Source organism: Lepidochelys kempii, chromosome 23, assembly GCF_965140285.1.
Source record: "Lepidochelys kempii isolate rLepKem1 chromosome 23, rLepKem1.hap1, whole genome shotgun sequence".
NCBI lineage: Eukaryota > Metazoa > Chordata > Testudines > Cheloniidae > Lepidochelys > Lepidochelys kempii.
The window spans coordinates 11,550,282-11,694,146 of record NC_136402.1 but is presented as its reverse complement, the minus strand read 5'-3'; positions in this window follow the sequence as shown (position 1 = coordinate 11,694,146).

Sequence of the window (143,865 nt, the reverse complement as noted above, 5' to 3'; positions counted from 1 at the left end):
TCTCTTTGAGGAAGTATTATACCACATTTGATGGCTGAACACCCTCACATACTCTTGAGAGGCCTCAACAACAATATCATAGGATGGGGTGTACTGCAATATGGTGCAGTTTAAATTATTAGTTATTGGGACATTTTCAGTACAGGTAACTTTTTCAGCAGTGGAGCAAACTTTCTGGGTATTTGTTTGATTATTTACTAGTTGGGTGACCAAATAACGATAAGGGCCTTTTTTATTTATCATGCTACAAACTCCAGGAATAGCCATCATATCTGTCCCACTATGGGCCCCATCAATTTCAATCTCTGACTTTTGGGCTCAGTTGCAGTGACATCATATATTTCTATTTCCACCAACCCATCGGTTCTCCACTCAATCATTAGCTCTTATGAACGGTCCTGAACCTTAAAAAATAGTTTTTCCGAGCAAAATTTCCATAAATCACTTAAATATGAAGGCTTTAGCCATTGGGCTTCATTTGAATATACGGTATTGTCTACATTTGAGTAGGTTGTGGGGGCGGTGGTGAGGTTAATGGAGGAAGGGATGGTGGGGGTGATGGTTGTGGTAGCAAGGTGTTTTTGATATTCATTGTCTGGAAGCCAATGAGGGCAGTGCGTGAGGGCAGTGCGTGGTGAAGCCACTTGTCCAAAAACACAGGGTGCAGCCTGTGGAATAAACCCCAATACCCAATCAATGCCACATTCCCAAGAATGGGACCCACAAGTTCCTCCCTGCCAATGTACAATGTTCCATCTTCTGTACCAGGGTAAATTCTTAATGTCTTTAGTAGTCAGGAATTCTTGTGCCTTGGCTTTAGCAGAGCAGATGTTCCTCTTCTTCTTTTGGAACGTCCACAGTTTGGCATCATAAAAGGGAGAGGTTACTGGCACTTTATTCGGTCCTTCAGAGGGGTTATTTATTGACAAATTGCTGGTGGCTTTGTGCATCCAAAAGAACATAACAGTATCATGAAAATTCAGCAATAGTAGCAAGAACATAGTTACATATATGAACCAAATGGAAGGCATCAGTCATTTTCGCTCCATGGCTCACTCCTTTATTTTGACCACGGTGTCAGTCATGGCAGTTAGGTGCCAGTGAGCGCTAGGCTCTCCACTGGATTTCTAAAGGCTTTATTCTGGCCTTTAATCTCTGGTGTCCCCTTTACCAGCAGGCCTGAAGCCTTAGCTGGCTATAAAGGTGAATCACTGGAGGTATCACTGTCTCTTCCTCAGGTTGTACCTAGGTTCCCTTTCGGGGCCCGAAGCAGGGTTGTCATCACGACCACTTTGGTTGTTTTTGGGAACTAGATCTGCCGGTTGGAAATCTGCAGCATCTGGGTCTAGAGATGACATTGTTTTCTTGCAGTGGGAGGCATGGATCCAGCTGGCGAGTCCCTTGCACTTGACCGCTGTACGGGTGGTCAGTAGGACCTGGTAGGGGCCTTTCCAGTGAGGTTCCAAAGAAGTTTTCCTCTGATATACCTTAATATAAACCCAGTCCCCAGACTGAAGAGGATGGCATGGTGTGTCAGCTGGTTCCACCAGAGCACTTTGGACCTGTGAGTTGATAGACCTAAAGCAACGAATTAGCGTCTGACAGTATGTCATAACAGTATCATCGTTTAGTTGCAGGTCCAATTGGCAAGGGAGTGGGGGAGGGGATTCTGGCATATCCATGGGTCTGGCCATAAGGATTTCATATGGGGGCAAGCCATGTTTGTGTTCAGGTGTGCTCCTCATATACATGAGAGCAAGAGGTAGGGCATCAGGCCATTTAAGGCTGGTTTCAGCACAGATTTTAGATTTTGTTCTTTAGTTCCCCATTTTTGTGCTTACCCCCCCTGCACTTTGAGGGTGATGAGCACAATGTAAGTGTTGGGTGATGTTAAGAACCTTGCAAATTTGTTGAATGATGTGGCCTGTGAAATGGGTGCCTCGGTCACTGTTAATAGAGAATCATAGAGTCATAGAATCATAGAGTATCAGGGTTGGAAGGGACCTCAGGAGATCATCTAGTCCAACCCCCTGCTCAAAGCAGGACCAATCCCCAATTTTTGCCTCAGATCCCTAAATGGCCCCCTCAAGGATTGAACTCACAACCTTGGGTTTAGCAGGCCAATGCTCAAACCACTGAGCTATGCCTCCCCCCAAAAAAATACCCATTGGAGAATGCAGGCAACGATCCCGCTACCTCTTGCATGCTAAGCGAGCGCTCCACCATTTGAGCTAATTCCCCTTTTTAAGAGAGAGGTAGACCAAACCGGGGAATAAAATCCCTTAACAATTTTTTTGGTACAGTGAGGGAATCGGCCTTGGCACAAGGGTAGGCCTCTACCCATCCGGAATACATACAAACACAAATGAGAACATATTCATAAGAACAACACTTTGGCATATTGATAAAATCGATCTGGATATTTACAGAAGGTCCCCACGGGGTGGGGTGCACAGCTGGTTTTGTCCGAACTGGTCTGCCACTATTGTGGGCTAGGCAGGTCGGACAAGAATTGCAGTACTGCTGTGCCATAATAGAGAAATTTGGGGAATACCAATGATGCAGTACTGAAGCGATCATCCCGCCTTTGCTCACAGGCGCCAATCCATGGGACATACGAGCGAGATAGGGGAGCACTGCTTTGGGCGCCACCAAGCGGCCATCTGGGGAGCACCACAAGGCATCCAGCTGCAAAGTACATCCATCCCGCCTCCATCTGTCCTTCTCTGGTTCTGGGGACGAATTTTGCATAAGAGCTAAATCGTGGAAAGAGGCAGGCTTGGAGGGAAACTGTAAACTGAGGAAAATAAAATCAAATGGAGCCGGAGACCCGGAAAGGGCCACCTGTCTGGCAGTAGCATCTGCCAGTGCATTTCCTCTAGTAACATCATGATAAGGTTTTTGGTGAGCAGTACATTTTCATAGATTCATAGACACTAAGGTCAGAAGGGACCATTATGATCATCTAGTCTGACCTCCTGCACAACTCAGGCCAGAGAATCTCACCCACCCACTCCTGCGAAAGTCTCTTCCCAAAAGGTTAACAGGTGAGCAGGGGCTGAGGAGGAAAGCATGGTGTCCCGACAGAGGACCAATAGAAATGGTCAGAGGTGAGGAGACGGGATGGGGAATAGGAGTGTTGCTCACTCCCCCTGCATTTACTATTTCTGAGGTTACTGGGAGGGAAGGGAAATCGCCCGCGTGGAGAGTAGATCGTGAGGCACCAGTATCTAGCAAGCAAGAGGGAGGGGTGCTTTTAATTAACAGTTTACATATGGTCCCGTCTGGTTCAAAGGAACAAGCGAAGCGATGATGTCACCTGTCTCCTGGCTATCCTAATGGCTTTGAGGGCATAAGGGAACAGGGGAAGAATATTGTGGTGAAAGGGCAGGGTCAATTGACCACTCAGGGCAATTTGGACAATTGCTTTTCCAATGGCCCACCTGTCCACAGAAGTAACAGGTGTCATTACTTTGCCTCTGGGTAGGGAGATGGTGGGGACCTCTGTTGGGTCTCCCTCCTCTTCCCCTTAATGGGTGGTTGCTGTGGGGTTTTTCTATATTCTGGATCTGGAGGATCATTAATTTAGTTTCGATGTTGTCCTTTTTCTTTTCTAACTGACGGTAGTAAGGCTGGGTGGCTGCTAGAATTTCGTCTGGGTTTTTTCCTTCCCAATCCATGGTATCAATTTTTAATTGGTCTCCCAATCGTGGGTTGAGTCCTTGGACAAAGGCAGCCACCACGGCTTGTTTAGCATCTTGCTCTGCATTATCTATGCCAGAATATCTCTCGAAAACCTGCTTAAGGCACTGCATATAATCGTCCGGGTTTTCTCCTTTAGTTTGTCTACAAGCACTAATTTTAGTCCAATCTGCCTTTTTGGGGCAGATTTTGAGGACCGCATCCAACAGATTGTTCCTGTCTGAGTTTAAATCCCGATTATGGCATTGGTTGTCATTGGGCCAATTTGCCTCATGTAAGAGGCGATTTAATGTTTCCCTTCTCAGGACTGCTCTCAGGAGTTGATTTAAATCTGCCCAGTGAGGATTGTAACAGTTTATGACTGTTCTTAATTCTTCTTGGAATTTGACAGGGTCTTCCTTTATTTTAGAGAATCTTTCAACCAAATTATACAAATCTGTGGGAGACCAAGGGGCATGTACAGTCACCAGGGTCACCTGGCCTGATTCATTTAAACCTGGGTCTGGAAGTTGACGTGAGGGAAATGTTGTCTCATGATGGGGAGACAGAGACAGAGGGCTGAACGTGGGGGCCCCTGGGATAGTAACTTCTGTAGGCTAGTATTCTTTGCCGGCGGTCCAGATGAATTTTCCGGCAGTCCGTCTAATCGGTTAAATAGGTATTGGACCGAGTCTGTGGGATCCGGGGGCGACTTAGGGGAAGGGGGTGAAGTAGATGCTGATATCGGTGTTACTTCTTGGGGTAGGGGTCCCTGGATAGTGGAGTCAGCCTCCAGACTGTAGCCTGGTGGAGGCGTGCGGGGTCTACTGGCCCCTCTATTTGTTCCGCCCTGAGTGGATGGACCTGCGCTAACTATCATAGAATCATAGAATCATAGAATATCAGGGTTGGAAGGGACCCCAGAAGGTCATCTAGTCCAACCCCCTGCTCGAAGCAGGACCAATTCCCAGTTAAATCATATCTCCCTATCCAGTTCGCCCTGGGCAGACGATCCAGCACCTGACTGTCTAGGTGATGTAGGGGCAGCCAGTTGCCTACATTCTAAGTACAAATTGATAAGATCTCCGGATGGGGCCGAGGGTTTTTTTTGGAGAGGCCTTAAAGGATAAAGGGATATCTGCTGGCCAGCCAGGGTTTGGGAAAGAGTGATTACTTTAGATAAGCTATTACCAGCAGGAGAGTGGGATGGGAGGAGGTATTGTTTCATGGTCTCTGTGTATATAATGTCTTCTGCAGTTTCCACAGTATGCATCCGATGAAGTGAGCTGTAGCTCACAAAAGCTTATGCTCAAATAAATTGGTTAGTCTCTAAGGTGCCCCAAGTACTCCTTTTCTTTTTGCGAATACAGACTAACACGGCTGTTACTCTGAAACCTTTTAATAAAAGTTTTCTTTTTGTTATACACAAACTCCATGCTTGCGAGTGGAAAGTATTGCCTCTTAGAGGCACTCGGGGCAGTACTGGGTTTACAATGGTAGCGGCACCCATATCGTGACCCTCCCCCCAGCTCCACCCACACTCAACCTCTTTCCCCCCAGGCACTGCCCACCGCTTGCTCCTCTCTGCCCCCTCCTCCCCCAGGGGGCCTCGGGGCGAAAGAGACAGAGCAGGATGAGGCCTCAGTGCTGAGTGCAGGTGGGGCCTCAGAGGGAAGAGGCTGTAGCGGCAGTTGCTCTGTCTGTGCAGTTGTCTGAATCCATAGTCCTAGGGTCACCCTTGACTGTTGCAGTACCTCATGCTGTGGCTGCTCTTCTGTTAAAATCCGAGACTCAACATCTGTCTACTTCTCACCTCACCAAATACGAACTTGTTCTGCTATCCTTGTCTCATATTACCCTGACTCACTGTCCCATTTTAAATCCTGCTTCCTTATTGCCAGAGGATGGAGAGCCCCATGACTGTGTGTCTGTGATTTCTATCCTTACCCATCCAAAGGAAAGGAAGACCTCATGGATGTGCCTTTACAGACCCCTGAACTCATTTATTTTGTAGATGGCTCATATTTGCGAAAATCTAAGGGAAATATGGTTGCTAGCTATGCAGTATGCTCTTTGTATTCTGTCACTGAAAGTGCCCTCCTTCCCTCTGTATTTTCAGCCCAGGTTGCCAAACTCGTTGCCTTGACCCGAGCCTGTATTTTGGCACAGGATCAAGCTGTTACTATTTATACTGATTCCCACTACACTTTTGGAGTAGTACATGACTATGGTCAACTGTGGAAACACAGAGGCTTCCTTACATCCTCTGGTTCCCCTATTAAAAATGGCACATATGTGTCTGCTCTTTTGGATGTCCTTCTGTTGCCCAAAGCTGTTGGTGTTGTAAAATGTATTGCTAACCAACCCCTCATGATAAAGTTACACGTGGAAATGCTTTGGCTGATTCAGCAGCCAAAACTGTGGCCCTTTCTCCCTCTCAGGCTGCGTACACTCTTGCCATGATTGAGCAACCTCCGCTGGCCTCCCCTGAGGACCTTGCCAAGATCCAGGATGTGGCACCGAAAGCCGAAAAATGTTCTTGGAGTGTTGCTGGGTGCACTTTGCTTCCTGATCACGTGTGGCGCTACCTGGACGGCCGCCTGGTTGCACTGAAGGTGCTCTTGCCCTACTTTGCTCGCGTGCACCACACAATGGCACACGTGAGCAAAGGGTGGGATGATTGCTGCAGTTAAACAATACTGGTATGCACCAAATTTTTCCTCTGTAGCCCAACATTACTGTCAACAGTGTGCAATCTGCAAGCAACATAGTGTTGGAAAAGCAGTCAAAGTTAGAAAGGCAGTGCATCCCCCTCCTTGGGGACCTTTTGTAAATATTCAGATTGATCTTATTCAAATGTCTAAATGTTGTAATTATGAGTATGTGAATAAGTATTAGTTGATGTTTTTTCGAGCTGGGTTGAAGCCTTCCCTTGTAGGAGGGCAGACGCCAAGTCTGTTGTGAACATTTTTCTTAAGGATCTTGTACCACGATTTGGCGTACCTGTTGGTATCAACAGTGATCGGGGTACTCATTTTACTGGACAGATCGTAAAAGAGTTATGTGCAGCCTTGCAGATCCAACACAACCTCCACTGTCCCCACCACCCTCAGTCTGCCAGGACAGTAGAATGCCAGAAATGGATTCTGAAAAACAAACTGGCCAAGATCTGTGCAGAAACAAACTTAAAATGGCCAGATGCCCTTCCGTTAGCATTAATGAGCATGAGGGCCACCCCCAACCAAAAGACTGGACTTAGCCCTTATGAAATCCTGACAGGGAACCCAATGCGACTTCCAGCAGTGCCTCCTCTGGCCCTCGTCCAGACGGACATTCATTTGATGGATGATACAATGCTTAATTACTGCCAGGCATTAATGAAATGTGTTAGGTCTCTTTATTCACAGGTGAAAGAAGCACTACCCAAGGATCCTGAGCAACCCTGTCATTCATTGGAACCAGGAGACTGGGTCTACATAGAGGTCCATCAACGAAGGACTGCTCTAACCCTGCTGTGGAAAAGCACTTATCAAGTTCTGTTGACTACCAACACCACCGTGAAGTACCAAGGACTGACTGCCTGGACCCATGCTTCTCACTGCAAAAAGGCCCCACTGCCTCGAGATGATTCTACTCCAACTGCTGATCAGCCTATCTCTCCTTCTGGTACCTCTTTCCCACCTCCTGGACAGCAGGAAACAAAGACAAGGTGAAGTGCTAGTAACCGCTCCCTTGTCCACTAATGGAATCACCATATATCAGGATCAGGAACAGCCAGCATGGATTCACCAAGGGAAGGTCATGCCTGACTAATCTAATCACCTTTTATGATGAGATTACTGGTTCTGTGGATGAAGGGAAAGCAGTGGATGTATTGTTTCTTGACTTTAGCAAAGCTTTTGACACGGTCTCCCATAGTATTCTTGTCAGCAAGTTAAGGAAGTATGGGCTGGATGAATGCACTATAAGGTGGGTAGAAAGCTGGCTAGATTGTCGGGCTCAACGGGTAGTGATCAATGGCTCCATGTCTAGTTGGCAGCCAGTATCAAGTGGAGTGCCCCAAGGGTCGGTCCTGGGGCCGGTTTTATTCAATATCTTCATAAATGATCTGGAGGATGGTGTGGATTGCACTCTCAGCAAATTTGCGGATGATACTAAACTGGGAGGAGTGGTAGATATGCTGGAGGGGAGGGATAGGATACAGAAGGACCTAGACCAATTGGAAGATTGGGCCAAAAGGAATCTGATGAGGTTCAATAAGGATAAGTGCAGGGTCCTGCACTTAGGACGGAAGAACCCAATGCACAGCTACAGACTAGGGACCGAATGGCTAGGCAGCAGTTCTGCAGAAAAGGACCTAGGGGTGACAGTGGACGAGAAGCTGGATATGAGTCAGCAGTGTGCCCTTGTTGCCAAGAAGGCCAATGGCATTTTGGGATGTATAAGTAGGGGCATAGCGAGCAGATCGAGGGACGTGATCGTTCCCCTCTATTCGACATTGGTGAGGCCTCATCTGGAGTACTGTGTCCAGTTTTGGGCCCCACACTTCAAGAAGGATGTGGATAAATTGGAGAGAGTCCAGCGAAGGGCAACAAAAATGATTAGGGGACTGGAACACATGAGTTATGAGGAGAGGCTGAGGGAGCTGGGATTGTTTAGCCTGCAGAAGAGAAGAATGAGGGGGGATTTGATAGCTGCTTTCAACTACCTGAAAGGGGGTTCCAAAGAGGATGGTTCTAGACTGTTCTCAATGGTAGCAGATAACAGAACGAGGAGTAATGGTCTCAAGTTGCAGTGGGGGAGGTTTAGATTGGATATTAGGAAAAACTTTTTCACTAAGAGGGTGGTGAAACACTGGAATGCGTTACCTAGGGAGGTGGTAGAATCTCCTTCCTTAGAGGTTTTTAAGGTCAGGCTTGACAAAGCCCTGGCTGGGATGATTTAACTGGGAATTGGTCCTGCTTTGAGCAGGGGGTTGGACTAGATGACCTTCTGGGGTCCCTTCCAACCCTGATATTCTATGATTCTATGATTCTATCCAGCATCTGTTTAAGGAACCAAACCACTACAGGGGGGTGTGCTAGTATCCTCTCCCCTGCATGATCCTGTACCATGACTACTCCCGGAAAGACGAAGGAACACTCGCTCCGCCAAAACCACCAAAGTCCATGGATTCCTGACTACAAAAGACATTAAGAATTGGCTCTGGGGGTGGGAACGGAATATTGTACATTGTCAGGGGACCGTTCTTGGGAATGTTGCGGGGTTGAGTGGTGGTTTGGGTTTCTTCCGGGGGCTGGGCTCTGTACTTATGGACAAGTACCATCAGAATGCACTGCCCTCCCTAACTGGCTTCCAGAGGACAAATACCAAAGGCGCCTTGCTGCCACGAGCACTGCCCCCGCCAGCTCCTCCACCACCACTACCACTCCTGTAACTTACCCAAATATCAATAATACCATATATTCTGATGAAAACCAATGGCCAAGGCCTTCACATCTTAGTGATTTATTTAAATATTGCTTGGAAAATTTATTCTTTAAGGTTCAGAATATCTCATACGGGCAAAAAATTGAGTGGAAAACAGACGGGTCAGTAGAGATAGAAGTGTATGATATAACTACAAATGAGTTTCAAGAATCCATCATTTAGATTAGTGGGTTTCATAGCGGAGTTGATATGATGGCCATTCCCAGAGCCTGCAGTATGTTGGAAGGAAGGGGTCCTTATTGTTATTTGGTTACCCAATTAGTAAATAATCAAACTCATACTCAGAAAGTGCATTCCACTAATGGAAATTTTACCTGTACTGAATTAATCCCGATAACCAATAACTTAACCTGTACCATATTGAAATATTCTCCTTCCTATGCCATTAATGTTGATGTTTCCCAGAGCTATATGAGAATTGTAAAACCAACAGATGTGTTATGACACTGTATGAAAGAGAGATGTGCTAGGATATCGATGGACAATAGTTAATGCCACACTAGGGATTGTAAAATTCACACTGACATTATCCAGTTTTCAGGTTACCTCTTTATACCCAAATTGCTCCAAGGGGGCTGCCATTCGGTTAGCAGAGAAAAGGGCATGGGTCTTCTCTAGAAGGAAAAGGCACTTGAACGAATGCCTATGGGATGGTGCTGATAGCGCAGTGGCAATTTGGAATATTTACAAGGGCCAACAACATGAGGAAAAACTAGGGCAGCTGGAGAAAGCCACGGGACTTATTACTGGAGCACAGAATTGGTGAATTGCATGTTATCTCTGCCCTTAGCTCAATAACCCAGGAACTAATGACAAGGATGGTATTAAACATCACTGAGGCGGGAAGGGTATTGCAGTGGGATTTGGCCTGTTCAGAAATTCAGGATTTTCTGAATGACCAGCTCATGGCCATTCTGATTGATCTTGAGCATCAGACTTGGCCCTTACTAATGCTTCGGGGGTGCCATCTGAGTTGTGGCCTTGGAGACATACTTGGAGGGTTTCAGGGTGGAAATGAAGATACTCGCAGTGCTCCTTCCAAGCATATGGGCCAGTCGGATGGGTGTGGGCTCCCACATACCTAATTCTGTCAGGTCCGTGGGGAGAATGCATGTGGGATTGGGAAATTCACCTGGTGAGCCTAGCCGATTTATAGTCGGTGGTCCTGGACTAATACCCGATATTTGGATACTGATAGGAAGCCAATGGACACGTTGGCCTCTAGAAACCCCGCAGCTTCAGTGTACATGAAAGTTGAAACAAGGAGAGGTTGTCACGGTTCATGACAACGTTTTTTGGGAAGGCATGTGACTAGGAACAACCCTGGCAGGGCACCTGATCTTTCAGGCTAATGACAGTTATGTATATGCTAAGAGCTTCCTTTTGCAAGAGATACATTTTAATCTTACCACTACTGCAGGAAGCTATATTATCTTGTTTTCTTCCACAATTCCAAGGGGAGCAGTGAGGGCAAAAGACATATCTGGCTTCAAGACGAAGCTTGATGAGTTTATGGAGGGGATGGTATGATGGGATAGTCTAATTTTTGACAATTAATTGATCTTTGACTATTAGTGGTAAATATGCCCACTGGTGTGTGATGGAAGGTTAGATGGGGTGGGATCTGACTTACTACAGAGAAGTCTTTCCTGGATGTCTGGCTGGTGAGTCTTGCCCACATTCTCAGGGTTTAGCTGATCGCCATATTTGGGGTCAGGAAAGAATTTTCCCCCAGGGCAGATTGGCAGAAGCAATGGGTTTTTTCACCTTCCTCTGCAGCATGGGACACGGGTCACTTGCTGGAGGATTCTTTGTACCTTGAAGTCTTTAAACCATGATTTGAAAACTTCAGTAGCTGAGATATATGTTAGGGGTTTATTACAGGAGTCGGTGGGTGAGATGTTGTGGCCTGTGTTGTGCAGGAGGTCAAAGTAGGTGATCATAATGGTCCCTTCTGACCTTAAAGTCTATGAGTCTCTGCCCTGGTCTACACTAGGACTTTAGGTCGAATTTAGCAGCGTTAAATCGATGTAAACCTGCACCCGTCCACACAATGAAGCCCTTTATTTCGACTTAAAGGGCTCTTAAAATCGATTTCCTTACTCCACCCCTGACAAGTGGATTAGTGCGTAAATCGACGTTGCCAGCTCGAATTTGGGGTACTGTGGACACAATTTGATGTTATTGGCCTCCGGGAGCTATCCCAGAGTGCTCCATTATGACCGCTCTGGACAGCACTCTCAACTCAGATGCACTGGCCAGGTAGACAGGAAAAGAACTGCGAACTTTTGAATCTCATTTCCTGTTTGGCCAGCGTGGCAAGCTGCAGGTGACCATGCAGAGCTCATCAGCACAGGTGACCATGATGGAGTCCCAGAATCGCAAAAGAGCTCCAGCATGGACCGAACGGGAGGTACGGGATCTGATCGCTGTTTGGGGAGAGGAATCCGTGCTATCAGAACTCCGTTCCAGTTTTTGAAATGCCAAAACCTTTGTGAAAATCTCCCAGGGCATGAAGGACAGAGGCCATAACAGGGACCCGAAGCAGTGCCGCGTGAAACTGAAGGAGCTGAGGCAAGCCTACCAGAAAACCAGAGAGGCGAACAGCCACTCTGGGTCAGAGCCCCAAACATGCCGCTTCTATGATGAGCTGCATGCCATTTTAGGGGGTTCAGCCACCACTACCCCAGCCGTGTTGTTTGACTCCTTCAATGGAGATGGAGGCAATGCGGAAGCAGGTTTTGGGGACGAAGAAGATGATGATGATGAGGAGGTTGTAGATAGCTCACAGCAAGCAAGCGGAGAAACCAGTTTTCCCGACAGCCAGGAACTGTTTCTCACCCTAGACCTGGAGCCAGTACCCCCCGAACCCACCCAAGGCTGCCTCCTGGACCCAGCAGACGGAGAAGGGACCTCTGGTGAGTGTACCTTTTAAAATACTATACATGGTTTAAAAGCAAGCATGTGAAAGGATTACTTTGCCCTGGCATTTGCGGTTCTCCTAGATGTAGTCCTAAAGCCTTTGCAAAAGGTTTCTGGGGAGGGCAGCCTTATTGCATCCTTCATGGTAGGACACTTTACCACTCCAGGCCAGTAACACGTACTCGGGAATCATTGTAGAACAAAGCATTGCAGTGTATGTTTGCTGGCATTCAAACAACATCCGTTCTTTATCTCTCTGTGTTATCCTCAGGAGAGTGAGATATAATTCATGGTCACCTGGTTGAAATAGAGTGCTTTTCTTCAGGGGACACTCAGAGGAGCCCATTCCTGCTGGGCTGTTTGCCTGTGGCTAAACAGAAATGTTCCCTGCTGTTAGCCACAGGGAAAAGGGAAGGTTGAGGGGGTAGTCACGCGGTGAGAGGAGGCAAAATGCGACCTTGTAACGAAAGCACATGTGCTATGTATGTAATGTTAACAGCAAGGTTTACCCTGAAAGAGTGTAGCGACTGTTTTATAAAATGTGTCTTTTTAAATACCGCTGTCCCTTTTTTTTTCTCCACCAGCTGCATGGGTTTCAATGATCACAGGATCTTCTCCTTCCCAGAGGCTAGTGAAGCTTAGAAAGAAAAAAAACCGCACTCGCGATGAAATGTTCTCCGAGCTCATGCTGTCCTCCCACACTGACAGAGCACAGACGAATGCGTGGAGGCAAATAATGTCAGAGTGCAGGAAAGCACAAAATGACCGGGAGGAGAGGTGGCGGGCTGAAGAGAGTAAGTGGCGGGCTGAAGAGAGTAAGTGGCGGGGTGAAGACAGGGCTGAAGCTCAAATGTGGTGGCAGCGTGATGAGAGGAGGCAGGATTCAATGCTGAGGCTGCTGCAGGACCAAACCAGTATGCTCCAGTGTATGGTTGAGCTGCAGCAAAGGCAGCTGGAGCACAGACTGCCACTGCAGCCCCTCTGTAACCAACCGCCCTCCTCCCCAAGTTCCATAGCCTCCACACCCAGACGCCCAAGAACGCGGTGGGGGGGCCTCCGGCCAACCAGCCACTCCACCACAGAGGATTGCCCCAAAAAAAAGAAGGCTGTCATTCAATAAATTTTAAAGTTGTAAACTTTTAAAGTGCTGTGCTTAAAGTGCTGTGTGGCATTTTCCTTCCCTCCTCCACCACCCCTCCTGGGCTACCTTGGTAGTCATCCCCCTATTTGTGTGATGAATGAATAAAGAATGCAAGAATGTGAAGCAACAATGACTTTATTGCCTCTGCAAGCGGTGATTGAAAGGAGGAGGGGCAGGTGGTTAGCTTACAGGGAAGTAGAGTGAACCAAGGGGCGGGGGGTTTCATCAAGGAGAAACAAACAGAACTTTCACACCGTAGCCTGGCCAGTCATGAAACTGGTTTTCAAAGCTTCTCTGCTGCGTACCGCGCCCTCCTGTGCTCTTCTAACCGCCCTGGTGTCTGGCTGCGCGTAACCAGCAGCCAGGCGATTTGCCTCAACCTCCCACCCCGCCATAAACGTCTCCCCCTTACTCTCACAGATATTGTGGAGCACACAGCAAGCAGTAATAACAGTGGGAATATTGGTTTCGCTGAGGTCTAAGCGAGTCAGTAAACTGCGCCAGCGCGCCTTTAAACGTCCAAATGCACATTCTACCACCATTCTGCACTTGCTCAGCCTGTAGTTGAACAGCTCCTGACTACTGTCCAGGCTGCCTGTGTACGGCTTCATGAGCCATGGCATTAAGGGGTAGGCTGGGTCCCCAAGGATACATATAGGCATTTCAACATCCCCAACAGTTATTTTCTGGTCTGGGAATAAAGTCCCTTCCTGCAGCTTTTGAAACAGACCAGAGTTCCTGAAGATGCGAGCATCATGCACCTTTCCCGGCCATCCCACATTGATGTTGGTGAAACGTCCCTTGTGATCCACCAGCGCTTGCAGCACTATCGAAAAGTACCCCTTGCGGTTTATGTACTCGGCGGCTTGGTGCTCCGGTGCCAAGATAGGGATATGGGTTCCGTCTATAGCCCCACCACAGTTAGGGAATCCCATTGCAGCAAAGCCATCCACTATGACCTGCACATTTCCCAGGGTCACTACCCTTGATATCAGCAGATCTTTGATTGCGTGGGCTACTTGCATCACAGCAGCCCCCACAGTAGATTTGCCCACTCCAAATTGATTCCCAACTAACCGGTAGCTGTCTGGCGTTGCAAGCTTCCACAGGGCTATCGCCACTCGCTTCTCAACTGTGAGGGCTGCTCTCATCTTGGTATTCATGCGCCTCAGGGCAGGGGAAAGCAAGTCACAAAGTTCCATGAAAGTGCCCTTACGCATGCGAAAGTTTTGCAGCCACTGGGAATCGTCCCAGACCTGCAACACTATGTGGTCCCACCAGTCTGTGCTTGTTTCCCGAGCCCAGAATCGGCGTTCCACAGCATGAACCTGCCCCATTAGCACCATGATGCATGCATTGGCAGGGCCCATGCTTTCAGAGAAATCTGTGTCCATGTCCTGATCACTCACGTGACCGCGCTGACGTCGCCTCCTCGCCCGGTATCGCTTTGCCAGGTTCTGGTGCTGCATATACTGCTGGATAATGCGTGTGGTGTTTAATGTGCTCCTAATTGCCAAAGTGAGCTGAGCGGCCTCCATGCTTGCCTTGGTATGGCGTCCACACAGAAAAAAGGCGCGGAACGATTGTCTGCCGTTGCTCTGACAGAGGGAGGGGCGACTGATGACATGGCTTACAGGGTTGGCTTCAGGGAGCTAAAATCAACAAAGGGGGTGTCTTTACATCAAGGAGTATTTCAGGCAGGACTTCACGGAGGGTTCCAATAAGAAATGGTGCACCTAAGTTATCGTTGTTATTGGAACAAGGAGGTTAGCCTGGCCTCTGATTGATACATGGCTAGATTTACCTCGCTGCACCTTCTCTGTGAGTGACCTAGAGGAATGAGTCCCCTAGACAGGGGAGGGGGGGAAGCAAATGAGTACAAAACAAATCTGGTCTATTTCTTGTTTTGATCCACTCCATCTATCTTTTACATCTTTGGCTGGCAGCAGACGGTGCAGAAGGACTGCATGCCATCCACATCTCATGGCTGCTCGGCAGAAGATGGTACAGTATGACTGCTAGCAGTCCGTATCGCCTGCCCGCTCACCATAAGACGGTTCAATAGGACTGACTGCAGGACTAAAGAGAATGACCTGGTCAAGTCACTCCAAATTTAGTCCCTGCGCCCATGTCTGCCCAGGCTACTGTGTAGCAATGCCGTACCGCGTCTGCCAGCACCCAGGAGACATAGGGTGACGGTTACCTGAGCGGGCTCCATGCTTGCCGTGGTATGGCGTCTGCACAGGTAACTCAGGAAAAAAGGTGCAAAACGATTGTCTGCCCTTGCTTTCACGGAGGGAGGGAGGGAACAGGGGCCTGACGATATGTACCCAGAACCACCCGTGACAATGTTTTAGCCCCATCAGGCATTGGGATCTCAACCCAGAATTCCAATGGGCAGCGGAGACTGCGGGAACTGTGGGATAGCTACCACAAAAGCTACCACAAAAGAATGCGGGAACTGTGGGATAGCTACCACAAAAGCTACCACAAAAGAATGTGGAAAAGAAATGTCTCTTTTCCTGTTTATTTCCATTCAGTAGGTACAACTGAGACTAGACCATCCATTACTATTGTCTGAGGTGCAGATCAAGGGCAACGCCTTAACTTTTCTTGTAGGAAGTTGGGGCTGAGGGCTGGCATAGAGCAGAATGAAGTGAACACTTATTGTATACAGAGAGCAGTGACACAAGCCGCAGGAGAAAGCATCACCAACCTGACTACTGTTTGAACCTGAGGAGCAAAAGAAGGCTCTGAGCCAAGGGACAGCAGGGTCTCCAGTACTTGCAACCCAAGAGCACATTGCAGTTCAGATGAGAGTGACTGTGTCTGATCTTCTATGAAACCCACTGGGCAGAAGGACGCTTAGAGCAGAGACTCAGGGCTGGTCTCCCAACTCATACCCAAAGCAGCAGAAGGCTCTGCAGAAATTTCAAGGCTAAATTCTTCCTGATTCTCCCAATGATTCTGCTGCTGGTTCTCTGGCTATGCTGTGAGTATGTTACAGATATTCTGCATTTCACTTTAAGAAGAGACAGGCCAAAACAGTAAAGAGTTGTCCCCTTAATTAACCAGGAACATTTTAATGACAGGTCTAATTAGCCAGTAAAACTGAGATTTTCCAAGCCCCTATGGGAATTAGACATCCAGTTCCTATTAATTTTAATATGAATTAGGCTTTGAGATTTTTTAGGTGGCTCTGAAAATCTCAGCCTTATTTAAAAAACAATTTTTTTATTAAAGATCTAATTCTTCCTCTTAATGGCACCATTGTAAATCCAGGATAACTCCACCAACCTCAACAGATGTATTTATATATCAGATTGATTTATACCTGTGTAGCTGAGAGTAGAACCTGGCCCTAAATAAATGTCATTTGCTTAGGTAACATATCTTGGGTTAAGAATTAACTGCTATGGAAAAGGAACATACTTTGGACAGTTAGGGAACTTTAAATAAAAGAGATATTTTTAGTCATTAAATGTTTTATCAGTCCTAGAGCTTACATTCCATTAGGAATATACAAGTGATGCCTGGATCTTACAAACCCAATGGAGAACATGAAATCCACTCAAATCATTCTAGTTGTAAGGAACAGGAGTCACAGCTGGTAGAGGGGTGGCTGAGTTCAATTGTATTTGTGGTTTAAGAAAAAATGGCACAGTGAAACAGGTTAATTATTTGCAATGAATTGTCTGATCTGTTTTAGTTGTCAGATAAGAAAAATACAGGATAAGTACTTATTTAAATCATTTGAACTAATATTAGATTGTCATAGCTAAATTGTATTATTTAATATGTGCAGGTATTTTCCTTTTACACACTTTAAGTATTCTAGCTAGCGAGGATTGTGAGGTTAGCTGCTGAGTTTAAAGGGAGCAGAATCAGGACTTTTTTTGGTTGTGAAAGTTGCAGTACTTGAGATTCTGTTCTGATTTCATTAAAAAAAACATAACATTAAAAAGTCCTATTTTGATATGCTCTGAATTTCTCAAAAAAGTCTCCTTTTCAATGCAAATTTCTATGCTTATTCACAGCCCAGAAGTGCAATTTTTAGTTTTAATTGTTTGAGCCCCTTAAAACTATTTATGTGAGCACAGAAAAAATATATTTCTCTCCAGGCAATAAAACCACATATAATTAACTAATAGTCACATGGAGAGCTCATATGCAGTGGGACTTCAGAAGCTGCAATTTTTGAGGTGACCAGTCCTCCATTTGATATGTAGCCATTTCAGAACGGCTTAGCTTTTCAAAAAAGAGCATGGAAGGAGTTACACAAGAATTTAATTATGATAAGGGAACACACAGCCTAGCTGCATGCTAAGGCCTTGATTCTGCAATGAGCTCCCACTGAACAAATCTCTCTACTTATTCAGAACCTCAGTGAACTCAGGACTGGGACCTTTGTGTGAATCTAGGGTTGGAATCAGTGGGTGACACAAGCAGCTGAGATCAAAATCTGAGCCTCTACATTGACCTATTACTAAAATCAATCTATTATTCATTTATTTTAAAGGTATTCATTTCACAAACCAAGAAACCTGCTCCTCTCCAGGTGAGTAGTTTTTCCACATACCTAGAGCAGAAATGAGATGACAGAAAAAACATCTGCAATCTGTGGAAGATGAGGAATTACTTTTGGGAATACAAATGTATTTGGCCACAGAGAAGGAAAAATTATTATGATTCATTATGATTATGATAAAAACTCAATGATTATTAGATGAAATTCACTATAGTGGGTCAATTATTTATTTGCCCAATAGCACAGGACTGTTTATAGAGTGGTATGAACTTTATGCAAAATATCTTTGGTAAATAATGTATGTGATAGCAAGGGCATAATCTGTCAAATAGCATAGTCACTGAACTCTGTGCAACAGTAGTTTTCAACCTTTCTTCATTTGACGATTCCTAAAAAATTTCTAATGGATGTGCAGACTCTTTGGAAATCTTAGACACAGTCTGCGGACCCCCATGGGTCTGCAGACCACAGGCGGAAAACCACTGTTCTATGGTAACAACACCCTTTCAGGAGACCTTCGACATACTCTGCTGACCCCCAGAGGTCCGTGGACCATAGGGTGAAAATCACTGCTATACAACCCTCACTAGTGACCCATGTGAATTGCAAGTCAGCAAGTGCTCTTTAGTTTAAACAGATAGAAAAGGATTGCAGTAAAATCAAAAGGTAAACCATGAGGTAGATAGCAATAAAAATAATATATAGTCATAAAAAATGATTCAGTGGGAGTTTTGCCTAAGCTTAGGCATTTGGGCTTCTGTGTTATGCTGCTCTCCCCTATGCTGCTCTCCTTTCTTCCTTTTATCAGGTCCTGAACTCAACCATCTCATGGTCACTGCTGCCCAGATTGCCAACTACTTCTACTTCCCCTACCAATTCTTACCTGTTTGTGAGCAGCAAGTCAAAAGGAGCATGACCCCAGTTGGCTCCTCCAGCACTTGCCCCAGGAAGTTGTCCCCAACTCTCTCCAAAAACTTCCTGGATGGTCTGTCCAGTGTTGTATTGCTCTCCCAGCAGATCTCAGGGTGATTGAAGTCCCCCATGAGAACCAGGGCCTGTGATCTGGAAAATTCTGTTAGTTGTCTGAAGAAAGCCTCGTCTACCTCATTCTCCTGGTCTGGTGGTCTATAGCACATGTCCACCGACATCACCCTTGTTGCTCTCACCTGTAAACGTAACCCAAAGACTCTCAACAGGCTTTTTTCCAGTTTCATACTGGAGCTCTGAGCAATCATACTGCTCCCTTACATACAGTGCAACTCCTCCACCTTTCCTCCCCTGCCTGTCCTTCCTGAACAGTTTATATCCATCCATGACAATGCTCCAGTCATGTGTGTTACCCCATCATAGAATCATAGAATCTCAGGGTTGGAAGGGACCTCAGGAGGTCATCTAGTCCAACCCCCTGCTCAAAGCAGGACCAATCCCCAATTTTTGCCCCAGATCCCAAATGGCCCCCTCAAGGATTGAACTCACAACCCTGGGTTTAGCAGGCCAATGCTCAAACCACTGAGCTATCCCTCCCTCTTCAAGTCTCTGTTATTTCATTTGTTAAGAAGTGATTGCCATGGATTGATAAGTCATGCTGAATGTCTCAGGAGGACAGAGTTAAGTTTGTCTGGATACCTTAATAATCAATTTTCAGTACTTTCAAATGTTTGATGTCTCTCATGTTTACTCTCAGCTCTGAATTTCCTGGCTTTTCAATGTCTGTTCCTTTACTGACTATAATTGTCTACATGGATTTTTACCCGTAGGTCACTAATATCTGCTCTCAACCTTAACTCTAGTTTCACAATGCTTTTCTCTAGGAATTGCCTTAGTTTAACAGAAATCTTAGCATGGGAATGGGAATAGCTGCCATACTAAGCCAAAGCCCCTGCTGAAAACCTTGGAGCAGTGCCAGTTAACACCAGAAGGGAATGAAGTCAAGTGTGTTTAATTTCATATTTTGTCCTATGTAGGAGACCTCCCTGCTCCGCAGATGTTTCTTGGCAAAGCATCCAGTTCCCAAGGGGATACAGTGGTGATGAAGTGTAAAATACCTGCACTTTTCCCTTTTACCCGTGTTATTTTCTGTAAAGATGGGAAGGAAATTGCAATCCAGCCAATGAAGGAAAGCAAATTTGCCTATGACCTGCCTTATGAAATATCCACTAGCAGCTCAGGAAACTTTTACTGTTTATACGAGCACAAGGACAATCTTAATCATAAGACTCTTTCTCGTCTAAGTACTGCCCAGCATCTGAGTGTAACAGGTAAGACACTAAACGCACCTTCTCTATACAAAAATTCTCTATTGCTAGGGGCAGAATCCAGATGAATAAGTTACTGTTCAAATTGTCAGTTTTCAAAATAGCAGTTGTATTGTAAAGAGTGACTACGTAAACCAGACATCCTCTTGCTTGTCAGTTTTATTCCCTGTGTACATTGGACCTGCTGACTTTAGTGACCCGACCTACATTTTCTCCTCCCTTTTACTCTTGTAAGCCCTGCAGAGCCAGCCCAGCTAATGGAGAGTTCCTCTAGTGCATCATCAAAAATAGTGACAGGTTTCAGAGTGGTAGCCATGTTAGTCTGTATCAGCAGAAAGAACGAGGAACACTTGATAGAGATCTTGTAGGTCTTTGTCTCTGTCTGAGGGATTGGAGCAAATGCGGTTGTAGAATTGGAATTAATTTGCAAACTGGACACCATTAAATTAGGCTTGAATACAGACTGGGAGTGGATGGGTCATTACACAAAGTAAAAACTATTTCCCCATGCTAATTTTCCCCCTACTGTTACTCACACCTTCTTGTCAACTGTTGGAAATGGGCCATCCTGATTATCACTACAAAAGTTTTTTTTCTCCTGCTGATAAATAGCCCATCTTAATTGATTATTCTCATTATAGTTGGTATGGCAGCACCCATTTTTTCATGTTCTCTATGTATATATATATATATATCTTCCTACTGTATTTTCCACTGCATGTATCTGATGAAGTGGGTTTTAGCGCACGAAAGCTTATGCCCAAATAAATGTGTTAGTCTCTAAGATGCCACAAGTACTCCTCGTTCTTTTTATCAAAAATAGTGTTTATTAATCCATCCGCTGGGCAAACTCATATTGCAGGCAATGGGGGCTGCACAAGTGTCACCTATTTCTTAATTTGACTTGCAGAATCTTTATAATTGTTGATGATGCAGCATAAGGAAAAATCCCATCCCCATGGAGACAATTAAACTCCCATGGGACAGCAGCATCACTCAAGGGATAGAAGTGTCAGACCCAACGTTGGCTTTTAGTCATTCTTTGAGCCAAGCTTTGGTGGAGCAGCTAAATGGAGTGAATTCAGAGCAAACACTCAGTGGGCTACTTGGGGCTTTGCAGATTGCAGGCCCTGCATCCCATGCAGGCTCTGCAATTCAGGGCTTGTCCCTCTCACCCTCTCCAGCCGTGGGTCTGCAGAGGGAGCAAAGAACTCAGCAGCAGACTCCTCTCTCTCCAGCAGGGCCAGCTTTACTAGAGGTGCTGGTTTGAAATAATGGAGAGCAAGTGAGACCAAAGAGGCCCATCCAGCCTGCCTATGAATGGCTCAGGAATACTGTTGTTTATGAACTGTAGGAATTTGATGATTACCACTGCTTGTAAGCTTCTTTTTTGTGTTTAAGATCAGCAAGGACTTCACTGTTAAGCCAAGCTAGTCGCCTGCCATATTTACTATTCTTTTTACACATCGGGATGGTTTGTCCCTGCAACCTCAATAAGGATTCTTTAAAATACAGCCAGCACTCCTGGACTCCTTTCCCCCTCATGTTATTCTCCCAGGGGATCCTGCCCATCAGTTCCCTGAGGGAGTCAAAGTCTGCTTTTCTGAAGTCCAGGGTCCGTATTCTGCTGCTCTCCTTTCTTCCCTATATCAGGATCCTGAACTCGACCATCTCATGGTCACTGCCTCCCAGGTTCCCATCCACTTTAGCTTCCCCTACTAATCCTTCACGGTTTGTGAGCAGCAGGTCAAGAAGAGCTCTGCCCCTAGTTGGTTCCTCCAGCACTTGCACAAGGAAATTGTCCCCTACACTTTCCAAAAACTTCCTGGATTGTCTGTGTACCGCTGTATTGCTCTCCCAGCAGATATCAGGGTGATTCAAGTCTCCCATGAGAACCAGGGCCTGCGATCTAGAAACTTCCATGAGTTGCCGGAAGAAAGCCTTGTCCACCTCATCCCCCTGGTCTGGTGGTCTATAGCAGACTCCCACCACGACATCACCCTTATTGCTCACACTTCTAAACTTAATCCAGAGACTCTCAGGTTTTTCGGCAGTTTCCTACTTGAGCTCTGAGCAGTCATACTGCTCCCTTACATACAGTGCAACTCCCCCACCTTTTCTGCCCTGCCTGTCCTTCCTGAACAATTTATATCCATCCATGACAGTACTCCAGTCATGTGAGTTATCCCACCAAGTCTCTGTTATTCCAATCACATCATAATTCCTTGACTGTGCCAGGACTTCCAGTTCTCCCTGCTTGTTTTCCAGGCTTCTTGCATTTGTGTATAGGCACTTGAGATAACTTGCTGATCGTCCCTCTTTCTCAGTATGAGGCAGGAGCCCTGCCCTCTCGCGCGCTCCTGCTCATGCTTCCTCCTGGTATCCCACTTCCCCACTTACCTCAGGGCTTTGGTCTCCTTCCCCCGGTGAACCTAGTTTAAAGCCCTCCTCACTAGGTTAGCCAGCCTGCTTGCGAAGATGCTCTTTCCTCTCTTCGTTAGGTGGAGCTCATCTCTGCCTAGCACTCCTCTTTCTTGGAACACCATCCCATGGTCAAAGAATCCAAAGCCTTCTCTCCGACACCACCTGCATAGCCATTTGTTGACTTGCACAATTCGACGGTCTCTACCCAGGCCTTTTCCTTCCATGGGGAGGATGGACGAGAACACCACTTGCACCTCAAACTCCTTTATCCTTCTTCCCAGAGCCACGTAGTCTGCAGTGATCCGCTCAAGGTCATTCTTGGCAGTATCATTGGTGCCCACGTGGAGAAGCAGGAAGGGGTAGCGATCCGAGGGCTTGATGAGTCTCGCCTGTCTCGCCTGTCGTTGGCAGCCAGCCTCCAGTTTGAATTTCAGCTGTAAGGAGATGAGCAAAAGTAATATTGATTCCCCCTAAAATATGTACCAGTCACGTCCCAGAAAGTATATACCATTCCCCATACATAAACTATGTGAACTCTCACAGCAGCTAAACATGTGCATGATCAAGCTCAGGGAAGGTGTGTAAATTATACAGAGAGCTGATCATCAACTGGAATTTCTGTTCCATGGGAAATTCCAACATTCTGGCATTTGATTTCATCCAGAATTGGAAAAAAAAAATCAATTTTGGAATGCCGATATGTTCCATTTTGATGTTTGCAATAGAAATAAAATGTATTAACATTCCCGAACTGAAGTGTTCCATTGTGGTTGGTTGGCCTGACATTAAATGTTTCACTTTGACATTCATTTCTGCATCCACTTATTTTCATGGTGCATCATGGAAGTACTGTGACCAAGGGGAACCATGGGAAATGTAGTCTGGACAGGAATTCCAGCTCTTAGGGGAGAATAGAGGCACGAGACACCTGAACTACAGCTCCCATGAAGCAGTGCAGCAGCTCAGGCAGATGAAAAGATTAATGTTGACCTGACATGAAATTAAACTTCTCAATTTGAATTTTCCTGGCTGGGAAATTGAAAAAAAAAATCAGCAAAATTGACATTTTCATACAGAAGCTATTGACTTTGTAGAAATCACATTTCCCATCCAAAAGCCATTTGAATGGAAAATTCCCAGCCAGCTCTGGTTCTACATAAAAACGTGGCTGACCTTGTCACTGCATCCTTTTCCCAATTCCATGCCTTTCCCTCGGTTGCCCATAATGTTAGGAATGCCATCCCCTTGCTGCTTGCCAATGCACCTGCCACCTCATATTCAGATCCCTCCTCAATACTCATTACAGTTAAGAGACCCTCCCAAAAAGACAGCTGATAATATTAATAGATGTCAAGAGCTATTTCACTCTTTATCTCCCTGCTAATTTCTTATTTTTTCTCTGGTGCCTCCTTTGTGCTGACATTATACAATTTCTTTCCTAGGATTGTCCTCTAAGTCGGTACTGGGAATTACCATTCCTTCTACCCTGGTCCTAGTTGCACTGTGCTCCCTTCTGGTGACAAGAGGTAACAATTACATTCATCATTGTCCATAACTGCATAAACAGATGGTGAAAAATAGGTGTAAAAGTTGCATAAGGATTTAAAACCAATTTAGTGCTTAAATCCTGCTCAGCAATGAACAACCACTTGCATCATAATTCAGCATTTCAGCTAACAAATACCAAGCACAAATGTAGATATGGTGCTCTTCTGTTAATAATTAATGTGAATGTTATTTATTAATTAATGTAATGTAATATTGAAAATTGGAGGGGGAAGGGGTAACATGTATATACACCAACTAAGGTTGTATTTGTCTAGTGTGGTATTTTTAAAATAGTCTGGAATTTAGGCACGTAACTCCTATTTAATGTCAAGGAGAAGTGGGTTCCTAACTCACTTAGGCATCTTTGAAAATCCCAGCCCTAGATAATGGCAAAAGTCAGCCCCATCTATCTCACTGCAGAGTTGGTCAAAAAATTTCCAACAAAAAACATTTCCACAAGAAAATGCTGATTCAAGAAAATTGAAATATCACATGGAAGTGTATCAATTTAGTTTAAGCTTTAGATGAAAAATTATTGAAACTATCCATTCAAACTTATTGAAATATTTCATTTTGACTGTCATTTATATTATATTATATTATTACCAGTTAGAATACCAATTTAGAAAACTAATTATCAGTTACCAAACCAATTACTAAATCAATTATCAAACAATTTTCAATAAGAATAACAATTACAAATGACCAGTTACTATATCAATTGAGCAATCCAAAAACCAATTCCAAAACAAATTAGAATACCAGTTAAAATTAGGACAATTATTTCAAAAACAATGATCAATTTATATACAAAAATAAAAATAATATAACCTAAATTAATAAAATAATAAATATAAAATAAAATAAAGGAACATAAAATATCAAAATACAATAAAAGAACAATAATATCAAAATAAAATAAAATAAAAAATCAAGATTGCAATGCCATATTTCAAATATATCAATATAAAAATTTTGATTGATGAAAAGATTGTTTTCCTGCAATTTTTTTTGCAATTTCAGAATTTCAAATTTTGTGCTGGTCTAGAACAAATGGGGTTTTTTAACTGTTGGTATTTCCTGTGGAATGGAATTTCCAAGTTTCAACCTACCAGTGTTACCTCACAGGGCTCCTCTGAGGATGGGCTAGTGTATATCTATGCTGTGTCTTGGACATGTTGGCTGAGATTGTCAAAGCTGTCCATGGGATTTGGAGGCTCAATCTCAAGGGATTTTAATGGGAGTTGGTGTTCAAATCCCTTAAGTGGCTTGGTAAACTCAGCTGTAAAGTACACTCTGCAGCCTAGTCCACAGAAGAGCAGATCTGATGAATAGCTACCCCCAGGCAAACTCTCCTGGAGCTGTGTTGTACAAAAATTACACGTGTAACGTACTTAGCTGTTAAAAGTTAACACAACAGTTTGATCAAGAATAGGAATGTATTTACTGTCTAAAGTGGAGAATCTGCTAAACGCAGCTGTTCTAATAAATCACTTTGGCTTTGCCAACCTGGCAGTAGAACTAGATAACACTGAAACAGATTTCAGGGTAGCAGCCGTGTTAGTCTTTATTCGCAAAAAGAAAAGGAGGACTTGTGGCATCTCAGAGACTAACCAATTTATTTGAGCATAAGCTTTCGTGAGCTACAGCTCACTTCATCGGATGCATTCAGTGGAAAATACAGTGGGAAGATTTATATACATAGAGAACATGAAACAATGGGTGTTACCATACACACTGTAACAAGAGGGTGATCACTTCAGGTGAGCTATTACCAGCAGGAGAGCGGGGAGTAGGGGGGAGGAACCTTTTGTAGTGATAATCAAGGTGGGCCATTTCCAGCAGTTGACAAGAACCTCTGAGGAACAGTGGGGGGTGGAAGGGGGGAATAAACATAGGGAAATAGTTTTACTTTGTGTAATGACCCATCCACTCCCAGTCTCTATTCAAGCCGAAGTTAATTGTATCCAGTTTGCAAATTAATTCCAATTCAGCAGTCTCTCGCTGGAGGCTGTTTTTGAAGGTTTTTTTTTTTGAAGAATTGCAACTTTTAGGTCTGTAATCAAGTGACCAGAGAGATTGACGTGTTCTCTGACTGGTTTTTGAATGTTATAATTCTTGACATCTGATTTGTGTCCATTTATTCTTTTACGTAGAGACTGTCCAGTTTGACCAATGTACATGGCAGAGGGGCATTGCTGGCACCTGATGGCATATATCACATTGGTAGATGTGAAGGTGAATGAGCCTCTGATAGTGTGGCTGATGTGATTAGGCCCTATGATGGATGATGTCCCCTGAATAGATATGTGGACACAGTTGGCAACGGGCTTTGTTGCAAGGATAGGTTCCTGGGTTAGTGGTTCTGTTGTGTGGTGTGTGGTTGCTGGTGAGTATTTGCTTCAGGTTGGGGGGCTGTCTGTAAGCAAGGACTGGCCAGTCTCCCAAGATCTGTGAGAGTGATGGGTCATCCGTCAGGACAGGTTGTAGATCCTTGATGATGCGTTGGAGAGGTTTTAGTTGGGGGCTGAAGGTGATAGCTAGTGGCGTTCTGTTATTTTCTTTGTTGGGCCTATCCTGTAGTAGGTGACTTCTGGGTACTCGCCTGGCTCTGCCAATCTGTTTCTTCACTTCAGCAGGTGGGTACTGTAGTTGTAAGAATGCTTGATAAGGATCTTGTAGGTGTTTGTCTCTGTCTGAGGGGTTGGAGCAAATGCAGTTGTATCGTAGAGCTTGGCTGTAGACAATGGATTGTGCGGTGTGGTCTGGGTGAAAGCGGGAGGCATCTCTAACTCTAGCTGCATCTATTTAGGACACTGTAGCACATAAAACAGAGCATTAAATGAAGTCCGTCCCAGAAGATCATTCAGAGTAAGTCCCTGAGGGACTTGGCCCATCTAGTCTCATGTTGCAGAAGAAATTAAGGTTTTCCATGTTCCCTCTGAAAAGTTGGGTTTCAAGTTGTTCCTTTCAGTGGCTATGAATTTTAATTTATATTTATGTTAATTTTCTCTCTCCTGCTCCTTTCAGGTTTTGGTTACTGATGCGACCTTTCAGCAACTCCTGGACCAGGGCTCAGACTCTCACAAATTCTTTGAATTCATTTCCCTTTTTGTACATCACTGTTTTCTTTCTTTAGGTAACATGTTCCTGCAAAATACACAACTCAGGTTTCCAATGAAATCTGTTCCTTAGCAGTCAGTAACTCAGACCAATAAATTGATATTTTGATGGTTTGTTTTTGTAGCAAACAGTACATGAAAAATACACAGTTTATGGGAGATAGTAATTTCCATGTTTAATGTCTGACATTACGTTGACTTTACTAATGCAGTGTAAGCTAGTGAATAGTGCACTGGTTGGGGGATCTTGGTTCTATCCCAGCCACTGCCATGGTACTGTGCAATTTAGGACAAGCCACTTCCCTACTGTGTGCCTCAATTTCTCTTTCTATAAATTAGGGCTGGTAATATTTTACTCATATGTAAAGAGCTTTGAGATCTATGGAGGAAAAAAGGGCAGTATAAAAAAGGGTATTATTATCAATTATTATTAATATTATCAATTATTATTATTACACTCATTATTATCAATAGCCTAATTCGGCAAGACTTGCTAATAATGAGTGGTGCCCAGTCTCCACATGTGACCCCTTGAAATAAGAGATACCAGAAGCAAATCTTATAATAATCTTGTCTGATTTCCTTCATAGCACAAACCAGAGAAACTCACCACCTGTTCCCTTCATCAGGCCCATAGATTCTGTTTGAGCTAGTGCAGATGTTAGAAAACGAGACCCAGTCTTGACTTAAAGACATCAAGTGATGGAGAATTCCCTACAGATGCTGGATATGAGTCAACAGTGTGCCCTTGTTGCCAAGAAGGCCAAAGGCATATTGGGCTACATTAGTAGGACCATTGCCAGCAGATCGAGGGAAGTGATTATTCCCCACTATTTGGCACTTATGAGACCGTATCTGGATTACTGCATCCAGTTTTGGACCCTCCACTACAGAAAGGATGTGGACAAATTGGGGAGAGTTCAGTGGAAGGCAACAAAAATGATTTGGGGGCTGGGGCACATGACTTACAAGGAGAGGCTGAGGGAACTGGGGTTATTTAGTCTGCAGAAGAGAAGAGTGAGGGGGGATTTGATAGCAGCCTTCAACTATCTAAAGGGGGGTTCCAAAGAGGATGGAGCTTGGCTGTTCTCAGTGGTGGCAGATGACAGAAAAAGGAGCAATGGTCTCAAGTTGCAGTGGGGGAGGTCTAGGTTGGATATTAGGAAACACTATTTCATTAGGAGGGTGGTGAAGCACTGGAATGGGTTACCTAGGGAGGTGGTGGAATCTCCATTCTGAGAGGTTTGTAAGGCTTGGCTTGACAAAGCCCTGGCTGGGATGATTTAGTTGGTGATTGGTCCTGCTTTGAGCAGGGGGTTGGACTAGATGACCTCCTGAGGTCCCTTCCAACCTAATCTTCTATGATTCTATTATCTTCCCACTGTCTTCCCCAGGCCCAGTATCCTGTCTCATTGGCTCTAACACAGGAATCGCTTCATATTCTCCTTTCTATTTCTGACCACAGTTTGTGTCTTGTAGCTTTTTCCTCCTTCACATTTTGGCTTCAGAGAAGCCACTGAAATGTATGCTAAGCTTGCTTCCATGGTGTCACAGTTAGCATTCTGAATACAGCAACCTGGCTTCGCTCCTGGCTCTGGGAGGGGAGTAGGGTCTAATGGCCAGAGCGGGGCAGGGGTGGGAGCCAGGTCTCCTGGGTTCTATCCCTGGCTCAAGGGAGGGAGGGAGGGAGACCCTGTGGGTTAGAAGAGGGAGCCTGGGAGTCAGGGTTCCATGGGTTCCTGGGGCCCATGGGGCTGTTCATAAATTACATAATGCTTTGCAGGGGAAGTCCTTAACTTTGGATGTTTGTTTCAGTGGTACAGAGTGTTGGTGGGTCTTGAAAATCACCAAAAAATGTCTTATGTAATTTAAAGACAGCCCCTAACTCTGGCTCTGGCAGTTGCAGGGGAGTGGGGTCTGGTGGTTAGAGCAGGGGGCTGGGAGTCAGGACTTCTGGGTTCTATCCCAGGTCTGGGAGGCGAGTGGGGTCTGTGGGCCTGAGGTGAAAGCTCAGACCTAAGATCTCTGGCTGGCGGGTGAGAGGCGCCTGTCCAGTCAGAGCCCTGTGATACAAAGGGAGGGAAACCGGCCAAACCACACCAGAGATTAAGACAAGCCCTGACCAGGAACCCAGAGGGGGAGGGGATGACCAGAACAAACAGTGGGCAGGAGGGCAGTGGGGCTCTGGCGCCATCTAGAGGGGAGAGGGAAGCCCAGCTCGAAGCCCATATGGCTGTAACCCCAGCCCTGGGGTGGCTGGGCCAGGGCAGAAATGTCCTGGGAAGATCCCCAGCAAACCCACAGCCTGGCCCTAGCCAGGGGATCAGTGACTCCCCCGCTGAACATGCACCCTGCAGAGGCAGGCCAGGGACAGGGGGAGCTGCAGCCCTGGTGATGGGGGCAGGCAGTAAAGAGGGGCTGTCTGGGCCCAGGAAGGAGGGAACTGACCCCAGCTGCAGGGTGGAGGCCCACCCCCGTGCGCTGTACCCAGCTCCTTCCTGGCCAGCCTAGGCCTGTGGGGAGCGCGAGGTTCATGGCTTGGCAGAACTCCATTGTTCTTGAGGGGAGCGGAAGTCCTGAGCATCCAAGAAAGAATCAGCATTGCACAAATTCATACTGCAGGTTTATTGCAATTGGAATAAACTCACTGACATCTGCCCTGGTGTCTATAAAACTCCAGACAACAGAGGGGAGCAGGGATGGGGTGGCTAAGCGAAATGCACACAGACAGCACCGATATGCTGGGGAGCGGGTAAGAGCACAGAGGAATCTGAAGACAGAGACACGGAGCAGAAAGACTTTCCCTAAAACCTGACAAAGTTCTAAGGCTACTCAGCGACTAGCCCATACAGGAGCCACAGGGCTCTTCGGCGCCCACCATTTCAGAGTCAGTGCAGACGGGAGGTGCAGGCTGTGCTGTGTTTCAGAAGCCAGAGCGTTAGCTGGGCCTGTCACGGACTTTCCCTATGACGGCGTATGTTGCAGTCTCGTTTTCCTGCACCCGAGGAAGCTTTAAAACAAAAATAAAATCCTGTTAGTCCTCTGCTAACCTCCAAACCCCAACAGAGAGAGACTGACACCGCAGCAGAATAGCTCTTTGAAGGGAGCTACATTCAAAACTGCTGGTTAGACTATGGAGAAACAATTCTGAAAAAAAACGTGTGGATTTGGTTGCATCTCTCTGGTTCCAGATGGATCCGTTTTTTATTTTGCACAATTTCCCATTAATTTATCAGAATTATCAACAAATGTTATCAAAATCATTATAATTTATTTATTTACTGAAAGCCCAGTTCTCAGTAAACAAACAATTTTAGCAACCACTTTGATATAAATGTTCACCACATTTTTGCAAACAGAATAGAAAATTTCAAAGGAATCCTGCAATTTTGGGTGAAAATTTTCATTTTAGAAAATATCCTCATTTTTCTACAAAACAATCTTTTTGTTCAAAAATTTTCAATCCGCTCAAACACAGAGGCAGGGGCAGGTAGAGATAGAAAACTGGGCAGAAGGAGAGAGAAATCTTGTCTTTTCTCTGGGTAGTTAAAAGCAATAATTGCAGTGGCAGAAGTTCTGGGTGGGACGCAGGAATCGCTGGATGAGACTCTGCAGGAGCGCAGACCAGGCCATCACAGCGATCCCTGCTGCATTACAATGTCTGAGGCTGCTCTCTACACACAGCAGGGCAGAGAGAGGGATGCAATTCCCTGCTCACACCCCCAGCGCTGGGCTCAGCACTGCTGTGCTCCAGCATTGGACAGTGTCTCATGGTGCAAATTCCCACTGTGACGTCCCAGATCTTGAGCCTGAAATTCAGAGTCAGGATTCAGCCAACACCACGACTCATCCTGGCTGCACCAAACTGGCCAATGGCGGCATCTGGGGAGAGAGTTAGCAGAGAGTACGGGGGTAAGTGCTGCTCCCTGGGAGAACCACCCACAGCCACCCCTGCTAGGCACCCAGCACCTGTGGGGGACACCCACCCAGCCCCCCCTCCTCTCCCATCCCCACACAGCCAGCGCCACGGAGGGGCCAGGGCCGGAGGGGCAGGAGAGAGGCTATCCTGGCTGGGGATGACTTGTTCTGTATCTTTCCAGCACCTGCAGGCCTAGGGCAAGGGTATGGGCCATTCCCACTTCAGCAAAGGGGTCTGAGGAGCTGCTGTGATTCTCATGTGGGCCCAGCTGCCCCAGGAACCTGTGTTCAGCTCAGTACCATGCTGTGCTTTGGTACACGCCCCACATCCCAGCAGCCTCTGAGCACTAACACAAGGGGTAGAGGACATAATAGGACCAACCCCACCCCCAGGTGAGCCATCACCTCCTGCCCCCACTTCGCCAGCAGCGGAGTCCCCCTGGGGACATCAGTGGATCTAAGTTCTAGTTCTGCATCTACTTACACGGCCCCTAGCATTCCCTCCACTCATGGAGTTAATCTCCCAACCCCGCCCTGTGCAGTCAGACTAGCCCATGGTTACACATGGGGAGCGGCAGTACAGACAGAGCTAAAGCTGGAGTGCACCCCCCTTATTCAAGCTGAACAGCCCCTCACCACACTGAGTGCCGGGGAGAGCTCACGGAGTGAGGTATTCTTCACCATGAGCAAAGATGGAACGACCTGGTCCTAAGTGGCTTACCCAAGGTCACCCAGGGAGCCTGCGGCAGAGCCAGGAATTAAATCCAGATCTCCCAAGTCCCAGCGACCCAACCACGAGACCAGCCGGCCCCTCTGCCGGGCCTTGTAGCTGGGACTCGGATCCACAGATCCGTGGGATCTGCCAAGGATTGACGGGACCCCCTGGGGAATGTCCCCTAGGCTGAGCCTGCCCAGAGCTCCCGCCCCGACCCAGCACACGCAGATCCCCCCTGGGCAGGGGCATACTGCTGCTCCCCTGGAGTCCATGGGCTGGGCACATGATAACACCTAGCACAGTCTTCTTTCAGTATCCTGCTGTCATTCACCTAACACTTAATGCTGTCTCGGCACCAGCCCAGCAAGGAGAAGTGCCGACCTCGCAAGGGGAAAGATTTATCTATTGCATGATCTAGGTGTTCAAAAATAACACACCCTAGCACCGACCCAGAGGTCCGGTCACAGCTTTAGAGTATACACTGTGAGACTTTATTGAAACCCTGCTCCCCAAGCACGACCAGCACAGCGCTGGCTTGCGGTCACAGCACCTGCTCTCTTGCTGAGCATGAGAAATTCCCCTCCCAGACCCGACCGGTTCTTTAAATGGACACATTTCATCGGGGCGGTTTGCTCTATCTGGGGCTGGGTTGAAATGGAAACTGCAGTGAAATAAACACAGCAGCAGCAGCAGCCTGAGACAGCCCAAAATAAGCACAGTCTGGGGCTGGGGGACCACATCAGGGTTTCACTGAGGTGTCAGCTCTAATTGTGTCATTGCAGCTGCAAGGGTGTGAGTGTAACCCTTCTGCCCGTCAGAGTTGGCAGCAACAAGGGCCGGGTTCAGTATCTAGGGGTTCCATTCCAATAACACAATGCAAACCGGCTCGAGCCCCCACCCCGTGACCTGGGACAAATATATACCACCCCCGCTGGGCGCCTCCAAGAGGCAATACTTCCCCTCTCGCAAGCACATAGTCTGAGTGTAGCAAAAGTCTTTTAATAACAGAGAGAAACAATGTGGCATTATGTTGGGGAAACACCACCAACAGGATTCATAACACAACCCATGAGCAAAAAAAACCCACCCCAGGCAAATTGGGGCATGCCCTTTTCCCTTTGGTTCTTGAGTCCAGCAACCCCAAATCACCCAAAGTCCCAAAAGTCCAATGCCCCAAAAGTCTCTGTCCCTGGTCAGGGCAGCCCCAGAGTTCGAAAGTTTATCTGCGGAGCTTTACCTCCCAACCTGGGTGGAAATGGGACAGGGGTAAGAGGCACCTTACGTGATCTGAAGCTGACTGCCCCATAGCTCCATAGCGGCGCTCCACTCCGCCAGCTGCCCCACGAACTCCTTCACTCAGCTCCACGGCCCACAAGCAGCTCCTGCCAGCCACACACTGCGCCGAACTGCTTCACCAGCCGTCCCGCAAACTGCTCCACAATATATCTTCAGGCTCCCCCACTACTTAACACAACACTCAGTGATTTCAGCTCTTAGGTGAATTCAGCTTATAATAGGGGAGCCCCAGTGCTGGTGCACTGTCAGCCCAAAGTGAGCTCAGCAGCCTATAACTAGACTTCTAATGAAATCAAAATTAGCTCTGATATTCCACAGTGGAGAGAGGAGGAAGTGCAATCAGCATGTAAGGCCCTCACCAAGGGGCCCATGCCACCAAGTATTAATACTTGTCCCCAGCCTCTCTCCATTCATACAGTTTTGGAACCCATGACCCTTGCCTAGCGAGTGCTACTTAGTTGATGGTGAATCCCTCCATCATAACAAAAGGCCACGTGCAGTTCCAAGCACAGTTCCCATAATCAGGGTAATAACAATTTATTCTTCCTGCCCCAATAACAGAGACACTGGGGATCCCACAGCAGCCAAAGTGACCATTTGGGCAGCTATGGTCTCATTCTAGGCGTGGTGGGTGTGCCTATGCAAATGAGATCAGCCCCTGAAGTTCTTTTCCACAACTTGCCACACCTCACCACCAGATGTCAGGGTGGAGCTCATCCTGACACTGCTTACATCCTCCCCCCAGCCGAGACTTTGTCGTCCCGACAAATCACACTCCCTTTATACCAACTCATTGGTTTCCTCCAAAGGGCCTCAGGAAGCCCACTTTAGCTTCCACAATCTCTGTGCTAAATGTATTGGCTCCTCACTAGTCACCCCAGGTGCATCATAAGTTAACCGTTTCACTGGTCTTATCACCCTGTCTCGTCTATTGAGAATCTCTGTTGCCGAGGTAGGGGGAACATCCTCTTGAGTGACAGATGGAGAGGCTTCCCTGGAGGGTCCCTCGGCTACTGGCGTAGGCCCCTGCACTCCTAGTTCTAACGCTGGAGGGTCCAAGGTGCCCAGGACATCCTCTACCTGTCTGTCCCCATTGTCCAATAACCTGTGTGTGTCGTCACAGGGGGGTCTCATCAGCAGCACCGGGGTATCAGAAAGGGGCCTAAATAGTTCCGCCATTGGGTTTAGGGCGGAAGAGGGAAAACTCTCGTTTGGTTCAGCTGATCGAGACTGAAATCTTGTCTCCATCCCAGGATACACCAGGGTTGTGTCTTCCTCCTCAGACTCACTCTCAGATGTGCAGAATAGGGGTAAGTTAGCTGCAGGGGGCCCACTGTCTGTGTTGGATGGCGGCTTTGGTCTAGCACCTCTGTTCTGCCCGGCGGCCCTGCCGTGGCCCATCTCACAAGGGGTGCTTACCAATTCTCCCACAGGGAGCAAAAGGTTTCTATGTACCGTCTTTATTTGCCCTGGACCGTCTTCAGGTTTGATCTTGTAGACCGGCAGATCTCCCAGCTTTTCCATCACCAGGTAAGGTATTGCCTTCCATCTGTCAGCTATCTTGTGTTTGCCAGCAATACCCAAATTTCGCAGCAGGACTCTGTCCCCCGGCTGGAGCTCCTGCGAACGCACTCTAGCATCATATCGATGTTTGTTGCGGTCTGCGTTCTTCCGAGCCGCAGCGGTAGCTAAGCGATAAGCATCCCGCAGCTTTTCTCTTAGTCGGGATACATATTGCTGATGAGTTTCATAGCTATCTCCATCCTCTGATACACCAAAGCACAAGTCTATGGGTAATCTTGGTTCTCGCCCAAACATCAAGAGATATGGGGTGACTCCCGTAGCATCGTTCTTTGTGGCATTGTAGGCATGCACCAGAAATGCGACATGCTGGCTCCAGGTTGCCTTCTGCTCTGGTCGCAAAGTTCCCAACATATCTAATAGGGTTCGATTGAACCTCTCTGCCTGAGGATCACCTTGGGGGTGATAAGGCGTTGTCCTAGACTTTTTAATTCCTGCTATCTTCAGCACCTCCTTCAGAAGGTGACTCTCAAAATCCCGCCCCTGATCAGAGTGTATCCGAGCCGGGAATCCATAGACTGAGAAATATTTGTCCCACAATACTCGAGCAACGGTGGTGGCCCTCTGATCACGTGTGGGATATGCTTGTGCATACCGTGTAAAATGGTCAGTCACTACTAGAATGTTTCCAACATTCCTCTTGTCTACCTCTACAGACAAGAAATCAATGCATACCAACTCCAAAGGTTTGTTGCTGGTGATATTCTTGAGATATGCAGCCCTCGTGGGCAGAGTTTTCCTTTGAACACATCGAGCGCAAGTCTCACATTTCCTGCGAACATCTTCAGCCATTCGGGGCCAATAGAACCTACTACGAATAAGTTCCAGGGTCCTCTCCATCCCTAAATGCCCAAAGTCATCATGCAGGGCCCTCATGGCCAGGGCTCTGTACTTTTTTGGCAGTACTAGTTGTGCTCGTTGTTTTTGTAAAGGGTCAGTGGTCATTTGGTGTAGCACTCCCTGAATCAGTTTTAGTTTGGTGCATTCTCTCAATAGTAGTTTACCCTCCGGGTTAGGTGGGACAACCACAGCTGGGCTTCGCCCCTCCCTTTTGGCAAGTAGTGTATCACGAATGTCAATATCTTGCTGCTGGGCTTCTTGCCAGTCAGCCGCATTGAGCATGGGCAAAGGAGATTGGTCTAATGCAATATAGTTCACCGAAGCAGAAGGCATGCATTCAGGGGGCAGGCCCAAAGCTTCTGCAACACATCCCTGAAAGCCCTCACGGGCCTCTGGCTCTCAGCAACTCACACTGCAAATAGCTCTCACTCCATCTGTGGGTATCACAGCAACTTCTGGAGCCTGCGGACGCCTGGACAATGCATCTGCATCTACATTGCTTCTCCCTGATCGGTACTGAATGCTGAACTCATAGCTAGCCAAGGCGGCCACCCATCTCTGCCCTGTAGCATCCAGCTTAGCACTTGTTAACACATAAGTCAGTGGATTGTTGTCTGTCCACACCTGGAACTGAGCACCATACAAGTAGTCTCGAAATTTCTCAGTGATGGCCCATTTCAAGGCCAAAAATTCCAGCTTGTGGGTGGGATAGCGAGTTCCACTATCAGACAATCCTCGGCTGGCAAAGGCTACAGGTTTACATTTGCCTTCCACTTCCTGGTACAGGACTGCTCCCAGACCCTCCAAACTGGCATCAGTATGCAGGATAAATGGTTTGCTTGGGTCAGCAAAAACTAGGACTGGAGCATGAGTTAGGCAAGTAATGATTTCTCGAAAAGCCCTTTCACATCTCTCATCCCACCGTGGCCCAAATGGTGCAAAGGGGCCATTGTGTCTCTGCACAGGAGGCTTTGGGGACCTCCCCTTATTCTTGGACTTAGATTTGTTCTTGCTGGACTGATGTCCCCTGGTAAGATCATTCAGAGGCTTTACAATCGCAGCATAGTTTTTCACAAATCTGCGGTAGTAGCCACTAAATCCAAGGAAGGTCTTGAGTTCTCTGTAGTTACTTGGACGTGGCCATGTAGTGAGTGCTTCTATTTTATCAGGATCAGTACTCACACCTTCTTGGGACACAATGTGACCCACATACTTCACTGAGGTTCTGCAGAACTGGCATTTGTCAATTGAAAGCTTCAGACCATAATCCTCCAACCTATCAAGCACTTTAAGAAGTCTTTCTTCATGCTCCTCTAAGGTTCTTCCAAACACAATCAGGTCATCCAAATAAACTAAGACTTGCAGTAAATTCATGTCTCCCACAACTTTCTCCATGAGACGTTGAAAGGTGGCAGGTGCTCCAGAAATCCCTTGGGGCATGCGTTCGAACTGATAAAACCCTAATGGGCAAATGAAGGCTGTCTTCTCCTTATCTTCTTCTCCCAGAGGGATCTGGTAGTATCCACTTTGAAGATCCAACACAGAGAACCACTGGCTTCCCAGCAAACAGTCTAAGGTGTCTTGCACTCGAGGCATAGTGTACTGGTCGACCACAGTACGGCTGTTTAGGGTGCGGTAGTCAATACACATCCGGATTTTCCCATTCTTTTTGCGGACTACCACAATGGGTGAGGCGTATGGGCTGCGGGACTCTGTAATGATGCCATTCGCAGCCAGCTCCTGAAGATGATGTCGCACATCTTCCATCTCAGAGAGAGCAATCTTCCTAGATCTCTCCCTGAAAGGTCGAGAGTCATGTAGTCTGATATTGTGCTCTACTCCTTTTGCACATCCCACATCCCACTCATGCAGTGAGAACACCTTGGATCTTTCACAAAGTTTCTTCCTCAGGCAATCTTTCCAGTCCTCGGACACTGGTGAATCTCCAAAGTCAAACTTTGCTGGGTCTATTGTCAGAACTTGAGTTTCACACTGGGGTTTTACAATCGACTCAGGCTCAAAGAGGTCTGCTATCTTTTGTCCTTGCTTCACAAAAATATCACGACTCGTTTCATTAGCAATCAGTATAGTCACCCTTTCCTGGGCTTCAGCAGGTAGGGTTATGACTCCACTGGGAACCAGCACTCAGGGAGCTCTCCTCCCATCGGCAGCTCTATCATTGCTAACGTCCCTTTACTGCCTTTCAGACAGGTACTCATGACAAGCACTTCTTGCTCCGTCCTTGCAGGCACTACTAAGGGGGTTGTGCCCGCGTACTTCAGTGCCCCAAGCGGTAGCTCAGATGTGTCCCTTTTAGCGCTCTCAATTTTCCTATAGGCTTCAGCACAAAGCGTATGGATCATCAGGGTATTCAGGTATTGGTCCCCAGCCCGCCTTCTGCAGTAATCCGCGAGTACCTTGAAGAGACTGGAGTTGGTCCCTATCAGCACAGACACATCAGAAGTCCCTTTAGGGTCAGGGCATATTAAGGCAGCTGTGTCTACCTCTTCTCTTACCCCAGCAACCTCCTCTGGGAATTCCAGGTGCACTATGACATACCCTTGGTAGGGGTATTCATCCATGCTGAGGCCACACAGGCCAAGGCCAGTCAGTGGCTGTATAGGCAGGAGCCTAAGCATCTGTTGGTAGAATGACTGAAATATAATAGTCACTTGAGATCCAGTGTCAAGCACTGCTTTACACTCCACCCCTTCGATCCTCACCATGACCTCTGCTCGAGGCTCTATCAGTCCTGCAGGGATCCCAGCTGGACAGTCTTTTCTGGGGGAACCTTCAAATCCTGCAGACCAGGGGGGTCCCCGTCCCCAGACCCTCTGGCAGCTACCGGATCTCTCCCAACTGATCCTCAGCTTTCCATACACTAAGGAGGGGTTTTCTTCATTACGGCACTTGGCAGCACTGTGTCCATCCTGACCACATCGGTAGCAGAAGAATTGACCTTTCCCCCTTCGCCTGGGGGGGATGGTGGCTCTAAGTGCAGGCTTCTCAATCGCCACAGTTTGAGGCTTCTTATTCCTGGAAGTCTTAACTCGGTCAACGGTACTTTGCAGCTCAGCTATCCGTTCCGTCAGGACCTGCATTTGTTGGGGAAACACCACCAACAGGATTCATAACACAACCCATGAGCAAAAAAAACCCACCCCAGGCAAATTGGGGCATGCCCTTTTCCCTTTGGTTCTTGAGTCCAGCAACCCCAAATCACCCAAAGTCCCAAAAGTCCAATGCCCCAAAAGTCTCTGTCCCTGGTCAGGGCAGCCCCAGAGTTCGAAAGTTTATCTGCGGAGCTTTACCTCCCAACCTGGGTGGAAATGGGACAGGGGTAAGAGGCACCTTACGTGATCTGAAGCTGACCGCCCCATAGCTCCATAGCGGCGCTCCACTCCGCCAGCCGCCCCACAAACTCCTTCGCTCAGCTGCGCTCCGCTCCGCCAGCCGCCCCACGAACTCCTTCGCTCAGCTGCGCTCAGCTGCGCTCAGCTCCGCTCCGCCAGCCGCCCCACGAACTCCTTCACTCAGCTCCACGGCCCACAAGCAGCTCCTGCCATCCACATACTGCGCCGCGTCGAACTGCTTCACCAGCCGTCCCGCAAACTGCTCCACAATATATCTTCAGGCTCCCCCACTACTTAACACAACACTCAGTGTATGTCAGCTCTTAGGTGAATTCAGCTTATAATAGGGGAGCCCCAGTGCTGGTGCACTGTCAGCCCAAAGTGAGCTCAGCAGCCTATAACCAGACTTCTAATGAAATCAAAATTAGCTCTGATATTCCACAGTGGAGAGAGGAGGAAGTGCAATTAGCATGTACGACCCTCACCAAGGGGCCCATGCCACCAAGTATTAATACTTATCCCCAGCCCCTCTCCATTCACACAGTTTTGGAACCCATGACCCTTGCCTAGCGAGTGCTACTTAGTTGATGGTGAATCCCTCCATCATAACAAAAGGCCACGTGCAGTTCCAAGCACAGTTCCCATAATCAGGGTAATAACAATTTATTCTTCCTGCCCCAATAACAGAGACACTGGGGATCCCACAGCAGCCAAAGTGACCATTTGGGCAGCTATGGTCTCATTCTAGGCGTGGTGGGTGTGCCTATGCAAATGAGATCAGCCCCTGAAGTTCTTTTCCACAACTTGCCACACCTCACCACCAGATGTCAGGGTGGAGCTCATCCTGACACTGCTTACATCAGTGAGAGCTGAGATGTGGACGCCAGTTATTGTTATTATTATTTAACATGTCTATGGGGGTAGCTCCTAAAGACCACAGCAGGCTGGGTCCCACAGTGCCAGGCACTGTAGATTAGCGTAAGGCGCTGGCCTGTGCTATATAGGAGGTCAGACTAGATGATATCAAGGGTCCCTGACGGTCTGTGAGTTACAGCACAAGGATAGTTTTAACCCACCCTCAGTGCAGGGCGCTGGACTCAACAACCCCTTGAGGCCCCTTCCCGCCCTACAGCTCTCTGATCCTGTAACCTTGCCTTTCAGATGTGTAGCCCTCCCCCTTCCTCAGACCCTAGCCAGTGAATTGGGGCCAGTAGAAACAGCCAGATCAGACGCTAGCTGGACCAGGAAGCCAGGCGTGGGCACTGTGCTGGGGGATTGTGTACAGCACCTGGCACACCATTCCCCAGGCACGGAGGGCACTAGGTCTTACCCATACACAAGTAGTAAGGGGGAAGAACAAGAACTTACAGTGGATCTGCTCATCCGTGGGAGTGTTCTCGGTGCTGTGGTTTGGGAGCTGTTCCCTGTCGAAAGCGAGTGTGAAACCCGTCAGCGTGGGTGGTATTACTCTGTGTTTGTGGTGCACACGCTGCCACTGGGCACTGAGTGACGCACAAGCCTCCCTTCCCAGCAGGTGTATCTCAGACTACATTAGACGCTGACCCCAAGAGAGAGGCCGGGGAATCCCAGTGGATTCTCAGGTGACCTACCCACATTCAGTCCCTGTCCTGCTCACCTGGGAACATACCAGGGTGGCTGAGAACTCAGTTCCCCTCTCCTCCTCACCGCCTCCCCCACCTGCACCTTGCTGCATCACACCCTGGGGCCACGTCCAGACTCACAACAACCCCAAGCTAAGTCATCCTCCTTCCTACCTTGGACATCTCCGTTTAGATGCAACTGAAACAAAAAGGAAGAAAATTACAGTTTTCAGGGTCCCAGCCATCCGTCCCTCCCTGTCCAACCAAGAGATGAGCTCTGTGATGCTGTGGACAGGGGCTGGTCTCTGCACCATGGTTAGAGTGGGTTTTTCATAATGGCCCCAGGGATTCATAGGCCTAGCTGTGAAATTAGTGTATCCAAATCCCCTGGGAAGTGTTGGCAATCTTGGCCTTAACATAGCTCACTCAAATAGTCTCCTGGAGCCGAGCAGGCTTCTGTGAGCAGCTGCCTCCTGTATGATGTATCCATCCCGCCTTTGGGGACCAGGATGTGGTATTTGCCAAAGTGCCCATGGGAATAGGGAGCTCATGCCCCACTGTAAGCACTTCCGCTCCTATTTTCCTTAGCAGATTTTGAAACCATCTAGGCTTTTGGGGCAGCGTTTCTGAAAGCACCAGAGTGACCTAGATGCCTGAATCCCATTGAAAGCCATTGAATGTAGCTGCCTTCGTTACATAGGCTCATTGGAAAATGCTCCCCTTTGTCTCTCCCTAGTATGGCCACTGTTCACTCACAGCCTCGGGCTGAGGTCCCCATCACCTACCTTTCTTCACTAGCAGATAAATCAGTGGAACCAGACACAGGACAGAGAGCCCTGTGATTCCCCAGATGGCCTCCGGTCCCAGTCGTCCTCCTGGGAAAATCAAACAAATGTGAACATTCCTGCAGGAGCCAGCGCTGAAGTGTTCATGATGCAGGTTTCCCTGCGCCAGGGGTCGTGCTGGCTGTGTGTCACTTCTGGGTTATGGCTAGGACAGTTCCAGCCATGGCTGGGCCCACACGGGCCTGTCTGTTCTCCCTGCTCCTGCCCAGGCCAACTCCTGACAGCAAAGCCACCGCAAGAGACAATCAGGGAGTGACGGAAACCTGGGAGTAACCATGGCCAGAGAGAGTTAGGGTATGTGAGAGACACGGGGCATATTCAGAGCAGAGTGGACACGGGGAAACTAATACACTGGGATGGGGACCTTCAGAACTACACAGCAGCAGCTGTCGTTCCCAGAACCAGCACCCCCTTGGCCATTCTCCAGGAGGGGCAGAATGAGGGGAGACGGGAAGGAGCTAGGAGCTACTGCCTGGGGGCAGGAATGCTGAATGTGACTCCGGACAGTACAGACAGTTGTACAGACCCATGGCCAGTGCTGCATATTCTGGGCCTTGGACCATAGCTCCTCAGGCAGGGTTGGTAGATCCACCTTGCAACTCTAAGGACAGTTGAGCGCTGGAACAGGCTTCCAAGGCAGGCTGTGAAATACCCACATGGGAGGTTTTGAAGAACAGGTCAGACAAACCCCTGTCAGGGATGGTTTAGGCTGACTTGGCCCTGCCTCAGCTCAGGGGGCTGGACCAGGTGACCTCTTGAGATCCCTTCCAGCCCCACATTTCTATGACACTATGATTACATTCCTGACTAAGGCTTCCTGGCTGGTTAGGGGGAACGGCTGGGCTCGAGCAGCACTGGACGCAACTCCTAGGCCAGCTCTCATTGCTATTTCCACAGAGTGAGGGGTCTTCAGAGGGGCAGCGCTCTGTAGCTGTCCTGGCTGGTGGGAAGGTCAGCTGGGTAGGAGCAGGCCTGAACACTTAGGCCGCAGAGCTGGTTAGAAAATGATTTGGCTTTTTTCTATGGAAAATTTTTGATTAAAATGAAAAAAAAAAGTTTGGTTTTGTCAACAATTTTGGTGGGAAAAGTTAAACTTTTCACCAAACACCGAAAAAAAAAATTGTTTTGTTTTCAGGGAGTCAGAAAATCACCAAAAAACAACAAATTATCAGCCAAAGACTGAAAATGTTTTCACTTTTCAATTTACTGACCAAAAAGAAAAGAAAAGAAATTTCTCAGGAAAGTCAAATTTTGCCACCAAACTCTTGATTTGTTAAAAAAATCAATTTTGGAAAAAAGTGTTGATGGAATTCCTAATAGTTCTCCTGTGCAGCCCTCCCCTCACGCCAGCCCTGAGAGATGATGCCAAGCCTGGGAGCTGCAGGATCAGAGGCAGAAGGAGCTGTGGGGAGAAAAGCCAATAGTGTCCTGCACTCCTGGCCACCCCTGTTTTCCCTGAACTCCCCCAAACTTCTGCTGTGGGATAGATTAAAGGGAGACACTTAGCTGGGGCTCCTCAAGGACTCCCCCTTCTAGATCAGCATGCTGGAGAAACACCGAATTAGTGCCTCATGCAACGTGCAAAGCACTCAATGGAAATCGTCCCACTGCCTCCAGTGGGTTGGGAAACTGGCCTTTAGCGAATACAAATTATTTACCATCAGGAACTGATTTTTTCTCAGAGCTGCTGCTATTGCTGTGATCAGTGTCACTGGAGTGAACACTCCTGTCTGGGACATAAACACACAAAGAATCACAACATTTCGGCACCTTTCAGCCAAATCTGAAGGTACAGTGAATCAGATTTCAGAGTAACAGCCGTGTTAGTCTGTATTCGCAAAAAGAAAAGGAGTACTTGTGGCACCATAGAGACTAACCAATTTATTTGAGCATGAGCTTTCGTAAGCTACAGCTCACTTCATCGGATGCATACCGTGGAAACTGCAGAAGACATTATATATACACAGAGACCATGAAACAATACCTCCTCCCACCCCACTCTCCTGCTGGTAATGCAGTAACTCCCAGAGCTGATCATTCTGGGGGAATTTTGACATCAATGAGCTGGTGTAAATCAGCATCACTTCACTCGCGTCAATGGGCCAGCTCCCCATCTAGTGTAAATCAGTGTCACTCCGTTGGAATCAATGGGCCAGATCCCCAGCTGGGGTTATAATAATAACAAATAATAATAATGCACTAGCACCTGAAGGCCAGATCCAGGTCGGGTCTCATTGTGCTGGGAGTGTTACAGAGGTGAAAAAGGTCAGTCCATGCTCCAAACTCAAAACACAGTGGGTGGATGAGAAGACAAACAGGTCAAGGGGTGGGGTTGGAAAATGGGGTAACAAACCTACAAGCTCACTACCTGCCTCGCCATTACCAGGTTCCCGTGGCAGAAGCCCACACAATTATAAAATGCCTGACACCAGCCACAGTCCCCTTCCCCCTCCTCACATTGTGCTGGGGTCCAACAACTCACCTGGTACATTCAATGTCTGGGGGAGACTGAGATGAGAATTTTTCACCTGGTTCTGGTCGTTCCTGTACTGGTACATACATCGAAACTGGCCTGAGCTCTGCACAGAGATGTCATGTCGATACAGTGACCAGCCTGGCATGACCTTTTGGCTTGATATTTCTTTGCCATCCTGACAGAAAATAACTAAAGCAGCGAAACTGTTGAGACAAAGGTGACACTGAGCCAAAACGGAGTCCCCGACCTGAGCTGAAGAGGTGCTCAGAGACAATTTAGGAGAAGGGAAGTCACCTGCAACAAGAAAGAGAGACTAAGGGTACATCTCCATGGCAAAAACCCAACGTGACAGCAAGTCTCAGAGGACAGGGCAACTGACTCAGACTCATAGAGTCACGCGAGGGAGCTAAAATTGAAGTGTAGACACTTCCACTTTGGCTGGAGCTAGGCCAAGGCAGGAATGTTACACTGCTATCTTTAGCACAAGCTCAAGTGAATTAAGCTGGGCTCTGAGACTCACTGCTGTGGGGTTTTTATCTACAGTGTAGATGTGCTCTAAAACAGGCCTCTGAGAGGAGACTAAGGGCTTGTCTTCACTGCAGCATTAACCTGAATTATAACATGAGTCCTGTTCAGAAAGAAATCCCTTAACTCAAGTGTGGTGATGCTCTTCTCTGGAGTTGGCCAGCCCTATAGGGGTATATGCTAAAATGTGTGAGCACAAAGCTTCAGTTGTTACAACAACCACTGTAGTGTGGACACAGGCTAGCACCACTTGAGTACCACGAGTACCACTAGTCCTCCAGTGCCTTCCCACAGTTCCCGCCATGTGCCCAGAAACGTCAGACTGGCAAAGAATGCATAGAGCAGCTCAGTTCATTTAAACCATTTTTACCATAACTTCCCCTCCAGGCTGTTCCCCATGCCCCCCAGCACAGGCAGACCTATAAACCTGCCACCCCCCCAAAAAACCCTAGGCAGAGAGCTCACTGCACACTCACAGAGTAGCCACAGCAGGATCATGGGGTGATCGAGAGCCGGCGACTCAGCCTGAATATCCCACAGCAGCATCGAGTCTACATCTCTGATGAACAGCAACCGGGGCTCTCTGCCCCAGGTCCCTCCTTCTCCCCTCCTTCTTCCGGCCCGGACAGGCTCTGGGCTCTTGTAGCGTGTCTCAGGGAGGCCCTGATGTGTCTGTGGCCAGAGGGGCCCTCCCTCATGAGATGAGAATGGAAACATTATTCACCATCACCCCCCCACCACACCCCCATCTAGTCTCTGCATTGGGGAGAGCTGGACCCCCTGGTTTCCCATTGGAACCCCCCTGTGACAGGCTCAGTCCTGCTGAGCCAAAACTAGTGAATTTCTAAATCCATTCCCAGGAAAAGGGCAAATTCCTCTTGACAATTTCCACTATTTTACCACTAGCTCCAGCTGTCCCCTGAGACGGGAGACACAAGGGCGTGTTGTTGGTGTGAGCTGGTGTCTGTCTCGGCGTCTCCACCCTCCACAGCCTGCCGCATGCACCACTGCCAGGGCGGGCGTTGTGTGTGGGGGTGAATTTATCACCGAATGATGCACAGGGTCATTAACATCTGTTCTGAGCTCCCAGCCTGCTCTGGCAGTGTGAGCTCTCACTCCACTGGCCTCTTCACTGCGCACCCTCAGCCCTGCCCCCAGGGGCCGTGTGTCCCTGTCACACTGACCCAGGCCTGCCCGGCCCAGGCATAGGGCTCAGGCAGACACTGTGCCTGCAGAACAACCAGGCATGGAGAGGGAAGGAATGAAAACCCAGCATGCCCCAGGTGTTCAGGTGAAGGGGACCTGAGACACTGGCATCACATGGAAAATGGGGACCATGCCGGTAACACCAGGACGTGGCCTGTGTACAGCACTCCCTTTGGCTGGGGGTGATACAAAGGCCGGGAATTGGCTGGGCACAGGACCTTAGCACTGGAAAGCTAATGTGCCAATATATAAAAAGGGTAAACGGGATCACCCAGATAACTGGAGCACTGTCAGTCTGATGTGGCTTCGCGGCAAGATAATGGAGTGGCTAGAATTAAAGGAGGGTAAAATAAGAATGTAAGAACGGCCATACTGGGTCAGATCAATGGTCCATCTAGCCCAGTAACCTGTCATCTGACAGTGGCTGGTGCCAGATCCTTCAGAGGGAATGAACAAAACAGGGAAATTATCAAGTGATCCATCCTCAGTCTTCCAGTCCCAGCATCCAGCAGTCAGGGATTTAAAGACTCCTAGAACATGGGGTTGTGTCACAGGCTATCTTGGCTAATAGCCATTAATAGACCTGTCATCCAGGAATTTATCTAAGGAACTTTTCTGAACCCCATTATACTTTTGGCTTTCACAACATCCCCTGGCAACGAGTTCCACAGGTTGATGGTGCATTGTGTGAAGAAGTATTTCCTTTTGTTTGTTTTATACCTGACAGCAATACATTTCATTGGCTTCTTGTGTTATGTGAAGGGATAAATAACACTTCCCTATTCACTTTCTCCACACCATTAATGATTGTATACCCCTGTATCGAATCCCCCACAGTCATCTCTTTTCTAAACTAAACAGTTCAAGTCTTTAATCTCAGCTCCTCTGGAAGCTATCCCATACCCCTACTCATTTTTGCTGTCCTTCTGTATCTTTTTCCCAATTCTAATATATCTTTTTGACATAAAATAACCAGAACTCCATGCAGTATTTAAGATGTGGGCGTGCCATGTATCAATAAAATGATATTTTTGAGTTTCCATGTCCTTGAGTGTTCCATATTATTTATTATATTTATATAGTGGCTTTGTGATCATTTCTGTTTTATTATCTATCCCTTTCCTAATTGTTCCTACTATTTTGTTAGCTTATGATGAACCGGCTGGAGTTGATCTCCCCCCTCTCCCCGCCCCACCCGCATGTTGCACCCCTACGGCTAGCTGGGGATCCAAACAGACACTCCCCGGTTTGAGCCCCTGCCTAGCCAGGCCCTGTTCCCTCCCCCCAGGCAGTTGTTGGCCCTGAACTCCTGCAGGCAGCCATGACACACAGGTGCTTGGGGGCTTGAGAGAAGGGCTATCACCAGCTGAATGACCCCTGCCTATACGGTGGGGACTGAGGCCACTTTGCCAGCAGGTGCCCCCCAAGTCCTGTGCTATGCTGAGTCTGGGGAGATGGGCAGGTTCAGCCTCATTAGAAGGGATCGGCCAGACAGAAAGGCAGAATTGGGTCCCCGCACAGAGCCCCTCTACTACCTGCCTGTGTCCTAACCACCAGGACAGTGGCCAATCCCACCTTCAGGTCAGGTTCCAGCATCGGGCCCTGTCCATACCCACAGTGTGTGGCACCCAGCATGCGCCGATAGACTCCGGTACATGCAGTAAGTTCACAGACACTAGAAACTGCCTAACATCAGGCTGGGGGCTGGGGATGTGTAGGGTACAGAGCACAGCACCCCCTAAGGCCGGGCAGGGGGCCTGGAAGCTGGGGGAATATGTAGGATCCGGAGCACAGCATCCCCTAACACCAGGCTGGGGGCAGGGAGAGGGGGGATATGTGGGGCACAGAGCACAGCGCCCCCTCACACCAGGACACGAGGTCTCGTCCGTCTCAGGGCGGAAATGATCACACCCTTCAAATGGGGGATCTGCCACGGGCACTGGCAGGAGCGCGCTGCTTTACATTAAGGTTCTTTGGCTGATGGGCGAACCTCACCCCGCCCTGCGTTTCGAGAGTGAACAGCTGTCGATGGAAACCCAGATGGCAGAGATGGAGCAGGACTAACCGGGGTCACTGAGTCTCGCCCTCACCCCGTGTCTACACTGTACAAGGGTGGGAAATAGCAGGTGCCTTTTCTTGCCCTGATATGATTTTGGAGATGCCGACGCTTGCGACAGCTTTCTCCCTGTGTGGGTTGTGGGATCCAGGGGAGCCGTCTGTGTGCTCTGTACAGGACAAGGCGTGTAGATCGTTTATACCTCAATGTATCACTGTAAATACAGTTATTTAATATATCAAATAAATAAAAGTAGAACAATACATCAAAAAGCATCAAAATGAAACAGAGGATTGCTATGTACAGGGGGATTTCCACGTGACTAGTTAACGGCTCGAGAGGTTTCATCACCGTGTACTTTCTGACAGGTTTCTGCACCCTGTGTAGGGTTTACGTCCAGCCCTCCGTCCCCGTTTCCAGTTGTGTACGTTTTTGGCGCCGTTGGCCCTTTTGAACATTTATTTTGTATTGTTTTTCTGTGTTTGGCCGGGGGAAGATTGCGTTCTTGTGTTTTGACATATTTAGAGAAAAAGTATGAACAAGTAGAAAGAAAGGCTGTAAGGGGTTTGCGGCTCCCTCCCCGTCCATCAATGTGGGAGACCACGCCCCTCGCTACGATACTTCCGGGGTACCTTGGTTCAGGGGAAAATTAGCCCAGTGTTAATGGTTCAGGCCTGCAGTCAGGCCGAGCAATGGTAGAGAGTCTGTTTCCCTGGGGCCCTCATTCAGGGCAGGGCTGCAGTCAAGTAGGGGCTCTGGCCTACAGTCAGGCAGGCAGAGCAGCAGAAGGTCCATTTGCCTGGCCCTTGATCAGGGCGGGGCAGCAATCAAGTAGGGGGGCTCTGGCCTACAGTCCAGCAGAGCCGTCGTCGTCTAGGGGAGGTTAGCTCTCTGGTGGGAGAGTCAGCACAACCGTCTGGCGTCCTGATTCAAGCGGGTGCCAGACCAATGAGGCCTCCTGACAACCAGGTGGGGAGGCTGCTACTCCTGACGGTGGCGTGGCGGTGGTAGGGGAACCCAGGCCTTCCCGCTCCACTGCGTCCCCACCCAGGGTCCTAAACAGCAGCGGAGTGGCCCGCCACTGGGTCAGAGGGGAAAATCCGATCACAACACGCTGGCCGGCTTGTAGTCAATAACACAGCTGAACCCGATTTGGCTGCCCTGGGCTCCTTCCTACACACCCATTCCGTGTGTACATGGGTTCCAGGGTTGTTGTTCGCTTCGCTGGGGTAGACGGCTAGTGGCAGCCCCACCAGCTCCTTGGAGTCCCCGGCGTCTGGCAGCGCCGGCAGCCCCTCTGGCTCTCTGTCAGGATAGCGCTCTCCATTAGGGGAGCAGGGAAGAGACGTTCTGCTCCTCCAGCAGCTCTCTCCCAACTCAGCTGGAGGGGCGGCCTTTTATAGTTCCGCTTCCTGTCCCACCCCTCTGCTTCTGGCAGGGTGGCATGCGGTGGGAGACAAGCCTGCTTTCTGCAACCCTCCTGCCCCCAACAACCCACTTCAGCGAGTCCCAAAATCAAATCCACTTACCAGGGGCCTCCTCTCCTTTTTACGCTTCACCAACATCCTGGGTAGAAAAGAGCTCCTGGCCGCAGGCATCTCTGACCTCCGAGTCATCTTCTGCCTCTGGGTCCCCCTACACATCCTCGTCCAAGATTTCCTCCTCCTGGCTCGGTCCACTCTCAACTGACATGCGAGCCACCGAAGTATCCACAGTGGTGTTCGCAATGGAGGTGGGGTCGCCGCGGAGTATCATGTCCAGCTCTTTGGAGAACCGGCAGCTCATAGGCGCAGCACCGGAGTGGCGGTTTGCCTCCCGTGCCCTGTGCTCGGCGTTCCGCAGCTCCTTCACTTTCATCCTAAACTGCCGTGTGTCCCGGTCATCGCCCCTTTCTGTCATGCATCGTGAAATCTGTCCGTAGGTGTAATGATGCTGGTTCTGCCGGGACCCAACTGAGAGTGCCAGTTCAGGACAAACTGCTTCAAGCAGGGCAGTTACAGCCGAAGGCTGGGGGTTTTCCACCTCTAAGGCAAACCAAACCAGCCAAACAGAGCAGACTTTGGTCTCACCCCACTGGCTCACCACAAGTCACACAAGCAATTCCCTTAGACGCTCCAGTTTCCCAGTATCACCAATTGTTATGGGGAAAAATGGTTATGAAAACCAATACCCCAGGAAAAGAAAAAAGGCTCTCTTGATCCCAAAGGACCAAGCCCCAGACCCAGGTCAATATACAAATCAGATCTTGTCCCAAATCACGCTCTTGCCAATCCTTTAGAATCTAAAATCGAAAGGTTTGTTCATAAAAGGAAAAAGCTATAGATGAGAGCTAGAATTGGTGAAATGGAATCAATGACATACAGTCATGGCCAAGTTCTTGGTTCAGGCTTGCGGCAGCGACAGAATAAACTGCAGGTTCAAATCAAGTCTCTGGAGAACATCCACAGCTGGGATGCGTCTTTCAGTTCTTGGTTCAACGCTTCAGTGTAGCAAAGTCCCTCCAGAGGGATGAAGCAGGACTGAAGACAAGATGGAGGAGCTCCAGCAGCTTTTTATATTCTCTTGCCATGTGGTCTTTCTTTTTTCCCAAGACAAGCTGTCCATCACGTGGCTTGGAAAAACCTCCGAGTTCTGTCCATAGGCAGGTCCCTGCACACCGTGCTGAGTCCCAAGGTTTGTCTGCCTTCTCTCAATGGGTCAATTGTGTAGGTGATGGTCCTTAATCGGCCATCAAGCAGGCTAGGCATTGCATCCGATGAAGTGAGCTGTAGCTCACGAAAGCTTATGTTCAAATTAATTTGTTAGTCTCTAAGGGCCACAAGTCCTCCTTTTGAACTTGTCTGGGGTGTCACCCAGAAGCATAGTACAAGTTTGAACCACAGACGTACAGAGTCAATACTTATAACTTAAAATACAATAATGACACAAGCATATAGAAAGCATAATCATAACCAGCAAACCATAACCTTGCCTTAGACACCTTATTTGACCCCCCTTTATACAAGATTTGGTGCCACTACAGGACCTTGGTTACAACTATGATCTATATGGTCCCAGTTCAAGTCAATAACGTCACAGTAGGTATCATAACTGCTACGTCTGGAGTGCAGCTGGGACTGTACAGCCTCCTCTCCCCAAATGCTGATGGGGTCCAGCAGCTCAGCATAGCTCCAAGCAGGGGGATCACCTGGTGCGTGGAGCAGGCCTAGCCACCTGGAAAGATGCGCTGCACGCATCACCGAGCAAACAGGAAGGGGACTTTCAAAATGGCAAAGGAGTTTATGGAGTGGGGATGATGGATGGTCACCTGAGGGCCGGGCAGTAGAGTTCAAACCGATGACCAGAGAGGCGAGAGCAGGCATTGTGGGACACCTCCTGGAGGCCAATCGCAGCGCCGTAATCGACCTCGGTGTCTACACTGGCACCGCAGCCTGTAGCCCCAGCGCAGAAAGTTTTTTAAACTGTGCAGGGCTTTTTTTAAAGCGCTGCAACTGCCCTGTTTCCGCGCCCTGAGTGGCGTGGCCGTGCGTACACCTCACCAGTTGCAGCGCAGAAAGCTGCTTTACCGCGCTGCAACTTGCCAGCATAGACAGGACCTAAGGAAACAGTGCCATGACTTTAAACCTCCTGTTTACCGGAAAAAAAGAAGGCTGTGTTTTGGAATGGAATAAAAATGCACCTTTTAAAAATGCTGTAACAGTTTTAACACATGATGAAAGTTATATTAAGCTGATTAAACATTTTAGATTTTTGTTGCATTATCAGACTGCTTTTGTTCTTAAATGTTTGCAGCCCATGGGCTGAGACATAAATACATGCTTCTGTGTTTGTTTTGGGTCTAGAAGCTGTATTAAAAGGAATGCTTTATAAAAGCAAAAAGGCTTTTTCATTTGTACTTTGTGTTTCTAAGAAGACAAAAAGCATTTTAGTAATAAGTTTGACAGGGGCATTTTTGAATTAGCCAGTTTGTTTTCCAAAGATGTCTAGTTACCATTAAGCAAAAGCCAGGGCCGTAAAGTTAATTAAAGGAAACAGGCATGTAGATTTCAAAGCCTCCTGGTTACAGAAATGGGAATGGCCATATCACCATTTACAAAATCTTTTTATTAACTGTTTAAATAAACTTACTATATAAAAGAATACAAAAAGAGACCCAAACCAAAACAGCTTTACCTTTAAATTGTAAAGAAAGCTTTAAAAATCAGGGTACAGTTAAAACCCTCATGTTTTTAAGGTTTGGATTTAGACAAAAAAGAAGAAAAAGCAGCTTATGTGAAAAAGTTCTGACAGAGATAAGGGGCTTGTTCTGTTTCCAACATTCACACACACATACGTTCTTCTTCTTTTCTCATGTTTTTTTGAAATGTAAACCAGGACAAACAAGTTTGCTTTAGGCCTGTTATATAAAATCTGCATGAAGCAGGATTTAAAAATAGCTGCCTTCCCCTGTTTAGCTCGCATGTCCTGTGACCAAAGTTGTTTCACTGTAAAGATGACCAGAACATGTATGAATTTAAAACAAACAAGAACCCACAGCAGATTGCTTTTCAAAAGACACCCTTTGAACTTATTAAGAGTGTAAAATAAAGAAGCATCTTGGGGTTAAAACCACAGGCAGTTTACAAAAGTAATTTGTTAAAGTTAAATTAAGTTTTTATTGACTTAGGGATTTTAGTATGATTTTTTGTTGCATTATCAGACTGTCTTTGTTTCTAAATGTTTGCAGTCCGTGTGCTGAGACCAGGTACAAGCTCTTTTTTAACTATTTAAATGGACTTAATATATCAAAGAATGCAAAAAGAGAAAGTTGTGTGTTTTTTGGTTACCTTGAAATTGTAAAGAAAGCTTTAAAAATCAGGGTACAGTTAAAAACCTCACGTTTTGAAAGTATGGATTTCTACAAAACACAAGAAAAAGCAGCTTATGTGAACCAGTTAGATTTTTTTTTTAAACAAGAGATAAGGTATTTGTCGCCTCCCTTCCCCCCCGCAACACATTTTTCTTTTCTAATGATTTTTTAAGTGTAAACCAAAGGCCAAATTTGACCTATTTGAAGCAGGCCCTTCTGCTTTTAAATTTTTTTTTACAGCAAAGGCAGAGGATTAAAACTAAATGTAAACCGAAAGGGCTGCCAAGTTTTACTGAACACTAGTAAGATCAACACCTGTTTACAGGAACGTTAATGGTAAAGAGAAAGCAATATTACCATTCACAATCTATTTAACACATTTGTAACCCTTGAAATGAACTCCCTTGTTCTGTAGGGAAATAAAGAGGCCCCTTTGTAACACGAACTGGTTTAAACTCTTAAGAAGGTGTCTACACTGCGCACGTGAAATCGCTGCCGCGACAACGCTTTAAGGTGGCAGTGTCCTTGCGGCTCCAGCTGAGGAGGGTGTTTTTTCACACCCCTGAGCGGTACAAGTTTCAGCGCTGTAAGTGGCAGTGTAGACAAGCCCTAATTGAACTGTGACATTTTAAAACAGGGAACACTCTCTAAAAACCCCGAAAATTATTTTTGTTGTTTGTCAGCCCCAGTGGGAAAAGTCCCATAAAATTTAAAAGGCCTTAAAGCCAATGGGGTTATCTATCTATCTATCTATCTATCTATCTATCTATCTATCTATCTAGTGGGAAAGGTGCTTGGGGCCTGTTTTTTTAGATAAGAATAAGGCAGTTAAAGGGGGTGGGTGGTGAGGGGAGGGGCGGGGAGGGGAGGGAGAGGGCTCTTGTTTAAAAATCTTGGGTTGATAGGATTGGTTCAGGAAAATGCATTCTATGATGCAGCTGTAGAACAGTTTCTGATTGGTCTGCCCGAGAGGCAGAGATAACCATGCTGGGGGCTGTGAGCCTTGGGAGCTCCCTCTTTTCCCGGGGGCAGCCGCAAGGGAAGAATTAGTAGGGGAAGCAAAAGTGGATGGGAACCTGGGAGGCAGTGACCATGAGAGGGTCGAGTTCAGGATCCTGAAACAAGGAAGAAAGGAAAGCAGCAGAATACGGACCCTGGACTTGAGAAAAGCAGACTTTGACTCCCTCAGGGAACTGGTGGGCAAGATCCCCTGGAAGAATAACATGAGGGGGAAAGGAGTCCAGGAGAGCTGGCTGTATTTTAAAGAATCCTTATTGAGGTTACAGGGACAAACTGTCCCGATGTGTAGAAAGAATAGTAAATATGGCAGGCGACCAGCTTGGCTTAACAGTGAAATCCTTGCTAATCTTAAATACAAAAAAGAAGCTTACAAGAAGTGGAAGATTGGACAAATGACCAGGGAGGAGTACAAAAATATTGCTCGGGCATGCAGGAGTGAAATCAGGAAGGCCAAATCACACCTGGAGCTGCAGCTAGCAAGAGATGTTAAGAGGAACAAGAAGGGTTTCTTCAGGTATGTTAGCAACAAGAAGAAAGTCAAGGAAAGTGTGGGCCCCTTACTGAATGAGGGAGGCAACCTAGTGAGAGAGGATGTGGAAAAAGCTAATGTACTCAATGCTTTTTTTGCCTCTGTCTTCACGAACAAGGTCAGCTCCTAGACTACTGCACTAAGCAGCACAGCATGGGGAGGAGCTGACCAGCCCTCTGTGGAGAAAGAAGTGGTTCGGGACTATTTAGCAAAGCTGGACGAGCACAAGTCCATGGGACTGGATGCGTTGCATCCGAGAGTCCTAAAGGAGTTGGCGGATGTGATTGCAGAGCCATTGGCCATTATCTTTGAAAACTCATGGCGATCGGGGGAAGTCCCGGATGACTGGAAAAAGGCTAATGTAGTGCCAATCTTTAAAAAAGGGAAGAAGGAGGATCCTGGGAACTACAGGCCAGTCAGCCTCACCTCAGTCCCTAGAAAAATCGTGGAGCAGCTCCTCAAGGAATCAATTCTGAAGCACTTAGAGGAGAGGAAAGTGATCAGGAACAGTCAGCATGGATTCACCAAGGGCAAGTCATGCCTGACTAATCTAATTGCCTTCTATGACACGATAACTGTCTCTGTGGATGAGGGGAAAGCGGTGGACATGTTGTTCCTTGACTTTAGCAAAGCTTTTGACACTGTCTCCCACAGTATTCTTGCCAGCAAGTTAAAGAAGTATGGGCTGGATGAATGGACTATAAGGTGGATAGAAAGCTGGCTAGATTGTCGGGCTCAACGGGTAGTGATCAATGGCTCCATGTCTAGTTGGCAGCCGGTGTCAAGCGGAGTGCCCCAGGGGTCGGTCCTGGGGCCGGTTTTGTTCAATATCTTCATAAATGATCTGGAGGATGGTGTGGATTGCACCCTCAGCAAGTTTGCAGATGACACTAAACTGGGAGGAGAGGTAGATACGCTGGAAGGTAGGGATAGGATACAGAGGGCCCTAGACAAATTGGAGGATTGGGCCAAAAGAAATCTGATGAGGTTCAGCAAGGACAAGTGCAGAGTCCTGCACTTAGGATGGAAGAATCCAATGCACTGCTACAGACTAAGGACCGAATGGCTCGGCAGCAGTTCTGCAGAAAAGGACCTAGGGGTTACAGTGGACGAGAATCTGGATATGAGTCAACAGTGTGCCCTTGTTGCCAAGAAGGTCAATGGCATTTTGGGATGTATAAGTAGGGGCATTGCCAGCAGATCGAGGCATGTGATCGTTCCCCTCTATTCGACACTGGTGAGGCCTCATCTGGAGTACTGTTTCTAGTTTTGGGCCCCACACTACAGGAAGGATATGGAAAAATTGGAAAGAGTCCAGCGGAGGGCAACAAAAATGATGAGGGGACTGGAACACATGACTTATGAGGAAAGGCTGAGGGAACTGGGATTGTTTAGTCTGCAGAAGAGAAGAATATGTGGGGATTTGATAGCTGCTTACAACTACCTGAAAGGGGGTTCCAAAGAGGATGGCTCTAGACTGTTCTCAGTGGTAGCAGATGACAGAACAAGGAGTAATGGTCTCAAGTTGCAGTGGGGGAGATTTAGGTTGGATATTAGGAAAAAAATTTTCACTAGGGGGGTGGTGAAACACTGGAATGGGTTACCTAGGGAGGTCGTGGAATCTCCTTCCTTAGAAGTTTTTAAGGTCAGGCTTGACAAAGCCCTGGCTGGGATGATTTAATTGGGGATCGGTCCTGCTTTCAGCAGGGGGTTGGACTAGATGACCTCCTGAGGTCCCTTCCAACCCTGATATTCTATGATTCTATGAAGGGTAAGTTCTCTTCCCCTTCCCCCTCTGCCCCCCATGCAGCTTGCTATACTTTCCTTCTATAATGACAGGTTTCAGAGTAGCAGCCATGTTAGTCTGTATTCGCAAAAAGAAAAGGAGGACTTGTGGCACCTTAGAGACCAATGCATTGGATGCTCATAAAAGCTTCTGCTCAGATAAATCTGTTTGTCTCTAAGGTGCCACAAGGACTCCTTTTCTTTATACTTTCCTTGTCTCACTAACCAAAAAGGATCTCTTCCTGTTTTCTATATTCTCCTTCTCTCACTAACCAAAAAAAGGATCTTTCTCTCTTTTGCACAGCTCTGTGTTCTCCTTAGTAACAAAAAAGGATCTTTCTTCTCTTTCTGTTTTCTGTACTTTACACAGCCCAGTGTCACTGACACAGGATCTCTAGCTCATTTTTCGGCCGTGTGATTTCTTTCACCCGATCTTCTCAACCTTCCTTTAGAGTTTCCTCTTTTCTTTAATGAGCCTTTGCTTTTTAAAATTGATTTCAATTTTTTTACTCTTATTATTTTTTAGTCCCAACAACAATAACCTTTTACCACGTTCTTACTAATCTATAAAACACACTCCTCTCTCTTGTTGCTTTCTATAGTTTCCCCTCTTCCTTCTATTTAAAATCACCTTTCTTTCCTTTTTTCTTCAAAGGCTAAGCAATCTTTCTTTTTTTAAAACTCCTTTCCTTTAAAACTCCTTTAAGGCCTCTGTCATGAGGGGGCGTGGTCTCCTGCCCTGGCAGCCTGGGAGGGAGCTGCGAACACCCACTGGTGGGCAGAACCGGGACACCCATGGCAGCAGAGGGGCGGGGCAGGAAGTGGCACTATAAAAGCCTGGGCCTCCAGCTCAGATGGGAGAGAGCTGCCAGATGAGCAGCACATCTCTTCCCCGCTGTGGAAGCATGGACCAAACGGAGAGCGCTATCCTGACAGAGACCCAAAGGGGCTGCCAGATGTCAGGGACACTGAGAAGCTGGTGGGGCTGCCACTCACTGTCCTCCCCCAGAGCTCGCTGTTGCTGGCAGGGAAAGGGCTGGGGGGTGGGATAGCTCAGTGGTTTGAGCATTGGGCCTGCTAAACCCAGGGTTGTGAGTTCAATCCTTGAGGGGGCCATTTAGGGATCTGGGGCAAAAATTGGGGATTGGTCCTGCTTTCAGCAGGGGTTTGGACTAGATGACCTCCTGAGGTCCCTTCCAATCCTGATATTCTATGAATCTATGAGTCCTCCTCTCTGGCCCCTATCCCGGAGCAGCCTTCCTGCACCCCAAACTCATCCCCAGCCCTGCCCCACCCCAGAGCCCACACCCCCAGCCAGAGCTTTCACCTCTCCACCACACCCTCGCCCTGAGCCCCTCCAACACCCCAAACACCTTATCCCCAGTCCTAGCCAGAGCCCTCATCCCCCCATACCCCAACCCTCTGCCCCAGCCCTGAGCCCCCTCCAACACCACAAACCCCTCATCTCCAGCCCGAGACAGAGCCCTCATCCCCCTGAACTCCAGCCCTCTGCCCCAGCCCTTAGCCCCCTCCAACACCACAAACCCCTCATCTACAGCCCTAGGCAGAGCCCTCATCTCCCTACATTCCAACCCTCTGCCCCAGCCTTGAGCCTCTCTAACCCCCCAAACCTCCCAGCCCCAAACAGAACCCTCACCCCCTACACCCTGACTCTTGCCCTGAGCCCCTCCCAAACCCCTCAGCCCTGCACCCCCTCCCTCTGCACCCCCTCCCATCCCCAAACTCCCTCCCAGAGCCTGCAGCCTGCACCCCAATACTCTACCTAAGCCTAGGGCCTGCACCCCAGACGTCCTTCCCCACCCAAACTCCCTCCCGGAGCCTTGGGCAGGTGGGGGGCAAAGTAGGGGCGGGTTCTGGGCACCACCAAAATTTCTACAAACCTGCCACCCCTGAACCCATGTACACACGGAATGGGCGTGTAGCAAGGAGCCCAGGGCAGCCGAATTGGGTTCAGCTGTGTTATTGACTACAAGCCGGCCAGTGTGTTGCTGTCGGATTTTCCCCACTGACGCAGTAGCGGACCGCTCCACGGCTGTTAGGGCCCTGGGCTGGGATGCAGTGGAGCGAGAGGGCCTGGGTTCCCCGACCACCGCCACCCCACCGTCAGGAGTAGCAGCCTCCCCACTTTGTTGTCAGGAGACCTGATTGGTCTGGCACCCGCCTGAATCAGGACACCAGACGGTTGTGCTGACTCTCCCACCAGAGAGCTAACCTCCCCCAGACTGCGACGGCTCTGCCGGACTGTAGGCCAGAGCCCCCCTACTTGATTTCTGCCCCGCCCTGATCAAGGGCCAGGCAAATGGACCTTCTGCTGCTCTGCCTGCCTGAATGTAGGCCAGAGCCCCTACTCGACAGCAGCCCTGTCCTGAATGAAGTCCCCGGGCAAACAGACTCTCTACCGTTGGTCGGCCTGACTGCAGGCCAGAACCATGAACACTGAGCTATTTCCCCTGAACCAAGGTACCCCGGAAGTATCGTAGCGAGGGGCGTGGTCTCCCGCCCAGACGGATGGGGAGGGAGCCGCGAATCCCCTACAGCCTCTCTTTCTACTCGTTCATACTTTTTCTCTAAATATGTCAAAACACAGCATGCTGTTAGGGCCCTGGGCGGGGACGCAGTGGAGCGGGAGGACCTGGGTTCCCCTGTCCCTGCCACCCCCCCGTCAGGAGTGGCAGCCTACTTGGTTGCTGTCCCGCCCTGATCAAGGGCCAGGCAAATGGACCTTCTGCTGCTCTGCCTGCCTGACTGTAGCACAAGCACGCAACCTTCCCCCAGCCAAACACAGAAAAATAATACAAAATAAATGTTCAAAAGGGCTGATGGTGCCAAAAATGTACACGACCGGAAACGGGGACGGAGGGCGGGACGTAAACTCTACATGGGGCATGGAAACCTGTCAAAAAGTACATGGTGATAAAAGCTATTGAGCGGTTAACTACTCACGTGGCTGGGCAGGGCAGGCGGCCAATGGGGAGAAAGCCATGGTGCGGCATGATGTGTTCCACCCTGCTCCAGGCGGGCTCTGGTGCACCAAACCCCGAGAGTAGGGAGGCTGGCTTTTACTGGGGCAGCTGGGCAACTTCAATCACTGGGTTCTCCCTTGTATGCATCAGTCTCATGCTGTGCAAGAGTGTCCGTAGGCTGGCGCGGGCTGGACGGTGTTTCTTGCAGGCCTTGAGGATCAGCATGGTCTGCAAAGCCAGGCACCTGACAGAGGACTTGCTGTCCTGCTGGAAGCCTTTGAGGACTAAGATTGAAAGGAAGGAAATGGAGGTCAGAGCCATGGTGCTCTGGAAAGCCCTGGCAGACCAAGCCAGCACTGTACCTCTCAGCCCGTGACAAGAAGGCAGCAGGCTGGGAGGCGGGAGGCAGGAGACTAGCAGGAACAACCACCAACCCTCACTAAACATCCCCACTGCCCTTCATAGCTGCCCTTCATAGCCCAGACACAGGCAAGAAGTCACAATGAACCCCATTCACTCAAAGAGAAAAGGAGTACTTGTGGCACCTTAGAGACTAACCAATTTATTTGAGCATAAGCTTTCATGAGCTACAGCTCACTTCACTGGATGCATACTGTGGAAACTGCAGAGGACATTATATACACAGAGACCATGAAACAATACCTCCTCCCATCCCACTCTCCTGCTGGTAATAGCTTATCTAAAGTGATTACTCTCCTTACAATGTGTAAGCCCTCTACACCAACATTCCACACAAAGATGGACTACAAGCCGTCAAGAACACTATCCCCGATAATGTCACGGCTAACCTGGTGGCTGAACTTTGTGACTTTGTCCTTACCCATAACTATTTTACATTTGGGGACAATGTATACCTTCAGATCAGCGGCACTGCTATGGGTACCCGCATGGCCCCACAGTATGCCAACATTTTTATGGCTGATTTAGAACAACGCTTCCTCAGCTCTCGTCCCCTAACGCCCCTACTCTACTTGCGCTATATTGATGACATCTTCATCATCTGGACCATGGAAAAGAAGCCCTTCAGGAATTCCACCATGATTTCAACAATTTCCATCCCACCATCAAACTCAGCCTGGTCCAGTCCACACAAGAGATCCACTTCGTGGACACTACAGTGCTAATAAACAATGGTCACATAAACACCACCCTATACTGGAAACCTACTGACCGCTATTCCTACCTACATGCCTCCAGCTTTCACCCTGACCACACCACATGATCCATCGTCTACAGCCAAGCTCTGCGATACAACCGCATTTGCTCCAACCCCTCAAACAGAGACAAACACCTACAAGATCTCTATCAAGCATTCTTACAACTACAATACCCACCTGCAGAAGTGAAGAAACAGATTGATAGAACCAGAAGAGTTCCCAGAAGTCATCTACTACAGGACAGGCCTAACAAAGAAAATAACAGAACGCCACTAGCCGTCACCTTCAGCCCCCAACTAAAACCCCTCCAACGCATTATTAAGGATCTACAACCTATCCTGAAGAATGACCCAACACTCTCACAAATCTTGGGAAACAGGCCAGTCCTTGCCTACAGACAGCCCCGCAACCTGAAGCAAATACTCACCAACAACCACATACCACACAACAGAACCACTAAACCAGGAACCTATCCTTGCAACAAAGCCCGTTGCCAACTGTGCCCACATATCTATTCAGGAGACACCATCACAGGGCCTAATAACATCAGCCACACTATCAGAGGCTCATTCACCTGCGCATCCACCAATGTGATATATGCCATCATGTGCCAGCAATGCCCCTCTGCCATGTACATTGGTCAAACTGGACAGTCTCTACGTAAAAGAATAAATGGACACAAATCAGATGTCAAGAATTATAACGTTCATAAACCAGTCGGAGAACACTTCAATCTCTCTGGTCACGCAATTACAGACATGAAGGTCGCTATCTTACAACAAAAAAACTTCAAATCCAGACTCCAGCGAGAAACTGCTGAATTGGAATTAATTTGCAAATAGGATACTATTAATTTAGGCTTAAATAGAGACTGGGAGTAGCTAAGTCATTATGCAAGGTAGCCTATTTCCCCTTGTTTTTTCCTACCCCTCCCCCCCCCGCCCCCCAGACGTTCTGGTTAAACTTGGATTTATGCTGGAAATGGCCCACCTTGATAATCATACACATTGTAAGGAGAGTGGTCAGTTTGGATGAGCTATTACCAGCAGGAGAGTGAGTTTGTGTATGTATGGGGGTGGGGGGCTGAGAAAACCTGGATTTGTGCTGGAAATGGCCCACCTTGATTTTCATACACATTGTAAGGAAAGTGGTCACTTTGGATAAGCTATTACCAGCAGGAGAGTGAGTTTGTGTGTGTGTGGTTTTTTTTGGGGGGGGGGTGTGAGAAAACCTGGATTTGTGCTGGAAATGGCCCACCTTGATTATCATACACATTGTAAGGAGAGGGATCACTTTAGATAAGCTATTACCAGCAGGAGAGTGGGGTGGGGGAAGGTATTTTTTCATGGTCTCTGTGTATATAATGTCTTCTGCAGTTTCCACAGTATGCATCTGATGAAGTGAGCTGTAGCTCACGAAAGCTTATGCTCAAATAAATTGGTTAGTCTCTAAGGTGCCACAAGTACTCCTTTTCTTTTTGCGAATACAGACTAACATGGCTGTTACTCTGTCACTCATTATTTCTGGGACTGCTCCTTCCCTGCAGTATCTGATGGCCTCATCCCTGCCTGTATTTACGCTCCCTCTTCCCCCAAGTGCACAGATGGGCACTCAAGCCCAGAGAGGGGGAGATTCACAAAGGGGGCTTGGGCATTGTTAGGCTACGCCTAACTTCCGGTGCCCTGCTGCCCTCCAGCAAATGCCGAGGAGGGAGCTCAGCCATTCTCTAGCTCTGGTTGGGGCCCAGCTGTGAACCTGCTCTGGGAGTGAGGAGCCTGAGCTATGTCACTCCCCCCCTCCCCCTTTTCCCCAACAAATGTGGACGAGACGCTGCTCTGCCCTGCGCTGGCCCAGGATTCCAGGCACGCAGCAGGGAGGTAGATGACCGGACGTCACCTCAGTCTCCTTTGGAGCAGTGGTTTGACATCAGGCACCCCACCTGGAGGTGACTGCAACAAACCCTGGGCTAGTGAGTGCAAGGGGCGAAGGCAGGACCCCACCTTCGCTGTGTTGCGGGGGCGGGGAGGGGGCAATCGTCTGCGAAGGCCAGCCAGCTCAGGCCCAGTTTGGGGATTTGCCAGGCCACAGCTCTGAGGTCAGGGTAAGTGCCTGGGCACATGCCAACCAGCAGACACCACAGGGTGAGGGGGAAGCTGATCAGGGGTTTGGAGATCTACATTTTGCAACCCTTTGTGGCTCTCGCCCAAGATCACATTGCTGGCATCGGAGATTGAAGCCAGCCCGCGGCCCTGGGCCATTCGTCCCTCTAGCGCTCAGTGCTCAAAGCAGACACCGCTCACCGTTGCAGATGGCCTCCAACTTCTCCTGGCTCTGCTGGTCCAGCTGCCGGGCAGTGAGCCCTACACACACAAACAGCTTGTCACATCCCTGCGTCCCCAGCGAGGGTGTCAAAGCGTCTGTCACCCTCCAAGCAGTGGGGCTTTCCCCTGCCCCTCGCTGTCCAGGACGCACTCCTGAGTCCCCAGGGGAAAGGGCGAGGCCCCAGGGATGGCTGTGGGGCTGGCTGCCAAAGGAGAGCACAGCGCCTCGAGGTTCCGCTACCAAGAGCCCATGGCGGGGTGGGGGAGGGGGGAGGGGGACTGCATGGGGAGCAGTGGGGTTCGAGGGGCCCATCAGCCGATTAGGGCAGTTTGGGGTGAGCTTGCTCCTGCGGGTTTCTGACACCCCTGAGCCTTCATTCGGCAATCAGGAGCCCAGGGGTTACTTCTCGCTGCCGGCAGGGACTGAGGAGAGCCTGGGACTGGATCCAGCCCCCTGCTTAAGGGACCCCTCTGCTCTGTGGTTACCTAGAAACCTGATGGCCGCTTCTCTAATGGGAGCCTGCGGGTTTTCCACAAAGGCCATGGCCTGGCAGAGGAAGGTTTCTGCCCTCCCCTTGTAGCACGCCACCTAGGAGCCAGAACAAGGGAGCACAAGGTTATTAAAGGCCTTTCCATCCTGCAGGCCAGATTCCAGATCTGTGGAGTGTCCTGCTTTCAGCCCTCCTTCCTGTGCCGGGGGGATCACGAAGAGGGACTACAGCCAGGGCCAGGTGTGGTCCCGGGGCTGGGGCTCGGTGTGGGCACGGAGCCGGGCAATGGAGGGCTCCCTCACCAGGCAGTCACAGCCTCGCCAAAGCTCCTTTTTCTGGACGAGAGCACTGAGCTGGCTCCACCTTAGGAATTCCAGAGCACTCCTGAGGGTGTCCCAACACACCTGCAAAACAAGAGGGGCCGGGGGGAGCCGACAACAGTTACAGGAGCTGGAAGCCAGGGCCGTCCCTCGGCAGACGTGCCTGCGTAGGGCACCATGAAATTTGGGGCACCAAATTGCCCCAAATTTCATGGTGTCACTAGTCGGCTGCATGCTGCACATGCAGCAGCCCCAGCCCCAGTGACCCACCCGATACCTCAGCCAGCCCCGCCGCGGGCTGCGCCCACTACAAAGGGCAGAGCCGTCCCTGGCGGGGGGGGGGGGGGCAGACAACTCCCTCCGCCCTCCCTCTTCCCCTTCCCCCCTGCTCCGTCCCCGGCCTGCCCCCATTCCACCTCTTCTCCACAAGCCTCTTCCCGCAGCGACCCCACACTCACTGGCAGTGGCAGGAAGTGGAGTAACCTGGTCCCAGCCCGCTCTCCTCCAAAAGGATTGCCCCCCGCACTCACCGGCGGTGGGAAGCGGAGTGCTGCGGCTGGGAGCTGGCAGAGTAGAGCGGGCTGGGGCCAGGCTGCTCCGCTTCCCGCTGCTGTCAGTGAGTGTGTGTGTGGGAGGGATCCCTTTCCCCAAACCCCCTCCCTCGAGCCACACGGCTGGAGCCGGGGCGAGGGAAGCAGAGCGGGCGACTCCCAGCTCTCCGCTAATCCCTCAGGCCACTCTGAGCCTGTGGGCCCCCCAAAAGTGGCCCCACACAGCTCCTGCCTCCCAGACCCTGGTGGGGAGGAGCGGGAGGCCTGGGACCCCACACAGCCCCACTGCCGGGGGGCTGGATAGGACACCCAAATGGCTAGGGACAGCCCAGCTGGAAGCCACTAACATAGTTACTGGAGGCCGTGTGTGCTAAACTGTTCCCGGCCCGCGGCTGCTCGCGGAAGGGCGGAGGTTTGGCTAAGGCAATGGCTGGAGACCTGACTCAATTCCCAGCTCTTCCTGCAGGAACTCAGGCAAGTTGCTTCGGCCCAGGGCTACAAAGGGATTTAGGTGCCTAATGCCCACGGGCATTCAATACTTTGGAGGCACTAGGCCTCACGCTGTGCCTTAGTTCCCCACCTCATGGGGGGTAGGAGGGTGAATTCATTACTGCTGGGGGCATTTGGCTCCCAAGTGATGGGGGCCATGAGAGCGAGCGTGTGCACAGGCACCTGGAGCGGGGTGGAGGTGGGGCTTGGGCATGTCATGGCTAGTAAGAGCTGTCCGGGCTGCTTGGCCAAGGGCACATTGGGTCTTGGGCACCATCCAGAGGCTGGGTAGCTCTTCTCCTGGTAGGGACCATGGCCAGGGTTGTGCTCTTCTCACCAGCACAGCCAGGGGAATGTGCGGAGGCCAGTGGCTGTAGGAGTGGTGAGCTGACCCCTCCGCCCACCCATTCTCTCAGCCTGGCTGCAGGGCGGGAGTGTTGGGCTCAGAGGAGGCAGGGAAGACTCAGCAGTTGGGTGGGGCGCCATGGTCATGACGCTACTGGACTCAATGTTCAAGTGTTCTTGAGCACGTGATTGTCACAGCACTGAGCACCTGCCCTCTGCCGGCCAGACCTTTTAAAGGGGGGTGTCACATGTTGGCCCCCCCAACAAATTCCTGGTCACTCTGTAACAATCTCAGCTGCAGGCTCCAGCTCGTGGCCTCACCTGGGACACATTGGGACGCTCATCGTACAGGAGGAGGAGCAGCGGGACCAGGCTGCGGAGGACGTGCTCCTTCATCTTCCTCCTGCTGGGCCCCCTTACAAGCTCCAGCAGGTGTTTAAAGAGGGTGAGGGAGAGCACCCGGAGTTTGCTGGACTCCTGTAAGAGAGGATGTGGGGAGGAGACGCTGTGATGGTCGTGCCCACCCAGCAGGGTGAGCGCTCACTGTGACAGAGATGTCTGCCCTGCAGGGGGTATTGCTAACTCACCCCCAGTCATACAGGCACAGCTGGGGCCAGAGTCCCATAGGCATAGCGCCATTGAAGGCAATAGAGATGCAGGTTTCCACCAGCTGAGGGGCTGGCCTGGTAACTTCTTGGCCAGAGAGAGCAGTAAGGTGGGGTGAGACAGCCCCTGGGATCTCACAGCCAGCTCTGGGCACACTGACATCAGCACCCGCCTGTCAAGCCAAGGGGAAACGCTCAGGGCAGAGCAGCATCAGGACAGGGGCGGCAGAGAGGGAGCGATGAGGAAAGATTCAAAGAGGGAAGGGATGTGTGTACTTTGTCCTCCCGCTTTTCGTGCCCGACTCACACTGGTGCTGACCAACAGCGACCCTCTAGCGAGGCCAAGGGGGCCAGGCATGGGGGGCAAATTCCTACACTGGTGTTTGTTCGGGCCACGCACAGGGACCTGGGGGGGATTTAACCAGGAGCAAGGGGTGGTAAATGTGCAGGAGCTCCCAGATAGGGGGCCTTGGAAGCCATGACTGGAAACCACCCAGCCTCCAGGGGCTTGGGGTTTGGCAAGGGCTGCCCCACTCCTACACATGGGTTTCTTGTTAACTCAGGGTCGGCCCCACTTGGTCACATGATGCCCCCTCGCTGCATGGCAGCTGGCAGAGCTGGACCAGTCCAGTGACCTGGGAGGCCGGGCGAGCTGTGCCCACCAGGGAGAACCAGGAGCAATAGCTGGGGGCTGTAGGGAGGGACCACAGCTTTCTGGCCACTTTGGAGACAGGCTCTTGGAACAGTAGTTCTCAGTTGTCTTTCCATCAGGAGCGGGTGCTGGACTAGATGCAGGAGCTGCTCTTGGTGTTGATCTTTAGCTGGGCCTGTGCCACTGCTTAATAAAGAGCGGCCGGGTCCCAGCAGAGTTCGGGAGGGCTGAGGGTAGGATTTAGCGTTGTGAGAGCTGGGGAGGTGGGTGGTCCCTCCAGGAGCCCCACTGGGGCGTTACCCCTGGAAGGCAGTAATGGATGGGTCCCTTTCTCCCGCCCACTTTGCTGGCTCTCGCCGTGCAGTGGGGGACTGAACATCAGTCTGGTGAACATGCTGGCGGGGGCTCGTTTGTGGTTACAAAAGGCCTGGGGAGAACTAGCCCCTCCTTTGATGCTGCCCTGCCATGAGAACGAAGGAAAAAGGAAAGGGCGGTAGCTGCAGAACCTACAGACGGAGCCGTTTCCTTATGGAGCTGACAGGCCAGCTGTGGGATTCCTAGCCAGGGAGGGGAGGGGCAGGATTTTCACCAGGGTACCATCACTTGTTACCCTGGAAGGCAGCAGGAGCATTGCGGCACCCAGTGCTGCAGAGGCCCCCTCGCTGCATGCAGGCTCAGGAATGCATGTCCTTCCATCAAGGGGAGCCTCGTCCCCAGGCTGCCCTGATCCTTGTCAGCAGGCCTGCAGGACACCAGGGTTCCCACCCTTACTGCCATATGCTCTGATGGAGAATGGGGTAGCAGAAGAAGGCGGGAATGGGGTCATGTCATTTACAACAATCCTTTTTCTGGCTAGGGCCATAGCATAGGTCCCGCTAGCCCACCCGCCAGCCCTCATTCACACGTCTGTGGCTTGAAGGATCTCCCGCGGGCCGCCAGGCCTTACATCATGAAAGAACGGCAGGAGTTTCTCAGCCACTCGCACAGCCACGGGGCTGGCGCTCTGCCTGTCCATGCCGGCGAGGATGTCTCTCAGCACGGTGATGGCGTTGGAGATGACATCCGTGTCTGCCTCGTGTAGCTGCTCCACGACGACTGGCAGTTGATGCTGGAGTTTCCCCACCTGTGTGAAAGGAGGAGCTGCTTTACGAAACACCCTCCGGTGACCCAACAAGCCATTTCCAAAACAACGTCTGCCTCCCCTGCAGACAGAGCCACGGGAACTAGGAGTGCAGGGGGTGCTGCAGCACTCCAAGGTTTTACGCGGGGCTCTGCTCCTGGCCCCACACACAAGGTCCCAGCTGCCGGCCCTGCGCCAACTCCCAGCTGTGGCCCCAGCCTCGGCCCTCTTGCCCCATCCATCTCCCGTCCCCTGGAGCCATGGCCCTGCTCCTGACCCCAGCTCTAGGGGTGGTGGGGTGTGTGGACAGGTGTAAGGGGGTGCTCAGCACCTCCACTATAAAAAGTCTTCTAGCGCCCCGCCTCCAGATGACATGTTAGAGTCTCAAAGCCCATGCACAGCCCCAGCTAGGATCGCAGGCAGCGGGGCCGGCTACCTGCAACATAAGCAGCTGCTTCCTTGTACCCCCGATCGCAGCGGGTGGTATTTATTAGCAGGTGTCATCTGTGGAAACTTCTCTGCACAACACCTTGACCCCAAACAAATCAAGTGTATTATTGTTAGAAGGGTTAGAATAGCACCTCCAGCACCTATCTGCAATCAGGGCGTGTGCTGGGGGCTTTCCAAGCACAGAAAGAGACATTCCCTGGCCTGGAGCTTACAGGCTAGACACACAAAGGAAGGATTTCTATCCCCGTTGTACAGACATGGAACTCAGGCCCAGAGAGGCGACGTGACTCACCCATGGTCACCCAGGGAGTCTGGCAGAGCCCAAAACTGAACTTGGGTTCTCCTGAGTCCCGGGCCTTACAGCCCAGCATCGGCGAGGGAGCCAATTTTGTACATGAATTCTAGGTTTTTTCTTACTAAAAGCCAGATTCAATCATTTCTGTATTTGGCTTTTGAACTGTTCAAAGACAGCCCCACAAAACCTCAACCGGGATCAGGGAAAAAGTGTCCAATACAGGCTTACCGGTTCCAGAAGGAAAAATAAAACACAAGCAAGTGAAAACCAGGCTGAGGACATGGAACAATGGGAATGGTGGATAACAAAGAGAATTACAGTCGTGCCTTCTCCATGTTTGATCGATTCATCGTCCGGGTTTAATAACCCGGACTGACCTGCTATTCTCAGGGTAAGTAAATTATCATTAGGGAGAGTTGCCTTCAGATGGTCTCGTCTTTGACCAGGCTGCCAGATCTGTGTATTTAAGTCCCAAGGGTTTTCTCTGCCTTCACTATACCGTGTCTATCACACTTGGTATGAGGTCTGAGCAGCAAAAGGCCTTTCTCGAGCTCTTCAGAGGAGCGAGTGCTGCGGGACAGAGCTGTGATGTCAACAGTTAAAAGCTACGAGGCTCAAAAAGGGGATTCGTAGGAAAAAATGGTTCCAGTTGAAGCAAAATAGCTCTGTCCGGGCGTCCTGGATCACTGGTGTCACCAGCATTCCCTGGAGGTCTAGAGTCCATAGCTCTGCTGCTACTCTAGTGCTAGGGATCTTTGGATCACACACCCAGAGACGCACCCTGCAGGAGCCAGGCCCTGCCCTGCAGAACAACAGGCAAAAGCCAGGCAGGGACTTGCCCAAGGTCACCCAGCAGGTCAGTGGCAGAGCCAGGAAGAGAAACCAGGGCTCCTGACTCCAGGCCAGGGCCAGGTCCCCTGGGAAGCTTTCAATGACCCCAGCCTTGCATCAGCTCCCTGATGAAGGAGTTGCCAAGACTTTGAAGGAAAGAGCTCAAATTCAGAGGGATCATGGTAAATTGGAGGACTGGGCTATAGACAACAAAAGGAAACTCACCAAAGACAAAAGTGAGATGCTACATTTAGAGAAGAAAAAGCAAATGCACAGAAACAGAATGGGGGATAACCGGTTGTACTGCTGAGAAGGATCTGGGAGCTGCGGTGGATCACAGCCTCAGCATGAGGCAGCAAAGCGATGCTGTTGCAAAAAAAAAAAAAAAAAAAAGGTATAGCCTGCAAGTCATGGGAGGTGATAGTACCACTCTACTCACTGCTGGTTAGGCCTCAGCTGGAGTACGGTGTCCAGTTTAGGTCACCAATGTCTACAAAAGATGTGCAGAAACTGTAATGGATCCAGAGGCAAGTGACAAAGATGATCAGAGGGATGGAACACAAGCCATACGAGCAAAGGTTGAAGGAACTGGCTATGTTTAGTTTGCAAAAGAGGAGATTAAGGGGGGACGTGCTAATGGTCTTCAGATTGTTTGAAGGCTGCCAAAAAAAGATGGCGATAAGTTGTTCTCTCTTGCCACAGAGGGCAGGACAAGAGGGGATGGGTTCAAACGACAGCACTGCAGATTTAGATTAAATCTCAGGAAAACCTTCCTAACTGTAAGAGTAGGACAATGGGACAGACGACTAGGGAGCTTGTGGAAGCCCCTTTGCTGGAGGATTATAGAAGGAGGCTGGAGCCATCTGTCTCAGCTGGGATAGACACAACAAATCCTGCATCTTGGCAGGGGGCTGGACAAGCTGACCTTGCGATCCCTTCTCACCCTGCGGTTCTATGAGAGGTGTCCCAGAGCACCAGGAGAGGGTTTCGGCGTGTTCCGCCTCGACTATAGCGCTGGCTCGAGTCACGCTCTCTCTCTTCGGCCCAATGGCGATACCCAGTGGGAGACTGAGAGACACCCTCAGGCCATGGTGGGGACACACGGCGCTCCTTCCCTTGCTGCAGGGGCTGGAACTTACGGCCAAGGGGGCGACGCCAGCCCCTTGCTGAGAGATGTCGTGATGCTGGCGCAGCGGCCGCTCCTGCAGCCTGTCGAGCAACTCCCGTAGGACCTTTCCTGCAGTCTTGGGGTGGGATGTCAGCACCCTCCACATCTCCACAGCAACGCTGCAAAGGGAGAGAGCCGATTTCACCTGGCCAGAGCCCCGCCAGCCTCCTGGACCCACCGCCACCTGCACCCTGCTGGGTCTCCCGCCCCCGCCCGGCCCTTTGTTGCCCTCCTGCTGCAGCAAGGGCCCCCACTGCGTTGCACAGGCTGCATGGGGGCCGGGTCTGAGTGTCAGCCCCGGGGGAGGCCGAGGGCTGCCATATGGGGTTTTGCAGGCTGGCCTGTCTCCACGGCATGTCAGCCTGCAAAACCCTCCAGAACAAGCAGAAGCTCTGCAGGGAGCAGGAGGTCTCTGGAAGGTTCTGCAGGCCCCTGTCCCTGGCAGCGGGACCAGTCCGGGGGACCCGGAGCACAAGCGGCAGCAGCCCCAGCCCCGTACCTGTCACATGACAGCGAGCAGCCCAGCAGGGTTGTGACCACCTCCTCGCTGTACTGGTCGCCCAGCACGACAAGGGCCTTGAGCAGCTGCTGCTGGGCCAGCGGCTCGCTGATGGAGTCCAGGTTGTGGTACATGCTTGTCACAGCCTCCGACACCTGGAAGGGAAACAGGGAGATGGGAGCCTTGGCTTCCTCGCGCTGCTATTGATCTGGGGTGCCAGGGACCTGCCCTACCTGAGAGCCATCTGCCCTCCCACATCCTCTTCTCCAGCTCCAGGCCTAGAACACAGGGCCAATTCCCGGCCTATCGATTCATAGACTGCAAGACCACAAGCGGCCATGGAGATCACCTAGACTGACCCCCACATTGCACAGGACCTGCTCCCCAGTAATGCCGAGTGCCCAGAGACAGAGTCTCCCACGGATGGGCTCCCCCAGCAGGCTGTTCTCACTGCAGCTCTTACCCTCTCCAAGCTTGGGCTGGGGACCCACAGGATCACATGCAGCATGTGCCTGGCCGCCACCGAGTCATGGACGCTGGTGTCTCTCATGCCCTCGATAGCAGTGAGGAGGAAGTCCATGCGCTCGGATGGGTTGAAGTACTTCCCAAACATCTGAAACAAACCTGCCAGTGAAACCCCTTTTGCTGCCCAGTACGGTTCCAGTTGGACCGAGCAGCCAGGTCTGGCCCAGCCAGGAGTGCAGGCAAAGCCCGCTCTGCCGGGACAGGGCTGGGTTACTGCACCTGGAACGCACAGCACCCAGCCAGCAATCAGGAGCTGTCGTGCATGGCACAGGCCAGCGTGGCAGTGCACGGGGGCACAATACTGCACAGCACGGATACACTCTCTAGTGCTCAGCAGGGCCTGGCACTGGTGCATGGACGCAATGATGCCTTGGAGAGCATTAATCTCTGGGGAAGCTCCCACCACACCTGACAAGGAGCTGGGATCAGGTTTGGATGAGACCCAGTGCATCTTGGGATGTAGCATGTAGGGAGGAATATTGGCCCGCAATAGTAGAAGCCTTGCCAGCAGATTGAGGGAAGTGATTATTCCCCTCTATTCGGCACTGGTGAGGTCACATCTGGCCCCCCACAAGAGAAAGGATGTGGACAAATCGGAGAGAGTCCAGCAGAGGGTAACGAAAATGATTAGCGGGCTGAAGCACATGAATTATGAGGAGAGACTGAGGGAAGTGGACTTATTTAGTCTGCAGAAGAGAAGAGTGAGGGGGGATTTGATAGCAGCCTTCAACTACCTGCGGGGGTCGGGGGGGCGGGTTCCAAAGAGGCTGGAGCTTGTCTGTTCTCAGTGGTGGTAGGTGACAGAACAAGCATCAGTGGTCTCAAGTTGCAGTGGGGGAGGTCCAGGTTGGATATGAGGAAACACTATTTCACTAGGAGGGTGGTGAAGCACTGGAAAGGGTTACCTAGGGAGGTGGGGAATCTTCATCCTTCGAGATTTTTAAGGTCAGGCTTGACAAAGCCCTGGCTGGGATGATTTAGTTGGGGTTGGATTAGATACCTCCTGAGGTCTATGATTCTGTGAGGTGGAGTGGGCCATAGGCAGGGCTCCGGCCCAGCTGGATGGGGTCAGTCACATGCCTGGGTCTGTCCCTTCCCCCAGACTCCTAGGGTCTTAATTTCTCTCTCCTGATAACTCTGGGCACAACAATCCCAGGAAGCATTGAAAGTAGTTACCATGGCGATATTGCTGGTGTTGGTGAACCAGGTGACCCAGAAGGTGTTCTCCGCTCGCCACTCCCTGAAGACCTGCAGATACTCTGCACTCTGCTTTGCCAGCGTCGTGCCTGAACCAGGGAGGGGAAACAGACAGCAGGCAATATAAATCAGAGGTTAGCTTTCGAAACGGGAATTTTGCAAGGAAGTTTTGAGACAAGTACATCTAAGAAACATACTGTAAATTCAGGCCAATAAACTCCCCCTCCCTCCCCAACAAAACTAAACAAACTAACCCCCCTGGAAGAGTAAAAATAAACCAGGCGGAAGTGCAGCAGCAGTGTGATGCTCTCCAGTTGATTGTACTGAATGTAGCATGTAGGATTCCCAGCCCTGTGGGCAGGTAGCACATCTGGGCATTTGGCCCAAGGAGCTACTGGCCCTCAGAGACCAGGAGGCCAGAGGATCTGAACTGGTGGAGCCAAGGGAGACAGCGAGGTACAGAGAGGAGACTTTTAGGGATGCAGTAGAGTGGTCCCACCCCCAGTCTGACAGCCTCTGTGCTGCTGAGGAGGGTGAAAGTTTCTGGGAAGGAGAACATCGAGCTGGAGCAGAGGGAGACGATCCCATAGTTGGGACCCACCTGCCAGATGAAGTCAGGATATCCTCTCACACTGAGGCTGCCCCTCCTGAGGCGGGAAGCCCAGTTACAAAGAATAGCCAGGTAATAGTAATGGGGATTCAATCAATAGACATATAAGCAGTTGGGTTTGTGATGAGTGGGAGAACCGCATGGTAACTTGCCTGCCTGGTGCAAAGGTTGCAGCTCTCACGAGACATCCAAACATACTTACGTGCAGTGCTGTGGTATGTAAGCTAATGTTTAAATCGGCCTCTGTACGAGATAGCGAATGTGTCAGTGAATTTTATAAAAGTCTCCAGATGTGATCCCTGGCAAGCCTGACTTCAGTATCAGGCAAATTGTTGAAATGATAGGAAAGAACAGAATTATCAGACACATAGGTGAACACAATTTGTTGGGGCAGAGTCAACATGGCTTTTGGAAAGGGAAATCATGCCTCACCAATCTACTAGAATTCTCTGAAGGGGGTCAACAAGAATGTGGAGAAGGGTGATCCAGTGGATATAGTGTACTTGGACTTTCAGAAAGCCTTTGACAGGGTCCCTCACCAAAGGCTCTTAACCAAAGTAAGCTGTCATGGGATAAGAGGGAAGGTTCTCTCATGGGTCAGGGGTTAAAAGATAGGAAGCAAACAACAGGAATAAATGGTCAGTTTTCACAGTGGAGAGAGGTAAAGAGCGGGGCACCCCAAGGATCTGTGTTGACACCAGTCTAGTTCAACATAGTCATCAATGATCCAGAAAAAGGGGTAACCAGTGAGGTAGCAAAATTTGCAGATGATACAAAATGACTCAAGATAGTTAAATCCAAAGCAGACTGTGAAGAGCTACAAAGGGACCTCACAAAACTGGGGGGGGACTGGGCAACAAAATGGCAGACGACATTCAATATAGATAAATGCAAACTGGACACCACAATCTCAACTATACATACACAATTATGGGGTTTAAATTACCACTCAAGAAAGAGATTTCGGAGTCATCGTGAAGAGTTCTCCGAAAATATCCGCTCACCGTGCAGTGGCAGTTAAAAAAGCCAACAAAATGTTGGGAACCATTAGGAAAGGGATAGATAATAAAACAGAAAAATGTCATAATGCCTCGATACAAATCCAGTGTGCGCACCCACACCTTGAATACCGCGTGTAGTTCTGGTCGCCCCATCTCAAAACAGACATACCAGAATTGTAAAAGGTGCAGAGAAGGGCGACAAAAATGATTAGGGGTATGGAAGAGCTTCCATATGAGGAAAGATTAAAAAGACTGGGGGCAAGTCTACACTTAAACCACTCTATCACCGTAGCTGCACCGGCGCTGTAGCGTTGAAGAGAAGATGGTCCTCTGCCAACAAGCTCTTAATCCACCTCCCGGAGAGGCGCTAGCTATGTCAGTGGGAGGGGTGCTTCTGCCAACAGGGGTGTGGATTTTTCACAGCCCTGAGCAATGGAGTGATAACAATATAGGTCTGCAGTGTAGACCTGGGACCATTTAGTTTAGAAAAGAGCTGACTAAGGGGGGAGATGACAGAGGTCTATAAAATCATGACTGGTGAGGAGAAAGTGAAAAGGAAAGTGTTATTTACCCCTGCACGTAACACAGAAACTAGGGGTCACTATCTGAAGTTAATAGGCAGCAAGTTAAAAGCAAAGAAAAGAAGGTATCTCTGCACACAATGCACAGGCAACCTGTGGAAATTGTTGCCGTGGGATGTTGTGAAGCTTAAAAGTATAATTGGGTTCAAGATAATTAGGCCATGCAACCCCAGACTCTGCATGTCCCTAAACCTCTGACTATCAGAAGATGGGACCGGATGAGAGGGGATGGATCACTCAAAATTTTCCTTTTCAGTTCATTCTCTCTGAAGCATGAGGCACTGGCCGTTATCAGAAGACACAATACTGAGCTAGATGAACTGATCTGAGTCAGTATGTCCATTCTTATGTGAGTTATGAAGAGTAGAATATGGACAGGGGAAGCTAAAGACATCAGGGGAAACTCCATGTCTTGAAGGACTATGGATACTAAGGAGGTTTTTTTAAAAAAGTGTATTAGGAATAAAAGAAATCCTAGCAATGGTGTAGGCTCATTACTAGATGGAGACTGTTTAAAAGGATGCAGAAAAGGCAGAAGTGTTCAATAAATATGTTTCCCATGTTTGGAAACCCCATGTCAATGTATTTAGGAAGGACAAGGGTCTCCAGTGCTCTTACGTTTTTGCCACAGCATGAAGGCGTAGAGGTGGTGAAGTCCCTCCATAGCCGATCGGCAGATCTCCTGCTCCTGCTCAGCACAGTGTAGAGTGAGACAGCCCACCAGCTGGCCCAGGACTCTGAACTCCTCCACTCCCTGACGGAGAGAGGGAGCAAGGGGAGTCACTCGCCCCTGCAGGCCCAGTGCAGCATGTCCCCCGGCATTGCACTAGCAACGGGCTAGAACCGGGGGAGGCAGAGCCCAGCGCAGAGAGACTGGGGACAATGAGAGCAGGAGAAGCCATGGGACCCATCACCAGGGACTGAGGGAAGCTCAGCAGGGACGGGAAGTCTGGGTAGCAAAGTCAACAAACGTTGCCCTCGAGTGGGGACGTGGGTAAGGAATGAACTAACGTCCAGTCTCCATCTCAAGGGCAAGCTCCTAATCCCAGCCCCTTCTCCCATCCCCCTCCCTCCACTGACCTCAGGTCCAGGAGCGTGAGGTCACCTTGGACTCCTCTTCTCTGCATTCCGCCTCTCTCACTCCATCCTGGAGCTCCCCACAACCCCCACTTTCTGCGCCGCACCCAGCCTGCCGGCTCTCTCCTGCCGGCTCTCTCCTGCAGCCTGTCCTCTAGCCTCCCCCTCCTGCCAGACCTTCCCTTGCCCCTCCTGCAGCCCCTGCGCTCGCTCCCTGCTCTTCCCCACGTCGCACCAAGCCCCTTGCCCTCCTCTCCTGGGGTCTGCACGGCCTCCCCTGACCCAGTCCCCATTGCTCTGGCTCCTTTGGCCCCTCCCATCCCTTTCACTGTGTCCCCTCCCACCTCCCTCCTTCTCTTCTGCTGCCCCAGCCTCTGGGGGCATATCATCCAAGCACCCCGCTTCAGCTGCCGGAGGGGAGGCCCTGCCACAGGGGGGATGGAGCAGCTGCAGCAGCTCAATGGCCCTGAGCACCCAGAGCAGCGGGGGCACTTGGTCCTCCAGCCCAAGAACCTTTGTACAGAACGTACTCTGAGGAGCAGAAGGCACGGGAGTGTCCCATGCTTGGGATTAAATGGAGCCTTGGTCCCAGAGCCCCACCCCAGCTACAGGACTCGTCCCCTTCCTGCCCCCATGCCTCCACACCTCCACGATGTTTTGCAGCACCACAAGGTTCGGCTTCTCATCCTCACACACCAAGGCCTTCAGCAGCTCATCCATGGTGTTCAGAGTCTGCGTGCAGAGCAGAGGAGAAACCACAGAAAGTGGCGTTACCCAGCCAGGCGACGAACCAATGCCCTGGCGTGTGACACGTCCCAGGCCATGGCAGCCCCTGCTATTCCAGCTCACCCATTCACTTGTACCCGCAGGGGACCTACTGCAAACTCCTCCTGGCAACAGGACCCCACCCGCTTTTGCTGTCCCCAGGGAGGCCACTGCACACAGTCTAACGCATGAGAAGAGTCCGGAAGGACTCCGCATTTGAGGGGGAGGGGAGATTTCCAGCCAAGCTTCACTTCCCCTGGCCTGTGTGCATCTCAAGCAGCCGATCGATCTCAGGCCTGTGCCCCCAGCCATGCACTGGGGATGAATATGCTTGTGAAGGGAGTGTCTGTTCCCCACTAATTGCCGGTGCCTGTGAAGGATAAATGCCTACTACTGCTACCCTATGAGGGAGTTACTCCTTTATCTGTGGCGGTGGGCCTTGTGCTTTGGTACTGCAGGTCCTGAGCTGAAGCGCTGCCAAGGAGCTGTGATCATTACACTCTTATGCTAGCACCAGGTAACACAGGGGGCAGGGACACAAGGGACTTGCAGGATTCCCCCTCGGTTTGGGGAAGCTCCTTATGGCTAGTTTGGGGCTTACGTTGTTGTATGGAGCAGCCTCCACGCCCTGGTTGGTCTCTGCTGGAGGCAGGGAGAAGACGCTGGAAAAGCAGATGGTGAGCAGGCTGGATAGCTCCATTCCCCGCAGCAGTGGCTTCACTTTGCTAAGAGAAGAGACACGCGCGGATTGGAGGGCTGAGGCGAGACTGATGCACTGATGTTGGCCTCAGGCTCCCAGGACATCAAGGGCAGGCTTCTGGGAAGCTGAGAGCAGGGCGCCAGCGGCACTGAGAGAGAGCCCCCCCTGGCGCAGGCTGTGCCACGTGCCAGGGCTCAGCCTTCCCAGCCTCTGAGCCACAGGGAGTCGCTGAGCTGCCGGTGGGATTCAGCTGGCAGAGCTGGCGGCGACTCCGGTGGCTCCGCTCTGGCAGTGCCCAACTGCCCCTCTCCCCCCGGAGCCATCGCCTGTGGGTCCCAGAGGGGACCGGTCCAACCACCCCCTCGCTCCCTCCCCCACATCTTCACACGGCCACTTGGAGAGGTCGCCAGGCACCGAAGGATCCTCCACCACCAACCCACGGGTGCCACGTGCCCGGGGGAATCGGAAGATGGGGGAGGAGCAGAGGGGGCAATGCCGTGGAGAACTGGCCATGCCAAGACGCTGGCGTGTCTGACTGCACACAGCACTAGCTGGGGCTGGGCGGGCAGGCCGGGTACCTCAGCTCCATGATGGCGAGCATCGCTTGCTGACGCACCCCGCTGGTCAGGGAGTCGACGGACTCAAGATCAATCAGCTCCTGGGGAGACAATGTGGGGAAGTGCCAGCCGGGCTCCGAGCTCCCGTAAGGCTCCGACTGGGGAGCAAAGCGCAGGGCCTGCAACGCGTGGCCTCGGCAGACAGGTCGTCCTACTGTGGGCTTGACGGTGTGCAGGGCTCCAGCTGGGGAGCGCAGTGCAGGGCCTGTGGTCAGTGCCCCAGCGTCATGCACCAGTGCACTGCAAAGGCTCCATCAGCATTAGCACCCAGGGACTCCACCTGAGATCAGGCTCCTTGTGCCAGGTGCTGCACACACACGGTGAGAGCCAGTCCCTGCCCCAGAGAACTCACGAGCTAACTGGATGAGACAAGGCATGGGAGGGAAACTGAGGCACAGAGGGGGAAGTGCTTTGCCCAAAGGTCTCACTGAGGAACTGAGCCCCAGCCCACTGGACCACCCACCAGCACACGCTGTCCTACATTCAGGGAAGGGAGATAAGCTCCGGAAAGCTTTCTGCAGCACCGCAGAGCAAAGACTTTCCAAATCTATGGAGCAGATTTGTTGCTAGTTCCCTAGTGGGCACTGACTGCGGAGTATTGGGGCTCTGTGCAGGGAGACTGGTGTATACAGAGCGACCTGGTGACTTGGGAAGCTGGGTGCAAGGGAACAACCTACGTTTCAATACAGTGACATGTTCAGGAACAAAGAACGCAGGCCACACTCACAGCATGGGGGGCTCTAACCTGGGAAACGGTGACTCTGGAAAAGACTTGGCAGTCATGGTAATCAGCTGCACAGGAGCGCCCAGTGTGAGGCTGGGGCCCAAAGGGCTTATGCCATCCTGGGCTGTGTAAACAGGGCAATCTCCAGTTGTTAGAGAGGTTATTTTCCCTCGGTATTTGGCAGTGGTGCAACCTCTGCTGGGATCCTCCGTCCAGGTCTGGTGCCCACAATTCAAGGAGAATGTTGATAAATTGGAGAGGGGTCAGAGAAGAGCCACAAGAGTGACTGAAGGACTGGGAAACATGCCTTATAGTGAGAGACTCCAGAAATCAATCAGTTCAGCTTCACAAAGAGAAGGTTACAGGGTGCCTTGATGATAGTCTGTAAGTACCTACACAGGGAGCAAATGCTTGATAATGGGCTCTTCAGTCTCACAGACAAACGTCCAACACGATCCAGCGATTGGCAGTTGAAGGTAGACAAATCTGCAGAGCTCTCCAGGCCAATCACTAAACCCACCAAGTAACATAGCCCGAGTGTGTGTTTTACTCACCTTTATCTTCTCCACAAGGAGGGCTTTGCAGAGAAAAGCTGCCAGGTTTTGTTCTGGGTGCCTCGTGAGGGCGGCCCTGCTGATGGTGATGACACGATCCAAGAATTCAAGTTTCTTGGCCTCCTCCTATGCCCCGCAGAGATTAGACAAAAACAGGAAGGTTAGTGTGGAAAGGAGCTGCCGGTGGGAGAGATGTCAGAAAGCTTCCCCCCAGCGCTGCTCAGGCTTTGATATGCCGAAGGGCAGAAGGCCATTCATCTCCCAACAGGAGTGACTTTGTGGGGAGGGCAGGGCAGCTCTGTGTGAAACCAGACCAGAGAGGGAGCAGATCTCACAGGGTAGGTGTCCAAAGAGGAACTGCAACATGGGGGCTAAGCATCCAGACAGTCTTACTGGGGGGCTTGATAGAGTGGGAGGAACATCTGGGTGTGACACCCTGACACCCCAATATTCGCCACAGTCATATAATTAGGATATGTTTGGTACCAAGTATGTCTTGTAAGGTATCAGTCTAAAAGTCTTTATCTGCTAGACATTAATGTCTCATTGGATTGCATGTGCTATCGTTGTATGTGACGTTCTGAAGTTCAGCTGTGTATGTGTTCCTGAAAAACACTGTGAGGTTCAAAACAGCCTTTCAGGTAGAATAGCAAAAAAGCCAAACACCGGCTCCTGGAGGAAATGCACAAGCATGAGGGCTACCCCAGGAACTGTGTGCAATAGAAACCTCCCCGAGATAACGCGACACAACGGGACCTGTTGGATCCAGGTCACAGCAAAAGAGTTATCCAGCAGGTGGGAAGAGAAGATAAAAGGGGAACAATAAAATCGCAGGGGGGACGGGACGGGACCTCAGACTCCCTGCAATAAGATACCTGGAAACACCTGAGAGACAAAGATTGAACCATGAGAAGTGATGGTCCTAGGCTAGAGAGAGAGATTCCTAGCCTGTGCAAGAAAACCTGGGAAATCCAAGCTGCAAAACCAAGGCAGCTTCTGCCTTAAGAATCTGCCAACCTGTTTATCACTCGGGTAGAATTTGCTTATGGATATCCTATCTATCTGGTGTATAAAGCTTCGTTTGTGTGTTTTCTTTATTTACTAGGGTAATCTGCTTTGTTCTGTTTGCTATCTCTTCTAACCGCTTAAAATCTACCTCTTGCAGTTAATCATCTTGTTTCTTGTTTATACCACAACCCAATTTCTAGTATAAATTAGTAACTGGGAGGAGGGGCAAAGAGTTGTTCATACCTCTCTCGACATCGAGGGAGGGGGCGAATGTCATAAAACCTTTGGGTCCGTACTCCAAAGGAGGTGGGCACCAGAGAACTGGGACAAGGCCCTTCAGCTGAGTCTTCCCAGAGCTGATTTCAGTGTCTGTGTCTTTCTGCAGCTGGGTGTGGCCCTGCCTGTGTGTATGGCTGGAAGAGGCTTGTGAGCCGAGCCCAACAAGACAAGGTAACGGGGGCCCAGGCTGGCAGAACAGGCGGGCTCAGTGATAAGCCAGTACATCAGGTGGCACCTCAAAGGGGGGCAACGCATCACGCTGGGGACTGGCCAAATCCAGTGGGCAAGGGGCATGGTGGGTGCCTTTTGTAACTCAAGAGAGGATGTTTTTAAGATGCTCTAGTTTAAACAGGAATTATTTGGGGGCAGGTCTCTGGCCTGTGTTATACAGGAGGTCACAGTGGGGAGGTCCCGTCTGGCCTTAGAATCCATGCCTCATGCGGAGAAGGACGGATACTGCATGTGGACAGGGCAGTAGCTGAGAGATCAGAGGAGGGCTCTTGGTACCTGTTCATTGCCCTTGAGAAAGGTGTTGATGTAGTCTAGGGTCTCTTTCTCCTGTGAGTCTGGCCCCATAAAACAGGAGGCATTCCCAGGTGATGGTGAATCTGATCAAAGACAGAGCAGTGGTAATACCTGGGGCTGCCAAGCTGCAGGCTGGGTGACAGAGATCTTAGCAGAAACCCTTGCCCCCCGCTCCCACCCCAGCAGGGTAGCAGCCCCGATGCACAACAGGGTCTGCCACAGCCATCCCTGGTTTCCCCAACTCTTTGCTGCTCAGCCCAGCAAAGATCCAGTCAGAGCCCTGGTTCCCAGCGGCCACCCCACTTCCCTGCCCGCACCCAGCATGCAGCACCACACCTGGAAGGAGGCATGATGTCAGGCTCTGAGTGGTGTCCCCGCTCTCCGGGCCATTGCTGGAGGGGGCAGAGGGAATGGCAGTGAATCGCTCTGCTCCCCGCTGCAGGAAAGGGAGGAGCTACCCAGTCTGCGCAGGATACGGGGACCCAGGGCCTGCCCGTTCTGCTTCCTCTGACTGCTTCCCCTGCCATCGACAGCCACAGGGTGTAACCTGGGCAAGCCCTGGGCTCCCATCATCAACCCCCCCACCCAAATGCCCTGTGCTGTGCAATGCATAACCCCCCTGCAAAGGAGCCAGCAGATGGGACTCCAACATCAGGGGGCATCTCATGCTTTGGCCGGCGCCCTGCAATCTTAGGCTTAACAACCCACCGTGCACAGAGCATCCCCTTCGACTGGTGGAAAACATCTTCCGACCCTGTGTGTGACGGATCGGGGTGGGCAATTCAGTCAGTCTCCACCTGATGCTTCTGCTGCCGCCCCTAATGCCCCGATCAGATGTAGGGGCTGCAGCTGCTGCCAGCAGGAGGGGCCATTCCCCCCTGCCTGGGTTTTCCTGTCTCTCCATCTCATGGCAGCCCAGAGTTGTACAAAGGTGATGGAGTCTTCTCCCGCCACTGACACCCTGGTCTTGCAACCCCAACCCCCAGGGGGCAAGCCCCACCGCAATGCAGGGCCATGGCCCCGGCCATTTTTGCAGCCCCTCCGCCCACCCAGGAGGCACCCACTCACCAGCATGGAAGGGCTGAGGCACACGCAGCTCCTGCTGCTGCTGTGGGCTCTTCTGCGGACTCTTCCTTCGAGGAGGTCTCGTCTCCTCCCAGGCAAGGATGGGCTTCAAGGGGACCTTGCGGACTTCCTCAGCCATCCTGCAAGAAGCCAGGACAAGGCATTGCTTGTGAGAGGTGAGAGGCGACTGCCCCGTTCAGCATCAGGGCCAGTCCACGTATTGCCGTTCCACCAGTGCCTACAGCTGCCAGCAGGGAAACAAGCCAATGGATGTGCTCAAAGTCACCCAGGCAGTCAGCAGTACAGGCAGGATTAGAACCCAGGTCTCCGGACTCCCAGGCCCATCCCGCAGGCCAAACGGCCTCCCCCGGGTCACTCCCGCTTCTCCTTCTGCTGGTTCACAAACTGCCCAGCAGACAGGCTGCATCCAACCACTCAGGATTCTTCCTGCCCAGGGAAATTACCCTGATCCCTTCCCCCAGGAATATTGGGGCCGTGGCAGGTCCCAGGTGGGGGAGGGAAGCGGGGTGGGGTGCGGGGGGCGGTCTGGTGAGCAGCAGGAGTTGCTCTGAAACCACCGTGAAGGGGAAGGAGCAGAAGGCGGGAGAGCAGCAGGCAGGCAGGCTGTGCCGGGGCAGAGCTTTGTGGCGATTTCGCAGCTCGTCGCCCGGGGACTCCGTGACACGAGGGTCTCGGCCCGGGGAGAGGCAGTGACTCCTAGAAGCAGGGAAAGCAGCAGCACCGTAGATCAGGGAGGTCTGGCAATGCCAGTGGCTGCCTGGGTTCTGGCAGCCCAGGCACTCAGAGCAGATTGTCAAAGGCCAAACCCCTCTCACCACCGGCTCTGTAGCTCCCCCTTGCTTTCGGTCTGTCTTAGGCACCATCCTGGCCCTCATCCCCCTGGCATCCGAGCACTGCCCATTGCATTTATTCTAACTGCCCCCTTCAGGGCAGGGTCTGGCAGCTACCCGCACTGCACAGACAGGGAACTACAGCACAGAGGGAAGAAGGGACTTGCTCAAAGACAAACAGAGCATCTGTGGCAGAGCTGGGAAATGAACATGGGTCTCCTGGGTTCCAGGATGGCACCTTCTCTTTCAACCTCCTGCCCCCTTCGTCCCTGGTTCAGTGGGAGCTGTGGGAGCTCTCTGGGGCACAGGAGCTGGCTGGTGCCCAGATGGAGCTACGTTGCCTATTGCACAGATCTTGCTTTTCCCGAACATTGAAAATGCTGCTCTAACCATACCAGGGCCCGCCAGGATCCTTGCAGCTGGTCCGTGCTAAATTGTGAACTGTGCTCTGGCCTCCCAGAGCGGGGCAATGGGAGAGGGTGGGGCTGGCGCAAGGCCCTGCTGTTTACGGCTCACACGTACGGGGTCCCAGTGCTACAGAGCTCTGTGCCGGGGCAGCGCTTTCTGGGGGTTTCACAGCTCCTCTCTCCAAGGCCTGTGTGGGATCAGCCACTGCAGAGAATCCCAGGCCTGATTCCCCCCACGCTGGGTCTCCTGAATGGCCCCTGCCCTGGGGGGCTCCAGTGCTCACCCAGTGTTTCCTGCTGACTCTGCAGCAGCTGCACGGCAGGCGTCCTAAGGCACCTCTAGTCCTCTCCAGAGCTCAGGGGGACTGTCCTGGCATCGGACTATCCTGGTGAATGGAACAATGGCTCCAGGCAACCGGAGAATGCCTGTTCCCCCGGCAACCTCAGTGTCTGGGCACTTACCTGGCCCCATCATGCCAGTGGCTGAGCACACGGGTGTTGTGGTATTTAGGCTCTCAATCCCCCCTCCGCAGAGCAGGGACGTGCTCTCCCTTGTTAGCTGAGGCCCAGAGCGGCGGGGACTCACCTGATCTCACGCAGAAGACTTACAGAGGAGCGGGGAACTGAACACAGCTCTCCTGGGTCCCAGCCCAATGCCTCATCTAACCACCTGTGCCGCCTTCCCGTGCCGTGCCACCAGCCCTGCCAAACCCTCCTCCTTGTCTCCGTCCCCTCCGGGCTCGACTGGTGCGACCCCTTCTGTCGAGCTGCCCCGGGCTCCCTCCTGTGCGCATGCCGCTGCCCACTTCCTCACTGGCACCAGGCTAGACGGCCGGCACCGGGGCACTTGGCAGACGTGCGCCGCCCAGCCAGGAGCTCGGGGAAGGCTCGGTGTGGTTGGCGATGCAATGGAAAAGCAGAGGTGGGCAATAGAAGATTCTCCTACCTGGAGTCAGGAGTGGGCAGAAGCCTGCGCGTAAATGGGCCACCCACTTTCTGCTGCCGGTGGCGGAGCTGGAACTGCTGGCTCAGCGTTCCCCAGGGGCACCTGCCAGCTCTCGCTCTGCCAGAGCCAAGCCTGGCAGTGAGGGGATGAGGCTGTGCCAGCCAGCAGGGGCGTGTCACAATGGGCAGGCGAGTCACAGGCCAGCCAATGTGTGACTCCCCAGCCATGGGATGCCCCAGCCCAGACTTGCTCTGGCCTCGCCAAGGCTTTAGAGCCTGTCCTTCCCCACCGGGGTCATGGGAGGGACCTTCCGCTGTTATACCAATAAAATAAAAACCAACAGGATCTCATGAAAGCGAAAAAGGCAAAATACCACATTTATTGTGAATACAGAAAGAATCATAGTAAGCAGTTAGTTATAGCTATAACATTCCATTCAATCTCATATTTATTCACACATTCATTCATACAAACACACACACACAGGTTCTGCAAGGTTGTTAACATAGTTACCAGCCTTAGAGTTGCTCATGCCAAGCCACTGGCCAGGTGGCCTGGACATGAGGAAAGAGCAGGGCCTTGTCAGATGGTCATCTGATGCTTCTGGAAGTTGGTTTGCAGAATCAGACCCCAAAGTTCTCACTTTTTAGAGTCTATTTTTATAGGAATTTCTTCCTATGCCAGTCTATGGGAATTCCTTCATCATGCTGTTGCTGAATCAATCAGCAGATAGCACATTCCTGAGGGCTCCGAGCTGCTAGATGTTATCTTGTTCTTTGGTTCTCCCATTCTTCAGGCTGTTGGGTGGATTCCAGTCTGCCCTCCGGGGGTCCTCTGCTTATTTCCACTTGACGCCTTCTTCAGCCCATGGACACTGGATTGTTAGGCTGGCACCTCCCTGATCATTCAGTTATTATCCACACCAAGCATCCATCCACATACATCCTCTATCTCTATTTTAATCACAATTGTTAATACAACAAAAGGGCGGGGAGTCTCTGGGTGCTGTTTCTGTTGTTCGAGTATTGCTTTGAGTCTCTCTCTCTGTGAATTGCTTTGAGAACAGACTCAGTCTTAGAATGTACTAACACAATTAGCAGCTTGCAGGTTTCACACATAGAGGGAGAGAAACAGCACCAAAAACCAAGAGACCTCTTAATTAGTAATACCCTGGACTTTCAACTATGGGGAATCAAACTCATTTGTGATTTTAATACAGAACTTCTTTAATATGATCCAACACCGCTCCCCACAGTCACAGACGTTAGGCCGGAAGGGACCTGTGGGCTCTTCTAGTCCCAGCTCCTGCAGACCCCAGGCCAGAGCCCCTCCCTGCGTCCATGCTATTGGAGCCAGGGGGTCTCTGGATCCCCGAGTGGGAGGATCACTTCCATCCCGGTTCCTCCTTCTCGTGACAGTGCAGAACGGGGATTCATGAACTCTCCGCACCCCCGGTTCCCAGCCCACCCGAGCGGTTCTTTCCACTTCCCAAGCTGCCGGGTGCTTTGGCCATGGGATGGAAAATGGTCCCCTCTCTGCTTCCTCTCCCACCGCTGCAATGACGCAGAAGCTGCTTTAATCGCAGCCCGCCTCCCCCGCCCCCGTACTGTGTCCCAGGCCTTGCTAACGCTCAGAGCCACGGCAGCCCCAGGAGATGATTGCTGCGGGGTTCTCGGCCCGGGGAGAGGCAGTAACTCCTAGAAGCAGGGAGAGCAGCAGCACCATAGATCAGGGCTGTCTGGCAATGCCAGTGGCTGCCTGAGGTCTGGCAGCCCAGGCACTCAGAGCAGATTGTCAAAGGCCAAACCCCTCTCACCACCGGCTCTGTAGCTCCCCCTTGCTTTCGGTCTGTCTTAGGCACCATCCTGGCCCTCATCCCCCTGGCATCTGAGCACTGCCCAACCTCGATTGTATTTATTCTAACTGCCCCCTGCAGGGCAGGGCCTGGCTGCTACCCCCACTGTACAGAGAGGGAACCGCTGCAGAGAGAGAATAAGGGACTTGCTCGAAGACAAACAGAGCATCTGTGGCAGAGCTGAGAAATGAACATGGGTCTCCTGGGTGCCAGGATGGCACCTTCTCTTCCAACTTCCTGCCCTCTTCGTCCCTGGTTCAGTGGGAGCTCTCTGGGGCACAGGAACTGGCTGGTGCCCAGATGGAGCTGCGTTGCCTCTTGCACAGATCTCGCTTTTCCCCAACATTGAAAATGCTGCTCCAACCTTACCAGGGCCCGCCAGGATCCATGCAGCTGGTCCGTGCTAAATTGTGAACTGTGCTCTGGCCTCCCAGAGCGGGGCAATGGGAGAGGGTGGGGCTGGCGCAAGGCCCTGCTGGATTGCGGCTCACGCGTACGGGGTCCCAGTGCTATAGAGCTCTGTGCCGGGGCAGCGCTTTGTGGGGGTTTCGCAGCTCCCCTCTCCAAGGCTGTGTGGGAGCAGCCGCTGCAGAGAATCCCAGGCCTGATTCCCCCCACGCTGGGTCTCCTGAATGGCCTCTGCCCTGGGGGGCTCCAGTCCTCACCCAATGTCTCCTGCTGACTCTCCAGCAGCTGCACGGCAGGTGTCCTAAGGCACCTCTAGTCCTCTCCAGAGCTCAGGGGGACTGTCCTGGCATCAGGCTGTTGCTGGCACCCAGTGCCGAGAGGCTGAACAACAGCTTGAGTGGTTCGTTTCCCGGTGTGCTACACCCAGTAATCACAATGGGGTGGAGAAGCAGAAAAGTTTATTTGAAGCTTCAAATAGGTACAGGGAGATTTGAATCTCAAATCCTGTACAACAGAGCAGGAAGTTACACAGGCTTTTATACATCCTTTTTCCAACATACTTATCCAATAGCAAGCTGCCCCAAGTATCCATATAGCCAGCCAATCCAGTTCCCAGCTAGTTCCCTGTTTCTCTGTATCATTTGTTAAACTCTACATAAAGCTGCTTTATTCAGCATTGTTCTTCCATATCTGCCCTGTGTGGCCTTGCTTAGTTTCAGGCAGTCTGACTCTGCAGCATATTGTTGCAGATTCTCAGCATAACTGCTATGTGTGCCTCCAGGCGGGGGGGCCAAGGACACTTGGGCCTAATACGCAGAGCTGCTGCGAGTGCCTCCAGGTGGGAGGGGGGCCAAGGACACCTGGGCCGAGTGCGAAGGGGCTTCATCGCCACTCGTGGTCTTCCATCCCCTCGAGTTACCTAGCGGCCATGCCCCAGTGTCCCCAACAACTCCCCTCTTTGAGAACACTCAACAGCCTTGGCTCTGAGTTTTCTCACTTGGGCTACTTATTTCTTTACAATATGACTTTGCATAAGCACTTTGTGATAGCCCTGAAGAGAATGACTTATTAACTTTTGCAAAAGGGCCCTGACACATGATACCGCACAGCATAATACCAGTAATACAAGCAATACAGGAAAGAGAAGTTTCAATAGCAGGCTAAATAAACCACCAAGCCAAGACGACAAACCCCAGCCTGAAAACAAGGTTTGCAACCAATCGTTCTCTGGGGCAGTATAGGCAACCTGTGCTCCGGCTCGGGCATGGGCCTCAGCCTGTACCACCTTTTCATAGATCTCATAACTGCTATCATTTACATATACACACCATCGGGGCGCCACGAGGGCACAAACCCCTCCTTGGGATGCCAAGAGATAGTTCAAAGCCAGCCTGTTTTGGAGGGAAAACGACCTGAGCTGCTGTACTTCTTTATTTAATGTTTTTACTGCTGACCCTAAATCACTAACTGAGTCCTCTAACTCTAAGGCCACCTTCTCAAGTACCATCTGCAGCCTTATAGTATAGCGGCCTATGCATGCCATGGCTGGTCCGGTAAACAGTGGCGCTATTCCCAGTACAGAGCACCCTACAAGCTTCTCGGTTGTGAGGGGATTCTTCATATTGCCCTCCTATGCCGTAGTCAGTCGCCGCAGGGTCTTTTCTCGTGACTCAACAGAGGTGTCTCGGGCATTTCTAATCTTTCCTTTGGGCAGTGTGGCAGTTATGGAAAGATGAGGAACTCCATGAGCTATATAACAGCTACCTGTCCAGTTGTCTGGCAGCACCTTGTAAGCCTTTCGGCCACATACAAAATAGTGACCCTGTAGGGCCCAGTAAGGACTGTTTCTTAAGGGGATTCCTGGGATATTTAAGGCTGCTTTGGTGGCTTTTTTCAACAATTTATATGCCCCTAAGGGGGCATCTTATTTTTTTGATTGGGTACAAGTGGGGGCATTTCTAATTGTGCCGTTCAAATTACACTCGCCATAGGGACCACTACAAACCCACCATTGGCTTGCTACATTGGAGATATTAACTGGACGGCAAGTTATATTTCCAAACTTTTCTTTTGTGGTACGATTATTTGTAAGAGTTTCCCTAAAAGGGGAGGAACCATTACACCCACACTGCTGGCTTCCCCTTTTGGTCTTTATCCAATACCCATCAGCCCACTGTGTAATAACACAGGAGCTCTTTCCCACAGGATGCCCATAGGGATCAGATTGGTTTCGGGTAAAACATAACACTCCCTCAGTGAGTACTGCAACTGAATACTCCTGGTCCTGATAGGTGGCTTGCTGTAAAGAGGTCTTGTTCCAGAACGGTGAGTCCGTTCTTTCCTGCTCTTTGGTGGTGGCTAATTCTGCTAGGGTCAAGGGCAGCATGTCAAGGGGCATTCCCGTTTTGGGGGATAGTGGAGTTGGAGCACATACCCAGCAATCAGTCTGGTTTGTTAAATTAGCAACATGGTGCGCAAGCAAAACAAAGGAGTTATGCTCCCGATATGCACAGTTTGGAAATACCAATACAGAGAATAACAATGTTACCCAATTAATTATGACCAGAGTCTTCCCAACCCAGGATCTCCAATACCTGGGTGGGCCCATTTTAGCATTAAGGTGCCCGCTATTTGTGTCTTTTAAACAGTAGCTTTAGCCCGAGATCGTCACTAGATGAGGAGTCAGCAGGTTGGACGGTCCACTGTTCTGCTGACGAGGGGGCAGGTACTGCCTTCAGACGAGAGTGATGGATCCAGTTCTTGTGGCCCTCGATCTTTGCCGCTGTATGGGAGATCAGCAGGACGGTATAGGGTCCTTTCCACTTTTCCTGGAGAGGCTCGTCTTTCCAGGTGCGAAGAAGCACAGAGTTACCGGGCTGTAAGGAGTGGACGGGAGAGTCTAAGCGGAGAGGCTGGGAATCCTTGGTATACCTGTGAAGAGACAAGAGAACAGCAGACAGGGAACACATATACTGTGACAAAAAAACATTACCCAACTCCCATTCCCCTGACAGAACCGGGGTGCCATTCATAGGCCATGCCCTTCCAAACATAATTTCAAAGGGACTGAGCCCTAATCTACCCTTTGGGAGAACGCGGATACGGAGTAGGACGAGGGGCAAAGCATCAGGCCATCGCAGTGAGGCTTCTTGGCACACTTTTGAGAGATGCCGTTTAAGGGTCTGATTGGTACGCTCCACTACCCCACTGGCTCCATGTCTAGTTGGCAGCCGGTATCAAGTGGAGTGCCCCAAGGGTCGGTCCTGGGGCCGGTTTTGTTCAATATCTTCATAAATGATCTGGAGGATGGTGTGGATTGCACTCTCAGCAAATTTGCGGATGATACTAAACTGGGAGGAGTGGTAGATACGCTGGAGGGGAGGGATAGGATACAGAAGGACCTAGACAAATTGGAGGATTGGGCCAAAAGAAATCTGATGAGGTTCAATAAGGATAAGTGCAGGGTCCTGCACTTAGGACGGAAGAACCCAATGCACAGCTACAGACTAGGGACTGAATGGCTAGGCAGCAGTTCTGCGGAAAAGGACCTAGGGGTGACAGTGGACGAGAAGCTGGATATGAGTCAGCAGTGTGCCCTTGTTGCCAAGAAGGCCAATGGCATTTTGGGATGTATAAGTAGGGGCATAGCGAGCAGATCGAGGGACGTGATCGTTCCCCTCTATTCGACATTGGTGAGGCCTCATCTGGAGTACTGTGTCCAGTTTTGGGCCCCACACTTCAAGAAGGATATGGATAAATTGGAGAGAGTCCAGCGAAGAGCAACAAAAATGATTAGGGGACTGGAACACATGAGTTATGAGGAGAGGCTGAGGGAGCTGGGATTGTTTAGCCTGCAGAAGAGAAGAATGAGGGGGGATTTGATAGCTGCTTTCAACTACCTGAAAGGGGGTTCCAAAGAGGATGGCTCTAGACTGTTCTCAATGGTAGCAGATAACAGAACGAGGAGTAATGGTCTCAAGTTGCAGTGGGGGAGGTTTAGATTGGATATTAGGAAAAACTTTTTCACTAAGAGGGTGGTGAAACACTGGAATGCGTTACCTAGGGAGGTGGTAGAATCTCCTTCCTTAGAGGTTTTTAAGGTCAGGCTTGACAAAGCCCTGGCTCGGATGATTTAACTGGGAATTGGTCCTGCTTCGAGCAGGGGGTTGGACTAGATGACCCTCTGGGGTCCCTTCCAACCCTGATATTCTATGATTCTATGGCTTGCGGTCTCCAGGGCGTATGGAGTTTCCAGGGGATCTGTAAGGCATGTGAGATGCTTTGAATGATTTTTGACGTGAAGTGTGTCCCATTGTCAGATTCCATCCACAGGGGGAGTCCAAAGCGAGGAATGATCTCCTTAACAAACTTGAGGGTCACTGTCCTGGCAGTGCAGTTACGGCATGGGAAGGCTTCTGGCCATCCGCTGAACCGATCCACTATAACAAGGAGATATTTGAACCCTTGGGTCCGGGGAAACTCGGTAAAGTCTATTTGCCACACTTGTCCGGGGCCCGGAGTGGGTTCTAGGGCAGCTGGTGGCACAGGATGTCCCGGTCGGGGGTTATTCTTTTGGCAGACTAAGCAGTCCGCCTGTACCTGGGCAGCCAGGGGTCGGAGTCCGGAAGTGATAAAGTATTTTCCCATTAGCTGGATAAGTGCTTCCCTGCCAGCATGAGTGGTTTGATGTAGTTTCTGCAGCACTGGCCGGATTAGGCCCTTTAGTAAGAGGATTTTCCCTTCTGGGGAATGGAGCCATCCCTCCTTTTCCCGGAGACCGAGTTTGTCAGTTAGCTGTCTCTCCTCCCCGGAGTACTGAGGGGTTGGAAGCTCCCCTACTGATGGGATAAGGGCATGCATATGGGCGTTCTCAGCCTGAGGGGATGGCAGGGTGGCAGCATGCTTAGCCTCTCTATCTGCCCGGGCATTACCTCTGGCCACATCTTAATCCTCCCTTTGATGGGCTTTACAGTGTACCACCGCCACTTCCGAGGGGAGTTGTACGGATTCTAGGAGCCGGAGAATTTGGGGTCCGTACTTGACTGGGGAGCCTTGGGCTGTCAGCATTCCCCTTTGCTTCCATAGGCCAGCATGAGCATGCAGCACACCAAAAGCATACTTTGAATCAGTAAAAATGTTGACCTGCTTTCCTTTTGACAGTTCAAGTGCACGGGTCAGGGCTATTAGTTCAGCAAGCTGGGCAGAGGTCCCAGCAGGCAAACCTTCAGCTTCCACAGTGTCATGGAGGGTCACAACAGCATAACCCGCCCTCCTTTGCCCATCTATTACAGTACTGCTACCATCAGTGTACTGCTCATAATCTGCATTTGGGAGGGGTACATCCTTTAAATCCGGACGGCTGGAGTACTGGACATCTATGATCTCTAAACAGTCATGTTTCTGTTCCTCTGTTTCTGGCAAGAGGGTGGCTGGGTTAAGGGAGGGACAAGGCTGTAGGGTGACTTCAGAGTTCTCTAACAGCTTAGCCTGGTACCGAGCAATCCGAGCCTGGGTGAGCCAAAGCCCTCCCTTTGCATCCAATAAGGCTCGGACCATATGGGGAGTATAGATTTGCATAACCCCTCCCAATGTTAGCTTCTCAGCTTCCTCAAGCAATAAGGCAGTAGCTGCGACCGCCCGTAAACATGCCGGCCAACCCTTTGCAACCTGATCCAATTGCTTAGAAAAATAAGCCACAGGATGTCTCCATGCTCCTAACAGCTGTGTGAGGACTCCTAGGGCCACCCCCTTTCGTTCATGTACATACAACTGAAACGGCTTAGAGAGATCCGGCAGGTCCAGAGCTGGGGCTTCCATCAATTTTCTTTTCAGGATTTTAAATGCCCTGTCAGCCTCTGGAGTCCAATAGAAGGGGTCATGATCCGCTCCTTTTACACAGTCCTACAGGGGTTTAGCCCACAGTCCAAACTCTGGGATCCATATCCTGCAAAAGCCTGCCATACCCAGAAATGTCCTGAGCCGCTTACAATTACTTGGAGAGGAACTTGACAGATAGCTTCCTTTCTTTCTTTTTTTTTTTCGCTTGAACGCTGACGCTCCCCTTGCCTTAGCTGTAATCTGATCCCTCTCCACCTCAGACAACAAGGTTCTCAGGAGGATATTACAGTCGTCTCAATCGGCTTGTGACTACTGAGGCACCCCTCAAAGACTGAAATAAACCTGCTTGGATTCATTGAGAATTCCCCAGCCTGTGTTTTAAAAGCTGCTAAGTCTATTGGATTGAATGGCACATGGATGTAAACTTGCATAGTGGTAGCCTGACGTCCGTCTTGCCCCTGGGCAAGCCACAACAGTCTCGGTAAACAAAGAATAGAGTACCACCAAGGGGACAATCTCTGTAACCCGAGGCATCCTACCCTTATAAGGTGGGGATGTGGGGGCCGAAGGGGACACCGGCTCTGCCATTACAGTGGGGGTGGAGGTTTGGGGACTAACATTAGCTACTACCGAACCAGTCGGAGTCAAATTACAACTTTGCAGAATTACAGCTCTTTTCTATTCCTTAAAGCCATAAATGCTTGTGCATACAAATATTCATTCCATTTACCCATTCACTGACAAAACAAAACTAATTGGAGATCGTGTTGTAATTAATTGACCCTCCTGGTGGCCACCACTCCTGGTCCTCTAGTTGATATTGAGGCCAGTCAACTGTACAGAATCGTTTTAATTGGCTCTTAGTCATTGAATCCGCACCAAATACCTTCCAGTTTGCTAGAATGCACTCTAGGGGCGTACACCGTGCCCTAACCTCTGAGCTCTGTCCCTGTCCCATACCTACAGGGTAACTCTGGGCATCCCCAGGTTCCAACAGAGCATATAATCCGGATTTTAAAAGGTTCCTACCTTATCCAAGGGACCGGTTCTTCACCGTGGCCTGCAGCTGCTCCTCCCCCACGTCTAAGGGACCAGTTCTTCACCGCTGTCCACAACTGCTTCTCCACTATATGAGTGCGTTGCACCATTGTGCCCTACAGGGTCAATCAAACCGCGTCTCCTCGGAGGCCCCTGATGAACTCACCGGTGCGCGCTGGGCGTCGGTTCTCGCCGCAATCCTCGACCTCCAGAAGGGGTCCGGGCAAGGCTAAATTGCAGCCTCGTCGCCCACCCAGGGATGCCAAAAGCTGTTGCCGGCACCCAGTGCCAAGAGGCTAAACAACAGCTGAAGTTGGTTCGTTACCCGGTGTGCTACACCCAATAATCACAACGGGGTGGAGAAGCAGAAAAGTTTATTTGAAGCTTCAAAAAGGTACAGGGAGATTTGAATCTCAAATCCTGTATCCAGAGCAGGAAGTTACACAGGCTTTTATACATTCTTTTTCCCAGCATACTTATCCAATAGCAAGCTGCCCCAAGTATCCATATAGCCAGCCAATCCAGTTCCCAGCTAGTTCCCTGGTTCTCTGTATCATTTGTTAAACTCTACATAAAGCTGCTTTATTCAGCATTGTTCTTCCATATCTGCCCTGTGTGGCCTTGCTTAGTTTCAGGCAGTCTGACTACGCAGCATATTGTTGCAGATCCTCAGCATAACTGCTATGTGTGCCTCCAGGCGGGGGGGCCAAGGACACTTGGGCCTAGTACGCAGAGCTGCTGCGAGTGCCTCCAGGTGGGAGGGGGGGCCAAGGACACCTGGGCCTAGTGCGAAGGGGCTTCATCGCCACTCGTGGTCTTCCATCCCCTCGAGTTACCTAGTGGCCATGCCCCAGTGTCCCCAACGGGACTGTCCTGGTGAATGGAACAATGGCTCCAGGCAGCTGGAGAATGCCTGTTCCCCTGGCAACCTCAGTGCCATTCCCTCTGGAAGTGATGGTGTCAGTGAAGGTGGGGAGGTGGTCAGGCCTTGTGGTTGGAGCTGGACTCAGGAGGCCGGGGCGTGGGTGGAGCGAGGCTGCTGCTGTGAGACTGAAATACTTGCTCCGGGAGTCACGGGCCTGTTCCTGGCTTGTGGATTGGCGGGAGCCCAGCACAGGAGGGACTCAGGGCCTGACACATGGCTCCAGGGGGCGCTTGGCTCCCGGCCCCGCTGGGCACTGACAGGCCAGGTGCAGGGGGCCAGGCGCAGCACCAGGGAGGACATTGGGGAGGCAGGAGCGCTGAGGTAGGGCTGAGCGGGCAGGTGCTGAGGAGCTGCGGCCGGCTGGCCAGCAGGGAGGAGGAGCAGCACCCAGCTGTGGAGGGCCCAGCTGCAGCTCCACACGGGGCGCGGCCAGAGCCTGGCAGGCGGCTGGCTGAAGTGGCACTTTGTGATCTGGCGCAGGCGGGAACTGGCTCCCCACATCTGAACACTCTGCAGCGCCGGCGGATTCACATCTAAACCCGGATCTGGCTCCTAATTCACAGCTGGCCCCTCCCCCCAATCTGGAGTGGCTGAGACTCCAGCGCTCTGGGGAAGAGGCCAACAAATGCCAGCTCCTGGGGTGGGCTTCCCCCAGAGACAACCCCGTGCTGGGAAGGGAGGTTCCAAGAGCCGGCAGCTCCACCACTCACACTCCCAGCTTCCTGGGACTGAGCCAGGAGCAGAGTCCCAGTCCCCGTCCCCTGGCATTAATCCAGGGACTCCGCACTGGGGATGTGCACCTGGCAGCACGCAGCCTCCTGAGAACACACAGGCCAGGGTGCAGGGCGAGGGCTCCCAGAGAGAAACAGCAGGAGGGCAATGCTGGGAACCCCCAGGCTGTCTTCAGCTCAAGCATGAGGGCACCCCAGCATCCTGGAGAGCATGAATCTAGCTTCAGCTCAGCCTTTATGTCCCTCCATTCTCTGTGCTAGATGGGTTGGTCTCACGGAGGGACGAAAGTGCCCATCAGGAGTTCCTGGCTTATCCAACGTCAGTTTCCCGCTCTTGTGAAAAAAACGGTGGCTTCCCTTACACAGGAGCTGGTGTTCTTCAGGCTGGGCTGGGCCTGTACACGTTCCTCTGTAGGGGTGTGTGCACCCAGGACCTGTGAGTTGCAGACATTTGCCAACAAACATTTGCCAACAGACGTTGGCCCCCTGCTCTCCCCGTGTGCTCAGGGACAGCCATCAAAAAGGCACGTCTGCCACCTCCCTCTGAAGTCCTTCGCACCTGCATACTGCCAGGGGAACATCCCCATTTCTACTGAGGCCTCAGGGACATGGTTTATGATGAACCAGCTGGAGTTGATCTCTTCCCCCCGCCCCCCGGCGTGTTGCACCCCTACGGCTAGCTGGGGATCCAAACTGACACTCCCCGGTTTGAGCCCCTGCCTAGCCAGGCCTCCCCCCAGGCAGTTGTTGGCCCTGAACTCCTGCAGGCAGCCATGACACACAGGTGCTTGGGGGCTTGAGAGAAGGGCTATCACCAGCTGAATGACTCCTGCCTGTATGGTGGGGACTGAGGCCACTTTGCCAGCAGGTGCCCCCCAAGTCCTGTGCTATGCTGAGTCTGGGGAGATGGGCAGGTTCAAGCTCATTAGAAGGGATCGGCCAGACAGAAAGGCAGAATCGGGTCCCCGCACGGAGCCCCTCTACTACCTGCCTGTGTCCTAACCACCAGGACAATGGCCAATCCCACCTTCAGGTCAGGTTCCAGCGTCGGGCCCTGTCCATACCCACAGCGTGTGGCACCCAGCATGCGCTGATAGACTCCGGTACATGCAGTAAGTTCACAGACACTAGAAACTGCCTAACGCCAGGCTGGGGGCTGGGGATGTGTAGGGTACAGAGCACAGCACCCCCTAAGGCCGGGTAGGAGGGCTGGGAAATGCATATGATACAGAGCACAGCGCCCTCTAACACCTGGCAGGGGGGCTGAGAGATGGGGGGTGTAGGGTACAGAGCACAGCGCCCCCTAACGCCGGCCAGGGGCCCTGGAAGCTGGGGGAATATGTAGGATCCGGAGCACAGCATCCCCTAACACTAGGCTCGGGGGCAGGGAGAGGGGGGATATGTGGGGTACAGAGCACAGCGCCCCCTAACACCAAGACACGAGGTCTCGTCCATCTCAGGGCGGAAATGATCACACCCTTCGAATGGGGGATCTGCCACGGGCACTGGCAGGAGCGCGCTGCTTTACATTAAGGTTCTTTGGCTGATGGGCGAACCTCACCCCGCCCTGCGTTTCGAGTGTGAACAGCTGTCGATGGAAACCCAGATGGCAGAGATGGAGCAGGACTAACTGGGGTCACTGAGTCTCGCCCTCACCCCGTGTCTACACTGTACAAGGGTGGGAAATAGCAGATGCCTTTTCTTGCCCTGATACGATTTTGGAGATGCCGACGCGTGCGACAGCTTTCTCCCTGTGTGGGTTGTGGGATCCAGGGGAGCCGTCTGTGTGCTCTGTACAGGACAAGATGTGTAGATCGTTTATACCTCAATATATCACTGTAAATACAGTTATTTAATATATCAAATAAAAGCAGAACAATACGTCAAAAAACATCAAAATGAAACAGAGGATTGCTATGTACAGGGGGGATTGCTATGTACAGGGGGGATTGCACGTGACTAGTTAACTGCTCGAGAGCTTTCATCACTATATACTTTCTAACAGGTTTCCGCGCCCTGTGTAGGGTTTATGTCCCGCCCTCCGTCCCCGTTTCCGGTCGTGTACGTTTTTGGCGCCGTCGGCCCTTTTGAACATTTCTTTTGTATTGTTTTCTGTGTTTGGCCAGGGGAAGGTTGCTTTCTTGTGTTCTGACATATTTAGAGAAAAAGTATGAACAAGTAGAAAAAAAGGCTGTAAGGGGTTTGCGGCTCCCTCCCCGTCCATCAGGGTGGGAGACCACGCCCCTCGCTACGATACTTCCGGGGTACCTTGGTTCAGGGGAAAATTAGCCCAGTGTTCATGGTTCAGGCCTGCAGTCAGGCCGAGCAATGGTAGAGAGTCTGTTTGCCTGGGGCCCTCATTCAGGGCAGGGCTGCTGTCGAGTAGGGGCTCTGGCCTACAATCAGGCAGGCAGAGCAGCAGAAGGTCCATTTGCCTGGCCCTTGATCAGGGTGGGGCAGCAATCAAGTAGGGGGGCTCTGGCCTACAGTCCGGCAGAGCCGTCGCCGTCTAGGGGAGCTTAGCTCTCTGGTGGGAGAGTCAGCACAACCGTCTGGCGTCCTGATTCAGGCGGGTGCCAGACAAATGAGGCCTCCTGACAACCAGGTGGGGAACCTGCCACTCCTGACGGTGGCGTGGCGGTGGTAGGGGAACCCAGGCCTTCCCGCTCCACTGCGTCCCCACCCAGGGCCCTAAACAGCAGCGGAGTGGTCCGCCACTGGGTCAGTGGGGAATATCCGATCACAACACGCTGGCCGGCTTGTAGTCAATAACACAGCTGAACCCGATTCAGCTGCCCTGGGCTCCTTCCTACACACCCATTCCGTGTGTACATGGGTCCCAGGGTTGTTGTTCGCTTCGCTGGGGTAGACGGCTAGTGGCAGCCCCACCAGCTCCTTGGAGTCCCCAGCGTCTGGCAGCGCCGGCAGCCCCTCTGGCTCTCTGTCAGGATAGCGCTCTCCATTAGGGGAGCAGGGAAAAGACGTCCTGCTCCTCCAGCAGCTCTCTCCCAACTCAGCTGGAGGGGCGGCCTTTTATAGTTCCGCTTCCTGTCCCACCCCTCTGCTTCTGGCAGGGTGGCATGCGGTGGGAGACAAGCCTGCTTTCTGCAACCCTCCTGCCCCCAACAACCCACTTCAGCGAGTCCCAAAATCAAATCCACTTACCAGGGGCCTCCTCTCCTTTTTACGCTTCGCCAACATCTGGGGTAGAAAAGAGCTCCTGGCCGCAGGCATCTCTGACCTCCGAGTCATCTTCTGCCTCTGGGTCCCCCTCCACATCCTCGTCCAAGATTTCCTCCTCCTGGCTCGGTCCACTCTCAACTGACATGCGAGCCACCGAAGTATCCACAGTGGTGTTCGCAATGGAGGTGGGGTCGCCGCGGAGTATCATGTCCAGCTCTTTGGAGAACCGGCAGCTCATAGGCACAGCACCGGAGTGGCGGTTTGCCTCCCGCGCCCTGTGCTCGGCGTTCTGCAGCTCCTTCACTTTCATCCTGAACTGCCGTGTGTCCCGGTCATCGCCCCTTTCTGTCATGCATCGTGAAATCTGTCCGTAGGTGTAATGATGCTGGTACTGGCGGGACCCGACTGAGAGTGCCAGTTCAGGACAAACTGCTTCAAGCAGGGCAGTTACAGCCGAAGGCTGGGGGTTTTTCACCTCTAAGGCAAACCAAACCAGCCAAACAGACCAGACTTTGGTCTCACCCCACTGGCTCACCACAAGTCACACAAGCAATTCCCTTAGGCACTTCAGTTTCCCAGTATCACCAATTGTTATGGGGACAAATGGTTATGAAAACCAATACCCCAGGAAAAGAAAAAAGGCTCTCTTGATCCCAAAGGACCAAGCCCCAGACCCAGGTTAATATACAAATCAGATCTTGTCCCAAATCACGCTCTTGCCAATCCTTTAGAATCTAAAATCTAAAGGTTTTGTTCATAAAAGGAAAAAGCTATAGATGAGAGCTAGAATTGGTGAAATGGAATCAATGACATACAGTCATGGCCAAGTTCTTGGTTCAGGCTTGTGGCAGCGACAGAATAAACTGCAGGTTCAAATCAAGTCTCTGGAGAACATCCACAGCTGGGATGCGTCTTTCAGTTCTTGGTTCAAAGCTTCAGTGTAGCAAAGTCCCTCCAGAGGGATGAAGCAGGACTGAAGACAAGATGGAGGAGCTGCAGCAGCTTTTTATATTCTCTTACCATGTGGTCTTTCTTTCTTTGTCCCAAAACAAGCTGTCCATCACGTGGCCTGGAAAAACCTCCGAGTTCTGACCATACGCAGGTCCCTGCACACCGTTCTGAGTCCCAAGGCTTGTCTGCCTTCTCTCAAGGGGTCAATTGTGTAGCTGATGGTCCTTAATCGGTCATCAAGCAGGCTAGGCACTGCATCCGATGAAGTGAGCTGTAGCTCACGAAAGCTTATGCTCAAATAAATTTGTTCGTCTCTAAGGGCCACAAGTCCTCCTTTTGAACTTGTCTGGGGTGTCACCCAGAAGCATAGTACAAGTTTGAACCACAGACAGTATCGAGTCAATACTTATAACTTAAAATACAAAAATGACACAAGCATATAGAGAGCATAATCATAACCAGCAAACCACAACCTTGCCTTAGACACCTTATTTGACCCCCCTTTATACAAGATTTGGTGCCACTACAGGACCTTGGTTGCAACAATGATCTATATGGTCCCAGTTCAAGTCAATAACGTCACAGTAGGTATCATAATTCCTATGTCCGGAGTGCAGCTGGGACTGTACAGCCTCCTCTCCCCAAATGCTGATGAGGTCCAGCAGCTCAGCATAGCTTCAAGCAGGTGGATCGCCTGGTGCGTGGAGCAGGCCTGGCCACCTGGAAAGATGCGCTGCACTCATCACCGAGCAAACAGGAAGGGGACTTTCAAAATGGGAAAGGAGTTTATGGAGTGGGGATGATGGATGGTCACCTGAGGGCCGGGCAGTAGAGTTCAAACCGATGACCAGAGAGGCGAGAGCAGGCATTGTGGGACACCTCCCGGAGGCCAATCGCAGCGCCGTAATCGACCTCGGTGTCTACACTGGCACCGCAGCCTGTAGCCCCGGTGCAGAAAGTTTTTTAAACTGTGCAGGGCTTTTTTTAAAGCGCTGCAACTGCCTTGTTTCCGCGCCCTGAGTGGCGTGGCCATGCGTACACCTCACCAGTTGCAGCGCAGAAAGCTGCTTTACTGCGCTGCAACTTGCCAGCGTAGACAGGACCAGCCCTCTGTGGAGAAAGAAGTGGTTCGGGACTATTTAGCAAAGCTGAATGAGCACAAGTCCATGGGGCCGGATGCGTTGCATCCGAGAGTCCTAAAGGAGTTGACGGATGTGATTGCAGAGCCATTGGCCATTATCTTTGAAAACTCTTGGCGATTGGGGGAAGTCCCGGACGACTGGAAAAAGGCTAATGTAGTGCCCATCTTTAAAAAAGGGAAGAAGGAGGATCCTGGGAACTACAGGCCAGTCAGCCTCACCTCAGTCCCTAGAAAAATCGTGGAGCAGGTCCTCAAGGAATCAATTCTGAAGCACTTAGAGGAGAGGAAAGTGATCAGGAACAGTCAGTATGGATTCACCAAGGGCAAGTCATGCCTGACTAATCTAATTGCCTTCTATGACACAATAACTGGCTCTGTGGATGAGGGGAAAGCGGTGGACGTGTTGTTCCTTGACTTTAGCAAGGCTTTTGACACTGTCTCCCACAGTATTCTTGCCAGCAAGTTAAAGAAGTATGGGCTGGATGAGGTGGATAGAAAGCTGGCTAGATTGTCGGGCTCAACGGGTAGTGCTCAATGGCTCCATGTCTAGTTGGCAGCCGGTATCAAGTGGAGTGCCCCAAGGGTCGGTCCTGTGGCTGGTTTTGTTCAATGTCTTCATAAATGATCTGGAGGATGGTGTGGATTGCACCCTCAGCAAGTTTGCAGATGACACTAAACTGGGAGGAGAGGTAGATACGCTGGAGGGTGGGGATAGGATACAGAGGGCCCTAGACAAATTGGAGGATTGGGCCAAAAGGAATCTGATGAGGTTCAGCAAGGACAAGTGCAGAGTCCTGCACTTAAGATGGAAGAATCCAATGCACCGCTACAGACTAGGGACCGAATGGCTCGGCAGCAGTTCTGCAGAAAAGGACCTAGGGGTTACAGTGGACGAGAAGCTGGATATGAGTCAACAGTGTGCCCTTGTTGCCAAGAAGGCCAATGGCATTTTGGGATGTATAAGTAGGGGCATTGCCAGCAGATGGAGGGACGTGATCGTTCCCCTCTGGATTCGACACTGGTGAGGCCTCATCTGGAGTACTGTGTCCAGTTTTGGGCCCCACACTACAAGAAGGATGTGGAAAAATTGGAAAGAGTCCAGCGGAGGGCAACAAAAATGATTAGGGGTCTGGAACACATGACTTTTGAGGAGAGGCTGAGGGAACTTGGGATGTTTAGTCTACGGAAGAGAAGAATGGGAGGGATTTGATAGCTGCTTTCAACTACCTGAAAGGGGGTTCCAAAGAGGATGGCTCTAGACTGTTCTCAGTGGTACCAGATGACAGAACAAGGAGTAATGGTCTCAAGTTGCAGTGGGGGAGATTTAGGTTGGATATTAGGAAAAACTTTTTCACTAGGAGGGTGGTGAAACACTGGAATGTGTTACCTAGGGAGGTGGTGGAATCTCCTTCCTTAGAAGTTTTTAAGGTCAGGCTTGACAAAGCCCTGGCTGGGATGATTTAGTCGGGGATTGGTCCTGCTTTGAGCAGGGGGTTGGACTAGATGACCTCCTGAGGTCCCTTCCAACCCTGATATTCTATTATTCTATGATTCTATGAAGGGTAAGTTCTCTTCCCCCTCCCCCTCCGCCCCCCCTGCAGCTTCCTATACTTTCCTTGTATAATGACAGGTTTCAGAGTAGCAGCCATGTCAGTCTGTTTTCGCAAAAAGAAAAGGAGGACTTGTGGCACCTGAGAGACCAACGCATTGGATGCTCATGAAAGCTTATGCTCAGATAAATTTGTAAGTCTCTAAGGTGCCACAAGGACTCCTTTTCTTTATACTTTCCTTGTCTCACTAACCAAAAAGGATCTCTTCCTGTTTTCTATATTCTCCTTCTCTCACTAACCAAAAAAAGGATCTTTCTCTCTTTTGCACAGCTCTGTGTTCTGCTTAGTAACATAAAAGGATCTTTCGCTCTCTTTCTGTTTTCTGTACTTTACACAGCCCTGTGTCACTGACACAGGATCTCTAGCTCATTTTTCGGCTCTGTGATTTCTTTCACCCGACCTTTTCAACCTTCCTTTAGAGTTTCCTCTTTTCTTTAATGAGCCTTTGCTTTTTAAAATTGATTTCAATTTTTTTACTCTTATTATTTTTTAGTCCCAACAACAATAACCTTTTACCACGTTCTTACTAATCTATAAAACACACTCCTCTCTCTTGTTGCTTTCTATAGTTTCCCCTCTTCCTTCTATTTAAAATCACCTTTCTTTCCTTTTTTCTTCAAAGGCTAAGCAATCTTTCTTTTTTTAAAACTCCTTTCCTTTAAAACTCCTTTAAGGCCTCTGTCATGAGGGGGCGTGGCCTCCTGCCCTGGCAGACTGGGAGGGAGCCGCGAACACCCCCTGGTGGGCAGAACCAGGACACCCATGGCAGCAGAGGGGCGGGGCAGGAAGCGGCACTATAAAAGGCTGGGCCTCGAGCTCAGAAGGGAGAGAGCTGCCAGATGAGCAGCATGTCTCTTCCCCGCTGTGGAAGCACAGACCTAACCGAGAGTGCTATCCTGACAGAGACCCAGAGGGGCTGCCAGATGCCAGGGACACTGAGAAGCTGGTGGGGCTGCCACTCACTGTCCTCCCCCAGAGCTCGCTGTTGCCGGCAGGGAAAGGGCTGGGGGGAGTCCTCCTCTCTTGCCAATATCCCAGAGCAGCCTGCCTGCACCCCAAACTCATCCCCAGCCCTGCCCCACCCCAGAGCCCACACCCCCAGCCAGAGCTTTCACCTCTCCACCACACCCTCAACCCTCGCCCTGAGCCCCTCCAACACCCCAAACACCTTATGCCCAGTCCTAGCCAGAGTCCTCATCCCCCCAAACCCCAACCCTCTGCCCCAGCCCTGAGCCCCCTCCAACACCACAAACCCCTCATCTCCAGCCCTAGACACAGCCCTCATCCCCCCACACCCCAACCCTCTGCCCCAGCCCTGAGCTCCCTCCAACATCACAAACCCCTCACCTCCAGCCCTAGACAGAGCCTCATCCCCCTACACCCCAACCCTCTGCCCCAGCCCTGAGCCCTGAGTCCCCTCCAACACCACAAACCCCTCATCTCCAGCCCTAGACAGAGCCCTCATCCCCCCAACCCTCTGCCCCAGCCCTGAGCCCCCTCCAACACTACAAACCCCTCATCTCCAGCCCGAGACTGAGCCCTCATCCCCCCATACCCCAACCCTCTGCCCCAGCCCTGAGCCCCTTCCAACACCACAAACCCCTCATCTCCAGCCCTTGACAGAGCCCTCATCTCCCTACATTCCAACCCTCTGCCCCAGCCTTGAGCCTCTCTAACCCCCCAAACCTCCCAGCCCCAAACAGAACCCTCACCCCCTACACCCTGACTCTTGCCCTGAGCCCCTCCCAAACCCCTCAGCCCTGCACCCCCTCCCATCCCCAAACTCCCTCCCAGAGCCTGCAGCCTGCACCCCAATACTCTGCCTAAGCCTAGGGCCTGCACCCCAGATGTCCTTCCTCACCCAAACTCCCTCCCGGATCCTTGGGCAGGTGGGGGGCGAAGTAGGGGCAGGTTCTGGGCACCACCAAAATTTCTACAAACCTGCCACCCCTGAACCCATGTACACACGGAATGGGCGTGTAGCAAGGAGCCCAGGGCAGCCGAATTGGGTTCAGCTGTGTTATTGACTACAAGCCGGCCAGTGTGTTGCTGTCGGATTTTCCCCACTGACGCAGTGACGGACCGCTCCACGGCTGTTAGGGCCCTGGGATGGGACGCAGTGGAGCGAGAGGGCCTGGGTTCCCCTACCACCGCCACCCCACCATCAGGAGTAGCAGCCTCCCCACTTGGTTCTCAGGAGGCCTGATTGCTCTGGCACCCGCCTGATTCAGGACGTCAGACGGTTGTGCTGACTCTCCCACCAGAGAGCTAACCTCCCCCAGACTGCGACGGATCTGCCAGACTGTAGGCCAGAGCCCCCCTACTTGATTTCTGCCCCGCCCTGATCAAGGGCCAGGCAAATGGACCTTCTGCTGCTCTGCCTGCCTGACTGTAGGCCAGAGCCCCTACTTGACAACAGCCCTGTCCTGAATGAGGGCTCAGGGCAAACAGACTCTCTACCGTTGGTCGGCCTGACTGCAGGCCAGAACCATGAACACTGAGCTATTTCCCCTGAACCAAGGTACCCCGGAAGTATCATAGCGAGGAGCGTGGTCTCCCGCCCAGAGGGAGCCGCGAACCCCCTACAGCCTCTCTTTCTACTCGTTCATACTTTTTCTCTAAATATGTCAAAACACAGCGCGCTGTTAGGGCCTTGGGCGGGGACGCAGTGGAGCGGGAGGACCTGGGTTCCCCTATCCCCGCTACCCCACCGTCAGGAGTGGCAGCCTACTTGGTTGCTGCCCCGCCCTGATGAAGGGCCAGGCAAATGGACCTTCTGCTGCTCTGCCTGCCTGACTGTAGCACAAGCACGCAACCTTCCCCTGGCCAAACACAGAAAAATAATACAAAATAAATGTTCAAAAGGGCTGATGGTGCCAAAAATGTACACGACCGGAAACTGGGACGGAGGGCGGGACGTAAACTCTACACGGGGCATGGAAACCTGTCAAAAAGTACATGGTGATAAAAGCTATTGAGTGGTTAACTACTCACGTGGCTGGGCAGGGCAGGCGGCCAATGGGGAGGAAGCCATGATGCGGCATGATGTGTTCCACCCTGCTCCAGGCGGGCTCTGGTGCACCAAACCCCGAGAGTAGGGAGGCTGGCTTTTACTGGGGCAGCTGGGCAACTTCAATGACTGGGTTCTCCCTTGTATGCATCAGTCTCATCCTGTGCAAGAGTGTCCGTAGGCTGGCGCGGGCTGGACGGTGTTTCTTGCAGGCCTTGAGGATCAGCATGGTCTGCAAAGCCAGGCACCTGACAGAGGACTTGCTGTCCTGCTGGAAGCCTTTGAGGACTAAGATTGAAAGGAAGGAAATGGAGGTCAGAGCCATGGTGCTCTGGAAAGCCCTGGCAGAGCAAGCCAGCGCTGTACCTCTCAGCCCGCGACAAGAAGGCAGCAGACTGGGAGGCGGGAAGCAGGGGACTAGCAGGAACAACCACCAACCCTCACTAAACATCCCCACTGCCCTTCATAGCTGGGGGAGCCCCCAGACACAGGCAAGAAGTCACAATGAACCCCATTCACTCAAAAAGAAAAGGAGTACTTGTGGCACCTTAGAGACTAACCAATTTATTTGAACATAAGCTTTCATGAGCTACAGCTCACTTCATTGGATGCATACTGTGGAAACTGCAGAAGACATTATATACACAGAGACCATGAAACAATACCTCCTCCCATCTCACTCTCCTGCTGGTAATAGATTATCTAAAGTGATCACTCTCCTTACAATGTGTAAGCCCTCTACACCAACATTCCACACAAAGATGGACTACAAGCCGTCAAGAACACTATCCCCGACCAGGCTGAGGTTGATGGTGGGATGGAAATTGTTGAAATCATGGTGGAATTCCTCAAGGGCTTCTTTTCCATGGGTCCAGATGATGAAGATGTCATCAATATAGCGCAAGTAGAGTAGGGGCGTTTGGGGACGAGAGCTGAGGAAACGTTGTTCTAAATCAGCCATAAAAATGTTGGCATACTGTGGGGCCATGCGGGTACCCATAGCAGTGCCGCTGATCTGAAGGTATACATTGTCCCCAAATGTAAAATAGTTATGGGTAAGGACAAAGTCACAAAGTTCAGCCACCAGGTTAGCCGTGACATTATCGGGGATAGTGTTCTTGACGGCTTGTAGTCCATCTTTGTGTGGAATGTTGGTGTAGAGGGCTTACACATTGTAAGGAGAGTGATCACTTTAGATAAGCTATTACCAGCAGGAGAGTGGGATGGAAGGAGGTATTGTTTCATGGTCTCTGTGTATATAATGTCTTCTGCAGTTTCCACAGTATGCATCCGATGAAGTGAGCTGTAGCTCACGAAAGCTTATGCTCAAATAAATTGGTTAGTCTCTAAGGTGCCACAAGTACTCCTTTTCTTTTTGCGAATACAGACTAACACGGCTGTTACTCTGAAACCCATTCACTCACTATTTCTAGGACTGCCCCGCCATGCAGTATCTGATGGCCTCATCCCTGCCTGTATTTACGGTCCCCCTTTCCCCCAGTGCACAGATGGGCACTCAAGCCCAGAGAGGGGGAGATTCACAAAGGGGGCTTGGGCATTGTTAGGCTACGCCTAACTTCCGGTGCCCTGCTGCCCTCCAGCAAATGCCGAGGAGGGAGCTCAGCCATTCTCTAGCTCTGGTTGGGGCCCAGCTGTGAACCTGCTCTGGGAATGAGGAGCCTGAGCTATGTCACCCCCCCCTCCCCCTTTTCCCCAACAAATGTGGAGGAGACGCTGCTCTGCCCTGCGCTGGCCCAGGGGTCCGGGCACGCAGCAGGGAGGTAGATGACCGGACGTCACCTCAGTCTCCTTTGGAGCAGTGGCTTGACACCAGGCACCCCACTTGGAGGTGACTGCAACAAACCCTGGGCTAGTGAGTGCAAGGGGGGGAGGCAGGACCCCACCTTTGCTGTGTTGGGGTGGGGGGGGCAATCATCTGCGAAGGCCAGCCAGCTCAGGCCCAGTTTGGGGATTTGCCAGGCCACAGCTCTGAGGTCAGGGTAAGTGCCTGGGCACATGCCAACCAGCAGACACCACAGGGTGAGAGGGAAGCTGATCAGGGGTTTGGGGATCTACAGTTTGCAACCTTTTGTGGCTCTCGCCCAAGATCACATTGCTGGCGTCGGAGATTGAAGCCAGCCCGCGGCCCTGGGCCATTCGTCCCTCTAGCGCTCAGTGCTCAAAGCAGACACCGCTCACCGTTGCAGATGGCCTCCAACTTCTCCTGGCTCTGCTGGTCCAGCTGCCGGGCAGTGAGCCCTACACACACAAACAGCTTGTCACATCCCTGCGTCCCCAGCGAGGGTGTCAAAGCGTCTGTCACCCTCCAAGCAGTGGGGCTTTCCCCTGCCCCTCGCTGTCCAGGACGCACTCCTGAGTCCCCAGGGGAGAGGGCGAGGCCCCAGGGATGGCTGTGGGGCTGGCTGCCAAAGGAGAGCACAGCGCCTTGAGGTTCCGCTACCAAGAGCCCATGGTGGGGTGGGGGTGGGGGGATGGGGACTGCATGGGGAGCAGTGGGGTTCGAGGGGCCCATCAGCCAATCAGGGCAGTTTGGGGTGAGCTTGCTCCTGCGGGTTTCTGACACCCCTGAGCCTTCATTCGGCAATCAGGAGCCCAGGGGTTACTTCTCGCTGCCGGCAGGAACTGAGGAGAGCCTGGGACTGGATCCAGCCCCTCTGCTTAAGGGACCCCTCTGCTCTGTGGTTACCTCGAAACCTGATGGCCGCTTCTCTAATGGGAGCCTGCGGGTTTTCCACAAAGGCCATGGCCTGGCAGAGGAAGGTTTCTGCCCTCTCCTTGTAGCACGCCACCTAGGAGCCAGAACAAGGGAGCACAAGGTTATTAAAGGCCTTTCCATCCTGCAGGCCAGGTTCCAGATCTGTGGAGTGTCCTGCTTTCAGCCCTCCTTCCTGTGCCGGGGGGATCGCACAGAGGGACTACAGCCAGGTCCAGGTGTGGTCCCGGGGCTGGGGCTCGGTGTGGGCACGGAGCCGGGCAATGGAGGGCTCCCTCACCAGGCAGTCACAGCCTCGCCAAAGCTCCTTTTTCTGGACAAGGGCACTGAGCTGGCTCCACCTTAGGAATTCCAGAGCACTCCTGAGGGTGTCCCAACACACCTGCAAAACAAGAGGGGCCGGGGCGAGCCGACAACGGTTACGGGAGCTGGAAGCCAGGGCCGTCCCTCGGCATACGCGCCTGCGTAGGACACCATGAAATTTGGGGCACCAAATTGCCCCAAATTTCATGGTGTCACTAGGTGGCTGCATGCTGCACATGCAGCAGCCCCAGCCCCAGTGACCCGCCCTATATCTCGGCCAGCCCCGCCGCGGGCTGCGCCCACTACAAAGGGCAGGGCCGTCCCTGGGGGGGGGCCCAGACAACTCCCTCCGCCCTCCCTCTTCCCCTTCCCCCCTGCTCCGTCCCCGGCCTGCCCCCATTCCACCTCTTCTCCACAAGCCTCTTCCCCCAGCGACCCCACACTCACTGGCAGTGGCAGGAAGAGGAGTAACCTGGTCCCAGCCCGCTCTCCTCCAAAAGGATTGCCCCCCGCACTCACCGGCGGTGGGAAGCGGAGTGCTGCGGCTGGGAGCTGGCAGAGTAGAGCGGGCTGGGGCCAGGCTGCTCCGCTTCCCGCTGCTGTCAGTGAGTGTGTGTGTGGGAGGGATCCCTTTCCCCAAACCCCCTCCCTCGAGCCACACGGCTGGAGCCGGGGCGAGGGAAGCAGAGCGGGCTACTCCCAGCTCTCCGCTAATCCCCCAGGCCACTCTGGGCCTGTGGGCCCCCCAAAAGTGGCCCCACACAGCTCCTGCCTCCCAGACCCTGGTGGGGGGGAGGGGGAGGCATGGGACCCCACACAGCCCCACTGCTGGGGGGCTGGATAGGACACGCAAATGGCTAGGGACAGCCCAGCTGGAAGCCACTAACATAGTTACTGGAGGCCGTGTGTGCTGAACGGTTCCCGGCCCGTGGCTGCTCACAGAAGGGCGGAGGTTTGGCTAAGGCAATGGCTGGAGACCTGACTCAATTCCCAGCTCTTCCTGCAGGAACTCAGGCAAGTTGCTTCGGCCCAGGGCTACAAAGGGATTTAGGTGCCTAATGCCCATGGGCATTCAATACTTTTGAGGCATTAGGCCTCACGCTGTGCCTTAGTTCCCCACCTCATGGGGGGTAGGAGGGTGAATTCATTACTGCTGGGGGCATTTGGCTCCCAAGTGATGGGGGCCATGAGAGCGAGCGTGTGCACAGGCACCTGGGGCGGGGCGGAGGGGGGGCTTGGGCATGTCATGGCTAGTAAGAGCTGTCCGGGCTGCTTGGCCGAGGGCACATTGTGTCTTGGGCACCATCCGGAGGCTGGGTAGCTCTGCTCCTGGTAGGGGCCATGGCCAGGGTTGTGCTCTTCCCACCAGCACAGCCAGGGGAATGTGCGGAGGCCAGTGGCTGTAGGAGTGGTGAGCTGACTCCTCCGCCCACCCATTCTCTCAGCCTGGCTGCAGGGGGGAGTGTTGGCCTCAGAGAGGCAGGGAAGACTCAGCAGTTGGGTGGGGCACCATGGTCATGACGCTACTGGACTCAACGTTCAAGTGGTTTTGAGCACGTGATTGTCACAGCACTGAGCACCTGCCCTCTGCCAGCCAGAACTTTTAAAGGGGGGTGTCACATGTTGGCCCCCCCAACAAACTCCTGGTCACTCTGTAACAATCTCAGCTGCAGGCTTCAGCTCGTGGCCTCACCTGGGACACATTGGGATGCTCATCGTGCAGGAGGAGGAGCAGAGGGACCAGGCTGCGGAGGACGCGCTCCTTCATCTTCCTACTGCTGGGCCCCCTTACAAGCTCCAGCAGGTGTGAGAGCGTTGTGAGAGCTGGGGAGGTTGGTGGTCCCTCCAGGAGCCCCACTGGGGCGTTACCCCTGGAAGGCAGTAATGGATGGGTCCCTTTCTCCCGCCCACTTTGCTGGCTCTTGCCCTGCAGTGGGGGACTGAACATCAGTCTGGTGAACACGCTGGCGGGGGCTCGTTTGTGGTTACAAAAGGCCTGGGGAGAACTAGCCCCTCCTTTGATGCTGCCCTGCCATGAGAACGAAGGGGAGAGGAAAGGGCGGTAGCTGCAGAACCTACAGACGGAGCTGTTTCCTTATGAAGCTGACAGGCCAGCTGTGGGATTCCTGGCCAGGGAGGGGAGGGGCAGGATTTTCACCAGGGTACCATCACTTGTTACCCTGGAAGCCAGCAGGAGCATTGCGGCCCCCTGTGCTGCAGAGACCCCCTCGCTGCATGCAGGCTCAGGAATGCATGTCCTTCCCTCAAGGGGAGCCTCGTCCCCAGGCTGCCCTGATCCTTGTCAGCAGGCCTGCAGGACACCAGGGTTCCCACCCTTACTGCCATATGCTCTGATGGAGAATGGGGTAGCAGGCGAAGGCAGGAATGGGTTCATGTCATTTACGACAATCCTTTTTCTGGCTAGGGCCATAGCATAGGACCCGCTAGCCCACCCGCCAGCCCCCATTCACATGTCTGTGGCTTGAAGGGTCTCCCGCGGGCCGCCAGGCCTTACATCATGAAAGAACGGCAGGAGTTTCTCAGCCACTCGCACAGCCACGGGGCTGGCGCTCTGCCTGTCCATGCCGGCGAGGATGTCTCTCAGCACGGTGATGGCATTGGAGATGACGTCCCTGTCTGCCTCGTGTAGCTGCTCCACGATGACTGGCAGTTGATGCTGGAGTTTCCCCACCTGTGTGAAAGGAGGAGCTGCTTTACGAAACATCCTCCGGTGACCCAACAAGCCATTTCCAAAACAACGTCTGCCTCCCCTGCAGACAGAGCCACGGGAACTAGGAGTGCAGGGGGTGCTGCAGCACTCCAAGGTTTTACGCGGGGCTCTGCTCCTGGCCCCACACACAAGGTCCCAGCTGCCGGCCCTGCGCCAACTCCCAGCTGTGGCCCCAGCCTCGGCCCCTTTGCCCCATCCATCTCCCGCCCCCCTGGAGCCATGGCCCTGCTCCTGACCCCAGCTCTAGGGGTGGTGGGGTGTGTGGACAGGTGTAAGGGGGTGCTCAGCACCTCCACTATAAAAAGTCTTCTAGCGCCCCGCCTCCAGATGACATGTTAGCGCCTCAAAGCCCTTGCACAGCCCCAGCTAGGATCGCAGGCAGCGGCGCCGGCTACCTGCAACATAGGCAGCTGCTTCCTTGTACCCCCGATCTCAGGGGGTGGTATTTATTAGCAGGTATCATCTGTGGAAACTTCTCTGCACAACACCTTGACCCCAAAAAAATCAAGTGTATTCTTGTTAGAAGGGTTAGAATAGCACCTCCAGCGCCTATCTGCAATCAGGGCGTGTGCTGGGGGCTTTCCAGGCACAGAAAGAGACATTCCCTGGCCTAGAGCTTACAGGCTAGACACACAAAGGAAGGATTTCTATCCCCGTTGTACAGACATGGAACTCAGGCACAGAGAGGCGACGTGACTCACCCATGGTCACCCAGGGAGTCTGGCAGAGCCCGAAATTGAACTTGGGTTCTCCTGAGTCCCGGGCCTTACAGCCCAGCCTCGGCGAGGGAGCCGATTTTGTACACAACTTCTAGGGTTGGTCTGTTACTAAAAGCCAGATTCAATCATTTCTGTATTTGGCTTTTGAACTGTTCAAAGACAGCCCCACAAAACCTCAACCGGGATGAGGGGAAAAAGTGTCCAATACAGGCTTACCGGTTCCGGAAGGAAAAATAAAACACAAGCAAGTGAAAACCAGGCTGAGGACATGGAACAATGGGAATGGTGGATAACAAAGAGAATTACAGTCAACAGTTAAAACCTACGAGGCTCAAAAAGGGGATTCGTAGGAAAAAATGGTTCCAATTAAAGCAAAATGGCTCTGTCCGGGCATCCCGGATCACTGGTGTCACCAGCTTTCCCTGGAGGTCTAGAGTCCACAGCTCTGCTGCTACTCTAGTGCTAGGGATCTTTGGATCACACACCCAGAGACGCACCCTGCAGGAGCCAGGCCCTGCCCTGCAGAACAACAGACAAAAGCCAAGCAGGGACTTGCCCAAGGTCACCCAGCAGGTCACTGGCAGAGCCAGGAAGAGAAACCAGGGCTCCTGACTTCAGGCCAGGGCCAGGTCCCTTGGGAAGCTTTCAATGACCCCACCCCTGCATCAGCTCCCTGATGAAGAAGTTGCCAAGACTTTGAAGGAAAGAGCTTAAATTCAGAGGGATCATGGTAAATTGGAGGACTGGGCTATAGACAACAAAATGAAACTCACCAAAGACAAAAGTGAGATGCTACATTTAGAGAAGAAAAAGCAAATGCACAGAAACAGAATGAGGGATAACCGGTTGAACTGCTGAGAAGGATCTGGGAGCTGCAGTGGATCACAGCCTCAGCATGAGGCAGCAAAGCGATGCTGTTGCAAAAAAAAAAAAAGAAAAGAGAAAAAAAAAGCAAATGCAATCTTAGGTTGCATTAACAGAGGTATAGCCTGCAAGTCATGGGAGGTGATAGTACCACTCTACTCAGTGCTGGTTAGGCCTCAGCTGGAGTACGGTGTCCAGTTTAGGTCACCAATGTCTACATAAGATGTGGAGAAACTGTAATGGATCCAGAGGCGAGTGACAAAGATGATCAGAGGGATGGAACACAAGCCATACGAGCAAAGGTTGAAGGAACTGGCTATGTTTAGTTTGCAAAAGAGGAGATTAAGGGGGGACGTGCTAATGGTCTTCAGATTGTTTGAAGGCTGCCAAAAAAAGATGGCGAAAAGTTGTTCTCTCTTGCCACAGAGAGCAGGATAAGAGGTGATGGGTTCAAACGACAGAACTGCAGATTTAGATTAAATCTCAGGAAAACCTTCCTAACTGTAAGAAGAGTAGGACAATGGGACAGACAACTAGGGAGCTTATGGAAGCCCCTTTGCTGGAGGTTTGTAGAAGGAGGCTGGAGCCATCTGTCTCAGCTGGGATAGACACAACAAATCCTGCATCTTGGCAGGGGGCTGGACAAGCTGACCTTGCGATCCCTTCTCACCCTGCGGTTCTATGAGAGCTGTCCCAGAGCACCAGGAGAGGGTTTCGGCGTGTTCCGCCTTGACTATAGCGCTGGCTAGAGTCACGCTCTCTCTCTTCGGCCCAATGGCAATACCCAGTGGGAGACTGAGAGACACCCTCAGGCCATGGTGGGGACACACGGCGCTCCTTCCCTTGCTGCAGGGGCTGGAACTTACGGCCAAGGGGGCGACGCCAGCCTCTCGCTGAGAGATGTCGTGATGCTGGCGCAGCGGCCGCTCCTGCAGCCTGTCGAGCAACTCCCGTAGGACCTTTCCTGCAGTCTTGGGGTGGGATGTCAGCACCCTCCACATCTCCACAGCAACGCTGCAAAGGGAGAAAGCCGATTTCACCTGGCCAGAGCCCTGCCAGCCTCCAGCACCCACCGCCACCCGCACCCTGCTGGGTCTCCCGCCCCCGCCCGGCCCTTTGTTGCCCTCCTGCTGCAGCAAGGGCCCCCACTGCCTGGCGGAGGCTGCATGGGGGCCGGGTCTGAGTGTCAGCCCCGGGGGAGGCCGAGGGCTGCCATATGGGGTTTTGCAGGCTGGCCTGTCTCCACGGCATGTCAGCCTGCAAAACCCTCCAGAACAAGCAGAAGCTCTGCAGGGAGCAGGAGGTCTCTGGAAGGTTCTGCACGCCCCTGTCCCTGGCAGCGGGACCAGTCCGGGGGACCCGGAGCGCAAGCGGCAGCAGCCCCAGCCCCGTACCTGTCACATGACAGCGAGCAGCCCAGCAGGGTTGTGACCACCTCCTCGCTGTACTGGTCGCCCAGCACGACAAGGGCCTTGAGCAGCTGGTTCTGGGCCAGCGGCTCGCTGATGGAGTCCAGGTTGTGGTACACGCTCGTCACAGCCTCCGACACCTGGAAGGGAAGTGGGGAGATAGGAGCCTTGGCTTCCTCGCGCTGCTATTGATCTGGGGTGCCAGGGACCTGCCGTACCTGAGAGCAATCTGCCCTCTCACATCCTCTTCTCCAGCTCCAGGCCTAGAACACAGGGCCAATTCCCGGCCTATCGATTCATAGACTGCAAGACCACAAGCGGCCATGGAGATCACCTAGACTGACCCCCGCATTGCACAGGACCTGCCCCCCAGTAATGCCGAGCGCCCAGAGACAGAGTCTCCCACGGATGGGCTCCCCCAGCAGGCTGTTCTCACTGCAGCTCTTACCCTCTCCAAGCTTGGGCTGGGGACCCACAGGATCACATGCAGCATGTGCCTGGCCGCCACCGAGTCATGGACGCTGGTGTCTCTCATGCCCTCGATAGCAGTGAGGAGGAAGTCCATGCGCTCGGATGGGTTGAAGTACTTCCCAAACATCTGAAACAAACCTGCCAGTGAAACCCCTTTTGCTGCCCAGTGCGGTTCCAGTCGGACCGAGCAGCCAGGACTGGCCCAGCCAGGAGTGCAGGCAAAGCCCGCTCTGCCAGGACAGGGCTGGGTTACTGCACCTGGGACGCACAGTACCCAGCCAGCAATCAGGAGCTGTTGTGCATGGCATAGGCCAGCGTGGCAGTGCACGGGGGCACAATACTGCACAGCACGGATACACTCTCTAGTGCTCAGCAGGGGCTGGCTCTGGTGCGTGGACGCAATGATGCCTTGGAGAGCATTAATCTCTGGGGAAGCTCCCACCACACCTGACAAGGAGCTGGGATCAGGTTTGGATGAGACCCAGTGCATCTTGGGATGTGGCATGGAGGGAGGAATATTGGCCCGCAATAGTAGAAGCCTTGCCAGCAGATTGAGGGAAGTGATTATTCCCCTCTATTCGGCACTGGTGAGGTCACATCTGGCCCCCCACAAGAGAAAGGATGTGGACAAATTGGAGAGAGTCCAGCAGAGGGTAACGAAAATGATTAGCGGGCTGAAGCACATGAATTATGAGGAGAGACTGAGGGAAGTCGGCTTATTTAGTCTGCAGAAGAGAAGAATGAGGGGGGATTTGATAGCAGCCTTCAACTACCTGAAGGGGGGCTCCAAAGAGGATGGAGCTCGGCTGTTCTCAGTGGTGGCAGGTGACAGAACAAGCATCAATGGTCTCAAGTTGCAGTGGGGGAGGTCCAGATTGGATATGAGGAAACACTATTTCACTAGGAGGGTGGTGAAGCACTGGAAAGGGTTACCTAGGGAGGTGGGGAATCTCCATCCTTCGAGATTTTGAAGGTCAGGCTTGACAAAGCCCTGGCTGGGATGATTTAGTTGGGGTTGGTCCTGCTATGAGAAGGGGGTTGGATTAGTTACCTCCTGAGGTCTATGATTCTATGAGGTGGAGTGGGCCATAGGCAGGGCTCCGGACCAGCTGGATGGGGTCAGTCACATGCCTCGGTCTGTCCCTTCCCCCTGACTCCTAGGGTCTAAATTTCTCTCTCCTGGTAACTCTGGGCACAACAATCCCCGGAAGCATTGAAAGTAGTTACCATGGCAATATTGCTGGTGTTGGTGAACCAGGTGACCCAGAAGGTGTTCTCCACTCGCCACTCCCTGAGGACCTGCAGATACTCTGCACTCTGCTTTGCCAGTGTCATGCCTGAACCAGGGAGGGGAAACAGACAGCAGGCAATATAAATCAGAGGTTAGCTTTGGAAACGGGAGTTTTGCAAGGAAGTTTAGAGACAAGTACATCTAAGAAACATACAGTAAATTCAGGCCAATAAACTCCCCCATCCCCCAACAAAACTAAAGAAACTAACCCCCCTGGAAGAGTAAAAATAAACCAGGCGGAAGTGCAGCAGCAGTGTGAGGCTCTCCAGTTGATTGCACTGAATGCAGCATGTAGGATTCCCAGCCCTGTGGGCAGGTAGCGCATCTGGGCATTTGGCCCAAGGAGCTACTGCCCTCGGAGACCAGGAGGTCAGAGGATCTGAACTGGTGGAGCCAAGGGAGACAGCGAGGTACAGAGAGGAGACTTTTAGGGATGCAGTAGAGTGGTCCCACCCCCAGTCTGACAGCCTCTGTGCTGCTGAGGAGGGTGAAAGTTTCTGGGAAGGAGAACATCGAGCTGGAGCAGAGGGAGACGATCCCATAGTTGGGACCCACCTGCCAGATGAAGTCAGGATATCCTCTCACACTGAAGCTGCCCCTCCTGAGGTGGGAAGCCCAGTTACAAAGAATAGCCAGGTAATAGTAATGGGGGATTCAATCAATAGACATATAAGCAGTTGGGTTTGTGATGAGTGGGAGAACTGCATGGTAAATTGCCTGCTTGGTGCAAAGGTTGCAGCTCTCATGAGACATCCAAACAAACTTATGTGCAGTGCTGTGGTATGTAAGCTCATGTTTTAATCGGCCTCTGTATCTCTGCAGACAATGCATAGGCAACCTGTGGAAATTGTTGCCGTGGGATGTTGTGAAGCCTAAAAGTATAATTGGGTTCAAGATAATTAGGCCATGCAACCCCAGACTCTGCATGTCCCTAAACCTCTGACTACCAGAAGCTGGGACTGGATGAGAGCGGATGGATCACTCAAAATTTCCCTTTTCAGTTCATTCTCTCTGAAGCATGAGGCACTGGCCGTTATCAGAAGACACAATACTAGGCTAGATGAACTGATCTGAGTCAGTATGTCCATTCTTATGTGAGTTATGAAGAGTAGAATATGGACAGGGGAAGCTAAAGACATCAGCGGAAACTCCATGGCTTGAAGGACTATGGATACTAAGGAGGTTTTTTTCAAAAAGTGTATTAGGAACAAAAGAAATCCTAGCAACGGTGTAGGCTCATTACTAGATGGAGACTGTTTAAAAGGATGCAGAAAAGGCAGAAGTGTTCAATAAATATGTTTCCCATGTTTGGATACCCCATGTCAATGTATTTAGGAAGGACAAGGGTCTCCAGTGCTCTTACGTTTTTGCCACAGCATGAAGGCGTAGAGGTGGTGAAGTCCCTCCATAGCTGATCGGCAGATCTCCTGCTCCTGCTCAGCACTGCACAGAGTGAGACAGCCCACCAGCTGGCCCAGGACTCTGAACTCCTCCACTCCCTGACGGAGAGAGGGAGCAAGGGGAGTCACTCGCCCCTGCAGGCCCAGCGCAGCATGTCCCCCTGGCATTGCACTAGCAACGGGCTAGAACCGGGGGAGGCAGAGCCCAGCGCAGAGAGACTGGGGACAATGAGAGCAGGAGGAGCCATGGGACCCATCACCAGGGACTGAGGGAAGCTCAGCAGGAACTGGAAGTCTGGGTAGCAAAGTCAGCAAACGTTGCCCTCGAGTGGGGACCTGGGTAAGGAATGAACTAACGTCCAGTCTCCATCTCAAGGGCAAGCTCCTAATCCCAGCCCCTTCTCCCATCCCCCTCCCTCCACTGACCTCAGGTCCAGGAGCGTGAGGTCACCTTCGACTCCTCTTCTCTGCATTCCGCCTCTCTCACTCCATCCTGGAGCTCCCCACAACCCCCACTTTCTGCGCCGCACCCAGCCTGCCGGCTCTCTCCTGCCGGCTCTCTCCTGCAGCCTTGTCCTCTAGCCTCCCCCTCCTGCCAGACCTTCCCTTGCCCCTCCTGCAGCCCCTGCGCTCGCTCCCTGCTCTTCCCCACGTCGCACCAAGCCCCTTGCCCTCCTCTCCTGGGGTCTGCACGGCCTCCCCTGACCCACTCCCCATTGCTCTGGCTCCTTTGGCCCCTCCCATCCCTTTCACTGTGTCCCCTCCCACCTCCCTCCTTCTCTTCTGCTGCCCCAGCCTCTGGGGGCATATCATCCAAGCGCCCCTCTTCAGCTGCCGGAGGGGAGGCCCTGCCACAGGGGGGATGGAGCAGCTGCAGCAGCTCAATGGCCCTGAGCACCCAGAGCAGGGGGTCTTCATCTGACAGTCTGGCAGGAGCTGATGCCAAAGCGTCCCGGGGGCAACTGACAAAGGGGGTGAAGAGACACCTGGGTTCAGAGGGTGCTCTCAAGGCGATCCTGTGTAAATCCACTGACCCTGCAGAGCAGACTTTGGTCCTAGGGGAACAGCGGGGAGAGTCCTTGGAGATAGAATTATGGGGCTCCACCCAAGGCCCACTGGAGTCAGAGGACAGACCCATCCACATCAGGGCTCATTAGATTGGACTCCTACCGAGGATCTTGCTGAGTCACTATTCCAGGCCCGGGTTTTCCCTGCCAGGGAGCGCTGCACCGCAAGCCTGCTCAGTGCAGTTAGGAGACGGCCAGAGTCACAGGCTGCTCACCTTGAATTTGTGTTGACCGGAGATGAATTTGGTCAGCCAGGTGATTCTTCCCACTGCCCTCAGCCGCACATGCACCTCCTTGGATGCGGTCCAGGGGAGCAGGACCTGAGAGAAACAGATTGGGACAAATTGCGAAGGAGAAGGAGCAAAAAATAGCACAAGCACATAGAGTGAAAATCAGAAAGGCTAAGGCAAAAATGAGTTCTAACTGGCAAGGGACATAAAAGGCAATCAGAAGCAGCTCTGTAAATGCATTAGGAGCAAGACAAAGGAAAGTGTGGGGCCACTACTCAGCAGGGAAGCAGAGCAAATAATGGATGATACAGACAAAGCCAAGGTGTTTAATGCCTTTTTTTGCTTCAGTTTTCACTAAAAAGCTTAATGGCGACTAGATGATGACCACAATATTAACAAAAAGGGGGAAGAAATACAGGCCAGAGTAGGGAGAGAACAGATAACAGACAATTTAAGTCAGTTAGATGTATTCAAGTTGGCAGAGCCTCATGATATTCACACGAGATGGAGCTAGACAAAGCAATCTCTGAACCTTTAGGAGGGCTGAAGGTCCCAGAGGACTGGAGAAGGGCAGCCACAGAGCCTATCTTCAGAAAGGGGAACAAGGAGGCCCCACGGAATTATCCACCTGTCAGCCTATCTTTGGTACCCAGAAAGATTATTGAACAAATTATTAAAGAGTTTGTAAGAACCTAGAGGAGATAATAGGGTGATAAGGAATAGCACCATGGATTTGTCCACAACAAACCATGCCAAACAAATCTAACTTCCTTCTTTGACCGGGTTACTTGCCTAGTGGATGGAGGGAGGCAGCATATGATGATGTATATGAAGTTTCATAAGGCTTTTGACACAGTTCCACAAGACATTCTCATAAGCAAACTATGCCAATATGATCCAGTTGAGACTACTGTAAAGTGGGCACACAAATGATGGCAAGGCAATCCTCAAAGAGGAGTTATCACTGACTCGCTGGCAAACTAGGAGGGTGTCTGAAGTGGGGTCCCCCAGGGGTGTGCCTGGGTCCAGTACTGCTCAATATTTTCATGAAGAACTTGGTTAACAGAGAGGAGAGTATGCTTGTCAAGTTGGCGGATGACACCAAGCTGGGGAGAATTACAAGCACTTTGGAGGACAGATTAGACTTCAGAATGAGCTTGCCAAATTGGAGAGTTGGTCTGAAGTCAACAAGATGAAATTCAGTCAAAACCAATGTGACGTAACACACTTAGGAAGGAAAAATCAAATGCATAAAAACAAAGTGAGGGATAACTGGCTAGGTGGCAGGACTGCAGAAAAGGATCTGGGGGTTAGCGTGAATCTCACACTGAATAGGAATCAAGAGTGTGATGCTGTTGTGAAAGAGGGAAATGTCATTCTGAGGTGTATTAGCTTGGAGCACTGTGTCCAGTTCTTGGCACCCCGCTTTAAGAAAGATGTGAACAAACTGGGGCCCGTCCAGAGGACAGCGACAAAAATGATCAGAGGTTTAGAAAACCTGACCTATGAAGAAAGGGTGAATGACTTGGGCATGTTTCGTCTTGAGAAGACGGAGGGGGCACCTCCTAACACTCTTTCAATACGTTAAGGGCTGTTTCACAGAGGATGGTGACTAATTGTTCTCCACGTCCTCTGAAGGTAGGACAAGAAGTAATGGGCTTAATCTGCAGCAAGGGAGATTGAGGTTAAATATTTGGAAAAAGTCTAAGGGTGGCTAGGCACTGGAACAGGTGACCTAGGGAAGTGGTGGACTCCCCATCATGGATGTTTTAAAAAAACAGGCTGAACAAACACTCCTCAGGGACGGTCGAGGAATGCTTGGCCCTGCCTCAGTGCAGGGGGTGGAGTAGATGACCTCTTGAGATCCCTTCCAGCCCTGCACGTCTGTGATTCTCTCTTCCCAAGCCCTGGGATCGAGAAGACCGAATATCTGCTGAGGACATTTCCCTTTTTTTGGAGCACAAACCACCCACAGAATTGACTTCCTGTGGCCCCAGAACTAGAACGTTGGGGGAATCTAGTTCTGGGCTCTGGCCCAAATGAATCCCGGGCTCAGATGAGGCTCAGTGGAGAACACGGCAGATCCCGCACTCCTCCACCCCCATGCCATGCAGACGTTTTTCAGATATAGCAGGGGCACTTGGTCCTCCAGCCCAAGAACCTTTGTACAGAACGTACTCTGAGGAGCAGAAGGCACGGGAGTGTCCCATGCTTGGGATTAAATGGAGCCTTGGTCCCAGAGCCCCACCCCAGTTACAGGACTCGTCCCCTTCCTGCCCCCATGCCTCCACACCTCCACGATGTTTTGCAGCACCACAAGGTTGCGCTTCTCATCCTCACACACCAACGCCTTCAGCAGCTCATCCATGGTGTTCAGAGTCTGTGTGCAGAGCAGAGGAGAAACCACAGCAAGTGGCGTTACCCAGCCAGGCGACGAACCAATGCCCTGGCGTGTGACACGCCCCAGGCCATGGCAGCCCTTGCTATTCCAGCTCACCCACTCACTTGTACCCGCAGAGGACCTACTGCAAACTCCTCCTGGCAACAGGACCCCACCCGCTTTTGCTGTCCCCAGGGAGGCCACTGCACACAGTCTAACGCATTAGAAGAGTCAGGAAGGACTCCGCATTTGAGGGGAAGGGGAGATTTCCAGCCAAGCTTCACTTCCCCTGGCCTGTGTGCATTTCAAGCAGCCGATCTCAGGTCTGTGCCCCCAGCCATGCACTGGGGATGAATGTGCTTGTGAAGGGAGTGTCTGTTCCCCACTAATTGCTGGTGCCTGTGAAGGATAAATGCCTACTACTGCTACCCTATGAGGGAGTTACTCCTTTATCTGTGGAGGTGGGCCTTGTGCTTTGGTACTGCAGGTCCTGAGCTGAAGCGCTGCTAAGGAGCTGTGATCATTACACTTTTATTCCAGCGCCAGGTAACCCAGGGGGCAGGGACACAAGGGACTTGCAGGATTCCCCCTCGGTTTGGGGCGGCTCCTCATGGCTAGTTTGGGGCTTACGTTGTTGTATAGAGCAGCCTCCAAGCCTTGGTTGGTCTCTGCTGGAGGCAGGGAGAAGATGCTGGAGAAGCAGACGGTGAGCAGGCTGCATAGCTCCATTCCCCACAGCAGTGGCTTCACTTTGCTAAGAGAAGAGACACGCGCGGATTGGAGGGCTGAGGCGAGACTGATGCACTGATGTTGGCCTCAGGCTCCCAGGACATGATGGGCAGGCTTCTGGGAAGCTGAGAGCAGGGCGCCAGCGGCACTGAGAGAGAGCCCCCCATGGCGCAGGCTGTGCCACGTGCCAGGGCTCAGCCTGCCCAGCCTCTGAGCCACAGGGAGTTGCTGAGCTGCGACTTATCTGTGGCTCCGCTCCGGCAGTGCCCAACTGCCCCTCTCCCCCCGGAGCCATCGCCTGCGGGTCCCAGAGGGGACCCGTCCAACCCCCTCGCTCCCTCCCCCACATCTTCACACGGCCACTTGGAGAGGTCGCCAGGCACCGAAGGATCCTCCACCACCAACCCACTGGTGCCACGTGCTCGGGGGAATCGGAAGACGGGGGAGGAGCAGAGGGGGCAATGCCCTGGAGAACTGGCCATGTCAAGAGGCTGGCGTGTCTGGCTGCACACAGCACTAGCTGGGGCTGCGCGGACAGGCCGGGTACCTCAGCTCCATGATGGCGAACATCGCTTGCTGACGCACCCCGCTGGTCAGGGAGTCGACGGACTCAAGATCAATCAGCTCCTGGGGAGACAATGTGGGGAAGTGCCAGCCAGGCTCCGAGCTCCCGTAAGGCTCCGACTGGGGAGCAAAGCGCAGGGCCTGCAACACGTGGCCTCGGCAGACAGGTCGTCCTACTGTGGGCTTGACGGTGTGCAGGGCTCCAGCTGGGGAGCGCAGTGCAGGGCCTGTGGTCAGTGCCCCAGCGTCACGCACCAGTGCACTGCAAAGGCTCCATCAGCATTAGCGCCCAGGGACTCCACCTGAGATCAGGCTCCTTGTGCCAGGTGCTGCACACACACGGTGAGAGCCAGTCCCTGCCCCAGAGAACTCACGAGCTAACTGGATGAGACAAGGCATGGGAGGGAAACTGAGGCACAGAGGGGGAAGTGATTTGCCCAAAGGTCTCACTGAGGAACTGAGCCCCAGCCCACTGGACCACCCACCAGCACACGCTGTCCCACGTTCAGGGAAGGGAGGTAAGCTCCGGAAAGCTTTCTGCAGAGCCGCAGAGCAAAGACTTTCCAAATCTACGGAGCAGATTTGTTGCTAGTTCCCTAGTGGGCACTGACTGCGGAGTGTTGGGGCTCTGTGCAGGGAGACTGGTGTATACAGAGCGACCTGGTGATTTGGGAAGCTGGGTGCAAGGGAACAACCTACGTTTCAATACAGTGACATGTTCAGGAACAAAGAACGCAGGCCACACTCACAGCATGGGGGGCTCTAACCTGGGAAGCGGTGACTCTGGAAAAGACTTGGCAGTCATGGTAATCAGCTGCACAGGAGCGCCCAGTGCGAGGCTGGGGCCAAAAGGGCTTATGCCATCCTGGGCTGTGCAAACAGGGCAATCTCCAGTTGTTAGAGAGGTTATTTTCCTTCGGTATTTGGCACTGGTGCGACCTCTGCTGGGATCCTCTGTCCAGGTCTGGTGCCCACAATTCAAGGAGAATGTTGATAAATTGGAGAGGGGTCAGAGAAGAGCCACAAAAGTGACTGAAGGACTGGGAAACATGCCTTATAGTGAGAGACTCCAGAAATCAATCAGTTTAGCTTCACAAAGAGAAGGTTACAGGGTGCCTTGATGACAGTCTGTAAGTATCTACACAGGGAGCAAATGCTTGATAATGGGCTCTTCAGTCTAACAGACAAACGTCCAACACGATCCAGCGATTGGCAGTTGAAGGTAGACAAATCTGCAGAGCTCTCCAGGCCAATCACTAAACCCGCCAAGTAACATAGCCCGAATGTGTGTTTTACTCACCTTTATCTTCTCCACAAGGAGGGCTTTGCAGAGAAAAGCTGCCAGGTTTTGTTCTGGGTGCCACGTGAGGGCGGCCCTGCTGATGGTGATGACACGATCCAAGAATTCAAGTTTCTTGGCCTCCTCCTATGCCCCGCAGAGATTAGACAAAAATAGGAAGGTTAGCGTGGAAAGGAGCTGCCAGTGGGAGAGATGTCAGAAAGCTTCCCCGCAGCGCTGCTCAGGCTTTGATATGCCGAAGGCCAGAAGGCCATTCATCTCCCAACAGGAGAGACTATGTGGGGAGGGCAGGGCAGCTCTGTGTGAAACCAGACCAGAGAGGGAGCAGATCTCACGGGGTAGGTGTCCAAAGAGGAACTGCAACATGGGGGCTAAGCATCCAGACAGTCTTACTGGGGGGCTTGATAGAGAGGGAGGAACATCTGGGTGTGACACCCTGACACCCCAATATTCGCCACTGTCATATAATTAGGATATGTTTGGTACCAAGTATGTCTTGTAAGGTATCAGTCTAAAAGTCTTTATCTGCTAGACATTAATGTCTCATTGGATTGCATGTGCTATCGTTGTATGTGACGTTCTGAAGTTCAGCTGTGTATGTGTTCCCGAAAAACACTGTGAGGTTCAAAACAGCCTTTCAGGTAGAACAGCAAAAAAGCCAAACACTGGCTCCTGGAGGAAATGCACAAGCATGAGGGCTACCCCAGGAACTGTGTGCAATAGAAACCTCCCTGAGATAACGCAACACAATGGGACCTGTTGGACCCAGGTCACAGCAAAAGAGTTTTCCAGCAGGTGGGAGGAGAAGATAAAAGGGGAACAAGGACATCGCGGGGGGGACGGGACAGGACCTCAGACTCCCTGCAATAAGATACCTGGAAACACCTGAGGGAAAAAAGGTTGAACCATGAGAAGTGATGGTCCCAGGCTAGAGAGAGATTCCTAGCCTGTGCAAGAAAACCTGGGAAATCCAAGCTGCAAAACCAAGGCAGCTTCTGCCTTAAGAATCTGCCAACCTGTTTATCACTCGGGGAGAATTTGCTAATGGATATCCTATCTATCTGGTGTGTAAAGCTTCGTTTGTGTGTTTTGTTTATTTACTAGGGTAATCTGCTTTGTTCTGTTTGCTATCTCTTCTAACCGCTTAAAATCTACCTCTTGTAGTTAATCATCTTATTTCTTGTTTATACCACAGCCCAGTTTGTAGTATAAATTAGTAACTGGGAGGAGGGGCAAAGAGATGTTCATACCTCTCTCGACATCGAGGGAGGGGGCGAAAGTCATAAAACCTTTGGGTCCGTACTCCAAAGGAGGTGGGCACCAGAGAACTGGGACAAGGCCCTTCAGCTGAGTCTTCCCAGAGCTGATCTCAGTGTCTGTGTCTTTCTGCAGCTGGGTGTGGCCCTGCCTGTGTGCATGGCTGGAAGAGGCTTGTGAGCCGAGCCCAACAAGACAAGGTAACGGGGGCCCAGGCTGGCTGAACAGGCGGGCTCAGTGATAAGCCAGGACATCAGGTGGCACCTCAAAGGGGGGCAACCCATCACGCTGGGGACTGGCCAAATCCAGTGGGCAAGGGGCATGGTGGGTGCCTTTTGTAACTCAAGAGAGGATGTTTTTAAGATGCTCTAGTTTAAACAGGAATTATTTGGGGGCAGGTCTCTGGCCTGTGTTATACAGGAGGTCACAGTGGTCCCGTCTGGCCTTAGAATCCATGCCTCATCCGGAGAAGGACGGATACTGCATGTGGACAGGGCAGTAGCTGAGAGATCAGAGGAGGGCTCTTTGTACCTGTTCATTGCCCTTGAGAAAGGTGTTGATGTAGTCTAGGGTGTCTTTCTCCCGCGAGTCTGGCCCCATAAAGCAGGAGGCATTCCCAGGTGATGGTGAATCTGATCAAAGACAGAGCAGAGGTCATACCTGGGGCTGCCAAGCTGCAGGCTGGGTGACAGAGATCTTAGCAGAAACCCTTGCCCCCCGCTCCCACCCCAGCAGGGTAGCAGCCCCGATGCACAACAGGGTCTGGCACAGCCATCCCTCGTTTCCCCAACTCTTTGCTGCTCAGCCAGGCAAAGATCCAGTCAGAGCCCTGGTTCCCAGCGGCCACCCCACCTGGAAAGCACCACACCTGGAAGGAGGCATGATGTCAGGCTATGAGTGGTGTCCCCGCTCTCCGGGCCATTGCAGAGGGACTGGCAGTGAATCGCTCTGCTCCCCGCTGCGGGAGAGGGAGGAGCTACCCAGTCTGCGCGGGATACGGGGACCCAGGGCCTGCCCGTTCTGCTTCCTCTGACTGCCTCTCCTGCCATCGACAGCCACCGGGTGTAAGCTGGGCAGGCCCTGGGCTCCCATCATCAACCCCCCCACCCATGCTTTGGCCGGCACCCTGCAATCCTCGGCTTAACAACCCAACGTGCACAGAGCATCCCCTTCGACTGGTGGAAAACATCTTCCGACCCTGTGACGGATCGGGGTGGGCAATTCAGTCAGTCTCCACCTGATGCTTCTGCTGCCGCCCCGAATGCCCCGATCAGATGTAGGGGCTGCAGCTGCTGCCAGCAGGAGCGGCCATTCCCCCATGCCTGGGTTTTCCTGTCTCTCCATCTCATGGCAGCCCAGAGTTGTACAAAGGTGATGGAGTCTTCTCCCGCCACTGACACCCTGGTCTTGCAACCCCAACCCCCAGAGGGGCAAGCCCCACCGCAATGCAGGGCCATGGCCCCGGCCATTTTTGCAGCCCCTCCGCCCACCCAGGAGGCACCCACTCACCAGCATGGAAGGGCTGAGGCACACACAGCTCCTGCTGCTGCTGTGGGCTCTTCTGCGGACTCTTCCTTCGAGGAGGTCTCGTCTCCTCCCAGGCACGGATGGGCTTCAAGGGGACCTTGCGGACTTCCTCAGCCATCCTGCAAGGAGCCAGGACAAGGCATTGCTTGTGAGAGGTGAGAGGCGACTGCCCCGTTCAGCATCAGGGCCAGTCCACGTATGGCCGTTCCACCAGTGCCTACAGCTGCCAGCAGGGAAACAAGCCAATGGATGTGCTCAAAGTCACCCAGGCAGTCAGCAGTACAGGCAGGATTAGAACCCAGGTCTCCGGACTCCCAGGCCCATCCCGCAGGCCAAACGGCCTCCCCTGGGTCACTCCCGCCTCTCCTTCTGCTGGTTCACAAACTGCCCAGCAGACAGGCTGCATCCAACCACTCAGGATTCTTCCTGCCCAGGGAAATTACCCTGATCCCTTCCCCCAGGAACCTTGGGGCCATGGCAGGTCCCAGGTGGGGGAGGAAAGCGGGATGTGGTGCGGGGGGCGGTCTGGTGAGCAGCAGGAGTTGCTCTGACCCCAGCGTGAAGGGGAAGGAGCAGAAGGCGGGAGAGCAGCAGGCAGGCAGGCTGTGCCGGGGCAGAGCTTTGTGGCGATTTCGCAGCTCGTCTCTCCAAGGCCTGTGTGGCAGCAGCCGCTGCAGAGAATCCCAGGCCTGATTCCCCCCACGCTGGGTCTCCTGAATGGCCCCTGCCCTGGGGGGCTCCATTCCTCACCCAGTGTCAACAGCTGACTCTCCAGCAGCTGCACGGCAGGCGTCCTAAGGCACCTCTAGTCCTCTCCAGAGCTCAGGGGGACTGTCCTGGCATCGGACTGTCCTGGTGAATGGAACAATGGCTCCGGGCAAGCAGAGAATGCCTGTTCCCCCGGCAACCTCAGTGCCATTCCCTCTGGAAGTGATGGTGTCCGCAAGGGTGCTGGAGGTGGTCAGGCTTCGTGGTTGGAGCTGGACTCAGGAGGCCAGGGTGTGAGTGGAGCGAGGCTGGAGCGAGAGCAGGGCTGGAGTAGGACGAGGGGCAGGGCCACCAGCTACCTCCCGGTCTGGGCACTTACCTGGCCCCATCATGCTAGTGGCTGAGCACACGGGTGTTGTGGTATTTAGGCTCTCAAGCCCCCCGCAGAGCAAGGACCTGCTCTCCCTCGTTAGCTGAGGCCCGGAGCGGCGGGGACTCACCTGATCTCACACAGAAGACTTACATTGGAGCTGGGAACTGAACACAGCTCTCCTGGGTCCCAGCCCAATGCCTCATCTTACAACCTGTGCCGCCTTCCCGTGCCGTGCCACCAGCCCTGTCAAACCCTCCTCCTTGTCTCCGTCCCCGCCGGGCTCAACTGGTGTGACCCCTTTTGTCGAGGCGCCCCAGACTCCCTCCTGTGTGCATGCCGCTGCCCACTTCCTCACTGGCACTAGGCTAGACAGCCAGCACCAGGGCACTTGGCAGACGTGCGCCGCCCAGCCAGGAGCTCGGGGAAGGCTCGGTGTGGTTGGCGATGCAATGGAAAAGCAGAGGTGGGCAATAGAAGATTCTCCTACCTGGAGTCAGGAGTGGGCAGAAGCCTGCGCGTAAATGGGCCACCCACTTTCTGCTGCCGGTGGCGGAGCTGGAACTGCTGGCTCAGCGTTCCCCAGCGGCACCTGCCAGCTCTCACTCTGCCACAGCCAAGCCTGGCAGTGAGGGGATGAGGCTGTGCCAGCCAGCAGGGGCGTGTCACAATGGGCAGGCGAGTCACAGTCCAGCCAATGTGTGACTCCCCAGCCATGGGATGCCCCAGCCCAGACTTGCTCTGGCCTCGCCGGGGCTTTAGAGCCTGTCCTTCCCCACCGGGGTCATGGGAGGGACCTTCCGCTCTTATACCAATAAAATAAAAACCAGCAGGATCTTATTAAAGGGAAAAAGGCAACATACCACATTTATTGTGAATACAGAAAGAATCATAGTAAGCAGTTAGTTATAGCTATAACATTCCATTCAATCTCATATTTATTCACACATTCATTCACACAAACACACACACACAGGTTCTGCAAGGTTGTTATCATAGTTACCAGCCTTAGAGTTAGAGGCCCTGCACCCTGGCCTGTGTGTTCTCAGGAGGCTGCATGCTGCCAGGTGCACATCCCCAGTGCGGAGTCCCTGGATTAATGCCAGGGGACGGGGACTGGGACTCTGCTCCTGGCTCAGTCCCAGGAAGCTGGGAGTGTGAGTGGTGGAGCTGCCGGCTCTTGGAACCTCCCTTCCCAGCACGGGGTTGTCTCTGGGGGAAGCCCACCCCAGGAGCTGGCATTTGTTGGCCTCTTCCACACAGCGCGGGAGTCTCAGCCACTCCAGATTGGGGGGAGGGGCCAGCTGTCAATTGGGAGCCAGATCCGGGTTTCAATGTGAATCCGCCGGCGCTGCAGAGCGTTCAGAGGTGGGGAGCCAGCTCCCGCCTGCGCCAGATCACAAAGTGCCACTTCAGCCAGCCGCCTGCCAGGCTCTGGCTGCGCCCCGTGTGGAGCTGCAGCTGGGCCCTCCACAGCTGGGTGCTGCTCCTCCTCCCTGCTGACCAGCCGGCCGCAGCTGAGGGCCTTCCAGGGGGCCTGGAAGCTGGGGGAATATGTAGGATCCGGAGCACAGCATCCCCTAACACCAGGCTGGGGGGCAGGGAGAGGGGGGATATGTGGGGTACAGAGCACAGCGCCCCCTAACACCAAGACACGAGGTCTCGTCCATCTCAGGGCGGAAATGATCACACCCTTCGAATGGGGGATCTGCCACGGACACTGGCAGGAGCGCGCTGCTTTACATTAAGGTTCTTTGGCTGATGGGCGAACCTCACCCCGCCCTGCGTTTCGAGTGTGAACAGCTGTCGATGGAAACCCAGATGGCAGAGATGGAGCAGGACTAACTGGGGTCACTGAGTCTCACCCTCACCCCGTGTCTACACTGTACGAGGGTGGGAAATAGCAGGTGCCTTTTCTTGCCCTGATACGATTTTGGAGATGCTGACGCTTGCGACAGCTTTCTCCCTGTGTGGGTTGTGGGATCCAGGGGAGCCGTCTGTGTGCTCTGTATAGGACAAGGCGTGTAGATCATTTATACCTCAATGTAGCACTGTAAATACAGTTATTTAATATATCAAATAAATAAAAGCAGAACAATATATCAAAAAGCATCAAAATGAAAGAGAGGATTGCTATGTACGGGGGAGATTGCTATGTACGGGGGGGTTTCCACGTGACTAGTTAACCGCTCGAGAGCTTTCATCACCGTGTACTTTCTGACAGGTTTCCGCACCCTGTGTAGGGTTTATGTCCAGCCCTCCATCCCCGTTTCCAGTTGTGTACGTTTTTGGTGCCGTTGGCCCTTTTGAACATTTCTTTTGTATTGTTTTCTGTGTTTGGCCGGGGGAAGGTTGCGTTCTTGTGTTTTGACATATTTAGAGAAAAAGTATGAACAAGTAGAAAGAAAGGCTGTAAGGGGTTCGCGGCTCCCTCCCCGTCCATCAGGGTGGGAGACCACGCCCCTCGCTACGATACTTCCGGGGTACCTTGGTTCAGGGGAAAATTAGCCCAGTGTTCATGGTTCAGGCCTGCAGTCAGGCCGAGCAATGGTAGAGAGTCTGTTTGCCTAGGGCCCTCATTCAGGGCAGGGCTGCAGTCAAGTAGGGGCTCTGGCCTACAGTCAGGCAGGCAGAGCAGCAGAAGGTCCATTTGCCTGGCCCTTGATCAGGGTGGGGCAGCAATCAAGTAGGGGGGCTCTGGCCTACAGTCCGGCAGAGCCGTCGCAGTCTGGGGGAGGTTAGCTCTCTGGTGGGAGAGTCAGCACAACCGTCTGGCGTCCTGATTCAGGCGGGTGCCAGAGCAATCAGGCCTCCTGACAACCAAGTGGGGAGCCTGCCACTCCTGACGGTGGGGTGGCGATGGTAGGGGAACCCAGGCCTTCCCGCTCCACTGCGTCCCCACCCAGGGCCCTAAACAGCAGTGGAGTGGTCCGCCACTGGGTCAGCGGGGAAATCCGACCGCAACACGCTGGCCGGCTTGTAGTCAATAACACAGCTGAACCCGATTTGGCTGCCCTGGGCTCCTTCCTACACACCAATTCCATGTGTACATGGGTTCCAGGGTTGTTGTTCGCTTCGCTGGGGTAGACGGCTAGTGGCAGCCCCACCAGCTCCTTGGAGTCCCCGGCGTCTGGCAGCGCCGGCAGCCCCTCTGGCTCTCTGTCAAGATAGCGCTCTCCATTAGGGGAGCAGGGAAGAGACGTCCTGCTCCTCCAGCAGCTCTCTCCCAACTCAGCTGGAGGGGCGGCCTTTTATAGTTCCGCTTCCTGGCCCGCCCCTCTGCTTCTGGCAGGGTGGCATGCGGTGGGAGACAAGCCTGCTTTCTGCAACCATCCTGACCCAACAACCCACTTCAGTGAGTCCCAAAATCAAATCCACTTACCAGGGGCCTCCTCTCCTCTTTACGCTTCGCCAACATCTGGGGTAGAAAAGAGCTCCTGGCCGCATGCATCTCTGACCTCCGAGTCATCTTCTGCCTCTGGGTCCCCCTCCACATCCTCGTCCAAGATTTCCTCCTCCTGGCTCGGTCCACTCTCAACTGACATGCGAGCCACCGAAGTATCCACAGTGGTGTTAGCAATGGAGGTGGGGTTGCCGCGGAGTATCATGTCCAGCTCTTTGGAGAACCGGCAGCTCATAGGCGCAGCACCGGAGTGGCGGTTTGCCTCCTGTGCCCTGTGGTTGGCGTTCCGCAGCTCCTTCACTTTCATCCTAAACTGCCGTGTGTCCCGGTCATCGCCCCTTTCTGTCATGCATCGTGAAATCTGTTCGTAGGTGTAATGATGCTGGTTCTGGCAGGACCCAACTGAGAGTGCCAGTTCAGGACAAACTGCTTCAAGCAGGGCAGTTACAGCCGAAGGCTGGGGGTTTTCCACATCTAAGGCAAACCAAACCAGCCAAACAGAGCAGACTTTGGTCTCACCCCCTTGGCTCAACACAAGTCACACAAGCAATTCCCTTAGGCACTCCAGTTTCCCAGTATCACCAATTGTTATGGGGACAAATGGTTATGAAAACCAATACCCCAGGAAAAGAAAAAAGGTTCTCTTGATCCCAAAGGACCAAGCTCAAGACCCAGGTCAATATACAAATCAGATCTTGTCCCAAATCATGCTCTTGCCAATCCTTTAGAATCTAAAATCTAAAGGTTTGTTCATAAAAGGAAAAAGCTATAGATGAGAGCTAGAATTGGTGAAATGGAATCAATGACATACAGTCATGGCCATGTTCTTGGTTCAGGCTTGCGGCAGCGACAGAATAAACTGCAGGTTCAAATCAAGTCTCTGGAGAACATCCACAGCTGGGATGCGTCTTTCAGTTCTTGGTTCAAAGCTTCAGTGTAGCAAAGTCCCTCCAGAGGGATGAAGCAGGACTGAAGACAAGATGGAGGAGCTGCAGCAGCTTTTTATATTCTCTTACCATGTGGTCTTTCTTTCTTTGTCCCAGGACAAGCTGTCCATCATGTGGCCTGGAAAAACCTCCGAGTTCTGTCCATAGGCAGGTCCCTGCACACTGTGCTGAGTCCCAAGGCTTGTCTGCCTTCTCTCAATGGGTCAATTGTGTAGCTGATGGTCCTTAATCGGCCATCAAGCAGGCTAGGCATTGCATCCCATGAAGTGAGCTGTAGCTCACGAAAGCTTATGCTCAAATAAATTTGTTCGTCTCTAAGGGCCACAAGTCCTCCTTTTGAACTTGTCTGGGGTGTCACCCAGACGCATAGTACAAGTTTGAGCCACAGACAGTACAGAGTCAATACTTATAACTTAAAATACAAAAATGACACAAACATATAGAAAGCATAATCATAACCAGCAAACCGTAACCTTGCCTTAGACACCTTATTTGACCCCCTATTATACAAGATTTGGTGCCACTACAGGACCTTGGTTGCAACAATGATCTATATGGTCCCAGTTCAAGTCAATAACGTCACAGTAGGTATCATAATTGCTACGTCCGGAGTGCAGCTGGGACTGTACAGCCTCCTCTCCCCAAATGCTGATGAGGTCCAGCAGCTCAGCACAGCTCCAAGCAGGGGGATCGCCTGGTGCGTGGAGCAGGCCTGGCCACCTGGAAAGATGCGCTGCACTCATCACTGAGCAAACAGGAAGGGGACTGTCAAAATGGCAAAGGAGTTTACGGAGTGGGGATGATGGATGGTCACCTGAGGGCCGGGCAGTAGAGTTCAAACCGATGACCAGAGAGGCGAGAGCAGGCATTGTGGGACACCTCCCGGAGGCCAATCGCAGCGCCGTAATCGACCTCGGTGTCTACACTGCCACCGCAGCCCTGTAGCCCCGGCGCAGAAAGATTTTTAAACTGTGCAGGGCTTTTTTTAAAGCGCTGCAACTGCCCTGTTTCCGCGCCCTGAGTGGCGTGGCCGTGCGTACACCTCACCAGTTGCAGCGCAGAAAGCTGCTTTACCGCGCTGCAACTTGCCAGCGTAGACAGGACCTAAGGAAACAGTGCCCTGACTTTAAACCTCCTGTTTACCGGAAAAAAAGAAGGCTGTGTTTTGGAATGGAATAAAAATGCACCTTTTAAGAATGCTGTAACAGTTTTAACACATGATGAAAGTTATATTAAGCTTATTAAACATTTTAGATTTTTGTTGCATTATCAGACTGCTTTTGTTCTTAAATGTTTGCAGCCCAAGGGCTGAGACATAAACACATGCTTCTGTGTTTGTTTTGGGTCTAGAAGCTGTATTAAAAGTAATGCTTTATAAAAACAAAAAGGCTTTTTCATTTGTACTTTGTGTTTCTAAGAAGACAAAAAGCATTTTAGTAATAAGTTTGATAGGGGCATTTTTGAATTAGCCAGTTTGTTTTCAAAAGATGTCTAGTTACCATTAGGCAAAAGCCAGGGCCGTAAAGTTAATTAAAGGAAACAGGCATGTAGATTTCAAAGCCTCCTGGTTACAGAAATGGGAATGGCCATATGACCATTTACAAAATCTTTTTCTTAGCTCTTTAAATAAACTTACTATATAAAAGAATACAAAAAGAGACCAAAACCAAAACAGCTTTACCTTTAAATTGTAAAGAAAGCTTTAAAAATCAGGGTACAGTTAAAACCCTCATGTTTTTAAGGTTTGGATTGAGACAAAAAAGAAGAAAAAGCAGCTGATGTGAAAAAGTTCTGACAGAGATAAGGGGCTTGTTCTGTTTCCAACATACACACACATACTTTCTTCTTCTTTTCTCATGTTTTTTTGAAATGTAAACCAGGACAAACAAGTTTGCTTTAGGCCTGTTATATAAAATCTGCATGAAGCAGGATTTAAAAATAGCTGCCTTCCCCTGTTTAGCTCGCATGTCCTGTGACCAAAGTTGTTTCACTGTAAAGATGACCAGAACATGTATGAATTTAAAACAAACAAGAACCCACAGCAGATTCGTTTTCAAAAGACACCCTTTGAACTTCTTAAGAGTGTGAAATAAAGAAGCATCTCGGGGTTAAAACCACAGGCAGTTTACAAAAGTAATTTGTTAAAGTTAAATAAGGTTTGTATTGACTTAGGGATTTTAGTATGATTTTTTGTTGCATTATCAGACTGTCTTTATTTCTAAGTGTTTGCAGTCCGTGTGCTGAGACCAGGTACAAGCTCTTTTTTAACTGTTTAAATGGACTTAATATATCAAAGAATGCAAAAAGAGAAAGTTGTGTGTTTTTTGGTTACCTTGAAATTGTAAAGAAAGCTTTAAAAATCAGGGTACAGTTAAAAACCTCATGTTTTGAAAGTATGGATTTCTACAAAACACAAGAAAAAGCAGCTTATGTGAACCAGTTAGCTTTTTTTTTTAAACCAGAGATAAGGTATTTGTCGCCCCCCCTTCCCCCCCGCCACATTTTTCTTTTTTAGTGATTTTTTAAGTGTAAACCAAAGGCCAAATTTGATCTATTTGAAGCAGGCCCTTCTGCTTTTAAATTTTTTTTGCAGCAAAGGCAGAGGATTAAAACTAAATGTAAACCTAAGGGGCTGCCAAGTTTTACTGAACACTAGTAAGATCAACACCTGTTTACAGGAACGTTAATGGTAAAGAGAAAGCAATATTACCATTCACAATCTATTTAACACATTTGTAACCCTTGAAATGAACTCCCTTGTTCTGTAGGGAAATAAAGAGGCCCCTTTGTAACATGAACTGGTTTAAACTCTTAAGAAGGTGTCTACACTGCCCACGTGAAATCGCTGCCGCGACAACGCTTTAAGGTGGCAGTGTCCTCGCGGCTCCAGCTGAGGAGGGTGTTTTTTCACACCCCTGAGCGGGGCAAGTTTCAGCGCTGTAAGTGGCAGTGTAGACAAGCCCTAATTGAACTGTGACATTTTAAAACAGGGAACATTCTCTAAAAACCCCGAAAATTGTTTTTGTTGTTTGTCTGTCAGCCCCAGTGAGAAAAGTTCCATAAAATTTAAAAGGGCTTAAAGCCAATGGGGTTATCTATCTATCTATCTATCTATCTATCTATCTATCTATCTATCTATCTATCTATCTATCTATCTATCTATCTATCTATCTAGTGGGAAAGGTGCTTGGGGCCTGTTTTTTTAGATAAGAATAAGGCAGTTAAAGGGGGTGGGTAGTGAGGGGAGGGGCGGGGAGGGGAGGGAGAGGGCTCTTGTTTAAAAATCTTGGGTTGATAGGATTGGTTCAGGAAAATGCATTCTATGATGCAGCTGTAGAACAGTTTCTGATTGATCTGCCCGAGAGGCAGAGATAACCATGCTGGGGGCTGTGAGCCTTGAGAGCTCACTCTTTTCCCAGGGGCAGCCTCAAGGGAAGGAAGCAAAAGTGGATGGGAACCTGGGAGGCAGTGACCATGAGATGGTCGAGTTCAGGATCCTGACACAAGGAAGAAAGGAAAGCAGCAGAATATGGACCCTGGACTTGAGAAAAGCAGACTTTGACTCCCTCAGGGAACTGGTGGGCAAGATCCCCTGGAAGAATAACATGAGGGGGAAAGGAGTCCAGGAGAGCTGGCTGTATTTTAAAGAATCCTTATTGAGGTTACAGGGACAAACTGTCCCAATGTGTAGAAAGAATAGTAAATATGGCAGGCGACCAGCTTGGCTTAACAGTGAAATCCTTGCTAATCTTAAATACAAAAAGAAGCTTAGAAGAAGTGGAAGATTGGACAAATGACCAGGGAGGAGTACAAAAATATTGCTCGGGCATGCAGGAGTGAAATCAGGAAGGCCAAATCACACCTGGAGTTGCAGCTAGCAAGAGATGTCAAGAGTAACAAGAAGGGTTTCTTCAGGTATGTTAGCAACAAGAAGAAAGTCAAGGAAAGTGTGGGCCCCTTACTGAATGAGGGAGGCAACCTAGTGACAGAGGATGTGGAAAAAGCTAATATACTCAATGCTTTTTTTGCCTCTGTCTTCATGAACAAGGTCAGCTCCTAGACTACTGCACTGGGCAGCACAGCATGGGGAGGAGGTGACCAGCCGTCTGTGGAGAAAGAAGTGGTTCGGGACTATTTAGCAAAGCTGGACGAGCACAAGTCCATGGGGCCGGATGCATTGCATCCGAGAGTCCTAAAGGAGTTGGCGGACGTGATTGCAGAGCCATTGGACATTATATTTGAAAACTCATGGCGATCGGGGAAGGCCCTGACGACTGGAAAAAGGCTAATGTAGTGCCCATCTTTAAAAAAGGGAAGAAGGAGGATCCTGGGAACTACAGGCCAGTCAGCCTCACCTCAGTCCCTGGAAAAATCGAGCAGGTCCTCAAGGAATCAATTCTGAAGCACTTGGAGGAGAGGAAAGTGATCAGGAACAGTCAGCATGGATTCACCAAGGGCAAGTCATGCCTAACTAATCTAATTGCCTTCTATGATGCGATAACTGGCTCTGTGGATGAGGGGAAAGCGGTGGACGTGTTGTTCCTTGACTTTAGCAAAGCTTTTGACACTGTCTCCCACAGTATTCTTGCCAGCAAGTTAAAGAAGTATGGGCTGGATGAATGGACTATAAGGTGGATAGAAAGCTGGCTAGATTGTCGGGCTCAACGGGTAGTGCTCAATGGCTCCATGTCTAGTTGGCAGCCGGTATCAAGTGGAGTGCCCCAAGGGTCGGTCCTGGGGCCGGTTTTGTTCAATATCTTCATAAATGATCCGGAGGATGGTGTGGATTGCACCCTCAGCAAGTTTGCAGATGACACTAAACTGGGAGGAGAGGTAGATACGCTGGAAGGTAGGGATAGGATACAGAGGGCCCTAGACAAATTGGAGGATTGGGCCAAAAGAAATCTGATGAGGTTCAGCAAGGACAAGTGCAGAGTCCTGCACTTAGGATGGAAGAATCCAATGCACCGCTACAGACTAGGGACCGAATGGCTCTGCAGCAGTTCTGCACAAAAGGACCTAGGGGTTACAGTGGACGAGAAGCTGGATATGAGTCAACAGTGTGCCCTTTTTGCCAAGAAGGCCAATGGCATTTTGGGATGTATAAGTAGGGGCATTGCCAGCAGATCGAGGGATGTGATCGTTCCCCTCTATTCGACACTGGTGAGGCCTCATGTGGAGTACTGTGTCCAGTTTTGGGCCCCACACTACAAGAAGGATGTGGAAAAATTGGAAAGAGTCCAGCGGAGGGCAACAAAAATGATTAGGGGACTGGAACACATGACTTTTGAGGAGAGGCTGAGGGAACTTGGGATGTTTAGACTACGGAAGAGAAGAATGAGGGGGGATTTCATAGCTGCTTTCAACTACCTGAAAGGGGGTTCCAAAGAGGATGGCTCTAGACTGTTCTCAGTGGTAGCAGATGACAGAACAAGAAGTAATGGTCTCAAGTTGCAGTGGGGGAGATTTAGGTTGGATATTAGGAAAAACTTTTCCCTAGGAGGGTGGTGAAACACTGGAATGTGTTACCTAGGGAGGTGGTGGAATCTCCTTCCTTAGAGGTTTTTAAGGTCAGGCTTGACAAAGCCCTGGCTGGGATGATTTAATTGGGGATCGGTCCTGCTTTGAGCAGGGGGTTGGACTAGACGACCTCCTGATGTCCCTTCCAACCCTGATATTCTATGATTCTATGATTCTATGAAGGGTAAGTTCTCTTCCCCCTCCCCCTTCGCCCCTCCTGCAGCTTGCTATACTTTCCGTGCATAGTGACAGGTTTCAGAGTAGCAGCCCTGTTAGTCTGTTTTCGCAAAAAGAAAAGGAGGACTTGTGGCACCTTAGAGACCAACGCATTTATTTGAGCATAAGCTTTCGTGGGCTACAGCTCACTTCATCGGATGCTCATGAAAGCTTATGCTCAGATAAATTTGTTAGTCTCTAAGGTGCCACAAGGACTACTTTTCTTTATACTTTCCTTGTCTCACTAACCAAAAAGGATCTCGTCCTGTTTTCTATACTCTCCTTCTCTCACTAACCAAAAAAAGGATCTTTCTCTCTTTTGCGCAGCTCTGTGCTCTGCTTAGTAACAAAAAAGGATCTCTCTCTCTTTTTCTGTTTTCTGTACTTTAAACAGCCCTGTGTCACTGACACAGGATCTTTAGCTCATTTTTCGGCCGTGTGATTTCTTTCACCCGACCTTCTCAAACTTCCTTTAGAGTTTCCTCTTTTCTTTAATGAGCCTTTGCTTTTTAAAATTGATTTCAATTTTTTACTCTTATTATTTTTTAGTCCCAACAACAATAACCTTTTACCACGTTCTTACTTATCTATAAAACACACTCCTCTCTCTTGCTGCTTTCTATAGTTTCCCCTCTTCCTTCTATTTAAAATAACCTTTCTTTCCTTTTTTCTTCTAAGGCTAAGCAATCTTTCTTTTTTTAAAACTCCTTTCCTTTAAAACTCCTTTAAGGCCTCTGTCATGAGGGGGCGTGGTCTCCTGCCCTGGCAGCCTGGGAGGGAGCCGCGAACACCCCCTGGTGGGCAGAACCAGGACACCCATGGCAGCAGAGGGGCGGGGCAGGAAGCGGCACTATAAAAGGCCGGCCCTCCAGCTCAGATGGGAGAGAGCTGCCAGATGAGCATCACCTCTCTTCCCTGCTGTGGAAGCACAGACCTAACGGAGAGCGCTATCCTGACAGAGACCCAGCGGGGCTGCCAGATGCCAGGGACACTGAGAAGCTGGTGGGGCTGCCACTCACTGTCCTCCCGCAGAGCTCGCTGTTGCCGGCAGGGAAAGGGCTGGGGGGAGTCCTCCTCTCTGGCCCCTATCCCGGAGCAGCCTTCCTGCACCCCAAACTCATCCCCAGCCCTGCCCCACCCCAGAGTCCACACCCCCAGCCAGAGCTTTCACCTCTCCACCACACCCTCAATCCTCGCCCTGAGCCCCTCCAACACCCCAAACACCTTATCCCCAGTCCTAGCCAGAGCCCTCATCCCCCCATACCCCAACCCTCTGCACCCACCCTGAGCCCCTTTCAACACCACAAATCCCTCATCTCCAGCCCTAGACAGAGCCCTCATCTCCCTACATTCCAACCCTCTGCCCCAGCCTTGAGCCTCTCTAACCCCCCAAACCTCCCAGCCCCAAACAGAATCCTCACCCCCTACACCCCTACTCTTGCCCTGAGTCCCTCCCAAAACCCTCATCCCTGCACCCCCTCCCTCTGCACCCCCTCCCATCCCCAAACTCCTTCCCAGAGCCTGCAGCCTGCACCCCAATACTCTGCCTAAGCCTAGGGCCTGCACCCCAGACGTCCTTCCTCACCCAAACTCCCTCCCGGAGCCTTGGGCAGGTGTGGGGTGAAGTAGGGGCGGGTTCTGGACACCACCAAAATTTCTACAAACCTGCCACCCCTGAACCCATGTACACACGGAATGGGTGTGTAGCAAGGAGCCCAGGGCAGCCGAATTGGGTTCAGCTGTGTTATTGACTACAAGCCGGCCAGGGTATTGCTGTCGGATTTTCCCCACTGACGCAGTGGTGGATCGCTCCACGGCTGTTAGGGCCCTGGGTTGGGACGCAGTAAAGCGAGAGGGCCTGGGTTCCCCGACCACCGCCACCCCACCGTCAGGAGTAGCAGCCTCCCCACTTGGTTGTCAGGAGGCCTGATTGGTCTGGCACCCGCCTGAATCAGGACGCCAGACGGTTGTGCTGACTCTCCCACCAGAGAGCTAACCTCCCCCAGACTGCAACGGCTCTGCCGGACTGTAGGCCAGAGCCCCCCTACTTGATTGCTGCCCCACCCTGATCAAGGGCCAGGCAAATGGACCTTCTGCTGCTCTGCCTGCCTGACTGTAGGCCAGAGCCCCTACTCGACAGCAGCCCTGTCCTGAATGAGGGCCCCGGGCAAACAGACTCTCTACCGTTGGTCGGCCTGACTGCAGGCCAGAACCATGAACACTGAGCTATTTCCCCTGAACCAAGGTACCCCAGAAGTATCGTATCGAGGGGCGTGGTCTCCCACCCAGACGGATGGGGAGGGAGCCGCGAACCCCCTGCAGACTCTCTTTCTACTCGTTCATACTTTTTCTCGAAATATGTCAAAACACAGCACGCTGTTAGGGCCCTGGGCGGGGACGCAGTGAAGCGGGAGGACCTGGGTTCCCCTATCCCCGCCACCCCACCATCAGGAGTGGCAGCCTACTTGGTTGCTGCCCCGCCCTGATCAAGGGCCAGGCAAACGGACCTTCTGCTGGTTTCCCTGCCTGACTGTAGCACAAGCATGCAACCTTCCCCTGGCCAAACACAGAAAAATAATACAAAAGAAATGTTCAAAAGGGCTGATGGTGCCAAAAATGTACACGACCGGAAACGGGGACGGAGGGCGGGACGTAAATTCTACATGGGGCATGGAAACTTGTCAAAAAGTACATGGTGATAAAAGCTATTGAGCGGTTAACTACTCACGTGGCTGGGCAGGGCAGGCGGCCAATGGGGAGGAAGCCATGGTGCGGCATGATGTGTTCCACCCTGCTCCAGGCGGGCTGTGGTGCACCAAACCCCCAGAGTAGGGAGGCTGGCTTTTACTCTCGCAGCTGGGCAGCTTCAATGACTGGGTTCTCCCTTGTACGCATCAGTCTTGTCCTGTGCAAGAGTGTCCGTAGGCTGGCGCGGGCTGGACGGTGTTTCTTGCAGGCATTGAGGATTATCGTGGTCTGCAAAGCCAGGCACCTGACAGAGGACTTGCTGTCCTGCTGCAAGCCTTTGAGGACTAAGATTGAAAGGAAGGAAATGGAGGTCAGAGCCATGGTGCTCTGGAAAGCCCTGGCAGACCAAGCCAGCACTGTACCTCTCAGCCCGCGACAAGAAGGCAGCAGGCTGGGAGGCGGGAGGCAGGGGACTAGCAGGAACAACCACCAACCCTCAATAAACATTCCCACTGCCCTCCACAGCTGGGGGAGCCCCCAGACACAGGCAAGAAGTCCCATTCACTCACTATTTCTAGGACTGCCCCGTCCCTGCAGGATCTGGTGGCCTCATCCCTGCCTGTATTTATGCTCCCCCTTCCCCCCAGTGCACAGATGGGCACTTAAGCCCAGAGAGGGGGACATTCACAAAGGGGGCTTGGGCATTGTTAGGCTACGCCTAACTTCTGGTGCCCTGCTGCCCTCCAGCAAATGCCGAGGAGGGAGCTCAGCCATTCTCTAGCTCTGGTTGGGGCCCAGCTGTGAACCTGCTCTGGGAGTGAGGAGCCTGGGCTATGTCATCTCCCCTCCCCCTTTTCCCCAACAAATGTGGAGGAGACGCTGCTCTGCCCTGCGCTGGCCCAGGGGTCCGGGCACGCAGCAGGGAGGTAGATGACCGGACGTCACCTCAGTCTCCTTTGGAGCAGTGGCTTGACACCAGGCACCCCACTTGGAGGTGACTGCAACAAACCCTGGGCTAGTGAGTGCAAGGCGGGGAGGCAGGACCCCACCTTCGCTGTGTTGCGGGGGCGGGGAGGGGGCATTCGTCTGCGAAGGCCAGCCAGCTCAGGCCCAGTTTGGGGATTTGCCAGGCCACAGCTCTGAGGTCAGGGTAAGTGCCTGGGCACATGCCAACCAGCAGACACCACAGGGTGTGGGGGAAGCTGATCAGGGGTTTGGGGACCTACAGTTTGCAACCCTTTGTGGCTCTCACCCAAGATCACATTGCTGGCGTCGGAGATTGAACCCAGCCTGCGGCCCTGGGCCATTCGTCCCTCTAGCGCTCAGTGCTCAAAGCAGACACCACTCACCGTTGCAGATGGCCTCCAACTTCTCCTGGCTCTGCTGGTCCAGCTGCCGGGCAGTGAGCCCTACTCACACAAACAGCTCGTCACATCCCTGCGTCCCCAGCGAGGGTGTCAAAGTGTCTGTCACCCTCCAAGCAGTGGGGCTTTCCCCTGCCCCTCGCTGACCAGGACGCACTCCTGAGTCCCCAGGGGGAAGGGTGAGGCCCCAGGGATGGCTGTGGGGCTGGCTGCCAAAGGAGAGCACAGCGCCTTGAGGTTCCACTACCAAGAGCCCATGGTGGGGTGGGGGTGGGGGGAGGGGGACTGCATGGGGAGCAGTGGGGTTCGAGGGGCCCATCAGCCGATCAGGGCAGTTTGGGGTGAGCTTGCTCCTGCGGGTTTCTGACACCCCTGAGCCTTCATTCGGCAATCAGGAGCCCAGGGGTTACTTCTCGCTGCCGGCAGGGACTGAGGAGAGCCTGGGACTGGATCCAGCCCCTCTGCTTAAGGGACCCCTCTGCTCTGTGGTTACCTAGAAACCTGATGGCCGCTTCTCTAATGGGAGCCTGCGGGTTTTCCACAAAGGCCATGGCCTGGCAGAGGAAGGTTTCTGCCCTCCCCTTGTAGCACGCCACCTAGGAGCCAGAACAAGGGAGCACAAGGTTATTAAAGGCCTTTCCATCCTGTAGGCCAGGTTCCAGATCTGTGGAGTATCCTGCTTTCAGCCCTCCTTCCTGTGCCGGGGGGATCACGCAGAGGGACTACAACCAGGGCCAGGTGTGGTCCCGGGGCTGGGGCTCGGTGTGGGAATGGAGCTGGGCAATGGAGGGCTCCCTCACCAGGCAGTCACAGCCTTGCCAAAGCTCCTTTTTCTGGAGGAGGGCACTGAGCTGGCTCCACCTTAGGAATTCCAGAGCACTCCTGAGGGTGTCCCAACACACCTGCAAAACAAGACGGGCCGGGGCGAGGCGACAACGGTTATGGGAGCTGGAAGCCAGGGCCGTCCCTCGGCAGACGCGCCTGCGTAGGGCACCATGAAATTTGGGGCACCAAATTGCCCCAAATTTCATGGTGTCACTAGGCGGCTGCATACTGCACATGCAGCAGCCCCAGCCCCAGTGACCCGCCCTATATCTTGGCCAGCCCCGCCGCGGGCTGCGCCCACTACAAAGGGCAGAGCCGTCCCTGGGGGTGGGGGGCAGACAACTCCCTCCGCCTGGCCTCTTCCCCTTCCCCCCTGCTCCGTCCCCGGCCTGCCCCCATTCCACCTCTTCTCCGCAAGCCTCTTCCCCCAGCGACCCCACACTCACTGGCAGTGGCAGGAAGTGGAGTAACATGGTCCCAGCCCGCTCTCCTCCAAAAGGATTGCCCCCTGCACTCACCGGCGGTGGGAAGCGGAGTGCTGCGGCTGGGAGCTGGCAGAGTAGAGCGGGCTGGGGCCAGGCTGCTCCGCTTCCCGCTGCTGTCAGTGAGTGTGTGTGTGGGAGGGATCCCTTTCCCCAAACCCCCTCCCTCGAGCGACATGGCTGGATGCAGGGCGAGGGAAGCAGAGCGGGCTACTCCCAGCTCTCCGCTAATCCCCCAGGCCACTCTGGGCCTGTGGGCCCCCCAAAAGTGGCCCCACACAGCTCCTGCCTCCCAGACCCTGGTGGGGGGGAGGGGGAGGCCTGGGACCCCACACAGCCCCACTGCTTGGGGGCTGGATAGGACACCCAAATGGCTAGGGACAGCCCAGCTGGAAGCCACTAACATAGTTACTGGAGGCCGTGTGTGCGGAACGGTTCCCGGCCCGCGGCTGCTCGCGGAAGGGCGGAGGTGTGGCTAAGGCCATGGCTGGAGACCTGACTCAATTCCCAGCTCTTCCTGCAGGAACTCAGACAAGTTGCTTCGGCCCAGGGCTACAAAGGGATTTAGGTGCCTAATGCCCATGGGCATTCAATACTTTTGAGGCACTAGGCCTCACGCTGTGCCTTAGTTCCCCACCTCATGGGGGGTAGGAGGGTGAATTCATTACTGCTGGGGGCATTTGGCTCCCAAGTGATGGGGGCCATGAGAGCGAGCATGTGCACAGGCACCTGGGGCGGGGCGGAGGGGGGGCTTGGGCATGTCATGGCTAGTAAGAGCTGTCCGGGCTGCTTGGCCAAGGGCACATTGGGTCTTGGGCACCATCCGGAGGCTGGGTAGCTCTGCTCCTTGTAGGGACCATGGCCAGGGTTGTGCTCTTCCCACCAGCACAGCCAGGGGAATGTGCGGAGGCCAGTGGCTGTAGGAGTGGTGAGCTGACCCCTCCACCCACCCATTCTCTCAGCCTGGCTGCAGGGGGGGAGTGTTGGCTTCAGAGAGGCAGGGAAGACTCAGCAGTTGGGTGGGGCCCCATGGTCATGGCGCTACTGGACTCAACGTTCAAGTGGTTTTGAGCACGTGATTGTCACAGCACTGAGCACCTGCCCTCTGCCAGCCAGAACTTTTAAAGGGGGGTGTCACATGTTGCCCCCCCAACAAATTCCTGGTCACTCTGTAACAATCTCAGCTGCAGGCTCCAGCTCGTGGCCTCACCTGGGACACATTGGGACGCTCATCGTGCAGGAGGAGGAGCAGCGGGACCAGGCTGCGGAGGACGTGCTCCTTCATCTTCCTCCTGCTGGGCCCCCTAACAAGCTCCAGCTGGTGTTTAAAGAGGGTGAGGGAGAGCACCCGGAGTTTGCTGGACTCCTGCAAGAGAGGACGTGGGGAGGAGACGCTGTGACGGTCGTGCCCACCCAGCTGGGTGAGCGCTCACTGTGACAGAGATGTCTGCCCTGCAGGGGGTATTGCTAACTCAGCCCCAGTCATACAGGCACAGCTGGGGGCCAGAGTCTCATGGGCATAGCGCCATTGAAGGCAATAGAGATGCAGGTTTCCACCAGCTGAGGGGCTGGCCTGGTAACTTCTTGGCCAGAGAGAGCAGTAAGGTGGGGTGAGACAGCCCCTGGGATCTCGCAGCCAGCTCTGGGCACACTGACATCAGCACCCGCCTGTCAAGCCAAGGGGAAACGCTCAGGGCAGAGCAGCATCAGGACAGGGGCGGCAGAGAGGGAGCGATGAGGAAAGATTGAAAGAGGGAAGGGATGTGTGTACTTTGTCCTCCCGGTTTGCGTGCCCGACTCACACTGGTGCTGACCCACAGCGACCCTCTAGCGAGGCCAAGGGGGCCAGGTATGGGGGCAAATTCCTACACTGGTGTTTGTTCGGGCCACGCACAGGGATCTGGGGGGGATTCAACCAGGAGGAAGGGGTGGTAAATGTGCAGGAGCTTCCAGATAGGGGGCCTTGGAAGCCATGACTGGAAACCACCCAGCCTCCAGGGGCTTTGAGTTCGGCAAGGGCTGCCCCACTCCTACACATGGGTTTCTTGTTAACTCAGGGTCGGCCCCACTTGGTCACATGATGCCCCCTCGCTGCATGGCAGCTGGCAGAGCTGGACCAGTCCAGTGACCTGGGAGGCCGGGCGAGCTGTGCCCAGCAGGGAGAACCAGGAGCAATAGCTGGGGGCTGTAGGGAGGGGCCACTGCTTTCTGGGAGGTGAGGCTGAGGGTAATGGGGGCA